Source organism: Panthera uncia, assembly GCF_023721935.1.
Source record: "Panthera uncia isolate 11264 chromosome A1 unlocalized genomic scaffold, Puncia_PCG_1.0 HiC_scaffold_16, whole genome shotgun sequence".
Classification (NCBI taxonomy): Eukaryota; Metazoa; Chordata; class Mammalia; order Carnivora; family Felidae; genus Panthera; species Panthera uncia.
The window spans coordinates 79,301,194-79,406,675 of NW_026057576.1; the positions used below are offsets into that span (position 1 = coordinate 79,301,194).

At 48.7% G+C, this 105,482-nt stretch overlaps 2 protein-coding genes across 6 annotated transcripts; one reads left to right on the forward strand and one right to left on the reverse strand.

Moving 5' to 3' along the window:
- Positions 1–948: 948 nt before the first annotated feature.
- On the reverse strand, positions 949–32,378 carry DCUN1D2 (defective in cullin neddylation 1 domain containing 2). 3 transcript variants are annotated; one of them, XM_049647269.1, is made up of 7 exons: positions 32,173–32,378; positions 25,759–26,175; positions 22,131–22,299; positions 14,564–14,694; positions 5,807–5,889; positions 4,162–4,258; positions 949–3,049 (listed from the first exon to the last, which is right to left on the reverse strand). In XM_049647269.1, exons 2-7 carry the CDS (start codon positions 25,811–25,813, stop codon positions 2,970–2,972), a joined length of 615 nt encoding a protein of 204 aa, XP_049503226.1. In that variant the 5' UTR covers positions 25,814–26,175; positions 32,173–32,378; the 3' UTR covers positions 949–2,969. The 3 variants fall into 3 exon arrangements, with proteins under 3 accessions (XP_049503226.1, XP_049503227.1, XP_049503229.1); XM_049647270.1 differs by lacking the exon at positions 32,173–32,378 and adding an exon at positions 27,208–27,306; XM_049647272.1 differs by lacking the exon at positions 4,162–4,258 and having other exon boundaries at positions 32,173–32,377.
- A 281-nt stretch (positions 32,379–32,659) lies between these two features.
- On the forward strand, positions 32,660–82,522 carry TMCO3 (transmembrane and coiled-coil domains 3). 3 transcript variants are annotated; one of them, XM_049647273.1, is made up of 14 exons: positions 32,661–32,918; positions 36,549–36,655; positions 41,496–42,023; positions 43,560–43,739; positions 45,231–45,422; positions 46,300–46,428; positions 49,224–49,316; positions 53,830–54,016; positions 60,538–60,658; positions 70,908–71,103; positions 74,716–74,866; positions 78,772–78,851; positions 79,757–79,906; positions 81,849–82,522. In XM_049647273.1, the coding sequence occupies exons 3-14, from the start codon at positions 41,580–41,582 to the stop codon at positions 81,960–81,962; spliced, it is 2,037 nt and encodes a 678-aa protein (XP_049503230.1). In that variant the 5' UTR covers positions 32,661–32,918; positions 36,549–36,655; positions 41,496–41,579; the 3' UTR covers positions 81,963–82,522. The 3 variants fall into 3 exon arrangements, with proteins under 3 accessions (XP_049503232.1, XP_049503230.1, XP_049503231.1); XM_049647274.1 differs by having other exon boundaries at positions 60,541–60,658; XM_049647275.1 differs by lacking the exon at positions 79,757–79,906 and having other exon boundaries at positions 32,660–32,918.
- The last annotated feature ends 22,960 nt before the right edge of the window (positions 82,523–105,482 follow it).

Below are 105,482 nucleotides of genomic sequence, written 5' to 3' on the forward strand. Positions count from 1 at the left end.
GGCGTTTTATAAACGATCGCCCCCCCCCCCCCCCCTTGCCGCCCCCCCCACGCGGCTCGCGCGGGCGCGCTCGCCCCCCCCCCCCCCCCCCCCCCCCCGCCTCGTTTCCGCATTTGGATCCGGATCTCTGGAGACGACGCTGAGGGGTAGGAAGAGGCTGGGGTGCGTGTGAATGTGCAAACTGGGCTCTGGGTTTGGAATCGGGAGTTAGGAAACTGTCCCCTTCGTGGGCCTCACTCCCCCCTTGGCCCCTGGGACCTGGTCACTCACCAGACCAGAGTGGGCCCCATCACACCTGGACTTAAAAAGCACATGTGATAAAAATAACGTTTCTTTCAGTAATAACAAGATACTGAGCTGCACTTGAGCACACAGAGCGTTAACTCAGCACTTGTTACAAAGGAAGCCCTGGAACATAATTCCAGCACAGAGGCCTGGTGGGGGAGGCACACCAGCTCCTTGTCCACACTGCAGCCCTCTATCCAGACAACTGCCCTTCGTGGGTGGAAGTGTCCTTTGGCAGAAACAGCTACTGTTGAGGGCAGAGGAGTTTCCCGGCTCATTTCTCTTGCTGACCCTGAGGCCATGGAAACCTTTCCTGAGGTGGCCAGCAGCTCCCCCACACCGTCCCTGCCTTGTCCAGCAGCACTTACTGAGCCTGGGCCGAGCGCCTCCAACCACGGTGTGCCTCCCCCCATGTGGCCTGGAGTGTTGTACTTGGACGACGTGCACGAAGTTCAAGTGAAGCAGTGACGTGAATATATCCCCAAGATGGAGATGGGGTCATGTCTACTCCGGGAGACACAGGTAACACGTCTTTATTCAGCCTGTTCTATTTGGGGGTCTCGTGTATTCTCTGTATATTCCTGGTTTGCATGTCCATGTGTCCTCCCACAGGATTCCCAGCAGCTCAGGGAGATTCTGCCGGTTACAAGAGAGCTACAACTCTTCACACACAAACAACCATATTTATTTAATGCATTATGCGGTCACGAAAAGGAAACTAAATGGCCAAGCTTTGTGTATTGGGGTGCGGCCATCTACGTGAGCAGGCAGGCTGAACATGGGTGGGATGTCCCCAGAGGGGCCGTTTTCCCGCTGGTCCCGTGGCATCCAGCAGCATCTGAGCAATCGAGAATAGAGTTACAAGTGCACCACCACTGCCACACCAGAGAACATATTTTATTTCAACATTTCCAAAGCTCTTAGCACTTTTCATGGCACGCTTGCTTTAAATAAATAGAATAGAAGAAACCGCAATCTTGAAGAGCCTTTGTCCGGCCACTAATGTTCCGTTATTTACTGATGACCAAGTGCACAGAAGCCCCCCCACTCCCACAACTTCGAATCTTAAGAACAAGGTGTTGCAGACCTACAGCCTCCTCCGTGAACACTTACACGGCAAGAATCTGCGAAGCCTCGAAGGATGCTTTAAAGCTGTTGAGGTTTTTATTACATAAAGTGTATGCTCTCTTAGAACCACAGGCTGGCAGGCAGAGACGGGCCTGTTGACCCTGTGGCAGACGGGGAAGTACAGGCCCAGGAGACACCGCGGGACTCAGTCGTGCATCTGTGTAGGGCCCAACCCAGCCCAGACTCTGGCCTGCAGGCCTCAAGCCCCCTTTCCCACCCGGACAGCCTGCGGCCTCTCTGAATGACTCCTCTTTGGAAGTATAAACAGTTCACACATGGCAAGCACACGAACACCTCCCATGGGCACAGAAGCTTCCTGAAATGCTGAATCCCAATTTTGAAAGTCACATCAAACTACACATTTTAGGCACACTGCCCATTCACGCAAAGTCCACTGTGAACTTCCTCTCCTGTGAAGTGACCCCAGTTTATCTGTCTCATAAATGGGATTGCAGACAGGGTAGTAGGCACACTTGGGACGTGAAGATCTTTTCAAATATAACGCAGGGTCTGCACAGTGATTTTTAGAACACACAGGAGCTTTCCCAACAGGAGGAACAGGTAACGTCACAGGCTCCACCATCAGACAACACGGCAGAGTCCATGCCTCGCCGGACGGCCTCCTCTCACAGATGGTAATGCGACGGTCACACACTGCAGACGTAAATGAGACGGGGCCTTCCCGTCTGGGCGTCTCGGGTAACGGTGTGTACTGTAGCTTCCGAATGTGCGCAACCACGCAGAGGGCCAGAGGGAACAAACTCACTCCATTTCTGAATCTATAATCCATTGCTCATAAAAGAAACACTTTTCAGGGAAAAATGTCTTTTAAACGTAATAAAATACTTTTTTTTTTTTTCTAAAGCATACTGTACAAAACTTTTTCGGAAGCTCATTCAAATGACACTGGACAGGACAGACCAGCTGACTTGTAAACAGTACATGATAAAATGTCCCTGGAATCCCATGGTGACGGGTGCTGTCACCATGCAGACTGCAGCATGTCAGGAACCGTGAAAGCACGTTCACATGAACATCTACGGGAAATTAAAATAAAAACAGACCCAATAAATCCAGATGCTTGATAATTCAGAAAACAGAAGTCTTGATTTCCCGGCAGTAAGTTTAAAAAGTGTTAGGATCTGTGTCCAGATCCTTTTTAGGACACATTCCTACTAGCTTTGGCCTGCAGAGAAATACAGCGTCCCACCAAGGGCACAGACACTGTTTCACAGGTAGGATTACAACATGGCTCAGCGGGATCTGTGCGAGCCGTGTGTTCATGCGCCTTCACGGGAGCCGCCGATTCAACCGCACACTCTGCAGATCTGCAAACAGGCTCTGGGTGACTTTTTCACAAATATGATAAAAATCATGCAGAAATTTCCTAAAGCAGCAGCCACAGGACCATCCCCAGACATCCTGAAGCAGCGTCTTCTGAGGAGCTCCTTACGTGTCCACTCAGCCCTTTCTGTGTGCAGGGGGAGGTCAGGCGGGCGCCAGGGCTCCTGGGAGGAGGCACTTGCTCTTGGTGTCCGTGCAGCTTCACTCTCTGCCTAGAAAGGGCGGCGCTTACCACCCGTCACGACTGGCCGTGCATATTCTACAAAATCATCTATCAGAACAGGCCACGCTCCTACAGGAAAGTAAACACAGATCTTTAAAAACCAGTCTAGAGCAGTATTTTTATATCCAGAGCATTCTTTCTGCAGTCAATATTTGTGTTTCAGGAGCTGAAGTGAGTCGTCTCACAGCCCATCTCTCTGGAGGGATTGCCGGTGAGATCCATTCCTCTTGCTGTAGCCAGACCCCAGGCCAGCACTGGTGCTCCTGTGCGGACGTGGCCTCTAGCGACCAGGCACTCGGGGCTGGCCAGCTGCAAGGCCTGGGCCCCTGTTCCAGGCAGTCGGGACCAGGCACAGGGCCTTCCACCTGCCCTGCAAAACACTGCACCCTTTTCTCCCTGGGCCGGTTCCCTCTCCAGGCCCAGCCTCCCCACCACCCCCAGGTAGCCCGGACCACCCCAACCCCGCTGGCCAGGAACACACTCACTGTAAGCTGCCGGCCCCTCCTCTGCAGACCAGCCACGTCTCGCCACCGCAGCCACACTCCCTGGGCTTCTGTCTATGGTCAACTATTCACGTTTATTAAATGCCCTCTCTGTGCTGAGTGCTGGGGACGCACACAGACATGCAACGCCACAGGTGCCCCAGAGCGGTCGCCTCCAAGCTGGGCGCTGAGGGAGCATGCAGTGGGCAGGCTGAGACTGTGTCCTTCCCTAAAGCGGCACAGTGCCCATAGTGGCGGGCACACAAATGCTCCCTGACTGGCTGTCCTCAAACATCTCAGGGTGGGGACCATGAATATGTGATCATGTTATACCAGCTGGAATCTTCACATGGTAGAATGCCTAGCCTGAGGCGCCACCCAGGATTACGTACCTGGAAGAGCGGCTTCCAAGCCTGTTTGTTCCCACGGCTCTGCCGCAGGGCTCTCTGCACATCCACTTTTGAAATGCTTTAGTTTGTTTAGGGGGTTGTCCTCCTAAATTAAACTAAATACGAAGCCCTATTTTTCTCGTGTGGTTGACAAGACATGAAAAGAGGGTAATACTGTCATCACCACCACCCCCACTGCACTGAGGGGCGGGGCCCAGAGGCAGCTGGAGAAGGTCACCACCGTCCTGCCCCCAGCAGTCTGCACATCAGCATTTCTGGACATCATCTGAAGCACTACAACTTCCCGTACCTTCTTCGTCATAGTTAGACATATCATCTGCAATCATATTTCCAAAATCTAGCAGAAGGTTCCAAGTGTCCCTTGGGATTGATCTTTTGTGATGTTCCTAATACATGAGAGAAAAAAACCCACCAGACTTAAGAAACAGACGTGACCCTTGGGCATCCCAGCGGCCTCGTTACTTCAGCACACACCGCGATGGGGAACCGGCACCATCACACGTGGTCAGAAGTAATGACAGTGTTCTGGGTATGGTAGGAGCTACGTGATGCCAATGTGCAAATACACAAAAGCAGACTTGTTTAAAAACAGAATAAACATTTAAAATAGAGATTATAATCAATCTGTTTCACTCCAATACAAGGGCAATGCTTTAAAGCTCCACCTAACGCCCAGCCGATTGGCATATGGTGCGGGACACCCGGCCTGTGGCACACAGATACATGTACTTCTCTGCACGCCAGGTGGGTCCTGCAGTGGGATGGGCCATTTTTCAGATTTCAGGTACGCCACACGCGTGGACAACACGCATCTGTGCTGTGACTCTCAGCGGGCGGAGGGGCGCTGGCTCCGCCCCCTCCCCCCGCCCCCCCCCCTTCGGGCATAGAGCTCCACACCCACACCCGCCTCTGCACTCGTGTGGCAGAGGCGAGTATATTCACAGATGACCCAGAAGCCACCCAACCACATGTGGACTTCTGCGGCCTTCCTTGCATACCCCGCCCGTCGTCCCGGCCTCAATTAACCTGTTTCCACTGTGCTGTGGGAGCCTTCGTCCACACTGAGAGTCTGGGCTTTTGTCCGCTCTCAGGCCTAGGGCTCTGTGCTTGTCCCCAACGTGCTGCTGTCCCCACGGTGCCGTCTCTGGGCACATGAGCAGGGTCCCTGGGGAACGCCTGCACTCGAGGGCACTGGCCACAAAACTAGTGAGTGGCGGAGCGGACTAAACGTGACGCAGGCTGTGAACCTGCACATCGGCTTCCCCATGCTGCTTCGAGGAGGACCCCACACACGGCCCCCAGCGGGAAGACGGTCCTCAGCCAGGCCTCACACATTCGCAGAGGAGTCCACGTGGGAGATGTGGGCACGTTGCCATCACGTGACTGTCTGCTCTAGAGGGGACCCTGGTGCTCCACACGCTTCAAACAGCGACGCCTCTCTCCCTTCCCCCAGGCTGGGGGCTCCCCCACCGAGGAGGCCCCTGCAGGTCAGAGACTCTCCTGAGGGAAGCCCAGCGAAACCCTCCTTTTTCCTGCTCAGTTAGCATCATAAACCACATCTTAAAGCGTAGCAGACTGTGGACAAGCTGGACAACAGGATACAACCCGCAGTCTGGAGCCCGTATGAGCTCACAGGACGTGTGTCGCTGCAGCTTCGGGAAGCCTAGAACCAGGTAGTTGGAGTTCTGCAGACAAGGGGAGGCCTGTGAGTCATCTGAAACCCCAGCCTGAGAGTCCCGCGGGGCTGCCGGGAGCCCTTCTGAATCCAGCCTTGGGTAGCCCTGCCCGTTCCTCGCGGTGGTGAAGCCCGCGGCCGCTCACCAACTGCCCGGCAGCCATGGTACAGAACCCCCCGGTCAGATAACACGGGCGGCCACACAATGTGCTGACCCCTCACACTGGGCACACACAGCAAGAAGCAGAAGGACACTTACCAATAAAAAGCTGTTCCAAAGATCTAAAAATTTAAACCTTCCAGATAACACTAAATTCCAGTATGCAACAGCCATTTCTAAATCTGGCAAAAAGAAAGAAAGAGCAGTTAATAAATCCCAATTTCTTTTTCCACTGCACAAAATGTGACCACTTCTTAGCGCACTGGTAATCACTTAGTAAAACTCAGCACTCTTACTGAAGAGTAAGACGAGGCCCACCCCTTACAGAACGTTCCTGATGTTGTGAATGATCTAATCTTCTAACTTGGGGGAAATCTCTTTAAGTGGTCTGTGCCTTGTTATTCAGACAACGTACACAACTGTCCCTTAATTAACATCATTAATTAAGACTCCCATTTCTGTATACACCAGGCTTTCTTCAAACCTCACTGATGCAACCTGGATACTGTTCTCGCACATCAGGTAGTGTCAGAACATGCTGAACTGCAAGTTAAACAACCAGTCTTGATGGAAGGGAGGCAGTGTTTTCCCAGTGGGCGGGAAGAGTCCAGCTCGGAGGGAAGCCACACGAGATGGCCGGGACCCCTCCAAATTTCTCAGGGTGCAGTCAGGACACAGCAGCCCAGGGAGGGAGCTTCCATTGACTCGCAGACATTCCCCGCCTAGGCCGGCTGCTGATCACAGCCCGTGTCCTCCATTTTCCGGGCCCAGAAGGCAGCGGTTGTGTAGTCGTGTCCTGAAGCTTCTACACAGACCTACGCACCACGGAGCTGTAGGACTGCATGAGAATACCATCCTAAGCCAGAATTTCTGAAATGAGGATTCATTCTTTGCTTGCTCTAAGTTTACTATCTATTTCTCCTTGCATGCTGGATCCAGCAAGTAAACTAAGAGGCTGAACTGAGTTTCCTTGTTAAAATTGACAGCTTTTAATGGTGTGCTTTAATCCCAAGTGCTCACCACTCAGAAAATAAAAGAACAGTTAGAATAGAACGATTTCCTAATTACACGTTTATATATGTATGTCAGGATAAACTCATGTGAAAAGCAGGCAAATAAATATTTAAGGTAACAGATTCTTTTAAATGTAAAATGCCCAAACAACCACTTTTCAGAAAATTTTCATCTAAATCTTAGTTGGTCCTATTTGGACAAAAGTGATTAAGGTAGAGCTGTAGGGGGTCCTGGCTGGCTCAGTCAGCAGAGCCTGCGACTTCTGATCTCAAGGTCGTGAGATCTTAAATTACTTCAATGATTACGTAAATAAACAAAACTTTTTAAAAAGTAGTGCTGTGACTTGAGATTTCTAGGAAAGAGCATTACTAAAACTGGATAAGCAAAGCAAGGTACAAGTAGCACCAAATTTAAATAAAACACCTACATTCCCTGTGTTAACAGGCCGTTACAGACTTTCTGTCCTAAATACCCTGGAGTCTTACTCAGAAAGAGCCGGGCAGGAAGCTTCGAGGACTGCCCACGTGGACGGCTCGCTAACCCTCGCAGCGCCTGCACTCTAACGCTGACACGAGCGGCCTGTCTCACTAAGTCTACATCCTTGTGACTTAGGAAGAGCGTTAACTGAGATCTGCCCTCAACTCAGCTCAATGGTGAGACAAGTCCCACATTGAGAAATGGGGGTGAACCTGGGGAGGAAAGAGAAGTAACGTCGTATGGCAGACATTTAACCTGGGTCCTATCTTAGTCTGGTCCTGGAAACCTTTCTTAAAAGTTCCTGATTCACACATTCGTGACCAAAAGTGAAGGAACACATATTCATATGCAGTGTTATGTATGTAAAAATGTTTACTATCACCCTAATCGGATCCACTTGCAAAATAACAACACTAGAAAACCTCAAAATGACAGAATGTAGAGCTGGAAGCAAGGACAAGAGTGACCCCAGCAGCCGTGAGAAGATTATGACAGCTACTGCTTCCCACTAACCTCTGAGAAGTCTTCTTTCCTGAGCAAGAAAATGTTTAGAGGAAATGGTTACTCTTTAAAATTTGTTTCTGATTTAGATTTACATAATGAAAATGTCCCTTCTGTCAAAGAAGGCTTTGGGTGCAGATATAAAAATTAGCTAATTATTGTGAAACTTTACTTCCTCAAAAATCAAGATTTCTCAAAGCCAACTGATTCCAGACTCTATCCTAAGCTTCTTACATGAAAACAAAAAGTCAAATAACTTTAATTACCTTCTTTATTAGAGTGACCATCAGGTAAGGACAGGCTAACAGAACATAAAACAACCCACACAATTCTAACACATACACATAAATAGACACAAACTTGAAGAAAACAAAGAATAAATCTCTCTTTTCTTGATCAACCTTTTTGACTGGTATCCACACTTTTTCTCGGAACTATAGAGCACCTCTATCAACCTCTTTAATTTATATTTAATCCTTCTGAAGACACAACACGTAAGACACTCTGGAAACTGGAACATCAATTGTTCCGCTTTGAGTACAAAGGCATAAAATTTTTCATCTGGCTTTATTATTTTTTAAGCCCTCAAAACCCTGGTAAAACGAGAGGACTGCACTGAATGGCCTGCACAGGCTCATGTCCTCATGAGGCTGTCACTGGGCCCTGCAGCAAACCTCCAGGAAGGATGGACACACGGACACACACACACACACACACACACACACACACGGGCTTCCTACTGCAAACAGCCTCCAAAACACGAGTCTCTGGAATATTCATGGAGAAAGAAAGACCTTTTTAAATTTTAATTGGGGACTTAGACTCTAACTGACAACATCCTGGAAACCACTTGGAATTACAAGTGCACTTGGGTGTGGACTTCCGGCGGAAGGAAGTAGGCTGGAGGAGAGCAGTGCCCCACCCCTGCCCCACCCCCATAGCGCCCCTGCCCCACACTATGGCCAGGTACCCCCAAACCCAACGCAGGCAGCACCCCACCACCTCTGTGCCCCCACCCGGCTCCACTCCTGCGAAGGCAGGAAACAGGTCAAGCTGGAACAAAAGAGGGGCTGGCTGAGCCCTGCCTAAATCCCAGACACCAAGGATCGTGAAGAATATACAATGACTGTTGCCTGAAGCCACTGAGTTTTAAGGTACTTTGCTATAAAGTGGGTCTGGGGAACAATCTGAGAATCCGCAGTCCTGACAAGCTCCCAAGTGACACCAAGTTGCTGGTCTGCAGACCGTGCATTGCAAGGACTTGAGGTCAAACCTAACTCAGTGCTAGAGGTGGACAGGGAAGGCGGCTCTTAGATCAAGAGAAGAATCACCTGGGACCTAAGTCCCCTTGGGCGGAGGAAGGGGGATCACAGGACGGGGCAGAGGCCATAGACGCTGATGAGCTCTTTCCCCCAAGACAGACTTGATTTGGGGGAGAGCATGCCTGGAGCACTGGTCCCAGAGGCCAGCGCCCAGGCATCACCAGTAACAATCACTGGGCTGTAGAGAAAGGAAAGGAATCTGGAGGGTGTCCGAGGCAGGACGATCCTCAGACACTGATTCAACAATTTGAGGCCAGAAGAAAGCGGGAGGGCACAGTTAAGACCTTCTGCCCAGAAGACCTGCTCACTCCAGCACACAGGGTGGGACCTCCCTGTGGACCCACAGGGAGGGAGGCCACCCTGCTTCCCGTCCAGCGGCACCCAGTAGAGTGTTGGGCACACACGCAGGCTGCTGTTCCCACACAGCACAGAACCTTCCCAGAAATTCCCAGGACTCTTACTGCTGCCACAAGAGAGGAAACACCATTGTCTTACAGAACACTGAAGATCTGTAGTCTGGAATTTGAGAACCACTAGCATGAAGCTGTGTTTCTGAACAATCTAGAAACAGTGGCTGAATCGGTATGAATGAGCACTGCTACTGACTGGATCATGGACCTGAAACGGCTTTCTCCAGGACCAGAAACCAGGGCTCCCTGGACGAGTGTTGGGTCCCAGGTGGTAACATGCGGCTTCCAGCAGCCTGTCCTGCCAGACAGGCAGGCAACAGCCAAACACTCCTGGGTCACATCAAAGGGATGTGGGTGCCGACCAGAAGAGGATTCCCTGGCCACAGGCAGGGCGATTATCCCTGAGCTTCAAAAAGGGTCAGAACTGCAGTCCACTGGACCCTTCACATGTGATTCAACCCATGAGTTCACAATGATATGAAAGAAATAAACGCTAATGGGCCCTTTTCAAAGGATGGTAGGGGGACGGTGCGCTGTCCTGACATCTGATAAAGGCACAGAAACAAGCGTTCAACCCACTGGAGCTGGACCACACCGCTGGGTGCTGAGGCACCACCTCCTAGGATTATTCCACATAACACGTGGAACGAAATGATGGAGTTGGAGCGACACCCCACATCGCCGTCAGGTTGATGGAGGTGGGCAGTGAGCTGCAGGGACCGCAGCTGGCGTCCCAAACAGGGGACAGCCAGAGGCGCCGTCTGATCCAAGACAGCCCTCAACAGTGACGGTCTCCCTGAAGGCCGGGACCTTCACGTCACCATGTGTGGTCCAGCGGCTCTGTGTGCCATGACGCACCTGACCTGTCACCTTACGGGGTGTCACGGAGCTAATGATGTTTTACACATTTTTCTTAGTTGTCTTAACAGAATTAAAGTAATAACACCACTTATACCGTGAAGTAAACGAGAGGCTGGCACCCTTGCCCTCCCACAGGCTTGTCCCCGAGGGTCACTGCACGCCTCAGAAGCCGCCCTTCTGCGCCACGCTGCCTCCCCTGGCAGCCACTAACCCCGCCGCAGGGGAAACGGCAGTTAGGGTGGCATTCCTCCAGGTATTTGTCACTCCTGAAACAAAAACGTCTGTGCGCTGCAATAGATCAGACAAAAATAGAGCCGAGGTTGAAAGTGTGGTCAGGTGCTAGGCCCACAGAGGGTGCGAGGCAGGGGGTGAGGAGGTGAACTCATCTACTGTGTCACAGAGAGAGCAAAATCCAAGGGCTGATGTCATCAAGACGGCACCACACACAAGGCAAGACGATGCTCTGACCCACCACCCGTTACAGTGACCTTTACCAAAGTCAGACCATGTCCCACCTAAGGTGACACTCAAGCCTTAGAGTCTGGTGGGCCTGACCACCAGGTCCCACATCTCCAGGGCATGCCATGGCAGCCTCCTGAGAGCAAGAGAGCTTTTCCTGTCCACACACAGGAGCCACTGATGGGGCACGTCACTTGACATATGGCACCAACCAGAGGAAGCAATCCTACGTGAGGAATCACCATGATTTTGGTCAACATTTGGTACTTTTAAAAAAATGAGGTGAAAGGGGGCACCTGGGTGGCTCAGTCAGTTAAGCGTCTGACTCTTGACTTCAGCTCAGGTTATATATGATCTCATGGTTCGTGAGATTGAGCCCTATGTTGGGTGCTGAGCTGACAGTGTGGACCCTGCTTGGGATTCTGTCTCTCTCTGCCCCTCCCCTGCTCATGCTCGCTCTATCAAAATAAATAAACATAAAAATAAATAAATAAAACTGACACTGTAGTTCACAAATCTGAAAATAAATAAAAAATAAAAAATGAGGGGCGCCTGGGTGGCTCAGTCGGTTCAGCATCCAACTTCGGCTCAGGTCATGATCTCACAGTTAGTGAGTTTGAGCCCTGCATTGGGCTCTGTGCTGACAGCTCAGAGCCTGTAGCCTGCTTCCGATTCTGTGTCTCCCTCTCTCTCTGCCCCAACCCCACTTGCGCGCTCTCTCTCTCTCTCTCAAAAACGAATAAACATTAAAAAAAATTTTTTTAATTAAAAAAAACGAGGTGAAAGCATTTGTGCAAAAACAGAACTGAATATTTTAGGAGTTTGCAAATTGTGATAGATTTTGCTCACACAGCAAAATCTTGTTCATACAGTATGAAACAAGAATATTGAGACTGAACGACACAAACTTCAAGATGTGGGTCCACTGGGGAGCTCCTGGGCCCAGGGCCCATGTGAAGGTGGGTCCCAAGTGTCCTGAGAGCATGCAGGTCACAGAACAGGGCAGGGCAGAGGCAAGCACAGCAACCAGGAGGGGACAGTGGAGCCAAGACGGACTTGATCCTTCGAGGCTTGTCCGACCTTCACCACTCGGGTCCCTGGGAGTGATCTCCACCCATGTCAGGCAGTCCGCCAGGATGTGTGAACACAGGGCACAGGAGAGGAGGGGCCCTAAACCTGCCATCGTGGCCTGTCCGCACACCACTGACATGCACTCCATCCCTCAGCCTGTTTCCCTGTTTACAAAACGTGGGCAAGACTACGTGTGGGCAGATGAAAGCACCTGTCTGCCACACAACAGGTGCTTAATAAACGCTAGTTTCCACCTTTCTTTCTGGTCATGAGATAAAACATAAGAGCAGCCGCCTACGGCAGAAGCCACACTGGGTGAGGAGGCCGGGCTTGCACCTAGATGTCTGGATAGGGGGCAATGGGGGGCAGGGGGAGGCACTGGCGTGTCCATGACCAGCTGTCCCAGCACCGCACTCTACCCCTCACCAGTCAGCAATGCTGTAAGCACTCTGATTTTCCCGGGAACAAAACACCACGAGCGCAGCTCTCCACTCTGCACCAACATGACCAGAATCACCCTAAATTCTAATGCAGCTGGGGTCCCACTGCCAGTATCTCAATCTCACCTCCTGGCACCCCTGTGGGGACACCCGGGAAGCTTGTCTCCAGGAGAGGCAGCACCTGGCCGGCAATCACAGCCTGATGTGCTCAAAATGCTCCCAACGCCCAGGGAGGTTCAGGCGGTAGTGGAGGCCACCCGGCTCCTCCTTCCCTCAGTCGGTTGACCAAGCACGGGCTGGTCCCTTCAAGGGGGTGAGGACAGACACAACCCAGCAGGCCTGGCGTCCACTCACTCTTCCACTGCCCATGCTCCACTGTCCCTAACCAGCTCCTGCTTAGGCGGCAGGATCCCTCACCAATGGCAGGCCATCTTTCTTCCCATGGCCCCGGCTCTCCGACGCACGACAAGGTGGGGACGGCGCAAAGCCTCTACTGCCAGAGGTGGCTCGCTGCTGCCCCTTTACCCAATGGCAGGCCTGTCTGCTCACCCATTTCCTGGAACAGGAGAAAATACATCCTTAATTTTCCTGGCGGCTCTCCCACTGCCACCTTCCCAAAGTTTTGGCAGAACTGTTCAAGTGAGCTCCTGAACGGGGCTCACACGGAGGCCCTTTCTCAGCTCCCAGGGTGGCAGGAGCATGATCCTCGAGGTGGCACACAGGGTGAGAAAGCCATTCACAAGGCCAACTAGCCTGGAGACAGAGGGAATCTGATGAGAGACTCATCACAGTGCAAGGTACCAAGAGTTAAAGTGAACAACCACAGCACTGGAGAAAAACAAGTAAAAAGAAGAAAACCATCTCTGCCATGGGAACAAGGATAGTGCTTATGAAAGATGGCCCCCACCCCCTGCTCTGAGATAGGAGGGCCCAGTCCCTGACACACTCCCATGGGAGAACCCAGCCCCTGTACCCCCCTCCCATGGGAGGGGCCCAGCCCCCACCCCCCCCCCCCCTTGGGACAGGAGGGCCCCCCCCCCCCCCCCCCCCCGGTAGGGCCCCGCCCCCCCCCCCCCCCCCCCATGGGAAGGCCCATCCCCTGACACCCACTATGGGAGAGCCCGGTCCCTGCACCTCCCCCCACCATGGGAGAGCCCAGCCCCTGCACCCTCCCCTCCTCTGGGACAGGAGGGCCCAGGCCCTGACACCCCCTATGGGAGAGCCCAGTCCCTGCACCTCTCCCCACCATGGGAGAGACCAGCCCCCACACACCCCTCTTCTGGGTCAGGAGGGCCCAGCCTCCACCCGCCCCCACCCCCACCCCCTGCCATGGGAGAGCCCAGCCCCTGAACCATCCCACCCACCATGGGAGAGTCCAGCGCCTCAATCTGCGCCTGCATTTGACCTGCCAAGAGGAGTAAGAGACAGAGGGGAGAAGAATGTTCACTGCTCACACACCTACAGACATGCACAGGTGAAATCAGCCCCCGAAATCAATTGTTTGCAGTGGATTTTTCTATCTGTGAATTTTCAAGCCCATTTTGGTTTCCTTCCTAAAATTGGTTATTTTATAATATTGCTTTTTAAGTGTAAGAACTCTTCTTTGAAACATATTCTTGTTTAATCCCTAAAGACCATGTCAGTCCCCCTCTAAACTTGTAAAACATTTTACTGAACTAAACATGTCTGTTACATTAAACAAATAAATTATATAGCATTTAGGGGGAAAAAGAAATGAAAATAAGCAGAATAAAACCCTCAGAGAAACCAAACTCACACTAAAAAGTTAAGAATTTTCCAAACAAATTTATATTATAGCAAAACTATATAACTCTGAAATAAACACTAAGATGTAACCCAAGGCACGTCAGAATTGTTTTCAAGTAAGGTAACTTTAAATCTCCAGACCAGGACAGGATTAATGTCCCCTGGCCGGTCCCCACAATACCATCTGCTGGACCACACACCTGGCTGATACAAACATTCTGATTGTCGGTATCAATTGCTGACTTCTCTAACCCATTAGTCAACTGTTATTAGTATGACAGAATGCGGAGCGTTTGCAAGTTACTTTACGTTTTGGAGTTTAAATATTTAAGGCCGGAAGTGGCGGCTGACTAGGGGCTGAGCGCAAGTGCAGGTGGTACCAGGTGGCCCGCATGGCCGTGGCACGCCCAGTGGTCAGAAGGCACCAAGGCAGGAACAGGGACCCTGTCGCATCAGGACTGTCACCTGGCAGGTCCTGCCCACTTTTAGTCTCATGAAGATGTGGCTTCTTACGAATCTGGATTTTATACTCACCTAAACCCTTCTGCCCGGGGTTCTTAGCAAAGGTGAAGGTAAACTGATAAAAATCCTTAAACTTCGCCGTGTCCTTCAGTTCCTGCTCCAGCCTCGGCAGAAGGGCCCTCAGCTTCTCCGTGCTGTCACACCTGCCGAGAGACAGTGCTGTTGTGGCGGGACAAGTGCCTGCCCAGCCTGGCCGCTCCCTGTGGCCTGCAGGCCCCCTTCTCTAGCTAAAAGGATTCCGGTGCTCCAGAACGGATGGTGGTGGTGGCGGCACGGCGCCGTGAAGACGCCAAAACCAGACTTGTGGACTTTGAGTGGGCGAATTCTGGCCCTGGGGTTGCCTCCTTATGGCCAGGCTCGTCCACATAGGACAAAACACAACTCCACTGCTCGAGAGTCAGGCTTTCCGGGCGCGGGGTGGGGGTGGGGAGGAAGGGGCAAGTGGGTGAAGGGATGGCACACACTACTGTGATGAGCACGGAGGAACGCACAGAACTGCTAAGTCTGTGCACTTAGCATAGCGCTACGACTGTGCACCTGACACTAGCATAGCGCTACATTAATTACGCTGGAATTTAAAACATACATTTGCTGAAAATGAATTAAAACATTGATCTTCCTCCAAAAAGTCAACCTCCTTTAAGAATATTAAAAAGCCTTAAAAGCAGAAATCTTTGTCTTTTTTATTTTTAAATGTCTTTTTTATTTTGACAACCCAGCAAGAAGATCGTAACAGCCCTTGCTTCACCAATGCCGCAGCAGAGCCCTAGGGCTTGGGAGCGAGCAGGGGAAGCCCTGCCTCAGTGGCCACCTGCGCGGTGACACAGAGGAGAGGCATACAGCTCCAGGGACCCACACCAGGGCTGGCGTGCTCCCCACCTCAGGCCTCTTCTCTATGGGGCCACTCCGTGCCCTCCTGTGTGCCTGCATCACTCCAAGCAAGCACTCCCTGATGGTCAGTTGCCCCATTTTTGAACTTTGTAAATGGGAGCGCATGTCTGGCTTTTGTGTCTGGCTTTCTGTGTTGACGCTGTGTCTGCAGGTTCACTTGTGCTGGCGTGTAGCTCACATTGAGTCATTTTCGTTACCATGTAGCATTCCACTGTATTCATACTTTATGATTTATATGTTCTGCCAATGAGAAATCCTCTGGCTATCTCTAGTTTTCTGGTAACAAAGGTTGTTAAGAACATTTCTATACATGCATCCAGGCACACAAGTAAATGTGTTAGGTTAGGCACAAGACCAAGTGGGCCAGCTGGGTCACTGAATCTCCAGTGTTGTGATATCAAACTGTTTCCTAAAGAGACTGCCCCATGTCAACCCCCTGCCAGCAGTATACGAGAGTTCCTGTTCCTCCTGTTTTCAGTGATACACACAACTGTGTCTTATTTTAGCCATTCCACAGATTAAGTTCATCATAATTTAACCTGTACTTCCTCAGTGAACAACATTGCACACCTTGTATTTTGACTGGCTATTTGGAGATGCTCTTTTGTGAAGTGCCAGTTCAAGTCTCCTGCCCGTTTTCAATTAGGTATCTTTTTCTTATTGTTTTGCAGGCTTTCTTTACGTATGAACGACATAAGCTTTGGTCAGCTAAGCAGTCTACCCCAATGTGGACTGCATTTTCCCTTCTTGATGATCGGAATTCTTATTTTTAGTATAATACACTGCCAGTCTTCTTCACGGTGTTTTTTATAAAATTTTTTAAATGTTTATTTTTGAGAGAGAGAGAGAGAGACAGAGCGAGCATGTGAGTGGGGGAGGAGAGAGAGAGAGAGAGAGAGAGTGCACACAAGCAGGGGAGGGGCAAAGAGAGACAGGGAGACACAGAAGCTGAAGCAGGCTCCAGGCTCCAAGCTGTCAGCACAGAGCCCAATGCAGGGCTCGAACTCAGGAACCATGAGATCATGACCTAAGCCAAAGTCAGAGGCCTGACTGAGTCACCCAGGTGCCACAGGTTTGTGGTTTTTTTTTTTTTTTTTTTTAATGTGTTCAAACTTCCCCCACTGCATGGTCATAAAGATATTCTCCTACATGATTTTTCTAGAGGCGTCTGGCTTTTGCCTTTAGCCTTTCACACTGACATCTACGATCCACTTGGAACTGATTTTTTATGTACGTTGTGAGGTAAGGGTTAAGGTAAGTTCTTCTCCATGTGCCAATTCTCCCAGAACCATTTACTGAAAAGATGTCCTTTCTTCACGTCTCTGAAGGCTGCCTTTGCCATAAATCAAATGTACCTTAACACATGGGTTTGTTTCTTGGCTCCCATTCTGTTCCACTGGTCTACTGATCTCAGTAGTAGTGCCAAGTAGTCTTAATTACTGTAGCTTGAAAAATCCTAATATATGAGAGAACAGATCTTCCCCTTTTGTTTTTTAAGAACTTTTGGCTGTTCTTGACTGTGCATTTTCATATAAATTTTAAGTCCATTTGTCAAACTACACATATATAAAAACTACTACTTACTGTGGTTTTGATTGAGATCACATTAAATACGTAAATTTAGGGACAAAATACTGACTGTTCCAACCTATAATGAGGTTTATGTCTCTACTCAGGCTTCTTGTCTCTTCTTAAGTTATTTTCTCTGTGGAGGTAGCACACATCTTTAATTAGATTTATCCTAGGTGTTTTTTATTACTAATACTATTGAAAATGACATATATTTTAAAAATTCACTTTGTTTTGTTGAATTGTTGCATTCAGTATTCTAAAATAACATTGATTTTTGTTTGTTGATCTTGGGTCCTACAGTCTGGCTAAACTCACTTATTGACTCTAATATTTCACCTGTGGATCAGACTAGCTACCACCTGTTCAATGCTTAATAAAAGTAGGCATTCATGTTCCAGTTAAGTATAAGATTTCCTCTAGGATTTGGCAGAACGGGGGGGGGGGGGGGGGGGTCAGATTAAGTACTGTCCCTTCTATTCTTGGTTTGCTGTAAGTTCTTTTTCAAAACATTATGAACAGAATTGATTTTTTTTTAACGTTTACTTTTGAGAGACAGAGACACAGACAGACAGAATCTGAAGCAGGTTCCAGGCTCTGAGCTGTCAGCACAGAGCCCTATGTGGGGCTTGAACTCATGAATTGTGAGATCATGACCTGAGCTGAAGTTGGATGCTTAACTAACTGAGCCTCCCAAGCCACCCAGAATTGATTTTTTTTTTAAATGCTTATTTACTTTGAGAGAGAGTGTGAGCCAGAGAGAGAGCGCAAACAAGGCAGAGTGAGAGGGAGACAGAGAATCCCAGGCACGCTCCACACTATCAGCACAGAGCCTGACACAGGGGTCAAACTCACAAACTGTGAGATTGGGACCTGAGCCTAAATCAAGAGTCGGACACTTAACCAACTGAGCCACCCAGGTGCCCCTGAATGAAATTGAATTTTATCAAACCCATTCTTTAAAATTATTTTTTAAAATGCTTATTCATTTATTTTGAAAGAAAGTGTATGCACAAGCTGGAAAGGGGCAGAGAGGGAGAGGGAATCCCAAGCAGGTTCCATGCTCAGTGTGGAGCCTGACGTGGGGCTCAATCTCCCAACTGTGAGATCATTACCTGGGCTGAAATCAAGACTTGGACATTTAACGGACTGAGCCACATAGGTGCCCCTTATCAAAGTTATTTTATGCACTGAGATAATCCCCCCTTTTCTGTTGTTGTGATAAATTACATTGGCTTTGTAATGTTAAACAAATCTCACAATCCCAGACTATAACAAACTTTGTCATGATAAATAATCCTGGTTTTTTGGTTGATTTGTTTTGGGGGCTGGATTTAGTTTATTAATAATTTGTCTAAGATTTTTGCGTGTTATGCATCTTTTGATTCCTATGACTGAGAGTGGACAATAATCTTTCATTCTCAAAATACCCTTTTGTGCTTGCTTCGGCAGCACTAAAATATCCTTTGCTATCCAGGTTGTGCTGGCTTCAAAACAAATTGGAAAGAGTTTCTTCCTGTACAATTCTCTAAAGAGGCTGTGTAGAGTTGGCACTGTTCTCTTTATTAAATATTTTGTAAGATGTGCACCAATCGAGGCCAAGAGTTTTTTCTCTTTGAGAAGATTTAAAATTATGAGTTCACATTCTTTAAAAGAATTATGGAACTATTTATATGTCCATTTCAGTAAGTCACATTTTTAAGATAATTTTTCTTTGGCATCCAGGTTTTCACGTTTACTAGCATAGTGTTGTTCATAATACACTCTTCACCTTTAACATCTGTAGGGTCTATAGTGATGTCTCTCTTTTCATGCCATATTGTTTATTTGTTCCTCACTACTTTTATAAGTCTTTTCAAACAGCAAGCTTCTGGCTTGATTCTTTCTATTGACAACTTCTTTTCTATTTCCTGAAATCACTGCCTGTTTAAAAAAGTAATTCCTTCTCTCTACATTCTTTGAGTTTAGTTTCCTTCTTTTCCTGCTTTTTAAGATAGATACTTTGCTTACTGATTTTTAACTCTTCTTTCCAAAATATGCATTTAAGAAGCTGAATCCTGCAAGTTTTCATATGTAGTGTTTTCATCATTCAAAATACTTTCTAATTTCCATTGTAACTTCTTTCTAATCCAAAAGCTATATCCACATGTATTTCAACTGACTGAGTTATCCTTTTGTTATATTTCTACCTTAATTGTGTTATGGCCTAAAAATACACTCTATCACTTCAATCCTTTGAAATCTGTTGCAACTTCTTTTATGCCTCAGTTTGTGGTCAACACTTACAAATGGTCTACTTGTCTTCTAAAAAGAGTACATATTCTTCAACATCAAAGGGTATATTCTAAATATGTCCATCAGGTCACTTGTTGTGTTGCCCAAATGTCCTATTTCCTTACTGATTTTTCATCTGCTCTTTTCATCTGGTAAGATGTGTGTGAGAATTCCCCATTGTGATTGCAGATTGATAGATTTCTCTTTTTAGTGCTTATTTTTGCTTTAAATAATCTATTGCCTTCCATGTGAAATAAACCCTTCCTCATTATGAAATGTCCTTCATTATCTCTAGAATTATTCTTTGCCTTAAAGCTTATTTTAACATTAACATATCCACACCAACTTGTTTTGGTTAATGTTTGCAAATTACATCAACCTCCACCCCTCAAATTGTTCTGTGCCCTTATGTTTTAATCATACCTATTGTAAACAGTGTACACAGTGGTTGAATTGATGTTCTACAACCCACCCAATACTTAGTTCACTTACACTAAATTAATTATGGAAATGCCGACACATTTTGCTTTCAATCCTCCATTTTATCACGCGCTCGCTATTTGTCCTACATTAAGTAATTTTCCTTGTGTTCTTTTTTCCCCACATTCTTTTGGATTGAATTTATTACTTTCTTCTTGCTCCATTATTTAGGAATCACACATAAGTCACGTCCTCTACCATTTTTATCACGACTGTAACATACACAAAGAAAGCAAGTATTTCTCCCACCGTTTTGTCTTTTTAACACTATCTTTCATTAAGCACAGCTCTTACCTGTGACGAAGTCCAACTTATCAGTTTTTTTGCTTTGATGGCTAGTGCTTTTCACATCTTCTCTAAGACAATGTCCCTTAATCTGGGTCTTAACAAAGAGCTTCTCCCGTGATTTGTCTAGAATTCACAATTCTAAGTTTCCTGCATGGGCATGTAAACCCCCGCCCACCTCAAGACACGGCCTGAGGCCTGATGCGGGCCCCAAGGAGACGTGGTCTCAGGCTGACCTGGCTATTTCAGCATCAGTCATGGAACACTCTTCTTTCCCTGTTGATGTAATAAAAATTGACCAACAATCTTGAGGCAGATGAAAAATAAGAAGACTTTACTAGTTCCTTTCAAGACTTACCTAATGCCACAATAATGAACACTATGTGCTTCAAGGTTAAGGATAAACAGACCCACAAAATATGACAGCGAGTCCAGAAATAGATCCACAGTATGGCCAATTTCTTGTTTTGACAAAGATGTCAAGGGATTTCATGACGTTCACAAAGCTCATTTACCAAGCCTCCAGCCCCCGATGAAAGGCTGTAGGGTTAACAGCTAGAGGCCAAGTGTTCCAGCCACCGGGAGAGTTAATAGCCAGGAAAAAGTGTGAAAAACAGTAATAGAGCGGATCAAAAACCCAAACCCAAAGTGCTTTTTAAAGCTTAGTGCTGCTCAGACTACAACAGCCTTTTACATCCCTAAAAGCACTGAGGTTATCTCTGCAGTACAGGTGGCTGTCACATCACTAATACTTCCATCTTGTAGACAGCACTTGAATGCTTACTGAGTACTTTCCCTTGTAACCACTCTGTGAGATGTGACGAGTGGCACCATTGGCCAGCACTGACTTATAACCTCAAGTCACCTGTATCCACCGCATAAGGAGGCATGAACTCATCTAACACTTTGGGAAGATTCACACTCAAAATCTTTAAAATAGGTTCTTTAAGATATAGCACGTATTAGGATAACAAACAGGAATTTTAAAAGTTCATCTAACACATATCTAGATAATGCCTAAGAAATGCTAGCAAGTGTTTCTGTAAGAAGCACTTATTTCCAAAGTATCCTATTTGGGGGAGGTTCTAGCAGATGGATGAGTGTAGTACAGCGGCAAGAGAATGCTTCTTTAGTGTGGCTTTTCCATTTTCTTGAGTGCACAGAACATGGAGTGATATGCTATCACAACCACTGTCCCAGTGATGTCTTCTGCTGGCTTTTACACAACCGCCAGCAATAGGGTAAGTCCTGTAGAGTTTATCATCGAAACAGACCAGGCTGATAAATGTAACAGATTCATCAGCTTAGTGGAAAACACAAATGTTCCATTTTCCCTGGGGCCCCGGGGATAGCTGTAAGTATGCACCTTATGAACAAATGCTCTATTTTTCCCCAGGGATGCGGGAAGTATGCGCCTTCTGAACATATTCACCTTGGGCTGTCAAGCTCCTTCAGCAACTAAAAATAAGCCAGCTTAAGTTGTCAACACTACAATGTCACAGTATCAGCAAGTCAAGCGTGTTAGCCTTCATACCAACCCATGAAATAGCTCAATAAGCCTAATGATTAAAAGATATTTATGTTATGTGCTTTCATTTAATTGTCTGACTTATCTGATAAGTGAGAACCATCTTGTTATTAATGAAGCCTTTATCCTAACCCTGGAGGTAGAACAGAGAAGTGTTATAAGCAAAAAACAAAATAATAATTTATTGATATTTACTATAGAAACACAATAAATTATACAATTAGTATACAATATTACGAAATAAATTCAATGGCTGAAAACAAACAAAAAAAACACCCTGATAGTTACTGTCAATTCAAAACTGGTAGGATAAAAATTAAAAAGAAAAAAGTAAGTTACAAAAGGGATTAATCTGAACAAAAATATTAAATGAAACTTTATTTGAATTTAAAGGAAACTAAAGGCTTAATAGAGTAGAGGTACAAGAAATGTGTAAGATACACACAGAACGTAAATGAATTTGAAACTAATGTTTACAAGCTGTTGAAAAATAACTAATGTTGAAGGCAGCTTCCTTTTTGCAAAAATTTAAACTGAGACCAACTTACTTACCCGAGCTCTGTCATGCCATCTACAAATTCCTTTTTGGTAAATTCACATTGCGTCGCTGCCCTGAATTTCCACGCAATGACCAAAACGCTGACGCTGGCAGGATCCAGGCTTAAGTCATCACAAAACTGTTGAATCCCGTCAATTCCAATTTTATTTTCATCTTGTGGGTCTACAGTTAAAATCAAGAGAGAGAGAGAGAAGTTCTGCTATTTTGAAAAATAACAAAAATAGGTGGTAAGCATTATAGCTCTATGAGATGGTTCTACCAAGCATGTTTCAAATACATCAATCAATAGACCACAATTTTCTACTGTATACGAAATAGCAACAAATGGTAATTTATCCAGAAAAAAAAAATCCCTATTTAAAAAATCTAGGTACTGGAGTTTAGGAGAAGAAAAAAAAGACCATTGCAACCTCTTTGAGAAGATGTCATCGTTAAGAAAAAATTTAATTTCCATAAAGAAAATAAAAACTCAAAGTTTACACAATTCTAGTTTGCCCAAAGACAAACTGCTACACAGAAATACTGCATTGTGGGTCGCCTGGCTGGCTGGCTCAGTAGGGGGAAGCATGTGACTCTCTGATCTCAGGGTCGTGAGTTTCACTCCCATGTTGGGTATGGAGATTACTTAAAAAAAAAAAAAAAAATCTTGGGGCTCCTGGATGGCTCAGTTGGTTGAGAGTCTGACTTCGGCTCGGGTCATGATCTCATGGTTTGTGAGTTCAGACCCCGCACCCATCGGGCTCGCTGCTGTCAGCACAGAGCCTGCTTCAGATCCTCTCTCCCACTCTCCCTCTGTGACCCTTCCCCGCTCTCTCTCCCAAAAATAAATAAACATTAAAAATAGATAAATATTCTTTAATTAAAAAAAATACTGCATTGGCAAAGCGTTTACAATATTATGAGTTTTGGGGGAGCCTGGGTGGCTCAGTCAGTTGAGTATCCGACTCTTGATTTCAGTTCAGGTCATGATCCTGTGGTAAGGTCCCCTCCCTAAGAAATGTGGTGAGAAAAAAACCCTCAAGATAAGGGAAGGCAACCTGGCCATGTGCATACGTGACATCCCTAACGACCCTGTAACATGAGAGCACCCAATCAGACTGTATGTCTATACGTTACCCGTATTTGGGAGACAAGGAAGTAGAAAATGCATAAAAGGCTACATGGGTATAAGCCCAACTGAGCGGTCCCGGCAGGAATAAAGTTGCTTCCTGGAAAGAAAAGCCTTGGTGTCATGACTCTGCGAGACCCCTGCTACAATCCCAGGGTCATGGGATTGAGCCTCACATCTGGCTCTGCACTGAGCACGGGGCCTGCTTAAGATTCTCTCTCTCTTTCTCTCTTTCTCTCTTTCTCTCTTCCCCTGTCCCTCTCCCCTGTTCGTGCTCTCTCTCTAAAAAATTTTTTTTTAATTTTATTTATTTTTTTATTTTTTCAACGTTTTTTATTTATTTTTGGGACAGAGAGAGACAGAGCATGAACGGGGGAGGGGCAGAGACAGAGGGAGACACAGAATGGGAAACAGGCTCCAGGCTCCGAGCCATCAGCCCAGAGCCTGACGCGGGGCTCGAACTCACAGACCGCGAGATCGTGACCTGGCTGAAGTCGGACGCTTAACCGACTGCGCCTCCCAGGCGCCCCAAAAAATTTTTTTTTAAATATTACATATTTTTATCTCAATCCTGCCAAAGCAATAGAGAAACTCATGTTTTTTTTTAAGGTGATTTTGTTTGCTATAATTTTAATGCTACTATACAGTATTTAGTTTTCAAAATCATTTAGTTTATGCATTCACATTTAACAGCTTAGAAATTCAGGCTTCCCTCTGTCCCTATTTCTGGTTTAGAAATTAAATTAAGGAACTCAGCATTTCTTCATCAGGAAATCTAATAAAATCTACTAGAAAAATCTCAGTAAGACCTCACCAAACCAGGTCTAGTAATTTCCAACAAAGTGCGTGTATAGTAAGATGCCATCACAACGTGTGTGTTAATTCTGTTGGTTTAGAAGGCACAACTAGAAAATTTGTAGCCTCTTTGCTCCAATGAAGATTAAGCGTGATAAAATTCTTCCATGACACAAAATCCAACTTTGGTCACTTCAGTACTATATACTATATTTTCATAGACATCTTGTTATTGAAACGAAATGAAAATTTAAAAAAAGAAAAGAAAACAAGTACATAAAATAAAACGAATGCCGTAATCAAACAAGCAGAGGCCCAGGCTTCCTCCCGGGCCTGCTCTCCCATATTAATGAGGGAGCAGCTGTCCCGAGGGCTCCTGGTTCTCACCCCCCTCTTGTCAATGCTCCCAGTGCTATACAGATCCCCAGGGTGAGAGCACAGTGGGCCTGCACTGCCCTCACCTACAAGAACACTGACTATTTTAAAGTCACTCTGCAAGGACTCACTCATATGTATACATTAGTCCTAACAAGGTTGTGTCTGTCAGGGCCTTGGAACAGCACGTCTCTGCAGAGCCCACAGGGATCCCACAACATATCTACTTGAAAGGCCCAGAACTGCACGAGTAAAGGATGTGAGGGTTAGGTCTCCACTACAGAACGACCCTCACAGGGAGGAACTCTCTCACAGGTGGCTGGACATGTCTGAACACCTCCAGCCACCTGCACGGTGTGTGACCTCCGAGACAGGCCCCATGACAACCTCAGCCAGAGTAACTTGGAGCGCATTACAGCTTATTCAAAATGATGACTTTTCACTTTCAAAACCACTGTTTGTTTTCCAAATACAAACCTGGTTTTTCTACTACAGAGTATGTTTCTGTGCCATGATTAAAAAAAAATGCAGTTTTAAATCTGTTTTCAGATCTAAATAGATTAAAATACACATACGGTATTTTCAAAAGTGAAACATGAAAATAATATGTCAACAAGAATTTAAAGCCAAGCGAGTTATTCTGTTTAGGTTAATACTTGGTTAAATGAGTGTTTTGTGTATTATTATTATTATTTTTTTTTTAGGTTTTGGAAATACAAGATTAGCCTTAGAAACTGCTAGAAAGGAAAAGTAAGTCAACTCTTGACTAGTGGCTGCCTCTGTGATGACAGCACAGACCTGACACCCGATATGAAATCTGAAAGGCTGCTGAAATCTGAGCCGTCTGGATGTGTACAGACCTGTCACCAGACTTGGGCAGCGTGACCGAATCCGCACAGGGAGAGTGCCGCTCTAAGCGCTGGTGTTCCTAACAAACCACCATCCCCAACCTGTAACACAAAAGTCTCTTCGCCAGGAGTGGCCCCTGAAGCCGCCCCAACGGCCAGGTGGCTCCGGGGCCACCGCACAGCCACGCTGTGCGAGCACAAGAGGACGTGTACCCACAGATCCGACTTTCTTCTAGGAGCTGGTCCTGTTCTTCAACAGCCCTCTTGCCACCAGGGTGCCAGCTTACCCAGCAGCGCTGGGGGAAAACCGGGGTCACAGTCTGGCCGGCCACCCCCCACCCCGGCCCGGGTCGGCTACCGGGTGAGGTTCCCCGGAAGCGCAGGGGCCTCTGCGGCTCAGCATCAGCAGCTCAGGAGGCAGAAGGGTCCCGGGCGCCCCAGAGACAGAGGCGGGCTGCCCGCGGCCGCTCTTACCTCTATGCTTGTCGCTCTTACCTCTGTACCTGTCGTACAGCTGCTCCAGCTTCCTCCTGTCCACTGCGCTTCTCATGGGGCCCGCGGCAGGAGCGACGGCGCGCGGGGAGTCGGCGTGGTCACCTCTGGTGTCTACCTGGCCTGTGCTCCGCAGCACATGGCACCACTCTGGCCAGCCTGACAAAATGCCACAGGCTCAGGACCTTGTCCCTCAGAGACGGCTTACGTGTACGCTCTGGGACGTGAGAGCACGAGGAAGGCCAGGCGGCTGGGACGCGGCTCCGCTTCAGTTTCCCACCGCCACTGCCGGTATTTGCACCGGACCTCGTGTTTCCTCGCTGGCTCCCCTTCTCCGCGGGGCCCCGGGCCACAGCATCACATGGCTCCGTAGTCAGGAAGACCGCCCCGTCCTCTGAAAACCGGGATGACGGCATCTATCTGGTGATAAACATGCCAACGACTGTGAGAATCAAGCTTTTACACAAAATACACTGTAATCTCTAACCACTTCAACTTGCATAAAACCCTTTATTCCCCTCCCCGTTCCCCCCCCCCCCCCCCCCGGCCTAGTCTCAGGAAAATCCCTCTTTTACACACTGTAGCTCTCTGATGCAGTGAGGCTGGGTGTCTGACCCCAGGCATGACCACATCACCATGGCCTGTGGCAGGGGGTGTCCTCTTTAGCCCCAGTTAAGTTCAGGATCTAATGAGGGCTGTACAGTTTGGAAACATCATTTAGATTTTTCCCAGTTTAAAATCAGCAGAGTCACACTGATGAAAACATATACAGGTAACTAAGAATAGTGTTAAGCATAACTTACTAAAGTTCCAAAAGCAGCCACAAAAAGCCCATTATGACTAAATGAATCAAAACAGATCTGTGTACCTGAGCCAGAAATTAAAATGGGAACACAGGGCAGAGGCTGGGGCAGGCAGAAAATAGCAAACCGGTCAGTAACCATGCTATATATAGTATGTAAGGAAACAAAATAGCATTCTAGCGCTTCCAGGCAGGGGACGGCTAAATTTCTACTTATCTAAGGTAACCTGATGAAGACGGCACCAGAAATGAAAGTGAATCACCACCTTCAGTGAATCACCACTTTCTGTAAATCAACACAGACTCTACAATCTACTGGATGCTAATGCTTTACACAAATGCTTTACAAAATAACAGAAGGGGAAGTTTCACGTAAAAGGAGGGATTCTTGATCTTGTGCTAAAAAGGATGAGATGGTTTATAAAAACACACAGAATAAGTTCTACCTTCCAGAAACCTGTAGTGGAATACAACATGGAGCCAGGGAAACTGAGGAGGAAAAAAGGAGAGTCAGGGACGAGATTCAGACATGCGCACCAGACACAAGAGCTGGAAGCGGGCTGAAATTCGGCTCAGCCTCCCGGCCGCCAAACCACAAAAGAAAACAGGATTAGTTAGGAAATCTGTTTTCGTAAGATTTAAAAACCTACCAGTGGCCCAGCAGTGGCCTGGCTCCTCCTGGCACGGAACCGCGAAAGAGCAGCCTCTGTACGGCTCACAAAAGGGTAACTGCAGCGTGTGTCCTCTGTCCCAGACCGACTCCTCCCCCCAACGCCAAGGGTAAACAGCACGGTGGCCAGAGCTGCTTAGCTTCCTCCGGCCTCCCTCACAGCGTGCTGAAGCCAAAACAGCAGAGTGCAGTTCAGCAGAATGACGGATCAAACACACGGCTCTCCAGGTACAGTCTGGGCACCCCAGGCTCCCGAGACTACACAAGGGTTCCACCAAGAACAAAACTATCTTCGCAACAACCCCAAGTCATTATCTGCTTCTCTCACTCTCACTGGGGTGAAGCAGAGGCCACATGACTTGCTGATGTGGGGTTCAAACTCATGAACCATCATGACCTGAGCCAAAGTCGGACACTCAACAGACTGAACCACCCAGGCGCCCCAATTTTTTAAAGCGCATAGGGGACTAGAACTAATTAAGTCTGAGAACTGCTGATCTAGTGTAACATGGGGCACTGGCCTTTTGGCTACTTAGAACAATGACTGTTGATGATTTGGGGTCTCGGGTCCCTTCTGGAATCTGGTGAAAATCACAGATTGTCTCTCCAGTAAAGCATGTGGTTTTGCATAAAATTTTGGGGTTTTCACACATCATTGGAGCCCATTAGTTCCTCAGAGGGTAAGGGAAGGTGAAACTCAGGTTACAAGGCCCAGGGAGCGACATCAGGGGCCACTGGTGTCTGTGGCAGCTACTCAGCTCTACAGTGTGGATGATGGACATGCTCTGCACCAATAAAACTTTACTGACACACAGGCAATGTGCCTGTGGGCTGTGGCTTCCAGTCCCAATCTAGACTCTAGGGGAATATACAGAATGTATACCCTGTATACTATTTCCTGAAATTGAGCCACTTAAAAAACTAGACAAAGAGCCTGGGGTTATATCTTCTGGTTAAGATAAAATTTAGCTAAATTAGGGCAGCCCCCATATGCTTTGACAGTGAGCTGACAAAAGGTAAAGCATCTTTTTTGAAGGTGATGAGCTCCCCAGGGGAGGGTGGACAAAGCCAAGGGCTCCCTCAGAAACTAAACTGGAGACAGATGTCTGTCCCTCACCTGGCGCATCACTAGCAATGCTCGTGACATCTGTATCATGTAAATCGCCACCAGTGCAACATTTTAAAATTCTGTCATGGTTATAAAATAAAATAAAATAACATACAACGAACTCTGACCATGCTACGACAGGGATGAACCTCGGAAACATCACACCAAGTAAAATAAGTCAGACACGAAAGGCCACATGTTGTATGTTGTGTGATTTCACTTATATGAAATATCCAGATGGGCAAATCCATAGAAAGCAGACAGGTGGTTCCCAGGGACTGGGGTGAGTGGAGACTGACTATTCAATGGCACAGGGTTTTCTTTGAGGGTGATGATGTGTTTTGGAACTAGATGCACGTAGAGACAGCACAACACTGATTCTACTCAATGCCACTGAATTGTACATTTGAAAATAGCTAATCTTAGGTGGATTTTACTTCAAAACAAAATTTTAACATAGTACTCTTAGAACCTCCAAGATTATTCAACACAGTAATGTACTGTAGGGTAATTGAATTAGTTAACTAGCATTATATGTTGACAGATCCGTGCCAAGTAAATGTTGTCAGACGTCTGGAAGATGTGATGTCTGATCTTGAGGTATTTTCTTGATAATCACGTCTTAAAGCTTCTCCTAACATATGACAAAAGAGTTATATCAACAGCGTAAAGGAAAATACTCTCTGAAAACTCTAGAAAAAGAGGTACAGGAGTATATGGACCCAAGCCAGGCAAAGTGACTTGAATTGTTCCTATGTCAGTTACCAAGCAGGGAGACCAGCAGATAGAGAAACAAACAGATCCCTCCTCAATCTACTCCAGGTGCCTTAAAGGTCAGATCCCACAACGCTGAGTCTCAGAGTGGTACTAAGGTGTTGGTTTTTTTTTTTTTAATATTTATTTATTATTGAGAAACAGAGAGCATGAGCATGGGAAGGAGAGACAGAGAGAGAGGGAGACACAGAATCTGAAGCAGGCTCCAGGTTCCGAGATGTCAGCACAGAGCCCGACATGGGGCTCGAACTCACGAACCGCAAGATCATGACCTGAGCCGAAGTCAGATGCTCAACCAACTGAGCCACCCAGGCGCCCCATAGCATGTTGGTTTTGAATGAGCAACAGCAGCCTCAGGTCTAAGCTTAACCCCTAAGTCTGTGGCCGGAAAGAAACGGAAGAGGACTGTCAGCAAATATGCAACAAGTTGATGTGACCCCTTACACGTTTCTCCATAAAAGAATGGTGATTAAAACAATAATCAGTAAGTATAAAAACTATGCATGCTTCATGTCCAAAAAGAACGAAGAGACTTAAGTTGGAATCTGTAGAAAAAGGAATAAAGCTTTCTAGAAAAAAAAAGCCTCATAAACTGAAAAATTACAGGGGAAAGAAGCAAACTCTGGATCCATTAAAACAGACTAAATCCATGTAAAATTAATAAAGGCCTATAAATTGGCAGGGCCTGTCCTTCATGCTCTGGTGGCCCTCATTGAGGCTTTACTACAGCAAAGAAATTAAATTAAGTGTGTGTGGCAGGGGGGAGGTGTAAGTTCAATTGTCATACTTTGTTAAAATACACAAACTTCTTTTTTTAAGTTTATTTATTTTGAGAGAGTGCACACACGTGTGCAAGTGTGGGAGGGGCAAAGAGAGGGCGAGACAGAATCCCAAGTAGGCTCTGCGCTGTCTGTACAGAGCCCAACATGGGGCTCGAACTCATGAACCATGAGATCATGACCTGAGCTGAGATCAAGAGTCAGATGCTTAACCGATTGAGCCCCCAGGTGCCCCAAAACACACAAAATTCTTGAAATGAAAGTATGGACAATCCAGTAGAAAATCAAATAAAGTCTCTAAACTACAGATAAAGTCTAAAACATTTTAACTGTGACCTTGAAAAAAATCACTTACATAATTTGGGCACCAAGACTGCCCATATATAAAATGAAAAAAAGTTCTTGCAATGCCTTCGGTAGAGACTTAACACGACACAATCCTCAGGGCCAAATTCCAAGGGGTGGTCAGCACAACCACATGGGTCAAATACATAAACTTGCTCCAGTTTTCCGCTTTGGTATCCAGCAGGCCAGGGGTGAGGTTAAAATCCACTCTCGGACCTCCCCCCTGTGCACTAACCACGAGGTCCTCTTCCGCTGGTTAAGCACCGAGCCCTTCCCCTTCCCTCCCCTCCTGTGGTGGGTGCATCCTGCCTGGGCAGCACGCTGAGCCACCAGGGTCATCCAGAAACTTTTGGCCGCACTGCCCACCGAGCTCCCTCTTGGTTTCCAAGCCAACTCTCTCAGTCTTCTTGTCTCTCTGGGCAGCCCTTCTCGGTCTCCGTCTTTGCTCCTTTCAACCCCCGAGTTCTGCCCTCAAGCCTCTGCTCTTTGCCCTACACACTCCTCCCAAACCATCTCTCTCCTGTTGGAAACGTGCTCACCAGCCTCCCACTACCATGAGGACAAAAGCGAGCATGTTCTTCCTGAGCCCCAGAAGACCCTGCACAACCTGACTCCAGTTCCCTCAGCAGCCTCCCACAGGCCACGTTCCCCCGACTCTGCACTTTCCGTAGGCAGCCGCATCTGCAGATTCTGGGGACTTATCACCGAGCTTGTTCCTGCTGCCCAGGGGACCGCAGCTGTCTGGCTGCCCTCCCCACCTCACTCGGTCTGGAGAATTCAGCCCACACAGCATCAGTTCCCGTTACTGTGGCTTTGCCATCACTGCCCCAGCATCCAGCGCCACTTACCCAACCCATACGTTCCCAGAACCTGTGACTCTCCCCAGTCCTTATCCCTACTGTAATAAAACGGTCGTGCCTGTCTCACTGCTAGGACATCGGCTCCGTGAACACCAAACCCACACGTTTCTGCTCACCATCAACCCCCAGCACCGTGTACACTACCTTCCTTGCACAGAGAAACCTCTGAATTTATTGAATAAACGATGAAACCCACCGGCTACCATGGTTTCCACTACATTTCAAAACAGGCGTGTGCTTCCCGAAGCCCCTCTTCTGAGCTGCGCATCCGTATGTCCGACCAGTCAGGAGATTCCTCTCTCCTCTCATCCCTACTGCGTTGTTTTCCCACGCGAACCTGCTCTTCCTTCTACAGTTCCTAGTTTTGGTCAATGATATCACCACCTGCTCAGGTACCCGAGCCGCGTCTGAATAGTTCAGTGAAGGTCCTCCCTCTGCCTCCTCTCATCCTTCTCATTCCGACAGAAAATCTTTAATGCAAGTCCTCACCTCTTCCCACCTAGATTATTACAACAGCTTCCTAATTGGTCTCCCCTGCAGCCCTGACCGCTCTAATCCAAATCCTCCTCTCCTCTTGACAAAACACAAACGTGGTCACATCACACACACCTCGCCTTCTCAAAAACTTTTTATGGCTCCCATCCGCTCCTGGATAAACCCTACAGTCCTCAGCACGGAATACAAGGCTGCTTGTGCAGTGTTCCCCTCCTTGACTCTCAATTCCACCTGCTAGCCACAACGGATTCGTGCTCATGCTCAAAAGCGCTACCTTCCCCGCTTCATCGACAAGTTGCTAGTTTGCCCAAAACGTCCTTCGCTCCTCGTTCACCGGCTGCTCGTGTTTCCGCGGAGGCACGGTTCACTCCGCTGTTCGCTCGGTGCCTCCATTTCGTCAGACACCCGTCAGGTTCCCACCTGCGTGCCTCCCTGCAGGGCCCCCAGGGCCGGAGGCCCGGCGGAGACCCCGCCGCCCCCGTGACCTTTGCGCCCAACGCCCCCCTACCCCCGCCTCCCAGCGCTCCCCGGCCCCCAGGTACGCAGAATGGACTCGGCGGCAGGCGACACCGCAGGCCACCTACCATTCTCCCCGGCGCTCCCCAGCTTCTCGCCGGCTCCGGTCGTCTGCGCAGGGGCCCCCGGCTCGGCCGCGCTTTTCTCGTCCTCGGCGTTCGCTCCCGGGACACCTGCCGGGGAAGGGGCGCAGGGGCACAGAGGCAGGTCTCGCCAGGGGAACTCCATCACCCGGCGTGCACAGGGCCACCCAGAGGCCCACGACACCCCTCAGGCCCCGCCCCTCCCCAGCGTGCACCGCGTCGCCCGGGGGCCCATGGGACCCCACCTCCCTCGCTCCCTCCTCACTGCTGCGTGCACAGCGCCGCCCGGCGACAATGTGACTCGCGGGCATCGCTCCCGCCTCCGGCCCGGCACTGCGCCGCCCGGGGTCCGACGGCGCCCAGGCCGGCCCCGTCCTACAAATCCCGACGCGCACTGCGCCGCCAGGGGGCCGACGGGACCGGGGTCTGCCCCGTCCTACAAATCCCGATGCGCACTGCGCCACCGGGGGCCGACGGGACCTAGGCTCCGCCCCTTTCAGGGGGACGCGTTTCGGTGTGGGCAGCGTCCGCCGCGGCGGCCCTCCTGAGAGGGCGACGGACAGCCAAGACCCTCCCCGCGCCCGACCGCGTCTTCGTCCCCGTCCCCTCCCGGTTCCCGCCCTGGGGGCGGGCCTGCCGCCTGGAGAGGGATGCGGGTAAGGTGCGTCCCTGTCCGCTCCTTGGCTCGCAGCGCCGGAGAACCAGACGCACCGCTGTCGGGCCTCGTCCAGGTGAGCGCTGCTCGAGGTTCGGGCGAAAGGCGCCGGGCCTCAAGGCTCCTTCCGGGGGGTCTCCCCTTCCGGGGGTCCCCTTTCCTGGTCTCCTCCTCCTCCTCGGTCTCTGTCCCCGGGGTCTTCCTCCCCGGATCTCGCACCCGGGGTACCCACCCGCCCCCGGCCTCCCCTTCCCGGGTCTCCCTCCTCGGTCTCCGGCGCCGGGGTCTCCCACCGGGGTTCTCCCTCCCCGGTCCCTTTCTCCTCCCTTCCCGAGGGTATCCCCTCTCCCGGACTTCCTCACCCGTTTCTCCTCTCTCGTGGCGGGGGCTGCCTTCGGGGTCTCCCTTCCTTCCTTTCCGAGGCTTCACGCAGACCGAGCCTCTCGGTTCGAGTCCCGCTCTCCATTTCTACTCCTGCGTGGAGCGTGGAGGAAGACTGCTTCTAAAGACAGGGGTCCTGGCAGTGGTTCTGGAGGGCTGTGAGCGGGACAGTGGTGGGGTGTCCGGCCTCTTGCACCGCCACGACTTAAAGTTTATGGGTAAAACTGGGGAAGCTGCCAAAGTAAACGGTTGGCATGTCGGTTCATAGGTTCCCCAAGCAGAGGCTCTACAGTTCTCACCGGTGTGGTGGCTACTCTAGTTAACGGGAGGCACACGGAAGATCCAACGCGGCCTGCCACCGCTGTGCCTCCCCGCCAGGCCTCCACCTCCTGGCAGAGGGAGGGGAGACCCGCTGAGGGCTGGATTTCAGAGGCCAGCTCACCTTCCCAGCAACATAAGCTGGGAGGTGCCATCCCCAGTGGTGTGAGGGTGCCAGCCAGTGGTCTCTTTCACTGGTCCCCTTTTAGCCTGGGCCTGCCTTCCTGGTTCCAGAGAAAGAGCGAGCGCAGGTAGCTGATCTCTGACCTTTTCAGGCTCTGCCTCTGGGTCCTTTTTGGATCTTGCTTGGTAGCACCTGAGTAAACATAAGTAATGGTTGAACACTTTTTGGGAACACGGTTAGGCTTTGATCACATTTGTTAGTTTACATAATTACCTAGCTATAAGGTAGTTCTGCTTTTTCCTGTTTAAACGTTTTTCTGGTCATTCTTTGGATCAGAGTGTCTTACTGGTTCCAGTTTTTTTCTTTTAATACCAACTTTTTAAAATGTAGTACATCAGTGGTTGGATTACTTAATGGAATAATGGTTTTGTAGTTCAGTTAACATCAAGTACTTTAAAGCTTCTTAATATCTGTAAAAATTTTTCTTTTTCCTTCCTCTCTCCCTTTTGTAACTTATTCTCTAATTCTTTTCCTAATTAGATATGAATCTGGAAGTTGTATTTATAAGATTGTAAGTATTTTATCTTTTAAGAATTATGCTTTTATCATTCAATTTGTTCACGTTTAAAATACGGTTTTTGTGGTCCCTGTCAAAATAACTCCAGCATTCTTCACAGAGCTAAAACAAACCATCCTAAAATTTGTATGGAACCAGAAAAGACCCCGAAGGGCCAAAGCAATCTTGAAAAAGAAAACCAAAGCAGGAGGCATCACAATCCCAGACTTCAAGCTATACTACAAAGCTCTAATCATCAAGACAGTATGGTACTGGCACAAGAACAGACACTCAGATCAATGGAACAGAATAGAGAACCCAGAAATGGACCCACAAACAATGGCCAACTAATCTTTGACAAAGCAGGAAAGAATATCCAATAGATTAAAGACAGTCTCTTCACCAAGTGGTGCTGGGAAAAGTGGACAGCGACATGCAGAAGAATGAACCTGGACCACTTTCTTACACCAGACACAAAAATAAACTCAAAATGGATGAAAGACCTCAGTGTAAGACAGGAAACCATCAAAATCCTCCAGGAGAAAGCAGGCAAAAACCTCTTTAATCTTGGCTGCAGCAACTTCTTATTCAATACATCTCTCTACAAGCAAGAGAAAGAAAAGCAAAAACGAACTATTGAGACCTCATCAAAATAAAAAGCTTCTGCACAGCGAAGGAAACAATCAGCAAAACTAAAAGGCAACCGACAGAATGGGAGAAGATATTTGCAAATGAAAAAGCAGATAAAGGGTTAGTTCCAAAATTTATAAAGAACTTACCAAACTCAACACCCCCCCGAAAAATATAAATAATCCAGTGAAGAAATGGGCAAAAGACATGAATAAACACTTTTCCAAAGAAGACATCCTGATGGCCAACTGACACGTGAAAAGATGCTCAACATCACTCATCATCGGGGAAATACAAATCAAAACCACCATGAGATACCACCTCACACCTGTCAGAATGGCTAACAGTAACAACTCAGGCAACAACAGATGTTGGCAAGAATGCGGAGAAAGAGGATCTCTTTTGCATTGTTGGTGGCAATGCAAGCTGGTGCAGGCACTCTGGAAAACAGGATGGAGGTTCCTCAAAAAAATAAAAATAGAACTATCCTATGACCCAGCAATTGCACTACTAGGAATTTACCCAGGGGATACAGGAGTGCTGTTTTGAAGGGGCATATGCACTCCAATGTCTATAGCAGCGCTATTAACAATAGAGTATGGAAAGAGCCCAAATGTCCATCGATGGATGAATGGATATAGAAGATGTGGTATCCATATATAATGGAGTATTACTCGGCAATCAAAAAGAATGAAATCTTGCCATCTGCAAGGATGTGGATAGAACTAGAGAGTATTATGTTAAGCGAAATGAGTCAGAGAAAGACAAATATTATATGACTTCACTCATACGAGGGCCTTAAGATACAAAAAAGATGAAGGGGCGCCTGGGTGGCTCAGTTGGTCGGGCGTTCGACTTCGGCTCAGGTCACGATCTCACTGTTCGTGGGTTCGAGCCCCGCATCGTGCTCTGTGCTGACAATGTGGAGCCTGCTTGGGATTCTCTGTCCCTCCATATCTCTGCCCTTCCCTCTCTCTCTGTCTCTCTCTTTATCAACAATAAACATTAAAAATATTTTTAAATAAAAAAGTAAATGGGGCGCCTGGGTGGCTCACTAGGTTAAGCATCCAACTTCAGCTCAGGTCATGATCTCACGGTTCATGAGTTCGAGCCCCACGTCGGGCTCTGTGCTGTCAGTTCAGAGCCTGGAGCCTGCTTCAGATTCTGTCTCTCTCTGTCTCTGCCCCTCCCCCACTCACGCTCTGTCTCTCTCAAAAAATGAATAAACATTAAAAAAAACTTTTTTAAAAGATACAAAAAAGATGAACATAAGGGAAGGGAAGGAAAAAAATATGAAAACGGGGACAAAACATAAGAGACTCTTAAATATAGAGAACAAACAGAGGGTTGCTGGAGGGATTGTGGGAGGGGGTATGAGCTAAATGGGTAAGGGGCATTAAGGAATCTACTCCTGAAATCATTATTGCACTGTATGCTAACAACTTGGATGTAAATTAAAAAATTAAGACGTTATTAAAAAAATAAAATACGAGTTTTAAGTTAAATTTTTCACAAATTAGATTGAAGTAGGTTATTTCCATTGGGGAGTTTGCTTCCTAAGACCTTTCCACGAGCACCTCTTTTGTTTCCTGTTCATTTCCTGTGTTGTACTGAATCTGGAAGTGTTGCTGGTATCACAAAGAAATTCTAACTTGATGCCATTTCCTACAACTCACCCTTATATTTTTCTTTTTCAGAACAAGGTAAATAACCAGTTTGGGCTGGTTAACGTTGCTCCTGCCACACCCCTGCTGCTTGCTCGGAATCTTCCGCACACAGCGCCAGGCACTGCATTGGGTACCAGGTCAGTACCGCATACGGAGGGCCCCGGTTCACTGAGTGCATGGGGGTGGGGGTTCTTCCAAAGAGTTGGGTTGGAGCCTGGCTGGGCTGGCCTCTGCCCCACAGACAGTGGCTGCTGTCCTGGTGGGTTGAATAAACTTGATTCTTCCTCAGCAGTTTGATTGAGAAAATTGGAGACACTGGGTCTGGAAGTTCCAGAGGAAGAGAGGGCATGGGGGACCCCATGGCTGCATGTGAGGAGAAGGCTGGGAGGCAGAGCCAGGAGATTTTCAAGTTGTGGCCATTGTAGAAAATTGGACAAAGTAGAGGAGTCGCCCCTCCCTCTGCTTTTCCTCCCCTCTGCTGAGCTGCCTGCAGGGACTTCAGCGACCCCAGTGCTCTAGGGTTCTGTGGGTCCTAATAGCAGATGTCTAAGGAGACAGTCCCTTTGCATACCCTGCGGTGCTCATAGCACTCAGAGATAGAGGCCTGTGGGAGAGAGCTTTACTTGGGTGCCTTAGCTCTGAGAAAGGCCAGTCTTAGACTGTGTTATTGTGCTTTGCTCGTGAGTTTTTATCCACTAAATGACATGTGACACTTATGAATTACTAAGCACTTTTAATAGAGTAAGAGTATGTGATTTCTATATAATATGACGAGCTAAAAGCATTGGAAATTTTTTGGAGCGCCTGGGTGGCTCAGTTGATTAAGCTTCCGACTCTTGATTTTGGCTCAGTTCGTGAATTGAGCCCTTGTGTTGGGCACTGGGCATGAAACCTGCTTAAGATTCTCTCTCCCTCTGCTGTCCCTGTTCACGTTCTCTCTAAAAAAAAAAGAGAGAAAAAAAAATTGGGCAAAGCTGTGGAGATATATTTTATTTTTTTGTGTAAGTGTTCATTGTTGCAGGGGCAGAGGGGCAGAGAGAGAAGGAGACAGAGGACCTGAAGCGGGCTCTGGGCTGTCAGCACAGAGCCTGATATGGGGCTCACACTCACGAACCCGGAGATCATGGCCTGAGCCAAAGTCGGACATTCAACTGACTGAGCCACCCAGGTGCCCCATGACATATTTTAAGTAATGTTGAAATATGTGTAAGTAGAAACTTTGAGGACTAGTTGTATTCCAAGTACTGATTTTGTCGTTGCTCTAAATGAAAAGTGACATTGGGTTTTCATGTAGCAGAGACATCTTGAAGACCTTCGGCTCTGGTTGAGGGCATTTCCTAGTTTAAATAGAAGAAGTGTCAGGTTAGTGGAAAACAGTAAGCATTTGTGTTGAATTTTTAAAACTGTATTTTGAGATGCTTATAGATTCATATGCCGTTAAAAGAAATAATACAGAGAAATCCTATAGATCCTTCACCCAGATTTCCCCAGTGGTAGCTCCTGATTAAAAATAGAGTCTAAGCAGAAGATTGCATCTATTTGACCCACTCACCTTACTCACATGGCATGTTTTACGATCTGCCATTTCTGTCACGTGTTGATTCCTGTGGCCGCCAGCGCCATCAAGACACAGACCATTTCTATCCCACAGGGTCCCTCCTCCCTCTTCCCTGACAGCCACTCCATCTCTACAGTTAGTCCCTGAACAGTGCTGTACGTGGAATTGTAGGGTATGTGGGATCAGCCCTCCTTGCAGCCTTGAGGTCCACCCAGGTTGTATCAGTGACTCAAGGTATAGAAATTCTAGGAATTTGTTGTAAAAATATAATAAATCAAAGGTGTCATTTTTATAATTAAAAACAATAATAACAAAATAGCACTAGAGCTAAAAAAGTTTATTATTTACTCAAGAAAAAACATGCTATAATTTAGTAGTTCACAGAATTTGGTAGCCAAGTTTAAAGGTAAGATGAAATGAATTTATGAAAAAGTGATTGATGTTTTCAGAGTCTGTAAATAATTTCAGTGTCATGTCCACATGTCCATGACTTGAGCTTATTTGAGTGGAAATATTAGTATGACCACAATTAAAGTTCTCAATAATTTCTCGTAAAAATTAATGGTCCTTTATGTGTCATAGGGTAGAGTTATAACTATTTAATTTCAAGAATTTGTTTGAGGAAGGAACCAGAAATGAATGAAGGAGTGTTTGTTGTTCACACACAGACTGTGTGGCAGGTTATTTGTCTGAAGTTTGAAATCCATAAAAGAATCATTTTTTGAGATCTTTTAGGGAAAATGGGAAACATTAGCAAAGCATCAGAAATGTCTGTCTGGGTTCTGAAAATACTAAAAAAGCATGTATTTATTAACATTGAATTCTTTCTCTCCCCTGGAACAATAGAAGTTCAGCAGTGAAATGAGTTATTAAAATAACAGATTAACTATCTTGCTAGGCACTACTGAGATTAGGTAATCATTTATTTATTTTTAAGGTGGTAACGCTTACTTAAGTTGTATTAAAGCTGTAACAAAGGGGCACTTGGGCGGAGCATCCATCAGACTCTTGATTTCGGCTCAGGTCATGACCTTGAGATTTGTGGTATCAAGTCCCCGCCTTTGCACTGACCGGGAGGACCCTGCTTGGGATTGTCTCCCTCCCTCTCTCTCTGCCCCTCCCCCCCCACCTCATGCGCATGCGTGCGTGCACTCTCAACGCTCTAAATAAACATTAAAAAAAATTGTAATATAAAGTTGGGTAATTTAGACAGCACATTGTCACTTATCCTAACAAGTTAGGGGAAAAAGTGAAACATTGTAGGTAAATAAATTCTCTGTGACGTTACAAACTGATGTATCGAAAAATGTATTGAAGTTGAACAGTTTCCTGACTTTATAACCAGAATATTGAGGTAGAATGTAGTTTTTTCTTGGTGACTTTTGATGGGCAGATTTCCCTGCTGTCCTCCAATAGTGGTATTTTTGGTGTCTACGGAAAGGTGTGGTTCAGTCCTCACCAGACTCCCTGGGCTGCTAGTCTTTGTCAGGTTCTTGTGCTGGTTTTTCAGAAGCTCTGTTTTATCTCCACTTTCTATTGGCTGTCGTTTTTGGTTTGGAATTTTCTGCCTAGGTAAGCCACACTCTCATTTTTTCTGCATCTGATCTGCTTTGCCTAGGAAACCAGAATAAACTTGTTAGAATTGAGATTACTAGTAAAACTGAGGTATAGATACTTGTTTTAGTAAACACTTTAATGATTAGTTTATATTAATATTTTGTTTTCTTTAATTTTTTTAATGTTTATGTCTGAGAGAAAGAGAGAGAGCACAAGCAGGGAAGGGGCAGAAGGAGAGGGAGACACAGAATCCGAAGCAGACCCCAGGCTCTGAGCTGTCAGCAAAGAGCCCGACACGGGACTTGAACCCACAAACTGAGATCGTGACCTGAGCCCAAGTTGGACGCTCAACTGACTGAGCCATCCAGGCACCCCTGATATTTTGTTTTCTTTAAACTGTAAGTCTTGTGTAAATGGTAGGTTTGGTTTTTGTTTTGTTTTTTTTTTTTCTCTTAAATGTTTATTTTGGAGAAAGAGAGCACACAGGAGAGCATGTGGGGGAGGGGTGGAGAGAATCCCAAGCAGGCTCAGCACTGTCAGCGCAGAGCCCAGCTCAGGGGCTCAAACCCATGGACCGTGAGACAATGACCTGAGCTGAAATCAAGTGTCAGATGCTTAACTGACTGAGCCACCCCGTGTTTTTTCTTTTTTGACGTAACTACTGGTGCCCAGAGATCTAGTTGCCAGGTTCAGTGGTGTTTTTAGGGTGTGTCTCTTTTGCCTGTCTTGTGTTTTATTACCTCTTCCTTCTTTGCTCTGTATTTCCTACCTTTGGAGTCATTGCTTCGTTGTGACCTTGCTAACACCTGTAGCAGCTTGTACCTGCTCCTTGATGACTCTGTCCACTGGAAGATGCAGTCCTGTCCTTCGAGTGTGATCTGGGCACCGCAGCCGCAGCACCCCCTGCTGCCTGCACCAAAGCCTTCACCTCATCACGGCCAGGGTCCTGTGTGTGGTTCACTTGCTGGGGTAGTCATACAGATGCTTGGGCTCTTCCTGAAGAGAGGAAGAGAAGGAGGCTGAATTTGGGAGATAGAAAGTGTTTGAACATTTAGTAAAACCCTAGTGATCCAGACATGGTTGTGTTTTGTGATTTTCTTTTTCTGTGTTTGACATCTTGTTAGCATTAAACTGTGACTTTGGAAATTTGGCAGAATTCCAAACGATTTGGGAAAGAAAATAGTACAGTAAGCTAGTAGCAGCTCAGACAGTTTTATTTCAGAAATGACGTGGAGCGTGTTTCCTCCAGGCGGTTCACTGATCTGTGATAGGGGAGTTGATGGTGTTTTCTGGCCTTAAATACTTGGATCCTCTTTTTTTTTTTTTTTTGTTGTTGTTGTTGTTGTTGTTGTTGTTGTTGTTAAGAGAGAGAGCATGAGCAGGGGAGAGGAGCAGAGAGAGAGAGAGTCTTAAGCAGGCTCCACACTCAGCATGGAGCCCATTGCAGGGCTCGATCTCTTGACTCTGGGATCATGACCTGAGCTGAATGCAAGAGTTGGTTGCTTAACCGACTAGCCACCCAGGTGCCCCAATACATGGATCTCCTTAAGTAGAATTGGCTTTTGTCTTTGGCACATGATAGATTTAATAGATACATGAAGCTGAGTTTTCTTTAAAAAAATTGCCTTTAATTTCAATGTAACCTTTAGTCTCAAGTCTTTACCAGGCTTTATACTTTAACATTTAGTATCCGGTTTTAATCCAGGTGTAATGAATAGTTCAAGTATTAATGTTTATCTAGGAAAAATAACATCTTCAAAAAAGTGATAGTTTTTTGGATGTAATTATTTAATACTTTAACTCTGATCTCAATAGTAACGAATCATTGTTCAACTATATGTAGCAATAAATCTCTTTTTCAGCTGAAGATGTGTGTCTAAAATGCAAGCTCAGCTGAGCAGGAACCTTAGGACGGCTTTGCCCTGCCTGCCCTCTAAAACTGGATCATGAAGGTGCTGGGAAGAAATTACTTCTGGGTGTTGCTTCCACTGCTTCGCTTGATGGCAGATGCTGCGGAACATGAAGAGGTGGCAAAACATGCCATCAAATTGCACCGAGGGAAGGGGGCGGCCATCACTCAGAGGAAGCAGTGGGTCCTCGATGGTTGCAGGAAGCTCTCCGGGCTTCTTCGCCAAAAGACTGTGGTTCTTAACAAACTGAAAAGTGCAATCAGAGCAGTAGAAAAAGACGTTAGCCTGTCAGATGAAGAGAAGCTGTTTCAGGTGCATACGTTTGAAATTTTCCAAAAAGAGCTGAATGAAAGTGAAAATTCAGTGTTCCAGGCCATCTATGGACTGCAGAGAGCCCTGCAAGGAGATTACAGAGATGTTGTGAACATGAAGGAGAGCAGCAGGCAGCGCCTGGAGGCCCTGAGAGAGGCTGCGATTAAGGTCAGTCCCCTCCCACCCTGAGCCAAGGAGCAGGTCAAGTAGAGGTCAAGGGAGAAGGCAGCTGGTGCTGATGCTTCAGCAGGTGTAGTCTGGCAGGGGCATCCATTCTCAGTAGTGCACACGTGGATTTCCCCTCCTTGTGCACCGTATCTTAGCACAGTTGCATTTCACCACTTCTGGGAGTGCCAGTGCTTTTCTGTGTTGAGATCACAAGGTAATTATACTAGTTACTCAAGTTATCCCAGTAAGCTGATGTGTATGAAGTATGTGGTAAATATACTTGTAACTGCAGTCAACATTTTGAATTTCTGACAAGAATGCCTTTTGGTGTGAAGGTTGGCTGTCTTTAATGCCCATCTACTGAAAACAAAAATACTAAAATTAGTTTTAATATATACTTTTGAAATAAGGATCGTGATGAAATACACTTTTAAAATGAGATAAAACTATTACTATACCAGATGTGATATTATTTATATATATATTTTTTAATGTTTATTTTTAGAGACAGAGACAGAACACAAGCAGGGGAGGGCAGAGAGAGAGGGAGACAGAATCTGAAGCAGGCTCCAGGCTCCGAGCTGTCAGCCCAGAGCCCGACACGGGGCTCTAACTCACGAACCACGAGATCATGACCTGAGCCAAAGTCAGATGCTTAACTGACTGAGCCCCCTAGGCGTCCCTAAACTCCTTCGTTTTAAAGAATAGTGGTATTGATTTGAGGTAGTTTTATGATAAAATAGAGAACTAACATGCATTGAGTGATGTTGATCCAAATATGTATGCTTTCTACGTGCAGTTTTTGCCTCACATCTCAGGCCAGGTTCTGGGAGGTTCTTCAGCTATGAGAGAGGGGTTGGTTGGGTGGTGTTGCCTAGAGAGAGGTCTGTCAAACAGCTACACTTCTCCTTGGGACTGCCTTGCTGCTTCTCTGTTCTAGCTATGCCCCACCCCTTTAAAGTATGAACATATACTTTAATAATAAGGATGTTGATTTGATTGATAGCTTGAGTTTAAATATGATGGTATAAAACGCAGTGGTATTATTGACACCATCCATCAGTTTTCCAAGTAATGCTGTCAGATTCTTCTGGAATAGTTTTTCCTCTGTAACTTGGAATTTGTGTGTATCCTACTTAGAAATTTTTAGCTCAAGAATCAAGTATCACAGGTGTTTTTAGAGTACAGCTGGACCTCCATACACAGTAGGCATGATGTCTGGAATAAAATCTGTTCAGTGAGGATTGTGTATGAATAGTTGACCTTCAGAATTTATCAACAGTAGTAAATTATGTTTGATGATGCGTGCGTACAAATAGGTTTCCCTAAACATTTTGCTAAGCTCCATCATGTTTGGGTGATACAGGACACCTGACCTTCTCTCCTTGACTGGAGCTAGCATTACACGTTTATAAATGTATTTGACAGCGAGAGCATGTTGGCTCGCATGGTCTGGCCAGGCCAGGCACCTAAATGAAGTCCTGGTGTGGCCTATTTCTTAATAAACCCCACACTTCATTTCTCACCAATAAACAGGAAGAGACAGAATATGTGGAACTTCTGGCAGCAGAAAAACACCAAGTTGAAGCCCTCAAAAATATGCAACATCAAAACAAAAGTTTATCCATGCTTGATGAAATTCTTGAAGATGTGAGAAAGGCAGCCGATCGCCTAGAGGAAGAGATGGAAGAACATGCTTTTGATGACAATAAATCAGTAAGTAGCATTCCAGAACAATCTCCTCTTTGCTCGGGCTGCTTGCCAAGAGAAAGTATGGTGGAATTTATCGGCTATTTTCCGTGTGGACTGACGATGGAGATAAAACCAAACGCTTTCGTATCCCAGAGAACGATTTGGTTCGGTTACACAGAAGTACACTATACACCTGTCGTTTTGCCTTATGTTTTTGTCAGTGCCCCCCAGGGGCTCATATCTATGCCCCGCTTCCGTGTTCAGGTGGATTGAGTCTCTGGGCTCCAGAAAGCGTGCCCTGGGACAGTCAGGTGTCGGTGCTGTTCTGCCCGGGGGAGCCATATGCTCCTGAGAGGAATCGTGTCTGAGGCAGGCATTCGGACTCCCCACTTGCTGTGACGTGTTTAGATTCTCTGGGAAGGACGAGATGAGTGCCGAAAACGGACTGTGAGTCCTGAGGACTCAGAAAAGGATGCGGCAATTAGAGCAAAGGCGAGTGCAGTTCGGGGCGGATGAGCACTGAGCGGGGCTGTCCTGAGCGTGTCCGTGGTTCCAGGGGAGGACGCGGGGCTGTCTTTTGAAGGTGGTGCTCTTTCTTCACTGCTCACCGAGTGCTCGTGCGTCAGGGCGTCAGGCTGTCGCTGCCGCAGCTTTTCCAGGGCAGCTCCACCACTGTTGGCTCAGGGTCCCCGCGGGTCCCACGGGCGAGGGCTTGGCCCAGCACTGCACCGTCCGCTCCAGGCACTGATAATGGGCTCCGGGTTTTCACCTCGCAGGGTCCCACGACCCCTCCTCAGGCTCTCAGAACCCAGGAAGACCATCTGTTTGCCAGGTTACCAGGTCGCTGCAAAGGGTGCAGTCAGAAACAGCCGGGTAGAAGAGGTGAAAGCATGTGCGCAGGGCACTGCATCCTGTCCGGGCCCGCTGCCCTCCCGGCGGGGCGCGTCTGTGTGTCGGGCACCCGGAAGCTCCCCGAACCCCATGCTCCAAGCATGTCCCGGAGCTGCCTTGTGCGGGCTCGCGATTCGCTTCACCTCCGGCCCCTCCCCGCCCCGAGGTCACGTGGCTGCTGTCCCTGGTGGCCAGCCTCATCCTGCGGTCATCGAGTGGCTTTCTGAACGTCACCTTGCTGGCACAAACTCAGGGGAGGCCGCGAAGGGCTTGTCGGGTGTACCCGTTGCTCCTTATGCTTGGGGAGGCCACGCTGGTTGTGGGGCTGCGGGCCAGGAAGTGGGGTGAAGACCAAACGTATGTTTCTTGTTACAGATTGTACCCTAAATCGTTAAAGTGGGTGTCTGGACGTAATAGAAATCCTAAACGCCTTCATTCTCAGATGGCCCTTGTAACTGAAGCAGCTTTCCTGATTTGTGCTAATGAACATCTGTGGACCTTTCGTCATACCTGACAGAGTGCTAGAAATACTTCTATCGCTCTTCTGTACAGAATTTACGCTCTAAAAATTGAACTTGAAAACATTTCATGGGTTTAATTACACGATGTTGGTTATTTTCACAGGTGAAAGGGGTCAATTTTGAGGCAGTTCTCAGAGTGGAGGAAGAAGACGCCAATTCCAAACAAAATCTCACAAAGCGGGAAGCGGAGGATGATTTGGGTCTTAGCATGCTGATCGACTCCCAGAACAACCGCTATATCTTGACCAAGCCCAGAGACGCGACAATTCCACGTGCAGATCGCCACTTCCTAAAGGTAGTCTGTCTGCTTGCTCCCTCTTGAAGTCCCCTCTCCCACCTTCCCACTTCCAGGTACTAATGTAAAGTAAGCTTTATTTTCTGAGCCTCGTATTAGGTTGCATGACCTTCCTCCTAACAGAGAGATTCTACTACAATTTCCTATATTTTCCATGACTTGAAACACTTTCTCTTAATTTTTAATTTTTTCCGAAAAGAATGAGGCATTTTAATACTCAGAATGAAAATTAACGTTGCTTTTGAGAATTTGGAAGCCGTTTTGAAGTCAGGAGTCCCTACAGTGGGCTCAAGCTTTGTCACTAACATGGAACATCTGATGAGGCGGAGAAGCTTTGGCTAAGGTATCATCTGTGTAGACACGGGTACAGGATGAGATCCGGCTCCTCCAGAGGTGACTGACATTCCAGACCGAGTTAGCCACCCATCTGCTCCCTCTGAGGCAGCAAGTCTAATAAGAGGATGTGGAGTTATGTAAAGATTTGCAATCGACTGTGTTCTGGTTGGAGATCACTGTTTGGGTTTGGACCAGAGTGGGTAACAGCTGTAGGAGTGGCCAGTGTGGTCTGCTCGGAAGGCTAGTGGGGTCTGGACACACCGTCGGGGCTCCAGCAGCATTCCCGAAACCACAGCTTGTGCTGGTCTTAAAGAGGGAGGCAGCGCAGGCTGAGAGGAAGGACGCTCCCAGTGGCTGATTACTGTACCAGTAAACTCAAAGCAGGAAGATCAGCCCAGGGATAGCCTTCCTTTTTTACCACCAAAGTGGAAACTGGGAGGGGCCTAGTCTGCAGAACGTCTGCTTTCTCCAGTAATCAACCCTTTTCTTGCCAACTGTTACCTTAAATTTTTGTGTTTATTTCTGGTTTATTCTCCATTAGGACATTGTTACCATAGGAATGCTGTCTTTACCTTGTGGCTGGCTGTGCACGACGATAGGGTTGCCCACAATGTTTGGTTATATTGTTTGTGGCGTACTTCTGGGGCCTTCAGGACTGAACAGTATTAAGGTAAGAGCAACTGTTTTAGTATCTGTTTAACAAAATACTAAAGAAATGCTCATGAAGACCTAAAAGTTTTGAACTTGAATTAATAAAGATAGCATTTCCTTATAAACCATATTAAAGAAGATGCTCTTCAGAGTTTCATAAGAAGTTCCTAAATCATAAGGAAGTAATTTTGTTAGTGAATGGATGATTTAACTAGAGAAGAAATCCTGTTTATGTCTTTATTTTTTTAATTAAAAAAAAGTTTTTTAAACGTTTATTTTTTTGAGAGAGACAGAGAGCATGAGCAGGGGAGGGGCAGAGAGAGAGGGAGACACAGAATCTGAAGCAGACTCCAGGCTCCGAGCTGTCAGCACAGATCCTGACATGGGGATTAAACTTGTGAACTGCGAGATCATGACCTGAGGGGAAGTTGGCCGCTTAACCGACTGAGCCACCCAGGGTGCGACAACCCCCCACTCTGTTCATGTCTTTAAACTGTTAGTTTTAAAAATTCTGTTTCCAGTAATAATGATGGATTATGTTATTCAGACACTGAAAGCAACAAAAAATGCTGGGTTAAATGTATAATTTAAAAATTTTTTTTTTTTTAATTTTTTTTTTTTTTTCAAAGTTTATTTATTTTTGGGACAGAGAGAGACAGAGCATGAACGGGGGAGGGGCAGAGAGAGAGGGAGACACAGAATCGGAAACAGGCTCCAGGCTCCGAGCCATCAGCCCAGAGCCCGACGCGGGGCTCGAACTCACGGACCGTGAGATCGTGACCTGGATGAAGTCGGACGCCTACCCGACTGCGCCACCCAGGCGCCCCTAATTTAAAAATTTTTAAAACATTGCAAAGCTGGTAAAGTAGTGGGGATTTTCAAGCCTAAATATAGGATAATGTGAAAACCCCAGGACGTAGTGAGTGCTGGCTGTTGGCTGAACAGAGTGAAGTGACTTTCATCCTATATCGATGGCACTTGTTGGCAGTGAGGAACAGTTCCAAAGCTTTTGTGGGCTCCAAGATGTGTCCTGTAAATGCACACAATTCAGACGAAATGAAGAGATTGGCAAGAATAGGTGATGTGTCATATATCCAACACAGAAGCAGTGGCGCAGGTACTGGGAAACACACACGGGAGTCCTGGCACTTCCTAGTTGGGTACGACAGGAGCAGACGGATGGGGGGGAGGTGTGGGCATCTGCTCGCAGCCTCACCCTCCTGCTGATGGGCACACCTTGTACCGGGCAGGAAACATCATCATCTCTAACTGAACTCAACAGCACGTTCAACTGGCGGGGGCTACCGGCAAAAGCCGGGGCCCTTGGGGGGGGGGGCCCCCTGGCTGAAGGGGGGGGGGGGGGTGCTCTCGTGGGCTGGGCTCAACCTGGTGGGGTGGTCTCTGGGAAACACTGTTTTAATTCAAATTTCTGAATTCATAATCTCCATACAGTTGAGAACAAAATGGTGTAAGTACAAAAAATTTTAAGTTGTAGGTGGAGAATCTCTGTCTTGTCCTGTCCCATCCCTCCCTTTCCAGAGTATTTATGAACAATAGCAAATACAAACGTATTTTCCTTTTTTCTTCAGAGCAAAGGTTGCTTGTAAGCCAAGAATTCAGGCTGAATAATAATAGAGGCTGAGTAAGGTAATAAATACAACTGGAGGCTACCAATATTATAGTTCCTAACAAATTTGCTGTATCTTGGTAAATAACATAATTACAGTAAACCCGGATGAAGACCCAAGAGCATATTAGCCAAAACGGGAGGTGGTTAATGGAGGAAGTGTGACTGTACCAAAATATTTACCTTTTCCTAATAAGAAGTTAATAGGCTTCTGTGTTACGTTGAGAAGTGCAGATTTAGGTATGTGACTTTCAAGTCATGAGTTTCAGCCTCATTTTAAAAAGGGAAGAAAAATAAAAGCAGTGAGGAAGTATAAAAACCAGGAGACGAAGGAATAAGAGAAATCTTCTGTTATCACAATGAATATAAGTGGAATAAACTTGCCTGTGGAAAGATACAGGTTTGCAGATGATGTTAGGTTCAAAGAGAACAAAATGAGTAAGTGAGGAGGCAGATGCCAGCAAATGGAGGGCAGGGCCTGTCCTGTCGGTGGCTGACAGGGTGCGTGTGCGTCCCTGCACAGCAGCTTGGTGCCTGGACATGTGGAGATCTGCTTGCTCTCTTCTTTCAGACGCTGAGTTCATGGCTCAGTGGAAACCATGAATGTAGATGATCTAGGGATTACCAAGTATAACTGTGTAAACAGCATTCTCTGCCATAACATAAAAGCATAAAAAACAAACAGCAAATAAAGGACCAGAACCAACACAGTGCACAAGAACGCTGTATACCAGAACCTGTGGGATGTGGCCAATTCGGTTCTCAGGAAAGAAGTTTGTACACATAGTCATGCACAGGCCCGTGCTGGCAGGCCAAAGGAAAGTGGGGCATCTTGATTAAAATGTCCAGCTCAGGTTCAGTGCCTCCCCATCCTCCAGAGAAAGTGAAGGAAGGAGGTAATGAAGAGCGCAGCCTGGACACAGGTGAATTCGTGAGCTAGTTCTCAGAAAAAGAGATAAAAACAGTCCTTCAGCTAATCAAGAAAAAGGAAAAAAAAAACATAATCAGGAAGTTCAAGCTATGTCAGGGATAGAGGACATTCAGAGAACTAGTTTTAAAAAAAATACTGTGTTTTTTTTTTTTTTTTAGGATAGTTCCACTGAATATGTTAGTACAAGATTGTTCCTTGAAGTATGCTTCATTTGTTAGATACATTAAATTGTGTGGTTTTAAAATTTTGTTCCCAGTCTGTTGTGCAGGTGGAGACCTTAGGAGAGGTTGGCGTGTTCTTTACTCTGTTTCTTGTTGGCCTAGAGTTCTCTCCAGAAAGGCTGAGAAAGGTAAGGGCCTCACCAAGCTGTGTTATCGCCCCCAATTTAAACATCATATGGTTTTGATTTATTTACTTTGTGTTTGTTCATGATTGGACTATCAAGTTAAGTATTTTAGAACAGAATATTCTTTTTATTTTTGGAATATAAATTCTAAAAGATAAAAAATACTAGAAAATGCAAATTCAATGAATGAGTAAAATTAGCTTTCATGTAGCTAATTCCAGAAAAGTTCTGAGAAATGATATGTTTGAAATTTAACATGTGGGGGTCCCTCCAAAAAGTCCAAAACCGTTAGAGGCTGAACTATCTCAGGGATTGAATGTTTGTGTAAAATGAAAATATGTAAAAGACTTGTAGCAGTTAGGACCACGTGTATGAAGAAGTGTGAAACTAAGGGAAGCAACAGTTGCCTTCTAAATTTGTTTGCTTCTAGAACTATTACTTGGAATACTGGAGTATTGCAGAAATGAAAATAGCTGGAGTAAGTTGGAAGTGAGTTAATTAAAAGCTGTGTTTTTGGACGGACACCTCACAAAAGGGGATAGTTGGTCACAAAGCCAGCGGGAGGGCGGGGACAGCAGTGCTGGTGGACCCCAGGCCACGCCGGCAGGTGGCTCTGGAGTCAGTGTGAGGGCTGGTCGGACAGCAGAGCGGCCTCGCACAACAACTGACGACCCTTCTCTTGGTGGAGCTGCCCTGGGTCTCCGTCCCTAGGAAAGAATGAAGTACAAGGTTTTTCATTAACCCTCGAATAGTCTTCAGCTTCTTGTAGCATTTTTATGAAAGCGGAGGGGCAGCCTGGGTGTCTGACGGTTACACTGTCACAGCTCTTGAAAGGTATCATGCAGCCATAAAAGACGTGACAAGATCCGAGATAGCAAAGAGAAGTACATTGAGGCGCTGGCCTTAGTTCACCTTGTTACTCTTTGACCTCTCTTTTCTTCTCTTTTTTTCTGTTGGAAGCTCTGTTTGTCCACCTCCCAGTTACCATCACTTCCTTTAAACACTTCTCCAGATGCGCCTCCTCACCAAGCGTTCTGAGTCCCTTTAGTGTTTTCTCAGGCACTTTTGTGTCTTTTTATGTGCTTCTGGCCTGACCTCCATGTGTTAAGTTCCAGACCCAGAGTTTAAAGGACCCTGCTCTCCTCCGCGAGCTGCGCTCGGGGCTGTGCCATGCCGGCAGCATGGCCAGGACCTGCAGCCGTGTGAGGAGCCGGGGACCTGTGGACGGGAAGGTCATCGTCCGCAGCTGTCCCCGCTCCTTGCTCCTCGCAGGCTCCTCTGGGCTTCCACGTGTGTTTAGTTGAGCGAGGCTGGCAGCCGACAGTGGTGGTTGCCTGTGGCTTGGGACAGAGAGGGGCAGAGTTCGGGTTCTGCATTGACTGGCCTTGCGGTCTCAGCAGAGTATCTCACGCCTTGGACGTTGGGGTCCTCGTCTACATGGCCGGGTTTGTTCTGGCCTAAACTGCTGTAATTTATATTTTTCACCACTCTAGCATTCACCGTTCAATGAGAACTTCATCCAGAGTCATGTGAACAGAGTTTTAACCTGTATGAAACTGCACGCCGTTGCTGGTGTGGTGCTGACTTGTAGGGCTTTGGGGTTTTATGCTGACGGGGGCTTACATTTGTGCCTGGCAATGCAGCCTTAGGAGGGCTTGGCAAGGAGGCGGTGTGTGCGTGTCAGGGAGAAAGTGTGCTGTGGTCTGAGAAGTGGAAGGAACCTTCCTGGGGACCCAGCACCTGTTTAGTGACTTTGGGGTGAGCTGGGGCCCCTCTGACATGAATCCCTCACTCGTCAGCTCCCTGTGACAGGCTTGCAGTAGGACAGCAGCCTCGCCCTTTTTAGGCCCCTGGGCTCAGACTGCAGATTTAACCATGCCTAATAAACTACGCTAGCAAGTGACAAATTTGTGTTTCTCCAGCATAAATAGCGAGCAGGGCGTCAGAGCAGCCTGAAGTGACCGGTGCCATCGTGGACTTCCGTGTGCCCCTCGTGACGGAAAGTCATTCAGTGGGTTTTGAAATAATAATTGCTGGAAGGCCCTCTTGGATCCTCTGGGAAATCCCCAAAAGTCTGAGTGGAAACGGTTCAGAACACCAAGGTCTAGGAACTACTTAATTGTTGGCGCTGAGAATAGCCACAGTCATTTCTTCTGATGGCGCGTCCTGTTGGGTGTGTGCACCCCTGCCTCGCTGTGCTCTAGCTCCCCCTATGCTGCCAGCTCAGCTTTCATGTGCTAGCTCCCTGTTTCTGTCTCTCTGCCTGGGAGTTGTGTTTTCTCCTCTTTTTCTCCTTTTTTCTTTTTAACATTTGCTTTTTTGAGAGAGAACTCGAGTGAGAAGGGGAGGGAAGGGAGAAAGAGAATCCCAAGCAGGCTCCACACTGTCAGCAGGGAGCCTAACTCGGGGCTCAATCCCGTGAACCATGAGCTGAGATCAAGAGTCAGAGAAACTCAACTGACTGAGCCGCCCAGGCACCCCCTCTTCCCCTTTTCTCCTTATTTGTTCCCTCAGTAAACCCTTGCTCCAGACGCTGGTGGCTACTGACTATGAGGTGGTATACACAGCCCTGTGGCCCTCCCTTGTGGGACTACGGGTCTGGGATTTCAGAGGGATGTGTAGGGCTGTGGACAGAAGTCCTGGGACAAGAGCTGAGGAAAATGGAGTTTGGGAGGGGATGTGGCTGTGGTGCAGATGCATGGGGACCAGGCCGCTGTGAATTCCAACACGGGGAGTTGCCTGGGACCCTGCTGAGCAGCAGGATCTGATATGTGTGGCCGGAGAGCCCGTGTTTCTGGGAGCCCCGGGTGGTCCAGATGCCCCATGTGGAGCAAAGATCTGTGGGCACTGCCCGCATTTCCCACCCTCGTTTGCTGCACACTGTGCTTCTTGGGCTAATAGATCCCAGCCCTCCTGACCAAGGTTTGGTAGCGACCTCAGAAATCTTTAGTCTGGCCTTTGAAAGTCTACAGATGTAGAAGGCAGAGTAGAGAGACGGTTACTTCCCCAAGGTGCTCAACCAATAATGGGGTCAGTCCTGAGCTCCGGGGTCCCTTGTGGGCAGAAAAACCCCTAATGCTGCTTATAGGAGTGGCTACCCTAAAACCTGGGAACCTTAAAATTCAGCATGCTGGCCTCACCAGGAGCTGTGCCTAGGTCTGCAGGTGCACCCTGGCCCTCCCACTGCTCCTGGCTATGACACAGGAAGAGGGGGAGCCATTGGAAGGCCATTAAACCATAACAGCCATCGCCACTCCCAGGTGCCAGAAGCAGGGATCAGGGAATCTGAACCTTGGAGAAGCAGCCTTGGGGGCTAATCTCTCTCTGGAAGGCGAGCACAGAGCCTGGGTTGGCCAGAGACACATGGCAGAGGACAGAGTGGCTCTGTGTGGAAGGCTGAGTCTTCAGTTCGTTTGCCTCTGTCAGCGTCCCACCATTTGACTCGGAACTTGGTGGTGTCGGGAGGATCTTGTAACTCGTTCCTGAAGTTGGAAGCTTCTGTTATGGACAAGCAGGCTGGCAGCTGGTTATGGCTGTGGGCGGCCGGGGTGTGTGTGTGCCCATTTGGCCACAGTAGGAAGTCAGTGCCCAGCCTTAGGAAGAGCCTCCCGGCTGCCCTGATTCCTGAAGACAGTGTTGTGATTTTGAAAGAGGTGTTCCTTTTTATCAGGAAGCAGAGCAGGGGAGGAAAAAGATCACATCCTTCAGAGCACCCGAAGACACAGATGAGGCTTGCCAGCCAGTGGGGCCCACAGTGTTTGCCTCTGAGCTTCTGTGCCAAGCCCTGCACCCCTTGCCCCCCTCTGGGCCCCCCTGCGCTCTTGCCAGAGGGCCTGGCTGCGCAAGTTGGTTTTGTCCAAGAGGGTGTAGGGTGAGAAGAAAATGAATAAGTGCTTTCCAGTAGGATAGGATGAGTTTCGGTTAATTTCTTTTGTCACTATGTACCATTCATGTTTGTATAAACGTCAGGTAGTTTTTAGTATCCCATCTGTTCAACTCAGTTAAAAACCTTGGAGCGTTAAAATCAACCCTGATTTCTTCCACATTTTCCATTATGTCTAACCCAGCACTGAGAGCTCACTGAGGTGCCTCATCAGTATTTGATTATTGAGCCATGCTGCCTGGGTCTGTGTCCTGACACTGACTTCCATGTGACCGTGGACAAGTTAGTGGGCTTTGTGTTTTCATCTAGAAAAGGTAGAGGTCGTGCTGTCTACCTTTGAGATGTGTTCTGAGAATTAGATTATATGTGCACAGACATGTATTACATGGAGAGGCATGCGTGTTTAGTCCCAGTAACAATACTTATCACTCAGTAAGCTGACGGAAGTGTTACTGTTTTTACTGTGTTCACATTACGACTTTGGGTGTTGTGCTGACGTGTTTACCGCAGAGCTACTTCCTGAACAATTTAGGCCCGTGACCAGGCAGTATATGTGTATGCGCTCTGCATGGAGCCGGTCAAGAGATGACCGTCGTCACTAAAACCTGTGTAAACAAATGTGTTCTCTTCAAGGTCTGGAAGATAGCCTTACAAGGACCGTGTTACATGACACTATTAATGATCGCATTTGGCCTGTTATGGGGACACCTTTTACAGATCAGACCCACTCAGAGCGTCTTTATTTCTACGTGCCTGTCCTTATCAAGCACACCCTTAGTGTCCAGATTCCTCGTGGGCAGTGCCCGGGGTGAAAAAGAAGGTAGGTGGTAACATGTTCTAAGTATTTGTTGAAGTATTAGGTATTCAACTGGCTTGAATTCACTCCGAAGGCCTCTTAGAAAAAATTGCAACTCTCTCTCCCTCCCTGGGCTTTCCTAACAGTCACGGGCCCTCGTGCTGTGTTCACTCAGAAACTGACACCCTCATCAGTTCAATTGTTCCACATTTCCACTTGATTAAGAAAACAGCTTTTACATGCTCATTAATTTAGGATAGTTGGAGGACCACATTTAAATAAAGAAGAAAATCCACGTTGGAAAGTGCACTGTGGAATTGGTGGTTTAAGGGACGAACACCGCACCAACCTGAAATCACCAGTTGTCCTCACGGGAGATGACATGGCGTGTGTTGCCTGTGGTGCCGCGAACGGGTGTGTGTTATGTGCAGCCTGAAGTAGAGTGACAGGTGCACTCTGTTCACTGCTTTAACTCTGACTGTGGTTGGAAACTTACAGACTTTTGGTACCTTTTTTCTATAAACTACGTGATGGGTACTTTGGTGGTTGGGAGTATTTTCACCTCTTTGGGCCTAGTTTCATGTCTGTACTGGCAACACCAGCCTCTGATCGTTACTGGACCTAGCGAAGCCAGCCTGGGTCAGCGGCTTAGGGACGAACGTCCTGGGCTGACTCACACTGGCAGCTTCCAGCTTCGACAGTACTGCTGGTTTATATCCTGTGAACTTGTTGTAGTGATTTTCACTGTCTTGCTCTTGTTTTGTGAAAGTCAGTAAAAAACGGTGAAAACGTCGTAGCAACTTTGCACTGGTATTTGTCCTGCACCAAACACACCACAATGAGAGAAAAATAGGAAAAAGGAAAGCAGAGTGGTGTGGCTGGCTTCTCTGATAAAGCTGACCTTCCTGTACTTGGGGCTGGTCCTGGGGCTGCAGGCTCCCGGCATTGGTGGTGGCCACATGCAGCCCACCCACTGACTGACTGTGGGCCAACGCGCCACGGAAGCAGCCTCCTCGCTTGGAACTGTACTAACTAGTGGTCTCGTCTGTGGGGTCCCAGTGTCCCTGTGGCCTGGTGCTTAGGACCACCCTTCACAAAGCCCTAGTGACAGAAGGAAGTGAGGGGGCACCGGCAGTGGTGTAGGATGATGAAAACAACTGCTTCTGTAAGGACCTGCACACTGGAGTCCAGCGTGTGTGAGGAGTGAGGATGTCAGTGGCTGGGAGAGTTCTGTAACAACCCCAACTGTCAGGATGTGAATTCTCCTTGCTTATGGAAAAGTCTAATAACCACAGTGAAATAAGCATGCTTGAAGCACTCAACATAAGTGAAGAATTCATGCCTATTGGATTAGGCACAAGGATAGGACACAGTACACACAGAAAACATGGGAAAGAATGCCAAGAAACAAAGGGAATAGTTAAGAGGCTCAGCATATATACAGCAGAAGTCCTGGAAGAATAGAGTGCAGAACATAGCTGCTGACTTTCAGACTTGGAGGAAAATGTGAGCCCTTAGCCTGAACGTTCCACCCCAAAACCGAGCAGGAAAAAGGACAAGAATAAATGTACCCTCGGCACATCCCGGTACAACAGCAGAGCTTCAGGGACGAAGGGGAAGGCTTGACAGCTGTCAGAGAACACAGGTGATCCGTACGCCTCCACCACACTGGGGGCAGGCGGGGCCTGTGGAGCCGCGTCTCTGGCGTGCACACCCAGCAGAGCTGCCAAGAGCAGGCACAGGTGAAGGCGTCGTCAGACACACGTAGGCTTGGCAGCGTGGCTGCCCATCTGGAACACGGGAGGACCAAGCACCACAGGTTTAATTAACCTTGTACACAAAGTGCCTCATGTATCTTGTGCATGGACTGCTGGAAAAGGAGGGCTTTTTCCACTTTGTAGAGGCCAGGAGGTGCCAAGATGGTGGAGCAGCATGGAAGCTTTGTGCGTTTCTCATCCCTGAAGTGCAGCCAGAGCAACACCAGACCATCTTGCACGCCTAGAAAATCGATCTCAGGATTATCTCAACAATTGGCACAGCTTGAACCACAGAACTTGGCAGGTATGCAGTGCAGAGAGGTGAACTAGGGGGAGGGGGGAAACCGTTGGGGGGTAGGAAGCTGTTTTTGCTTGTGGAGAGAGAACAGAGACAGCGGGCGTAGGTGGGAGAGAGTACAGGAAAAGCACTTTGTAGAAGGCCAGCTGAGAACTTGGGCCTAAGAAGGTAGGAGTGTCTACAGGGTTGCCAGTGGGGAGGCAATGCTCATGTTGAGAGACTTGGGCTTTGTAGAAACTGATAATCACAGATGTGCTAAAGTGTGGCACCTGAAGGACCGTTAGAAAATGTACTTTGGGAGAAAAAGGCTTTGACTTATAACGGCCATGACAAATAACGTGGGAATAAATCTTTGAAGAGATATGTGTGACCTTGGAGGACAAAAGTACAAATGTTATCGAAGAGAGAGCCTGTGTTCGTGATGAAGAGACTCAATACATAAAGATGCGGTTTCTCCTGAGTCTATAAACTCCCAACTATCCCAGTAAAAAATCTGGCAGGGTTTTTCATGAAATTTGGCAAACTGCTCCTGAAGTTTATTTTAAGAACAAAGGCCAAGAATAGCCAGTGTCAGTTTGAAGTGAGGTGCTTCCACATCAGACGGCAGGCCCTGTGGTCCTGTCCCTGTGCTTGGGTGGTGCGGTGTGTCTGGGCCAGATGGGGCAGGAGACGATGGACAGGCGGACACGAGCAGGGCGCGTGTGGCTGGGGGTGGGTGGGAGTTAGTCCTTGAGTCCTCCCTTGAGCCGCACACAGAAACCAGCCCCACGCAGATTGAACAGCTCAGTGTGTTGGGCAGAACTTCAGAGACTGCTAGAGAGAAATATGGGTGACCTCAGGGCAGAGAGGATTTCTGGAAGTGAGATGCAGAATCCAAAGGAAAAAGTGTTGATAAACCCGAACACGTGGAACTTTAACTTTTACTTAAAAGGTATCTTTAGAAGTTGCAAACTAGAAGACATGTGCTATGTATATAAAATGTGCAAGAAGTAGTACTTAGAATGCATCAAGAGTTTTAAGAAGAATCAAAACAGAAGGAAACCCCGCTGGAAAATAGAGCTTCTTCCCAATGGAGAACTTATGGAAGAGGAGGCGTGCACGCTACGTGAACATGGAGAAATGCCGGCCTCACTAGCGAATCGGGACATGCAGGTGCAGACCTGTCCTCCCATGAGCCAGCCAGGTGTCTCGCCGGACCTGCCCCATGTCGGCATGAGAGCAAGCGCTCACGGGTGCTCAGTGGGAGCGTGAGCTGGTTTGGTCACTTTGGGGAACGGTTCCACAAACAGAAATGTCCGTTTCTAGAGACATGTCCTAGAAAACTTCAAATGTGAAAGAATACTCAAAATACTTATTTTTGATAGCAAAAAATTTTAAGTAATCTGGGCATTTAGTAATCCAACGGATAATTAAATTATGATGTGTCCATATACTGCAATACTGCAGAGGTAAAAATGAATTAATCTTACACTATGGAGGGAGAAATAGAAGATACAGAGGACATCTGGTCCGATATAATTTACATAAACTTTGAAACTGTGCAAAGCTGTGTCCTCACAAACTTGCACACTGAGAGCATTTGGAAGTGCCTGAGGATGACACCCCTGCCCCTCTTCATATGTGGGTTTATTGTTGCCCCAATTCTCCTTTTCTGTTCCTCAGGGTTCCGGCCAGTACATTGGATAGTGGGGCCCAGACCCTCAAAGGGGTCAGTAAATAGCTCCAGCCTTCCATGGCCATGCTCAGAACCCATAGAGCCATGAAGGGTACAGGCGGCTGGAGGTCACCGTAGCAACTTGATTATGATGAAAGATGACAGTGGAAGATGTGGCAGTGGTGGCCTTCAGTACCTATCCCCCATGCAGCATGGACCCACAGAAGCCTCCTCTAGAAAACACAGGCCTGCAAGAGACTGCCATGCTGTGATCTCCCATCCCCTTGCCCAGGTGGAGACTCTCATCTGTAGAGTAGGGTGGGCAGGGTGGGGCACGGGGCCAGGGCGGAGGTCATGAGTGGTGAGGGGGAGTCTCTCCTGGTGAGAACACAAGCAAGGGAAGGGGGTGTGTCCAGCAAATGTGCTAGAATGTTCAGTATAGCATGCTTGTAGTAATGGAAAGATTGAAAACCTAAGTGCCCATCATCAGGGAACGGGTAAATTGCTGTATTCTACAGCAGTTTTAAAAAGAGATCTTTGTGCATCAACACAGATAATTTTCAGACATAATGGTAAGCAAAAACGAAAGCAAGTTGCAGAAATATGGATTAAGTTATAAAAAGTTTATAATTACAAAATAACAAACTCAGTGTTGTTCCCGGATACATAGCTGTTATTTTGTTAAAAGCAGAAAACCACTCAAGAGAATAAAAAACATGGAACCTAAGGCAGTGATTGGGGGTGTGGCGGGGGGTCCAGCCACAGGTGGCAGGCTCATGGTACCTGCATTGTCCAGTATCTTCCTTCCCAAAAATCTGAAGTCAGGGTCTCAAAGGTTTAAGATTTAGCAAAACACAATAGTGGGTATGTGGGTATTTGTTATATTTTTTATTTTCCATACGTTTAAGGTATTTAATAAAACAGATGAAAAACAAAAAATTTTAAATGCTTATAGTAGTGGTAAGCACAAAGATTAAACTTAGTGTAAAATGCAGATGAAAAATATTAAAAGTTCTATCTTTAATTTTTAACAGTTCAGTCTAATTCTTAAATTTTTTTAATGTTCATTTATTTTTGAGAGAGAGAGAGAACGAGTGGGGGAGGGGCAGAGAGAGAGGGAGAGAATCCCAAGCAGGCTCCCGGCTGTCAGCATAAAGCCTGACGTGGGGCTGGAACCCACGAGCCGTGAAGTCACGACCTGAGCCACAGTCGGCTGCTTAACTGACTGAGCCACCCAGGCTCCCCAGGCAAAGTAATTCTTTCGCCTCTGTGTTCACTGTACTGTTTCCTTTTACATCAGTTGCTGTGGTTAGTCTTTCCCCTCCAGCCTCAGTGAGCTGCTGCTCTGCACTTGCTCCCTGAGTGCTCCCTGTAGACTGGGCCATGCTGGGGGCGCCCCCCTCTGTTCATGCTGCCCGCCATCTGCTGGTAGATAGTTGATGCCCGCCCAGTTAAGACCGCTGTAATCTGGTAAAAGGCAAAGAGCAGGATTTTAAAAACATTTACAAAATGCTGGCAGTGTATCAGTAAATGCTTTTTTGAAAAAGTAAGGTGTGACTGGAATTATGCGTCTCCTCTAAGTCCCGAAGAGGCACCATCACGGGCTCAGGGCTCAAGTGTGTTCACCTCGAGTGAGGACTTGGGGAGGAAGACCACGGTGTGACTGCAAACACAGGACCTGGCACGCTTCCTGGGATCAGGACAGGAGAGTCACAGTCAGGAACCCATGGAGGGGTTTGTTGAAAATGATGGGTTTTTGAAGTGTCCCACTCACCCATTATTAGTGTGGGGAATTCTTCTTCACTTTTAAGTTGTAAAGCTTTAGCCGCAGCAACCTCATGGCGCTATCCACTTAGAATGTTTTGAAATTCTAAGCCAAAAACAAATAAATAAATCAAATTCTAAAGCTTGGATACTTTATTCACCAAAAATTTAACTTTGAATGGTAAGTAAAACAAGCTTCCTAGAAGGAGTACCTAAACTTCTAACAATTGTGATTTTTGCTGGTGATGAAAGATTTTAATTTTATTTGATTAGCTTATTCTTTTTCTTTTCTGTAAGGTTACTCTTATCAGATTAGCCTTTAAATATCTGTTACTGTCAGTTGCTTTTTTTTTTTTTTTTTTTTTTTAAGAAAACAAAAATAGCTTATTTTATGGGGGAACATGACAGTTAAAAGTTTGGTCCAAAGCCAGAACTGTTGGTTGGAAATGGAGACACCGAACACCTGTGTGACGCGTGGAGTTTGGGAAAATGGTACCCGTTTCCGGTCGCCTTTGTGGATGAGCCACATGGTCCCTTCGGGCAGCCCTGGCTGCTGCCTTCTGTCCTGTCCACCTGATGAGCCTCTCTGCATTTGTGTCGGTGACAGACGCTCACTGTGGCCATGATGGCAGGCTGGAGGGAAGGCGACCTGTCAGCCGGGTCAGCCAGCAGGTGCGACCAGAAGGGGGGTAGGGTTAGGTCTCCTGAAGCGCTTAGGGAAGAGAGAAAGACTGGCGTGAAGGCTGTTTCCTGTATTCTGGGGACACACAGTGACATTGACCTGCTTATCCAGGCTCACCATACTCTTGTGCCCCGTGCCATCTTTCCAGGATGGCTTTTTTTCTTTAAGTGTGTTAGTAACAAGTGCTGGAAATATCCTGGAAGTTTTCTTTACAAAAAGTTTTTCATGTTGAAGATGTTTCAGTGTTTGCCCTCAAAGAGATTCTAAAGTCTGTATTCTCTTTAAGTGGCAGAATTTGAATTATTTCGGAAATGTGCCTGATGACCGTATTTTGACGTGGGACACTTTAAATTACTGTAAACGTGTGCCATTGACACATTCTTCCTCAAGCAGGTGACGTTGACTACAGCGCGGTGCTGCTTGGGATGCTCGTAGTGCAGGACGTGCAGCTGGGCCTGTTCATAGCCGGCCTGCCCACCCTCATCCAGGCCGGGACCGGCGCCTACTCGAGGTAACCATGCTTCCAGCTTCCCGCCGTCCGCTGATGAAAATGCAGTGTAATACTGTCTCCCAAAGAGATGCTTAGAGCTTGTCCGGTATAGGCAGAGAGCATGGTCTCTGGGGTCACGCCGCCTGGGTTCAGGCTCCAGCTCTGTCAACCTCGGGCAAGTTCCTTAACCTCACTCTGCCTCGGTGTTGTCATCTAGAAAGTGGGGATGGTGTTACTCCCTAACAGGTTAGTTAGGATTAAATGGGCTAAAATCTAAAAGTGCTCAGAATGGTGCCTGGAACATACTGTGTGTGAGTGTGTGTGAGGTCGTGCGAGATTGAGTGTCTGACCATGTGCGTGATTGTGCGCGTGCATGCCATCATCATGGGGACCATTGTTGTGAGTGTCTCCGTTACCATTTCCTCTTTTCCTTATCTCAATGAAACAATCCCCCAAACCCAAACTGCACTTGCTACGTTCGTGTGGAGGGAAGTCAAACTGAAAAGTGGAAAAATAAGTTCGCCCAGAAAGTCCTAGGTTATGCTGTACACACTGTTACCAGAACGCCAGCCCGAAAATAAATCACTTGGAAAATGTAAGGAGCCCCACAAAATTTAAAGGTAAATTGCATGCGAGTTAGGACTGTAAGCTTGAGTTTATTTTAATAAGCAAATAGGCAATATGTTGTGCTTTAAGTATTTCCAGACGCTGCATTTGCTTCACGTCTCACAGTGATGATGCTGTAGCTTACAAATTAGTAGACTTTTTTGAAATTTCTTTGGGAACCACTTTGAAATTCTGAGATCTGTCGCTTATTTCTTCTTTCTCTATATGCCTTTTATCTGTTGTTCTTGCCTTGTTGCACTGGCTAGAATTTCCAGTACTTTGATGAGTGAGATTATATGTGTAGATGTTCCTGCCTTCTTCCTCATCTGAAACAGAAAGCATCCATTCTTTCACCGTCAAATGCAGTGTTAACTGTTGGGTTTTTATTACTTTTAGGAAGTTACCTTCTAATCTCAGTTTGCTGAGAGTTTTTATTGTGAGTACACATTGGGTTTTGTCAACTGCTTTTTCTGCATCTGTTGGTATGATTGTGTGGTTTTTCTTCTTTAGCTGTTTGACGTGGCAGATTACGTTGATTGATTTTTGGAAGTCAAGCCAGCCTTACATAGGTAGAATGAATCCTACTTGGTTGCGGTATATAATTCTTTTTATACATTGTTGCCTCCAATTAGCTAATGTTTTGTTGAGGAGTTTTGGGTCTGAGTTCATGAGACAGAATGGTCTCATGTAGCTTTCTTTTATGGTATTCTCGATTTCTGGTTTTGGTGTTAGGGTAATACTAGGTTCATAACACGATTTGGGAAGTGTTTCTCCTTTTTCTTTTTCTGGAAAACATTGCATCAAACTGCCATTAATTCTTCCTAAAATATTTGGTAGAATTCTCCAGTGAAACTATCTGGGCCTTGAGATTTCTTTGGGGGGATTTTTGCTAAGTTACAAATTCAGTTTGCTTAATGGTTATGAGGCTATTCAAATTATCTACAAATTATCTGCATATTGTTGAGTTGTGGTAGCTTGGTTTTTCAAAGAATGGGTCCATCCCATTTCACATGTGGAGGTTACATGTGCAGACTTGCTTATAGTATATCCCATCATCTTTTGATGTCTGTAGGGTCTGCAGTAATGTTTCCTGTGTTGCTCCTGATGTTGGTAACTTGTGCTTTCTCTCTCTCTGTCAATCTTTCTAGGGGGTTGGCAGTTATTTTAATTTCTTCAAAGACCAGCTTTTGTTTCATTGGCTTTTTTCTTTTTTTTATAATGTATAACAAATTTAATGTTTGTTTATATTTGAGAGAGAGAGAGAACAAGCAGGGCAGGGGCAGGGAGAGAGACACACAGAATCTGAAACAGGCTCCAGGCTCTGAGCTGTCAGCACAGAGCCCGATGCGGGGCTCCAACTCGCAGACTGCGAGATCATGACCCAAGTCGAAGTCAGATGCTCAACCGATTGAGCCGCCCGGACGCCCCGTCTTTGTTTTTCTGTTTTTAATTTCTTTGGTTTCTATCCTTCTGGCTTTTTCTCCTGTTTGTTTTGGCTGTTATTTTTCTAGGTTCTTGTGCTGTGAATATAGCTTATTGAGTTGAAACCTTTCTTCTTTTCTAGTGTGTTTAGTGCCACACGTTTCCCTTGCAGCACTGTCTTAGCTGCATCTTGTTTCTTTTGGTATGTTGTATTTTTATCTTCATTTAGTTCAGTTAATTTAAAACATTTCCTTTGAAGCTTCCTCTTTGATCTATGGATCGTTTAGAAGTCTGTTGCTCAGTTTCCAAGTGTTTGTAGAGATTTACCTGTTGTCTTTCTGTCATTGATTTCTGGTTTGATTCCACTCTGGTCACAGAACAAGCACACTTTGTTTTTGTCTTTTGTTTTTAATTTTAATTTTTATTTATTTTTGGGAGAGAGAGAGATCGGGAGGGGCAGAGAGAGAGAATCTCAAGCAGGCTCCACACTGTCAGCGCAGAGCCTGATGTGGGGCTCAAACTCACAAACCGTGAGATCATGACCTGAGCTGAAGATGCTTAACTGACTGAGCCACCCAGAACAAACACATTTTGTATGATTTTAGTTCTATTAAGTTTGTTGAGGTTTGTCTTGTGGCCTCAGGTACGGTCTGTGGTAAGTGCTCCAAAGGCCCTTATTCTGATGTCGAGTGGAGTATTTTATGTCAGACCCTGTTTGTTCATGGCATTGTTCAGTTTTCCTGTGTTCATGCTGGAGAAGGTGGTTATTGACGTCCCTAATTATAATTGCTAATTTGCCTATTTCTCCTTCTAGCTCTGTCAGCTCTTGATTTATATATTTTGGTGCTCTCTTATGTGGTGCATACACATTTAGGAAAATTTTGTTTTCCTGGTGGATTGACCTGGTTATCATTACGTAATAGCTCTTTTGTTTCTAGTAATTTTCCTTATTCTGGAATTTACTTTATCTGCTGTTAATATAGTCTTTCATACTTGTTTTTTATTAATGTCTAAAATGGTCTGTCTTTTCCATATTTTAATACTTTCAGTCTGCTTATTCCATTGTATTTGAAATGAGTTTCTCAATAAATAAGGTATTGTTGGATTGTTGGATGATTTTTTTAATGTTTATTTTGAGAGTGAGTGCACATGAGTGTGGGATGGGGGGGTGGCAGAGAGTGAGAGACAGAGAATCCCAAACAGGCTCCATGGGGTCAACATAGAGCCCGATGTGGGGCTCAATCCCACAAACTAGGAGATCATGACTTGAGCCGAAATCAAGAGTCAGATACTCAACTGACTGAGCCACCCAGGCACCCTGGATGCTGTTTTTTTAATCCATTCAGCTGATATATGTTAATTAGCGTTGAGACCATTTACATTTAAGGTAAATGTTGATATGTCAGGACCTAAGTCTCTCATTTTGTTATTTTCTCTGTTTCTTGTTTCTCTATTACATTTTTCTTACCCCCTGATGGGTCACTTGCATAATTTTGAGGACCCGGTGTAGTTATCTCAGCAGCTACTCCAGGCTCTGCAGTGCATGTGGTGCTGAGGTTAGCTCCCGGCTGTCAGTGCTTGACTGCTTGTGACACGTAGGAGCCTTACTTCCCTTTAGTTCCCTTGCCTCTCCCTTCTTTTTAAGTATAATTGTTGTATGTTCTCTATTTATCTGAGCACCAGATCAGTGTGTTTATTAACTTTGCTTCTGATCACATAGGATTTTTTTAACTCATCAGGGTTACCTATTTTATTTTTATCCATTCCGTTGTTCTTACTTGCTTTCTCAAGTTCAAGATTTCTTCTCTTATAATTTCCTTTCTGCGGGGGACTTTCTTTGCTCATTCTTTTTTAATTTTTTTTTAATGTTTATTTATTTTTGAGAGAGACAGAGACAGAGTGTGAGCAGGGCAGGGGCAGAGAGAAAGGAAGGCAGAATCCGGAGCAGGCTCCAGGCTCTGAGCTGTCAGCACAGAGCCCGACGCGGGGCTTGAACCCACAAACCACGAGATCACGCCCTGAGCCAAAGTTGGACGCTTAATCAGCTGAGCCACCCAGGTGCCCCTACTCATTCTTGCATAGTTAGTCTGCTGCCGGTGACAAATTCTCATCATTTTTCTTCCTCCAAGAAAACGTTATCTTTCCTCCTTCCTGGAGGATATTCTCTAGGATATGGATTGTACGGGTGACAGTCCTTCTCTTCCAGCACTTGAAGGATGCACTGCTTCTCTCTGGCCTCTCACGGCTTCAATGAGAAATTGGCTGCCATTTCTCTAAACACAAGTTACGGAAAATTACTTATATGAGTGGTTTCTCTTTGTCTGCTCTTAAGATTTGTTCTTTGTTTCTAGTTTTCAGAAACTGAGCTCCGGTGTGTCTTGGTGTCTTCATCGGTTCAGGCTGCTGTAACAACATCACAGACCAGGGCTTAAGCAACAGACTTTTATCTTTCGGTCTGAGATCAGGTGGTGGCAGGTTCGGTTCTTGACGAAAACTCACTTTCAGACAGCCGTCTTCTTGCCATGTCCTCACGTGGCAGGGGGAGCACAGCACAGAGGGTCTCTGGTCTCTTCTGACGATGAGGGCACTGACCCCACCACAGGGCCCCACCTTGGTGACCTCCCGGAGGCCCCTCCTCCTAACACCATCATGTTGGGGCTTCATATAGGGATTTGGGGGACACAAACGTTCAGTCCATGACAGTCTTTGGGCATATCCTGTTGGGAGTTGGCTCGACTTCTTGGGTCTGTAGGTTTATGTCTTCTGCCTACTTTAGGATTTTCAGCCATTGTTTCCTCAAATAGTGTTTCAGTCCCACGTGCTCCCTCCTGCTTGGACTCAAGGGATACAAACATTTGTTCTTTTGTTATTATCCCACGGGCCTCTGAGACTCCTTCTTCCTCTTCTTCTTCCTCTCCTTTTTTTTTTTTCTATTTTCTGTTTGTCAGACCAGGTAAATTGTGTTCATCCGTCCTCAAGTTCATGGATTCTCTCCTCTGTCTTCACTTTATTTAGCCCATCCAGCAAGATTTTTATTTTTGTTATTACAGTTGACCGTTGAACAATGCTGCTCTGAACTACGTGGGTCCACGGATATGTGGAGTTTTTTCAGGACAGTGCTATAAATGTGTAAGAATACAGTATATAATTTATGTAACCTACACAGCATGTGCTAATCGACTGTTTATGTCATCAGTCAGTCTTCTTGGGAAATCGAAAGTCATATGCAGATCTTTACTGTGCAGGCAGCTGGTGCCCCAGACCCCGTGTTGTTCAAAGGTCAACTGTACATCGTTGTAGAATTTCCATTTGGTATGCCTTTTTATGACTTCTATTTCTTTGCTGAAATTTTCTGGTTTTTCATTTCTTTAAAAAGAGTTTTTAATTGCTGTTGAATCACGTTTTTGATAGCGGCTTAAAATCTTTGTCAGATAATTCTAATAATGATTCACCTTGACGTTGGAGTCTGTTGGTTTTGTATTTTTTAATATTTACCTTTTGCCAGAAGTTATATTAAGTTTCAGTAATCCAAAAATGATTAAGATATCTTCTCTTCTATCCGATAGCTCAGCCTGTTGGAAAATAGAGACAGCTTTTTAACTGGGATGCCCAGAGGGTTAGGCCCCGGAGCTCCCTCCAGTTCTGCCGCTTCCTGGTCTCACGGTCTCTGGGCTTCAGTTTTCTCCCTGATGGTGGGGGCGGCGCAGGGGTGCCTGGCTGGCTCAGTTGGCAGAGCGTGCGGCTCTTCATCTGAGGTTGTGGGTTAGAACCCCACATTAGCTGTAGGGATTACTTAAAAATGAAATCTTTAAAAAAAAAAAACGGGGATGGTATGGAAATAGTACCTGCTCGTGGACTGTTTGAGGGTTGCAGGAGAGAACCGTATGGAGTGCCTGCTTAGGCTGCTACCTGGCGGGTGTGACTGTTAAGGTCAGTTTGTTGACTGGGTCCTCTTGTCCTTTTCCTCTGATTCAGGGTTTTTTAACTATCAGAAAAGTAACACGTCTAGTCACAGCCTATAAATAAGAGCCAGTTCCTAGTCCTTCTGGCTACAGATTTACAAGATAAGTAACTGAACAAAATTTGTATAGCTGAAAGGAAGATTTACAACTTTAGCTGAAAATCTTTTTTTTTTTTTAATGTTTATTTATTTTTGACATCAAGAGCACCAGTGGGGGAGGGGCAGAGAGGGAGACCAAGGATCCACATCACAGGCTCCGTGCCGACAGCAGGGAGCCTGACGCAGGGTTCCAACTCACAAACCATGAGGTCATGATGTGAGCCAAATTCAGACACTAACCAACTGAGCCACCCAGGCGCCCCAGCTGAAAATAATGTGCTTTCTATTTAAGAAGCATCCAATAAATTAGGACCTGTAGAGGTCACAATCTCCTTACCACAAACAGGAAGCAGAACCGCCACAAAGAGTGCAGGTGCTCAGAAAGGACAAATGGGACCCCTCATCGCATGAAACTTCCCTGCTGCTTACAAGTAAAATGGTCACCATAGGGCGTTGTCTCCTCAGAAAGCTTTAAGAACTTTTCTTCAGTGTTTTTCCCAATGAAAGTCCAGTACACATATGGGTCCCATTGACATTGTTCAAACTTAGTTGTGAAACATCATGTTCACCAAGAGTTTGACGGTGTGGAAAAGATGTTCTACGTTGTGTTAAGCTGTAAAACAGAGAGTCAGTTCATAGGACAGTGTTTCCTCAAAAGGGTTAAACAGAGTTGCTGTAAGACTCAGCTGTTCCGCTCCAGGGCATTGACCCAAGAGACATGAAGATGTCTGTCCACACAAAACCTGTGTCGAAGGTGATGAGAGCACACAGTGTTCATGTCCTTAATGCCACAGATTATACACTTGAAAGTGGTTAAAGTGGTAATTTTATGAATAATTTACCACAGTGAAAAAAAAACTTGCACATGAATGTTCATAGCGGCATTATTCATAATCGCTAAAAAGTGGAAACAACTCAAATGTCCATTAGCTAATGAATGGATATAGTGTACTGTGACCACACAGCGGAATGTTGTATGGAGCTCTGACACAGGCCATGACAGGGTCAACCTTGAGGACATCACACTCGTGGAGGAAGCCGGACACACAGGCTCATGTTACGTGATTCCGTTTATGTGAAATGTCCAGAATAGACAAATCCATAGACAGGAAGTCAGTCAGGGGCTGGTGGGGGAGCGGAAATAAGCACTGATGGGTGTACATCTGCTCTAAAATGGGTGGCGGTGGGTGCACCTCTGCAAGTGTACTCAGAACCACTGAGCTGTGTGCTTTAGAGGGGTGGATTGTACAGATCAGAATCCTGTTTCAGTAAAGCTGTTAGAAGCCATATACAGTATCACTTCAACTAAAGAAGAAAACGACTAGAAATATGTCTATTCATGTATATAATATACATATGTGTGTGTACACACACACACACACACACACACGTATGAATAAGGGGTTAATAATGATTTTCTCCTAGTAGAGTGATAGATTAGGATAATTTTATTGTTTACTATTGTATACTTTTCTCTATAATTTGGGAAAACCCCTTCTAATTTTGATTACCGGGAAAAATTTACAGTAAACAAACTAAAGAAATAAAATCCGGGATGATGTTAATACCAACGTTGGCTTTTTGTTAAACTCTGGTCAGAATCGATCTTTTCTAAAAGAAAGAATTAACTTATTCCTCTTACCCCGACAAGTATTTCACAGTTAAGTAACAGAACACAGAGGCTATGATAATACTTTTTAAAAATAGTGATTTGAATTATTAACATCTTGCCAAGATCATGAAAATTCTAGAAGGTAGTATGGATGGATTTGTTTATAATATTGAAGACAGGGGCCCTCAGCTCTAAGCAGAGCAGAAATTCCAGAAGCCATAAAAGATAGGAGAAGTGATCAGTGTTACTGCATGGAAGTTTTGTACCATGAGTGTGTAAATATGCCTGCGCACATGCACACGTCCCTGTGCTTGTAAACACACATACGTGCACACCTATGCGTGCATGTGCTCTGGAACTTGTACCTGTGCACATGGTAAGCAGGCCAAAGACAAATGGGAAAAATATTTGTAAACATGTTAAAGCCAGTCAAGTTACTTATTTCCTAAAGATCTACAAGTGAAAGTTGGAGGAACCCAGCTGTGTGGGCAGCTGGTGCAGAGATGAGGAAGTGCTCGCCCCGGCCTGGAGGAAAGGCAGAAGGCACCTGTACCTGTCACACCGCAGACCTGTAGGAGCAGGGTCCCCTCTGGGGTGCGATCGGGAGCAGCGTCTGCCTCAGCTGGGCTGCCACACACACGTGTTCTTGGAGCGGCCCGTCCAGCACGTCGAGAGCCTGCGGCAGCAGAGTGTCTGCCTGAGGAAGGGGTGGCGATGCCTGCTTCACAGGGTGAGGCTGGCACTTGTGTAAGAACTTTGCCCAAACCTGGTGGATGGAGAGATTGAGATGCAGAGCGGTGTCGTCTTCACCATGGGCGTGAATAGGAAGTGTGTGCGGGCGCACAGATGTCCCTGGGGCCAGGTTGTCTTCACAGAGATCTGGGCTGTCCATGGCTTCCACTTTTCACGTTGACCTTTGTCAGCTGTCTGCACCTTCCCTTCCTTATGGCGTATTTGGTTTGCAGTGGGGGGGGAGGGGGGGGCGTGACGCCCTGGGCAGGGGGTGGCAGGGGGTGTGTGTGGTGGCTGGGGCGCGGGCCCCAGAGCCAGGTGCCAGCACGTGGCCTGGAGCCACAGCTTCGCCTCTGCTCCACGTTCTCATCTGCGGATGGGATGCTTCCCGCACTTGTCAGGAGAAACGCACCGAGACTGGAAGTCGTGTGTGCAGCCGAGTGCGGCCCAGTGCTCTGGGCATGGAGGAGAGCAGGGTGTTTGGGGAGGACAGTGCTGAATACGTGAGTGGTCACCCGGAAGGTGTCTGGTCAGATAAATGCACGCACAGGGTGGGAGTGGGGTGAGGAGCAGCGAGCAGCAGGTGGCCACGCCAGGCTGGCAGCGCCTCTGGGTCGCAGACCTTGAGGACCAAACGTGAAGGACACCATGAGGGACGTGGAAACGTGCCTTCAGGGAGCGGAGGCTGGTAGAGGCGGCTCTGTGGGTGAGGGATGGGGGAGGCTGCGGCTGGGCGGGGGAACCTGGACTCATCTGATGCTGCCAGTGTCGTTCTGGCTTCTGTGGTGCATCAGAGACCAGTTAGGAGGCCGGTGGAGCCATGCGGGGAGGCGGTGGCACCCAGGAAAGGGGTGACAGGCACAGGCCAGTCTCCAGATGACTGTGCTAGTGTGTGAGCGAGCCGTTAGTTCCCCGGGGTGGGAAGACCGGCCGGAAACTGAGGCACACCCAGCCTGCTTTGTTCAGCGCCCCGGGCATGTGCCTGTCCCTGCCTGGTGACCCCACGTGGAGCCCTCTACCACAACTGCCCTTTGAGCCCAGCTTGTTCTGAAGCCCCCATGGAACCACTCGTGTGACTTGACATCCATGTCCACTGTTGCCTGACTGCAGTGATGAGTTCTCTGCCAGTAATCAGATCTGTATTCTCCCATCGAGAACTTTTAAGCCAGAATTTTGGACTAAATTGTTTCCTTAATGTGATGGAGAACTAAGTTTCTAAAGACTAAACTGAAATAAGTAAAAAGTACATACAAACAGTGCCTTTCTTCTGAAAGTCTTCTGGCTGGGATCTTAAGAATACGTTCTGAGATGTAAACAGTGTATTCTAAAAAGAGTTTAGCACAGAATCCTGTTCTCCGTTAGACATGAAATGCGGTCATGTCCGATAGACATGAAATGTGGAGTTCTGGCTTGGGTGACAGACTGTTTTGCCACAGGTCACTGGAGTTCTGTGGCCATTGCTGAGCTGCGGGGTGATGATTGCCTTATGAATTTCAAGGGGGTCAGCTTAGATCCTGGCGAGGAATGTTATTATCAGCCGCTGAGTGAGATGTATAAGCTACAGTCGTTATAACCTATGTGTAAGGTGTATTGCTTTAAAGTATCCATTGCAGAACAACCCAGTTTCCATATTTGATTCAAATAACTTAATTTGAACCAAGTTATTTAGAACTAATGTGATTTTTAGGTTTTATTTTAGTATCTGTAAAAATGTATGTGATTTGGGAAACTTACTTTGTAACATGTCAAAGATCAAGTTGGAAGCCCATTCATTTTGTTGGGTTTCAGGGAAATGTGGAGGTGAAATAATGTCCCTTTTTTCTCTCCTTCTCTCCTAGCATTGTCATGGAGACTCTGCGGATACTGGCTTTGGTGGGTCAGATTCTTTTCTCGCTGGCCGCGGCTTTTCTCCTGTGTCTCGTTATAAAGACTTACCTCATTGGACCGTATTATCGAAAACTGCATATGGAGAGCAAAGGGAACAAAGAAATCCTTATCGTAGGAATCTCTGCTTTCATCTTTTTAATGTTAACGGTAATCCTCAAAATGCCTGTTATTTACATACTCTGACCTGTAATCTGTTCACTGAGAGCTTATGATCCGTCAGTTCTTTATCTTGTCACTTCATTGGTAGTTAAAATAATTCGAAACGCATGGCATTTTTATTTTATGCACAGTTACTACACTGCCCATGAATACATACCCAGTAGACTAAACCCGTTCACTCTCAGCCTCTTGAGCCCTTTGCTGAAACGGTACCTCAAGCATCGCACACAGGCAAGTCTAGGTGGCCTTGAAAACCACAGTCTCCAGCGTCACCAATGTTATGCGGTCTTAAACTTAAAAACAGCTCTGTACCTGAAACCAGAATAACAGTTTAAGACAATTTTTACTTCTATTTGGTGACAACAAAGCCGGTCAGCAGTATAACTTCTTTCGCCACAATGTGAGAAGTTGAAGATGAAAATAAAAGGTTCGTTTTGGAAGCAGCCTTCTCCTTTAAAGGATGTGCTTCTGAGGGATGGGGGGGGTATGCTGTTAGACCCCCACAGACAGCTGCGCTGCTCACCACGTGCCCCTGAGGAGGGAAGGCGGGTTCACACAGAAGCTCCCACGTGAGTGTTCCTAGCAGCCAAACGCCACCCAGATGTACTTCAGCAGGTGCCTCCTTCTGCCGACCTCGGTCCGTCCACACCAGGGAAGGCCGCCCAGGTTGGAAACAATTGTACGTGAGTCTCCAGAGAGTTCTGCTCTGCTGAGCAAGAAAAGCCAGTTCCAGAGGTTGCATACTGTGTATTTCCATTTGTGTGACATTTACGATGAAAAATTTCAGAAATGGAGGGAAGGTTGCCAGATGCCAGGTGTTAAGGGGTGGGGGTAGGGGGAGGGTCCTTGTGACAGAAGGTTGTATGTGTCTTCACTGTGTTGCGTCTGTATCCTGGCCGTGATCTCGTGCTCTGATGTAGCAAGATGCTGCCACTGGGGGAGCTGAGCAGGGGTACGTGAGGTCTCTGTGGTTCTTAGAACTGTAAGGGGTCAGCTCTTACCTCAAAACCGGAAAGGCACAGAAGCTACTTCTTGTGTAGGATTTAACTGCCGACTAGTGTTTTGTAATCTTGGGAGACTAGGATTTGCTTCTGCTCAACGCTGCCGTGTGTGTGACTTATTTAATTTTTTTACATCGCTTTCTCCATTCTGGACTATTTTTCTCTTTAAAAATGACATCCAGCAAAATTCTTCTCTGGATGACTTCCATGTTGTCTTCCCAGTGGCTATACAAGTTAAAATAGTTCTCTGTTTGTTCTGTTTTCTTTCTTCGACACTGTTTCCTGAGCAGCAGCTGGGACCACCTGGCATGCTAGGTGCTGGCATCCTGCACGACAGAGAGTCTAACAGCTCAGGCTCCGCTGTTGCAGTGCGTTACCCCCCCCCCCCCCCGCCCCCGAGCTCTGTTGTAGGCGTGCGCTAGCCTCCGGGTGAGCTCTGTTTTTAACATAGGTTTGTTTGTTTGTTTATTTAAAATATTTTTATTTATTTTTGAGAGAGAGAGAGGGAGACACAGAATCCAAAGCAGGCTCTGGTCTCTGAGCTGTCAGCACAGAGCCCAATGTGGGGCTCGGACCGACAAATGGTGAGATCACGACCTGAGCCAATGTCAGATGCTTAACGGACTGAGCTGCCCAGGCGCCCCAGCCATTTTAACCCTTTTGAAGTGTACAATTCCATGGTTTTCAGCATATTCACAGCACTGTGCAATCATCACCACTGTCTAATTCCAGAACATTTCTGCCCCCCCCCCCCAATCCACATCTCCGAATCTTGCCTGCCCTCCCCCATTCCATAGTAACCACTAACCTGCTTCCTGTTCCCATGGATCTGCCAGGGTGCCGGCCCCTCTGATGTGGTACGACCTAAAGGGTTTGTCTGTGCTGGGGTGCGTTTCAGGATTTTGCTCCTCTCCTGGCTGAAATCCCATGTCACAGAGATCTCAGTAATATCTGCCAGCCTGTAACTTGCCCTTTGATTATCTCAGTGGCATTTTTTGATGAATGGAAGTTCTTCCTTTTAATGTATTCGCTAGTTTCAAATTTTGTGCAGATAGCACTTTTTATATCCTGTGTAGATCTTTGCCTCCCCCGGTCCAGAGGCACCCGTGTTGCTCTCCAGCACTTCCTACTCTGCTCTTCTCACCAGATCTGCGTCCATCTGGAGGCATGTGGACAAGGGTCCGTGTTGCCATTACGTGTTTCCACATCACATGGCGGTACAGGGTCACCTCGTCAGAAGCCACAAGCGTGAGCATGTGTGTATGTGTGTTTGTGTGAGTGTGCATGCATGGGTGTATGAGCACAAGTGACTGCATGAATGTGAGCATGTGTACCCGAGTGTGTGCGTGGGCGTGTGCACTAGTTTGCATATGAGTGCACGAATGTGAGCTTGTGCACGTGAGTGGGCAAGTGTCAGTACAGGTGTGCATGTGAGTGCATGGGCACGAGTGTGAGTGCATGTCTGCATGCGTGAGTGTGGTGCGAGTGTACATGTGGGTGCATGAGCATGAGTGTGCATGAGTGTGTGAATGTTAGCATGCACGTGTGCATGTGCAAAAGTGTGTGGATGTTAGCACAAATGTGAATGTAAGCAAAAGCACATGAGTGCGTGTGTGAGTGCATGAGTGTGCCTGTGAGTGTCTGAGTCCCCACTCTCACCTTTGTGGCCCGCCTGCTCTTACCGGTAGTGTTGTGCCCGGCAGCCTTCTCCGGATTGTCGGGCTGCGTTCGTGTGTCCAGCACCCATGCGAGTTTTGGGATCGGGCTTGTCAGTTTGCACCCGCAGCTGCAGGGACTCTGGGCCCTTCGAGGGAGAGCTCGCGCGTTGGCAGCTGCGAGCCGCTGGCCTGTGGGCATGTGCTCTGCACGTCTCAGCCCTCGTGCGTGCTTCACAGCAGAGCTTTGTGGTGTGACAGACGTGTGTTCTCCTGGGGGACTTGTCCCCATTGCTGGGTGTGGTTGGTGCTATTGTGAACCATGTTTCTTTGACGGTTCTTTCTGTTGGCTGCTCTCTTCTGTGTGTGGTTTTACTTTCTCAGAGTGAAAAACGTCTACTTCTTTCCGGTTGTTTTGTGTCACTAACACCTGAAGCTTTGCGTTTAACAGAACTGTCATCAGAAGCCCGAGTGCTAGCTCGGACCACGTCTGGCTGGCACGGATGCGCTGGCACTTCCCTCTGGGGCCCTGTGTTCTCGGGGCCTCCCTCCCTCACTGGAGTGTCCTTCTCTAAGTGCTTTCAGTTGGAGACGGGAAGAGTTTTTACATTAACACATGACTTAATGCCATAGTTGGGCTGTTCACTGAGTCCAGGTAAAGAAAATCTATCACAAATATTTAAAATAAATTTTAAAAACTATTGTTGTTCAAAAATTTGAATGATTGTTTCAAATATTTAAATTTTTTTCTCCCTGAATGGCGGGTTCAACTAATGTTAGCTTCCTTGTGTGCATCTCGGCTCATCCTCACAGAGGCCCTCCTGGAGACGTGGAGATGGGCCTTCGCTGTGATAGTACAGCTGCCTTTGGGCATGAACCCGCCCCTGAGCGGAGCTGTCGCTGGTGCGCTGGAGAGTGATGTGCGGCCCTTCCCTCCCGCCTAGGTCACAGAGCTGTTGGATGTGTCCATGGAGCTGGGCTGCTTCCTGGCCGGAGCGCTTATCTCTTCCCAGGGCCACATGGTCACCGAGGAGATCGTGTCTTACATCGAGCCCATCCGTGACTTCCTGGTTATCATTTTCTTCGCCTCCATAGGTAACCTTCCTTGTTTACGTCAGGATGTTTGCAGGGTGTTAGACACCCGCATGGGACTTCTGCAACCTGTTTCTGTACATATTTCTATTTATGCAGCAAGAAGTTGCCATAAAAATTGGGGTCTGCGGAGAAATCTTATTAAAAAGAGGGAAAGTTTGCACTTGGCGACATTGATTTGCTGACTGGCTGCCATGGTCTGGGGGTGCTCAAATGCCCTCGGGGGAGGGTGGACCCCACTTTGACTCCACGGGAAAGGCACAGGTGCCCAGCAGGTTAGCGAACTTAAAGGCAACACCCAAATGAGACATTTGGGAGGAAAGGTTACTGTTGATACCAAAACCTCGAACTGCCGTGTCGCGGTGCGCTGCTCTAGAAATGCCCCTTGGTCGAGGAGTGTCTCCATCGGGCATGTCCAGCACAGCACTGCCTTCTGCCCAGAAAGCTCTAGCACTGCATCTATACCCGCCACCGGCTCCGTGCGACCCTAGCAAGGCTGAGCGCGTCAAGAAGCACATCACAAAGTCTGCAGGGAAACTGAGAGTGGAGCACAGAGAGCGGGGGCCGCGCGTCACTGCATAGCTGCTTTAGTGACAGTGCCCTCGCTGTTCCGAGAGAGGGCCCACTCGGCCTCCTTTCCCGTCCACCCCCCCTCCCCTCCCTGGCCATCTGTCCTGTGTCTGGTCTGTCTGTCCCTGTCCCTGTTTGTCTGTGTTTCTGTCCCTCTTGCCCACCCCCTTCACTGCAGCTCCTTCTAGTGCCAGGCGGGCTCCGCTGTGCTGAGTGCTGGGTGATTACCTCCACCCATCGTTCCCCCAGAGGAGTGCTCGTGAGGTCGACAGGCACGAGCTCCCCTGATCGAGTTCCAGGCCACATTGTCCCGGGAGGACCCATCTTGCTGACACGCGTGTCACTTGTGTCCTGCCTGCAGGGCTCCGTGCAGTGTGTCCTGGCTAGAAATGAAAATCCCGCAGGCGTGTTATCTAATAGACAAGCTTGCTCTACCCTTCCTCAGGTTAGGGCTCTTGACCTGCTGAGGACTGAGCTATCAAACCAGGCGACAGCCGCACGTGTTTTGCTTTGGTTCTTCACACCCAGTGTTGTCAAGGGGGTTCAGGCGACTGTCCTGCCCCCGAGAGGCCTGTGCACACGCAGGACCTTGCTTTTCCACTGCTCAGGACTGTCTATCTCAGGCTCTAAGCAACACTTAAGTGGACCGTTTGAGACTATGTCTTTCCTTTTCTGCATTTTTGTACCTCAGTGATGTTCACGTGGACTGGGTCCCTGACCCCCTGCCCTATGGCAGGCCCTGCGGAGTCATGAGACCCTGTGGAGGGCCTGCTGACCGCAGTCAGTCCCGGGCAGGGGGAGCGACCCTGGGATTCCAGCAGCACCAGCAGGAGCGCTGAGGGCCCCGGCCCAGCTCTGAGAAGAGGCCGTGTGTAAGCAGCGTGAGCAGAGAGGGGCAGCTTGGGTCCCAGAGTGAAGGAGGGCCCCCCGGCCTGGGTGCAGAGGTGGCATCCAGCACGGGCGCCCTGGAGGGGCAAGGCCTCTGGCCGGAGACCCCAGGGGCGGAGACCGGCCTCTTCTCAGCAGTGTGGGTGCCCACCCTCACAGGACAGAAAGGCCCTAAGCCCACGCATGGCCGGCAGGCGGGCAGGCTGTTAGCCTCTGTGTCCTCCTATGGAGCCTGCTCCTCACCCCCATCCGTCAGGCACCCAAATCACACGTCCCTGAAACACTGCTGCACCCATTCCTTTGTATTAACAAGGCATTGGAGCCACGACTCAGGCTGCCAAAATGGATGCCAGTGTCTGTGCGGCCCAAGGGAGCCTCTTTATGGCCTTCAGACAGCTGCCTGCTTGCTGGGTCCCCATGTGGCCTTCCCTGGTGTGCAGTGTGCCCGGGGACAGAGACGGAAGCGGAGACCAAGACGGAAAGACAGAGGAATGGAGGCTGGCGGGGACTCCCATGTCTCCTCCTCTTTTTCCCGGCACAGTCCTGCTGGGTCAGGCGTCCACCCTGTGACCTCACGTCATCCCCTGCACCCCCTGGATGCCATCTCTGGGTGCGCTCACATGAGGTTATAGCCTCAGCATGTGAATTGGGGGTGGCTCGGCCATGGAAGCTCCAGAGGCAGAGTCAAGTAGGGCCGGTGAGCCTGCGTGGCCCCCATGCCGTCCTGCACGACCACCTCAACGGCTAATTCCTGGGCCCTTCTCGCTTTACAAATGAAGCCAGTGACCTTAGTTTTCTTGTTACACACTTTTCAGCAAGGATTTCATTCTCTCCTTGGGTCCCCCTCCTTGGGACGCAGAGAGGAATTCATAAGTGGGTACTGCCCGTTCCTCATTCTTGGAGGTGCCCTGGAGGCCATGGGCACATGTGGGGTGTGATGGCTCACGTGCGAGATGACCACGTGCCACGTTCTCATTCATCCCCCAAATGCACATCTGCAGATAGAGGCCGGGAGGCGTGTGATGGGTGTGCAGAGCCTGTCCCGCTGTGCCATCCCAGGGACACCCTCGGCACTTGGTGGAAACGCAAATGATGAGTGGCCATAAGCAGAAAAGCTACAGGGCGACTGGTGTGCCCTCTTGTCACCAGTGCACATGGCAGTTGTGCCAGCATGGATTGGGTCTCTGTCCCTGAGCATCGTGTGGTCCTGTGATGATCCGTGTCTCCACCCTCAGAGTAGAACACCTCTGCTGTCTGGTTTGTGGGCCTGGGCTGGGTGCTCCCAGTGCAGCTGGGGCCCGCAGGGTCCGCAGCGCTGCACCATGTGCCTGGCATGGGACCCCACTTATCCTCGGGAGAGGGGAGGCCCCTGAGCTTTGAGGCAGGGCAGTGACACAACCACGTCCTGGGGGCGGGGGATGCAGGTGAGCAGGGACCACCGATCCCTGATCACATCCATGTGATGGGCTTGGTCAGGTGTGTCCCTCCGCGTTGTGGGCTTGTTTCCATCGGGGGTGTGTGGGTGGCAGCTTGGCGAGTATGAGGAACACAGGTACAGCCAGAGGTGGTCTTGGACTCACGGCGTAGGAGGGCTGGGGGTCGAGGACTCGGGAGACAGCTCGGTAGGAGAGAGGCCAGGTGTGCCCTAGGCAGTCGTCGGGGCTCGGGGAGCACTGCGGGTCTGGGAGGTGGGGGCTGGGCAGAGCCAGGAAGTGGAGGAGGAGGCTGGGGCTCCGGGCAGGTGCTCGACAGCAGTCCCCAGCACTGTGCTAGGGGCGGCCTGGGCGGGTGCTGCTGAATTTGGAGAAAGAGGAAACCATTCTTGGAGCAAATGGGTCCTTACTTCTATCTGTATCTCTGAGTAAAACAAGTAGACGCATGAAAGGGCCACATGTGTCATGACATGGGGTCCGTGCGCTCGTGAGGAGAAGGCCCAGTTAGCCCTGAGCTCCTCAGGGATGGGGGGCTGGGTACACACCGGTCCTGCCTGGCCGCTGAGTAAAGAAGGGCCCACCAGCACCCGTCCCTCGTCTCGGTACTGCAGGCACTGACGGCAGCAGGAGGAACATGTACGGCAGGGCAGCCGGCGGCCATGTGGCCAGGATTCCTCTTCTGTGGCTTCCCCCCCACCACCCCTGGTTTCTAGGCCCCGGGGGTGTCTGCATCTTGGACAGAACGTTTTCACAGAGGAAAGCAGACTTCGTGGCTGCTTGTTGTCACTTTTTGCCGAGTCCTGGGAGAGAAGTCTGGTAGAGGGAGGCACTGGCGCCCGGGCCTCTTTCCCCACGGTGAACGCTGGCATAAGCCATAAGCACAGGGCGCCGCACGGTCGCGCTCACAGGTGCCCTTGTCCATGCAGAGGACATGAGGAAGCCTGAGGGTCGTGGGCTCTGCTGAGGACGGGCCGTGTAGTCCTCCAAGAATGACCATGTCCCTCCTTCCCTGCACAGGCCTCCACGTGTTCCCCACTTTCGTGGCGTACGAACTCACTGTTCTGATGGTCCTCACGCTGTCGGTGGTGATCATGAAGGTACTGATTCTTCTTTGCGGTAAAATTTCTGTCATGTTGGTTGTATGTGACCCTGAGTCTGCAAAGCGCATCACGGCCACTTACCCGGAGCCCCTCCCCTCGCCCAGCAGTCTGTGAGCTGGGTGAGTTAGGACCAGGCCGTCGGGTTTGTTTTCCTATGCCTGTCTCAGAACTGGGCATATTGGGAATTGGGAGTCACAAAAGCTGGACCAGGAGAAGGCACTCTGGGCGGCCCATCTCCACAGGACCCTTGCTCCTGGCCTTTTCTCCCACATGAGTCCAAAGACCCACAGGCCAGTGAGTAGCACGTACACATGTACATCTTGTCGTTCGTGTGTTTTGAAAGTATCGTTGTGTTTGTACTCACTAAGTGAGTGGGCTATCAGGAGAAGACAGGACTCGGGAACACCAGGTGGGAGAGACACACAGGGCAGGGAGTGCGGGACTGGGCGCAGAGCCCCCCGCCTGTGCCAGCCCCTTGCAGACCACAGTTCCCTCACAACCACAGATGATTGAGTTGTTAGCATTTATTTTAGGGTCCGATTACCTGTTCAGTAGCTGCCTGGCTCTGCGGATGATAAAAGTTTATTTCAAATATTTCTACTGGAAGGAGTCAGAATCCCTGTTGGGCCTCCAGCCCCGGCTGCTCCCCTCTAGCTTTGCTTACAAGAGAGAGACCATGCTCTCATTGGAAAGTAAAATTCTTTCTTGAATGCTGCTGACTGGTTTGGGGGGAAAGCCTAGTTAGCTGCCCGTGAACCCGGACCCTTGATTGCGCATTTTTCAGCCTGGTCTCATTTCAGACACTTTGTGTTCATTGGGTGCCTCTGCACATGTCCCCTCGGTGTCAGGAGGGCCCCCCTCTGTTTTCTGCGTGGCAGTCAGTAATGCGGATGCTCTTGCAGTTTGCCCTGGCCGCCCTGGTCTTGTCTGTCCTCCTGCCGAAGAGCAGCCAGTACATCAAGTGGATTGTGGCTGCGGGGCTGGCACAGGTCAGCGAGTTCTCTTTTGTCCTGGGGAGCAGAGCACGCAGAGCTGGGATCATTTCTCGGGAGGTGAGTCCGCACACACCCTCTGTGCGTGTTCAGGGTGCCCTGTCCTTCACACCCCCCATGCTGGCATTTGAGCACCTTCCCTGCAGCTGGCGTGGGTCTGGGGGGTCTGCCTCTGGGCGGCTGCGGAGGTGGGGTCCTGCTGCCTCTCACACAGGTGTGCAGGTTTGGGGTCAAAGTCGCCAGAACTGTCAGCATGCCCTCTGCAGCAGAGACTGTGAAGTCTCTGTCATATCTCTGGCAAAAAGAAGAAAACTAAATCTTAAAGCGCCATCGCCAGTTTGCGTATTAGTAATGGCCTTGGGGCACGGCTATCAGCCAGGCCGACGGCTGCATCCTTCCTGATGCACGCGTGAGGGGTGTCACCGCATCTTGGGTTTCACGCAGAAACCATGTAAAAGGCACAACTGGAACGTTGTTTTGTGAAGGTACCCGGTTGGTTTAGGGGTTTTTCTTGCAAAGTACATGGCAACATTTGCCCACTTGTAAAAGGGAGTGAGAGTCGCTGTCAGAAGTGCTTCTGATGAGGTCCCTCCTCCCCCTACCACAGTTTTAAGCGCATGCAGCCCCGGGCCTTCTGCGCAGCTCCTGAAGGTGAGCCCCCCACTTCCCATTGGCCTTCTTCGCATCTGTCTCTGGTCCGTTCATCCTGGGCCTGGCTCTCTCGTGTGCCCTGTGCTGGCTGTGCACACGCCTGTGTGCGTGAGTTCCTGTGCACGCCCACCTGATCCTGTGCGCTTTCCTTACTTTCTGTCCAGTTTTGTCATGTGCTCTTTTCAAACTGGCCGTGAATTAGAACTTGAGGAGTATCATCTGATGACCCGTGCTTGTCACTTTAAATTTGGCAAGCAGGACGTTTGTGTTTGGCTGTGGTCTGTGGGTGGTGGCCCCCCACCCCAGGGGTAAATAGGCCACGGTCTGTTGTCTGCCACGACAGGAGTTAGTGTCCTTCAGGACAGGGCCAGGTGACCAATTCAGTGTTAGCCCCAAGTGGTCTGAGGACAGGTGACGTGCTAACTAGGAACGTTTCACAACTAAAGTAGAGAGTCGCTGTTTGAGTAAAAGCCGGGTGGATGTTACAGGAACTTTGTTGTTGATGCAGGGATAAATGTCGGGTGACAGCGTAGAGGGAGCCTGGACCCCCTGCTCTGAACGGGTGGCTCTCTGAGAGATAGCCTGTGTGCTGTGGCCGGAAGACCACACACCTTTCACACACTCGCAGCCGTGGGGACCAGCTCACATCTGTAGTTCTCAGCTTAGAAACACTGTGGTTTGTACACATACAAGTTCATGAATGGTAGTTCCTACTTAAACTTGATTTGACCCTTTACCCTTCTGCACCTGTTTTCATTTTGCCCTTTCTGATGCCTGTGCGAGCATGTGTGAACGTGTGGGGCTGTCCTTGAAGCCAGGACAGGAGTCTGCCTCCTGCCCTCAGTCTGCTGCCCCCCTTAACAGCGAGCACCCCTCCCTGGGGAATCCTGTCGCCAGTAAGGCTCGCCTCACCACGTGACGCCCCCAGTATTCGCTTCTGCACACCTGCTCCCTAAATTGGGCCGAATGAATGTGGAAGTTCCTTCTTAGTACCTGTGACCTGCTAGTAAACTCTCAGGATTAAAGTTGTCTCCTTGTGTCTGTGAGTGTGAGGAAGACAGGATGAGTCTAGATACTGACACCGCTGTGGAAGAACGAACTCTGCACAGGCTCTGTCTGAGACCTGTCCTGAGGCTGCGTGCTCCCCGTGAGAGCCCCCAGGGGGTCAGCCCGAGGGTGACCCAGTGTGCACCATGATGCATCATCTCAGGGCACCTCACATCCAAATCTACCGGTGCCTGTGGCCATACAGGGTGTGCAGGTGCACCTTGGTCCTGAGTGTGACCACCCCAGCCTTACCTGTTGCAAATGTACTTCCTAGTCCTGAGTGTGACAGTCTTACTTGTTGCAGGTGTACCTCCTAATCCTGAGTGTGACCACCCTCAGTCTTTTACTGGCCCCAGTTCTGTGGAAAGCCGCAATCACAAGGTGTGTGCCTCGGCCAGAGAGACGGTCAAGTCTTTGAGGCACCAAGAGAGTACACAGCTTCGGGAGCTGACCCCCGTGTGGAACCGGACACTTGGGACATGTCCAGGACCGCACGTCCCTGTGAGCCCCTTGCCTCGGGGACAGAGCGCTCCATTGGAGGGGGCTTCCTGTCTGCCCAGTGTGACAACTATTACTGCTATGGTTTCGAGACTTCCAGACTAATTTGTTACATTCAGTTGATCATGCACAGTATATAATACACGCTGCACCTTATGGATCACCTTGACTGTTCTGCCTGGATGTGCCTTTTTTCCTGAAGTTAATGTTAACTTTCTATTGTCAATTCATCAGTTCATGATTTTTTGGTAAAAAAAAAAAAAAAAAAAAAAAAATCAGAAGGGTTTTTATTTATTTAGCTTTTGTGTCATAATCTCTTGGTCATTATTCATGATTAAACATTTCTGTGATGTGCAATTTTAATTCTAGCAGTGAGTTTGGAAAGTAAATTTAATCCTTACTGCCTGTGTTTTCTAAAATGACAAATACCTTCTAAGTGTCTATTTGTTTTTATTACAATAATTTTAAATAAAACACTCATGTCATTTTTTAAATTAGGTATATCATTCTTTTAAAATATTTGTTTTGAAAAAAATATTTGTTTTGAATCACAAGAATATGCATGCTTTAATAAAGATTATTTATGATCAGAGTAATTAATTGAAATTTATTGGAATTTTTTTAGATTTCTGTGTTAGATTAATCTTTGCCAATTCTTAAGAATTTGGATGATTTGTATTTTGCCACATTATTCTCTAAGAGACCAAATTAATACAGTGCTATTTGCAAAACCTAAGTTGTACCTTTGAATTTTAAAGTGTATTTGGTGATTGTATGCCCCGTTTCAGCAAACCCATGGCTGAAGACCTGATTCTTACAGATCTCCCTGAGGGGAGCTCAGAGTGGAGTGTTCCTAGAACTATTGGCTTTAAGAGCCTCACAATTTGACCAAAACCCTTGGAGTACAGGGACAGACCCCTTAGGTACAATTCTGTGTCGCAGGTACAATTATGGAGTGTGGTGACATAAATTCAAACACTTGAAGGTTAAGTGAAGTGTATCTAGTCGGAAATGAGTCAGTGGAGAAATGATGTAAACATCTGCCTTGAAAACAGCATTGGTTTTATTTATTTCTGTGTTGTAGTAGGTGATCGCCACTCCCTCCGGACCACTGGTGTGGACACAGCACAGCAGGCTCATCTGATGGTCTGTGAGGCTTTATCTTACCTGTCCGCGTGCCTCTGGCCCAGCAATCTGGAATCCACCGAGGGCCGGTCTCTGGGGTGTGTTTTATTCCATTTGATATCTCCAGCACCCAAGAGCAGAGCCAGGAGCTCACCACATCTTGTTGACAGTTTGGCCCCAGAACGTGGCGTGTGGCGCTAATGTCACAGCATGAGAATGGCTCATAAAGATGCCAAGAGGACATGCCTCCTGAAGACCTCTGCCTGCAGGACACTCTCCTTGGAGGGTCCCAGAGCCCCTCCCTCCCCCCACCGGATTGGGTCCCATGCTCACTCTCCCTTCCTCACCCGGACTTGCAGGGCGCAGAGCTCTTGGTCTCCGTGCCTTCACACGCACCCCTGCAGACCGCCTGTGTGCACGGGCATGGCTAGAAAGTGTGGGGCAAGTCCTGCCATAGAGCTCTGTAGAGCCACAAAGACCAAAAGCCACCAGCTGAAAGCAAGTGCCTCATTGGGTCCCCCGCATGCTCACCTGGGTGGTCAGCGGGCACACCCTGAACTGTAGCCCGGCACTGCTGACCCCCTGTGTTCCAACCTGCTGGCACCTAGAGGCCTTCCTCCCCGTGGGCCTGAGCGCCGCCCCCTAAACCTCTGACAGGGCGAGGTAGACCCCTCCCTCAGTCCGCAGGGCCCGAAGCCCCACACAAAGAATTCCTCTCAGCCTGAAGGAACCCACGGGATGGCGTGCAGCACCGGCACCGTGTCCCCTCGCGGAGGAAGGTGAAGACAGCGCGCCTCTTGTGGGAGGTCAGTGGGGAGAGGAGCTTGTGTTGATTTGTTCACACAACAGACACAGGCGAGCCTTCGTGCAGCACGGCCCATGCACACGGCAGGCAGGGAGGTCGCAAGTGGAGGCGGAGCCTGGCCCGTGCAGGAGACACGCCAAGGAATGGCCAACGACACCCAGGAAGCGGGTGGGTCGGAGCGCCTGGGGGAGGCGCGGGGGTGCGGGGCTAGCAGGTGCTCAGTGGACAGAGGTCAGCGTGCGGGGCGCCTCCCCCACAGCCCCTGGCCACAGGCCCCGGACGTGGTGCAGCAGAGTGCCCCTGGCATCGCCCTCGGAGCATGAATCCATGGTTGGAGGGGCCGAGCGCCAGACCCCAGGCAGCGAGGCAACGAGGCAGCGAGGCTTCGCGGCTTCACGTTCTGTAGGAGAGCACAGAGGTGACCGGCATCTGCTAAGGACACAATGTCTCCTGGGCCCCAAATGGTCCTGATGCGCCGGAGCCAAGGATGGGGAAGGTGAGGCAGGCTCAGGAGCAGCTGCAGGGCATGTATGGCAGCCCTGGTGCCGGGAACCCGCGGGGCACAGGCACGGTAGAGCTGTGGCCTGGGGTGAGGCCAGGGCCCCCCATCGGGCATGTGCAGGTGGTGGTTCCTCCGGGAGGCTGGCAGGGACAGGCATTCGAGGACACGCATGTGACGGTGAAGAAGGAGAGGCCAGGGCAAGTGGGCTCTGTGGGGTGAGCGACTGCTCTGGTGTCCGACTCTGGAGCTCTTGCTGGCTCCCCGGCACCCCTGGGGCATTGCTGCTGCCCGGCCTTGGCCTGAGGCCTGAATGTCGGGAGGCTCTTCCACTCCGCCCAGTCCAGATCCCGTACATCTGTCAGCCGAGACCCCAGAGCCCCGTGCTCCTCCTCTGTGATCGCAGCCCCGGCCCCGCCATACGTCCTCAGCCATCTCGGAAATTGCCAGCACCCCGCCCGCCCGGGGCCGCGGCTTCAGGATGCCTTGTGCAGCTGCACCTGCGCCAACACTTGGCTCCAAGACTGGCCGTGGAAGTCCGTGCCCCTGTGCTTGCAAGATGGATGGAGAAATCAGCTGGGCCCGTTTCCATCATCTCATCCAGGAAGAGCGAGGCCTGCCTTTCCCTGAGAGCAAGCAGGGCCTGGTGTCCTCACTGCTGTCCCACTGGTGTCCTCGCTGATGTCCCTCGCCTGGTGAGAGGAGCCCTTTGCTTTGCTGGGTTTAGGGATGGACGGTGCACATGAGGGATGTGCTGAAGGGTCGAGCGGCTGTCGGCCGATGGCAGGGCCCCTGCCCCGCCGCCCCAGGGGCTCGTGAGGGCTCCGACTGAACCCTGACCCTGACCCTGACCCTGCTGCCTGCAGAGCCTGCCCACACCTGCCTTTGCAGCATGAAGAATCAAGAAACACTGCATGTTGTTTAGGAATTTGGGGGAAACATGCCTGGGGAAGGCTGGTGGCAGGCCCTTCTAGAGGAGCCAGCTTCACCCACATCCTCTGTGCTTGCAGTGAGGACACTTGCTGCCTTTACAACCTCCCGTTAGGGCCACTGGGCGGCTCAGGTCACAATCTCAAGGTTCATGGGCTCAAGTCCTGCCTTGGGCTCTGTGCTGACAGCGCAGAGTTGGGATTCTCTCTCTTTCCCTCTCTCTCAGCCCCTCCCCTGCTGGCTTGCTCTCGAAATACGAAAATAAACATTAAAAATAATAAAAAATATATAAACCTCCTGTCAGAAGCTGTTCCTCACATGCAGGCCATGTCCGTGTCATGTCTGCGTAGGCGTGGTCGCCACAGGAAACCAAGCGGCTGCCGAGGCGCCCCTGCCTCCCGGGCCCTGCAGAGTTCACCACGTGCTCGCTTCCTTCCCTGAGGCGCGAATGCTCTCGCAGAATCGCTACTTGGTGTGGTCTTTTTCTTGACCACATTTCTGACTCATCCTGATGCGGAGTTTGATGCAGACATTCTCACTGCCCTGACTGTCCCTGCCGAGAAGACACTGCCAGTGTCACCTCCAGTTTCCCAACATTGTCCCATGGAATAGTTTGGGAAACGCTTAGCCAGGGAGGAGGCAGGGGTTCCTCATGCAAGGTGTCGGGGATCCTTGACTTTGGCAAGCAGACGCGGAATTGCAGCTGTGCGTCCAGGTGCGTGCCCAGGTGTGTACACAGGTGTACATGCAGGTGTGCGCCCAGGTGTGGGCATGCAGGTGTGTGCCCAGGTGTGGGCTCAGGTGTGCATGCAGATGCTTCTCAAGCAGCCATGTCAGTGTTTACCTGGAGGTGGTCAGTCTTCATGAGTCACCTCCTCCACAGGAAGCCCCCAAACCATAGAAGATTCTCTGACAGCTTATCTGAGGTACTAGTTCCGAGGCAGGGGTAAAGTGGCCTAAGGAGTGACCTGAAAGCACGTGACCTCGGAAGGGGGTCCTTGAGCCAAATCTGCGGTGTGTGTGGCTGCAGTGCAAACCCGTCAAGATGTTACGCAGGGGCCTGTGTTGCCCAGTGGCTTCTGCAAGTTTAGGAGAACTGAGGACCGTGCAGCGTGGCCCTGTCCAGACCGAGTCCAGACCCAGTCCAGATCGGTTGGGGATGGGGCCTAACGGCTAGTGTCTCTAACAAGCTGTCAGGTCATGTACCAGCTGCCGCTGGTCCGGGAGCATGCGTGAGAGACAGCAGTCCAGCCCACGGTGCCCTCGCTGGGCCTTCGCTCACTGCACGTGTAACCCCAGATGGCGAAGATAGAAGTCTCTGAGCCAGGAACAGAGTTGGGAACAGCTATTGCTGCCACACTGGGCTCCAAGGACCACTGAACAGCGTCTCCAAAAGAGACCTCTGGTGGAGAAGGCAGCCCCCGGAGCAGATTGCAGCCACGGGGGTGTGCACACCCAGCCAAGAAGGTGCTGTCGTGGGACCTTTGGTTCCATTTTATACATGCGTGTCATGTGTGTTTTGGCCAGTCAGAGAGTTTGAAGCTACTGGTGTAAGGAAGAGGGTTCAGGAGGGCAGAAAGTGGGTGCTTCCTGGGGCAGGGGGTGGCCATGGGGCCCCGGGAGCAGCTGGGGGAGTTCAGGAGACCCTGGCTTCCAGCACCTTCTGCTCCGACTGGACACCAGGTGGTCACCATGGTGACTGTCCAGAGCAGAGAGGGAGGCTGGGTGCTTTTCAGGGAGTGCCCGCATGTCCCGTCTGGACTAGGGTGCCAGGGCACAATCTGCACACTGGGGGAAACACCAGGTGTCAATGCGAAGCCATGGAACTGGAGTCTGTTTTGAGTACCCAGGTTACTTCATGATTTATGAATAAAATAAAGTGAGATCTGGAGAAGTAACCCAAGAACTCAGCGTCCTACACTGGGGAGGTGCAGTGGGCATGGGGAGAGAAGAGAGCGTTTACGAACAAAGGGCTGCCTTACTTGAAAATGAGAAGTGTTTGAAAGGGGGACGGTCACTTCAAGCGATGCGCAGAGACCTGGCGTGCCCGTGGAGAGTGTCCCGTGGGAGGTGCTTCTACGGCCGTGCCCTGCTAGCCCAAACCCGCTTTCAGGGTGCCAGAGTTGCCTCAGCACGTCTCCCTCACGTGGGGAGCTGGACATTGTTTTGAGATGTGTTTCCTCACCTAGATTCCTTTCCTTCCCTCGAAATGGACTCCAGCATCTCAGGATGGATCACAGTAGCCCGGAGGACAGAATCGGCCTGTGCGTCTTTCTGACGTTGTACAAAAGCCAGGGCCCTTATGAGAATTCTTTTTGCCAAGAAGGGAAAAGGAAGGCAAATTTGCAAAATGAGGCAGAAGTGAGAGAGCAGGCAAGAAGGAGGCAGCTGGTGGGCCGGGGGACAGTGTGCGGCACCCTCACAAAGGACCCCACGTCCCCGTGGAGTAATGACTCGGGACACTGGCCGTGACCTGCACACCGGGCGGAGAGGAGAAAACCCCAGGAACAAGAACACTCCCAGGAGTCTGGTGGATGGAAACGGCCTGAAGATAGGCCTGCTGCAGGCAATGGACGCCCGGTCTCAGCCCCCGGCCCATGGGCCAGTGTTCCTGCCATTCTCAGGGACCGCGTGGTGCTGCCTAGAGAGCAGGGCGGTGCGGGCACTCCCTTCCCGGGGCCAGGCTCGCCTCCGAGTTCTTTTGGTAATTGCCGTTTTCCCGCCAAACCTTTACCTGAAATGTGAAAACTAGACATGCGTCGTAGAGAAAGGCATACACGATGTCAACGGACAAAGATGGACACAACCTGGTAGGATCAGAGTGGGGCGCAATCAGAAATGACAGTTGGGTGACAGTTGGCAAGATGTCGGGCCTCACTCATGGTTTGAGGTGGTGAAGCCTGAGCCGGCCAGCTCTTACGTTGCTCTAACGGAGCTGTGCCTTCAGCGAGGCCACGCGCCCTCCATCAGCGAAGCTGGGACCCTGTCAGCCTTGGCACCAGCACTGGGAGCCAGAGCGAGGCCACGGGGGGAGCGGGCCGGGCACGCTCCGCTGGGGTCGTCACCTCCATCTGTGCCGTGGACTTAGTCCTGACCGAGCTCTGCATTGCCACCCGACCCCACAGACCTCCAGAAGTTTCCTGCAGCAGCACCACAAGAGCGAAATTTCATGGCTGCATGAAGGAGAGTGGACGACACCCTTTTTCAGATTTCCAAGTCCACGCCTCTTCCACAGTCTTTTCCAGAATCTGAAGAAATGAGAGGGCCATCCGTGCGAGCTGACATTCTCCCTCCTCTCACAAAAGGAGAGCAGCAGGTGTGTGGAACATGAGTGTCTCTTTGGGTTTTGATCTCACATGCTCCCATGACGTTTTGTGGGACCACAAACAACTCTGTGGCATTGCCATGCGTCTTGAGTGGCAGGCACTGAAAACCCACAGCTCCACTTCTTCTCCCGGGTATCTTTGACCCACTCAGCAGTTCCAAACTACCTGCATTTGCCATTTATGGCAGAGTCTAATTTCACATTGCTTAATGCTGGTGGTTTTTGATTGTCTTCTGTACATATTCTGGTCCGACCCCCACAGCTGGACCTAATCCCCAAGAATTGAAACCCCCAGAGTGGGAGACAAGGCTGAGGGTGCTGCTCTTTGCCAAGCCACTGAGGTGACCGAGTATGCCTGTCCCTGTCCTAGGTTGAGGAATAGCATGGCAACTTCATTAGGCCCGGACCTTCGCTTCTCCCATCTGGTCGGCTCCAGCCTTGGCACACTGCCCGGTGAACCTGCTGGGCTCGGCCCACGTCAGCTCGGCTCACACCCAGAGGCTACGTGCTGTGTCCGTTCCTGCCCCTGTCCTGCCACACCCTCCCATTGCAACAGGGGTTTTAAAAAATATAAGCCATTTAACCTAAAGGCACTGCCAGTGGCCACAGGAGGGACCCTGGCAGCAGCCACACGCGTGGTGACACAGGAGAGAACACTTGTGCCCACACTCGTGCCAAGGAATAAATACGTGAGCACCTCCTCTTCCAGGAGGACCTCCACCAGCAGGTAGTGGGGGCGGGAAAGAGAAAGCCGCCACTGTTGGACACTAAACCAGAGGGGATAGTGTGAGCACATGGCAGCATAGCCAACCCTGAGTCGTCTGGCCAGACAGACTCCCGTGTGTGGGAGAAATGTTTTCACCTTGCTGAGGGAGCCCACGCAGCAAGTGTCCTGCGCGGTCCGGCACCAACCATACTCGGGAGGCTGGTGGGCATTCCAGCTTCTGGGTACCGGCTGGCTTGCAGCCCTAATGTCGCCTCCTCTGTGCTGCTCATCCACATCTTCCGAATTACTTAAAGTCAGCAAACTCTTTCTCTTGCATGGGACAGTCTGTGTGGACATGCAGACCAACCGCTAGGGCACAGCCTGAGAACGGCCCTCTGTAGAGAAGTGTGCACGCCAGAGAGCATTGGGCTGTTCCCAGAGACATGCAACAGAATCCGTGGAGGGAACAGAGGAGCAGAAGTAGCTGGCTGGAGACCCAGATAGTGCCTGTGACGGGGAACCCAGAGGGGTCTGCGCTGGAACATCAGAGCGGAGGCTGCCTGCTGGAGGGCAGGATGATGCCCCAAAGGTTTTGTGGGAAGGACTGTGTCCCCAGCTGGTCTAACCCAGTGACTGGTGTCCTATAAGAAGAGGGACATTTGAACAGAGACAGCGGGACCTACAAAGGGAAGAAGGCAAGCAGCAGAGAGGGGATGATGGGACACCACGGCCCACCGTCAGCCCCGGGGAGGCTGAAAGAGGCAGGAAGAACTCTCCCCTAGAGCTTGCAGAGGGATAGCTGGCCAGGGACGCCTCCATCTGGCACCCTGGCTGGCCTCTAGCCCTGGGAGGAACTAGATTTCTGTTGTTCTACGCCGCCTGGTTTGTGGTGCCTTGCTTCCGTGGTCCGGGGACACTGACACAAGCTTCTTGTGCCCGCTCAGGAATGAGGACTGGCTCTGGTGTGGCTGCAGGGCTTCGTGAGACACTGTGTAGCACGACCAGGGACAGCCCTTGGGCCAGTCACCTGCAGGCCCAGCTGGAGAAGCCCCGCCCACCCCATGTGGGTCTGAGGCTGTGGGACCTGGCACCTGTGCTGCCCTGGGTGGGGCGGGGCTTCGGGCGGGGCGGGCCTTCCTGGTGAGGAGAGGGCCTCGGCCGGGACGGGGCTTGGGAAGGGGGTGGGGCTTGGCCTGGCGTGGGCGGGGCTTCGCGGGGCGGAGCGAGGCCCAGTAGGGGCCGGGCTTAGGGCTGAGCGGGACCTGGGATGGGGGAGGGACAGTGGCGGGGCCTTTAGAGGCGCGTGGCTTGGGACGGGGCTTCGGGTGAACGTGGCAGGGCTCGGATGGGGTCTGGGCCTCGAGTAGAGGCGGGGCCAGGGTGGGGTGGGGCGGGGCCGGATCCCGGCTGGGGGCGGGGCCGGGGTCAGGAGACTGGGGGACCCCAGGTCCCGGGGCCGGTGGGCCGGGCCTCCTTGGGGCCGCTCCGCGCGCCAGCCCCCGAAGACCAGAGCCCGCGGCAGCCGACCCGCAGGTGAGCGCAGGCGGGCGGACGGTGAGCGCGGTCGGCGCGCTGGTTCACCGGGTCCCCCCAGCTTGGCCAGGACGCCCCTATGCTTCTGCCGCCTTCCCCCCCTACCACCCCAGGCAGGCGGTTTAGGAAAAGTTAGACCCAGTGACAGAGCCCAAAGTTGTGCGTTTCTGCGGGTCGAAGTGTGTGCGCGGGGAGGTAGGTACATGGGCGGTGGCGGACAAATGAGCAGGGAGACGAACGTGAGTAGAAGGTCAGAGGTGGACAGAGGACGGTGCGCGCCCGCGGATGGACAGGGATGGGTGACAGGTGGACGGCAGACGGCGGCCTGCGAGCACGCGGCCTGCGTACGTACGCCCAGCCGCTGACCTCTGGGCCCCTGCGCACCATTCACCGCGCGCACAGCACGCTCGCGGCTGACCTGGGGCTGGCTTGGGCTCGGACAGCCAGCAACTGCGCCCAGGAACTCGCATTAGAGATTCTCACGTTCCTCGTTTTAGAGTGGGCCGTGTTGCGGCTGGTGGTCAGCGGCAGAGCCGGGGGCGGGAGGGGCGAGGCGTCTGGGAGGCCGGGTCCTGGACTGTAGTGGGGTGTAGCTGGGTCTCCGTCCATCAGCTCGGAGGCCTGAGGCCGCAGGGGTGGGGCGGGCAGGTGGGCGGGGCCGCAGGAGCAGGAGGCCGGCTTGCGCCTTCGGTGCAAAGTTGTGATTCCTGCTGTATATAGACTGTCCCTTGCGGCGTGAATTAAAAACCTCTTGGAATTAAAAATGAAAATTATTAAACACTGGTTAGAAGCGAACGCAGCATGTGGCTTCACCAGAGTGGGTGTGGGAGGCAGGAAACAAGCCCAGTGCTCGCTCAGCGCAGGCGGAGACTCCCACGGTTCTCTTCTAGTGAGAACACATGACTAATGGCATCTTACTTTATTATTGTATTTGTGGATTTAAAAAGGCACCTCTATTTCCCTCAATGGCTTAATGCTGAGAGCACTTTTGGAAATCCCTGGGAGTTCTCTAAATGAACTTCAGTGATCTCTGCTCTAGGCCCATGCCAGGCAAGGGATTTTCATTTTGTTCCACAAGGTTTGTGATAAAATGCGAGAGTTAAAAAGAAGAGGGAGGAGGAGGAAGGGGAGAGAGAAAAGCTATTACAAAATAGCAACACTCTGGACCATCACGTTTCCACCTCAGCTTCAGTGATGTTGGACATTTGCTCCTCTGGCCAATGTGCTAGTGTAGGCTGCTGTGCAGGGATCAGATACCTGCTGCTCAAATTCTGGTCCCTGGTCAGGGTTCAGGTTGGTCTAGAATTGAAGTCAGGGCTCTTGGCCCTCTCCAACACACGTCACGATCTCTTACCTGCCACAGAAACAGCCACCATCAGTCACGTGTGGGAGGGTTCAAACACCAGTTGGGTATGGGTCTGTAGCCAGGTCTGAAGGGACAGTTGCTGATAAGGGAGAGGGGCCTCCTGCTCACAGCCTGGGGCTCCAAGACCATTGTCAGCAGGCCTGGTTGGGGGGGGGGGGCCACCCCCACTCACCAGCCCTGCTGGGTCCAGGGACTCTAGTGGCATAATCTACCAGATGTGATGTGGACAGAGTGACACAGGGCAGATGAGTTAGAGGTTCCCTGAGAAACTGTTTTGCATCCTTACTGTCCTGCTGGGGATTAGGTGGGTTAGCATTCACGTTGTTGTTGCCGCCTGGACCATTGCAAATCGGAGAAAGGGAGAGAACACTGGGCTCTGCTTGGTTATGGGAGGTACCACCCCTCCCCCCAGCCCCACCTGACCTTGACCTGGTGCCCCAGCTCCACTGCCCAGCACAGCATCTCTCAGCACCAGCTGGAGTGGCCCCCGAAATGGGTCTGCTCTCCACTGGTTTCCAGTTTGGCTCCGTTGTGGCCTTCTTTTCCTGTGTCCCCAGCAGGACAGGTCTCAGCTCTTTGAGCCAACAGCCCCCGTGACACCCACACAGGCCCCCAGGTTCTGGGCTGCTCCACGGTGCAGGCTGGGACTGGCCTGCAGAGGGCATTTCCTTTCTCCACTGCAGATTCCTCATCAGCCAAAGGAGCTCGTTAGAGGGGACAGTTCGCTGCCGCTGTGGGGAGTCTTCTCTCCTGTAAGGACACCAAAGAGGAACGGAGCACACGCTGGAGGCAGGCAGTGTCGGCAGAGAGGAGTCTCACACCCACGCGGGGCAGCAGCGGCCAGGCAGCAGGTGGGCCTGGGGGCTGCTACCCCTCTGAGGCCAGAGCCTCGGATTCCTGCAAGCAAGCTCTGGATGCAGGCCTGTGGGTTTTGAACGTTGGCAACATTCTTTGCTTTTTGTTTTGTTTTTCCTTCTTAATCTTGGATAGGGCCAACCGTCAGTTTCCAGCCTTCATACTAAGAGACGTTTTCTGGATTTTTAAAACTAAGATTTTGTTTTATATGTTTATATGGAAATACAGAAAATACCAAAAAAGGGAGACAGTTATTAAGGGAGTCACTGCTTAATAAAACCGTATAAAGTAAGAAGGAAAACAGTCCCAAGGTCTCCTTCGAGTCTCTGGTCTGACAGAAGGATGGGGACCAAGGGAGAGAGCAGGGCCAACTTAGGCTGAAATGGTCCCAGAGGCCAGAGTGTGCAGGGCCGAGCGGGCGGAGGTCGGGTTAAAGTAGCAGAGATCTCTTGGGCGTTGGCCCTCAGGTGAGAGCCCAGGTTAGTCACGACCTTTGTCTCTGCAGCAGCCGCACTGAGCTCTGCTTGACTCGTTCCATTTGTCCACGGAACATAATTACTAGTGTGACCTCACCCCGTCGAGGACAGACATCTCCCCAAGTAGCTGCTCCCCCATGGTTGGTGCTTACCACCCTCTTTACCCTTTCCCTTTTGTTTCCTCCCATACATCCTATGTACATGTGTGCTTTTAGTCTTTTCTGGTTCTAAACTGCGTGAGCAGCATACGGTGTCATGTGTGTGCGTGAGGGACGCTCGACTTCACTCATTTTCACAGGTGTTTCTTACTCTGTTGTGGGGTACGCCTCACTGTTTATTGGGACTCCTGACGCTGGACATTTGAACCGTGTTTGGTTGTCAGTGTAAACACTGGTGCTGAGCATGCTCCCCGGGACACACTGAGAAGTGGCATGGCTGGGCAGTAGCGTGTGGAGTCGCTTCACCTAAGAAAATAACGCCAAATTATCCTCAAAAGTGATGGCATCAATTTACACCCTACTTGCTGGTCCACAGACTTTCCAATACTTGCTCTCGTCAGACTTCGTAAGATTTGCACATCAAATGGGAATACACTGATTTCTGTCTGTGGCTGGCCTTCATTGGCGTTTCCCTGACAGTTAACGAGACTGAGAATCAAATCCCATGTGCATGTACTGGCAAACTTATGATACTGTCTCTGCCAAACCATGAGCAGAGCAGATCCTTCCCTTTACTTAATTCTTCTTTACTTTTTGTAGACTCGTGTGAAGAAGTCTTATGTATTTTTTTCATTAGATTTATTCCTAGGTAGTTCACATTTTTTGATCTCTTGCTAAATGGCATTTTGAAAACCTTTTTATTGTAGTATCACATACGTACATAAAGGTTGAAAATACCAGGAGTTCACAGCTTAATGAATTTTCACTGAACCTACACCCAGATCAGGAAGCACAACATTATCAACACCCAGAGCCCCCCTCCTGTCCCCCACCCCCCGTGTCCTCTTGCCCACAAGTAACCACAGGCGACCTGGGTTCTTTTGCTCTCTTGGTACTTTATAATAATGGACTCATACAAGATGCAGTCATTTGTGTCAGCTGACTTTTGATCAAAGCAGCGTGAAGGATTGGACCCAACTCTCGCCTGTGGCCACAGACCTTCCTGCCAAGTGTGACTCCATCACAGCTTTCCTTTCCTTTCTACCGCAGGGGCACCCAGCAGGTGCCACCGGGGCCATCACCCACACTGCTCCTGTGAGCGTCGCATAAGATGCCTCCTGATGGACATGCACCCTCACCTTTCTCGGGTACATTCTGGGACTGCAGTTGCTGGATCACAGCACTTGTACGCTTGACTTCATTAGAAAATGCCGATCAGTTTTCCAAAGAGAGTTTAACATTTCCTGCAGCAGGTATGACAGTTCCAGCTGGACCACATTTTGGCCAACAGTTCTTATTATCAATCCCTTGGTTTTGGGTGTGAAATGGTACCCTACTGTGGTTTAATTTGCATTTTCCTCATTGCTAAAGAAGTTGTGAACATTTCACATGCTTCTTAGCTGTACAGTTAAACATAGTTCAAGTCTTTTGACAATTTTAACAGAGTTCTTTTTGTTTTACCTATTGCTTTGGCATTGTTCTTTGCATATTCTGGATATGAGTTTTTTATTAGATCTACTGTTGGGGCGCCTGGGTGGCCTCGGTCGTTTAAGTGGCCAACTCTTAATTTCAGCTCAGGTCATGATCCCACGGTTCATGGTGTTGAGCCCTGTGTCAGGCTCTGCACTGGCAGCTGGCAGCGCAGAACCTGCTTAGGATTCTCTCTATCTCTCTTTCTCTCTCTGCCCCTACCCCCGTCAGAATAAATAAATAAACTTAAAAAGAAAGATATATCTACTGTGAATATTTTCCCCAGTCTATAGATGTCTTTTAAACTTGCTTTTGCTGAGTGAGAGTTTTAAATTTTGATAAAGAAAGAGAGAAAGAAAACAAGAAAGAAAGAAAGAAAGAAAGAAAGAGAAAGAAAGAAAGAAAACGAAGGAAGGAAGGAAGGTATAAAGATTGGTAAGAAAGAAATGAAGCTTTCTTTGTTTGCAGATTACATGATTGCCTATGTAGCAAATCTGAAATAGTTGCCAAAAAATTCTGGATTTAATAAGCAATTATAACAAGATTACAGGATACAAGGTCAGTATACAAAAGTCAATCACTTACCTCTATACCAGCCATGAACAAGTGGAGTTTGAAATAAAAAAACATAATATCAGTTACATTAGAACCCCAAAATGAAATACTTAGGTATACACTTAACAAAGTTCATGTGTAAGATCTGCATGAGAAAAACTATAAAACTCTGATGAAAGGTATCAAAGAACTAAATAAATGGGGAGATAGTCCATGTTGATGAAACGGAATTCACAACGTCAGCATGTCAGTTTTCCCCAGCTGTCTCTATAGATTGAATGCAATCCCGATCAAAGTTCCAGCAAATTTCTGTGTAGATATTGGCAAGCTGATTCTAACATTTATATGTACAGGCAAAAGACCCCATAGCCAATACACTATTAAGGGAGAAGAACAAAGTTTGAGGACTGGCAGTGTCCAACGTCAAGACCTATTGTAAAGCTACAGTAATCAAGACTGTGTGGTATTAGCAGAAGAATGGACAAATAGATCAATGGGACAGAATATAGAGCCCAGAAATAGACCCCATAAATATGTGCAGCAGATTAGCATAATGAAAAGATGCTCCACATCACATGTCATTAGGGAATTATAAATTAAAACAAAGAAAAACAACAGTGAGATTCCAGGGCACACCTGTTGGAACAGCCAGAGTCTGACGCTGACAACGGCCGTGCTGATGAGGACACAGGACTGTCATTCACTGCTGGCGGGAAAGGTGCAGCCGCTTTGGAGGATGGTTTGGCAGTCACAACACTAAACATACTCTCACCATACGCCCCAGCAACCATGCTCCTTGATATTGACCCAAATGGGCTGAAAACATGTCCACACAATAATCTGCATGCGCATGTTTATAGCAGCTTTATTCATAATTGCAAAACCCTGGAAACAACTAAGACATCCTTCAGTAGATGAATGGATAAACATTGTGGTACACTGGAGGAAACTTACATATTGCTAAGTGAAAGAAACCAGTCTGAAAGGCTATGTAGTATATAATTTCAAGTATGTGACATTCTAGAAAAGGCAAAACTGTAGATAATAAAAAGGCCGATGGTTGCTGAGAGTTAGTGGGCAGGAAAGACAGAAGCTGTTTAGGGCAGTATCAGTATGATTCTATAATGGTGGACACATGCCATACATTTGCCAAAACCATAGAATGTCCAACACCAAGAGTGAACCCCAACATAAACCATGGACGTTGGGTGATCATGCTGTCAATGTAGGTTCACTCACTGATTATAGCAAAGGTACCACTCTGGTGCAGAATTTGGATAGTGGGAGGCTGCGTGCAGGTGCAGGGCAGAGGGTATCTGAGAACTTTCTGTACTTTGTGCTCAGTTTTGCTATGAACCTAAAACTGCTCTGGAAGTGAAATCTCCCCCCATCAAGTTTTTAATTTCTTCCAAAATAATGCTGAAATTTTGACTGAGATGACATTGAATCCATAGGTTAGTTTGGAGAACACGGACAGCTTAACAATATTGAGTCGCCCAATCCCAGAATATAATGTATACCCAAAGTGTTGGGTCTACTTTATTTATTTTGTAATTTTTTTAATGTTTACTTATTTTTGACAGAGCATGCCTGTGGGGGGAGGGGCAGAGAGAGAGGGAGACACAGGATCAGAAGCAGGCTCCAGGCTCTGAGTGGTCAGCACAGAGCCCAATGCGGGGCTCAAACTCACGGGCTGTGAGATCATGACCTGAGCAGAAGTCGGTCACTCAACCGACTGAGCCACCCAGGCGCCCCCTGTTGGGTCTACTTTAGATTTTTTAAAGCAGTGTTTTATATATTTTTTTCCTATAGGACTTTGCACATCTAAATTAACTCCCAATAAATTGATATTTTTCATGCTATTTTAAACAATATTAAAAATTTTTTTCCAATAGTTTGTTATATAGAAACATTGATTTTATTGCATACATAGAGAGAATTGATTTTATTGCATATAGAGAGAATCTGCCACACTTACTAGTTAGTTCTAGTAGGTTCCTGTGATGTTCCACATATGCAATCACCTCTAAGAATAAAGACAGCTTAAGTTCTTCCTATTCAATATTTATGCCTTGTAATTTCTTTTTCTTACCTTATTGCATTGGTTAGAACCTTCTGATTAATGTTGTATAGAATGGGATTTTCTCCCAACTATTTTGAAAGTTTCAAAATACAGTGAGGCTGTAAAATATACACCCATATCTAAACAGTGTTTACCATTTTGCCATATTTATCCCCCCTCCTTTATCTCTCTCCTGCTCCTGCCCCTCCTCTGCCATCTGAAAGACACACACACATTTTTTTCCTGAACCATTCAAAAGGAAAGTACTGGCATGATCATGCTTAGTAACTCAGTTTACCACCATGCCTCTCCTAAGAAAAAAGATAATCCCCTCCACTATCACAATACCATTGTCACACCTAGCAAAATAACAATGTCTTCTCTAATCTAATATTTGGAACATATATAATCTTCCCCAATTGTGCCCCAAATTGTCTTCATAGCTTTTTCAAAGAAAATAGTTTTATTGAGATTATAATTCATGTGCCATCAATTCATCCATTGAAAATGTACAAGTCAATGGCTTTTGGTATATTATTAATTTCTAAAGTTGTGGTAAAATATACATCATAAAATTTGCCATTTTACCTTTTTTAAGTGTACAATTCAATGGTGTTAATTAAACTCACATGTGCAACAATCACCACTACCTATTTCTAAACTTTTGCATCACCCAAAACAGAAACTCTGTAACTATTAAACAGTAACTCCCCATTCTCTCCTACCTTCAGACACTGGTAATCACTAATCTACCTTATGTCTTTATTAGTTTGCCCATTCTACACGTTTCATGTAAGGAGAATCATACACTATTTGTCCTGTTGTGTCTTATTTCATTTACCATAATATTTTCAAGGTTCATCGGTGTAGTAGCATGTGTCAGAATTTCATTCCTTTATATGGCTGAATAATATTCCATTTTGTATATATATATACACCACATTTTATTTATGCATTCAGATGGACACCTAGGTTGTTTCCAACCTAGGTGAATAATACTGCAATGAACACTGACATCTAACAGATATCCGTGTGTGTGTGTGTGTGTGTGTGTGTGTTGTTCTATTAATGTGATGTGTTACATTGATTCTCTTATGTTGAAAATTTTTTTGCATCCCTGGAATAAATCCCACTTGGTCATGGTGTATAATTTGATGAAAGATATGAGTATAAATCCAAGAAGCTTAATTAACTCAAAGCAGGATAAGCTCAAAGAGACCCACACTCAAACACATTACAATTAAACTCAAAGACAAAGACAGAGAATCTCAAAGCTATGAGATGTGACTCATCACTTACAAGGGATTCTTAGTGAAACTAAGAGCCAATTTGCCATCAGAAGTCATGGAGGCCAGAAGGCAGTCGGGGACATACTTGAAGTGCTGAGAGAAACAACAACAACAAACAACCTGCCAATCAAGAATTCTGTATCCAGGGGCGCCTGGGTGGCTCAGTCGGTTGAGCGTCCGACTTCAGCTCAGGTCATGGTCTCGCAGTTCATGAGTTCAAGCCCCGCGTCAGGCTCTGTGCTAACAAACAGCTCAGAGCTTGGAGCTTGCTTCAGATCTGTATCTCTCTCTCTCTCTCCCCCCCTCCCCTGCTCATGCTCTGCCTCTGTCTCCCAAAAATAAATAAAATGTTAAAAACAATAAAAAAAAAAAAAGAATTCTGTATCCAGAAAAACTGTGCTTAAAATATAAGGGAGAAAGTGACATATTTCCAGAGAGACAAAGCAGAAAGTTTATTTGCACTAGGGCTGTCCTCCAAGAGATGCTATAGAGAGCCCCTGAGGTGGGATAGAAAGAGCCTAGACACAGCCAGAGGCCCCAAAGACCTGGGGTGAGGGGGAACACATGGGCGAATTATTGTGTTCTTGGTTTGTAACTTCACCTATTATTTCCTACCTGATTTAAAAGACAAATGCACAAAAATAATTATAAACCTACCTATTGAGCAAATCATGTATTCTTATATAATGGATTAAACTCACCCATCAAAAGACACAGATTGGCAAAGTGGACCACAAGTAGGGTCCACCTACATACTGTCTCAATCTCAGGACACACACATGTTGGAAATGAAAGAATACAAAAGGGTCTTACTTGTAATTAGTAACCAAAAGAGAATGGGATCACTACACTAATTTCAGACAAGACAGATTTTAAGTAAAAGTTGTTACAAGAGACAAAGCACATTATATAATGATGATAATAATAATATGCCGCCCTTGTCTCCTGTAACAGTGATAAAAGGGTGAGTTCACAAGAGGACATAACAATTATAAGCACATAGATATACACACTAGGGGCACCTGGCTCAGTCAGAAGAGCATTCAACTCTGGATCTTGGGGTCTGTAGTTGGAGCCCCACGTGGGTATAGAGATTCCTTAAATAAATAAAACTTTAAAAATACATATACTGTATACGCACACTAAACATTTGTGCTTCTAAATAAACAAAGCAAGCATTGACAGACTTGAAGGGAGAGATAGGCAGTTCTACAATAACATAGGGGCATCCATACCCTGCCTCCAAAAATGGGCAGAACCAACAAGAACACAGAGGTCCTACACCAACCTATAGACCATCTGGACCTAGCTGACATGCAGAAAACTCAACCCCAAAACAGCAGAGCACACATTGATCTCAGGTGCATCTGGATCCCTCTCTGGGGTGAGTTCCCTGTAGACTGTCTACACCACGGGGGACAGCAGTGCCTGGAGAGTGTCAGGTGAGCCTGGGTCCCTCTCCAGGGTGAGGTCCCCGCAGACTGTCTACACCGCAGGGGACAGCAGTGCACGGAGACTGTCAGGTGCACCTGGGTCCCTCTCCAGGGTGAGGTCCCCGCAGACTGTCTACACCAGGGGTGGGGGTGGGGACAGCAGGGCCCAGGCTCACGTAAGACTCTTCGCTCCACTGCTGTCCCACACTCTGGATCTTGGACAGATGGGAGATTTGAGTGGGACGAGACTGGAGGAAGGAAAAAGAGGTGAGTTACTTTCCAGCCGTCAGGGAAGAGGATGGTAGGGTGGCAGCGGGGTGGCAGAGGAGACGGAAAAAAGTGGAAGAAGTCAAGATATTTTGAATTGGTGACCTGTTTTAGTTACTGAGGGCAAGTGAGGCATTTGACTTCTACCTAGGTTTCGAGTGCGTACGAGCGGGTGGACATCGTCCATTTCCTGCACTGGCAGATGCTCAGCGGAGGAACGGTTTGCTGAAGTCAGGAGTTGGTGATCGTTTGTCTCAAATGACATTGGCCTCACCGCGAAGCTGTGTGCCTCCGGCCTCCCTTTGGTGGCCCACCAGGGTGTCCACGAAGCCAAGGCTTTAAACGGCTTTCCCCAAGGGAAGCTGTGTTGTAGAGGGCAGCCATCCTAGACGGAGGAAGTTCAGGTGTGAGCTGTGCCAGACCCTTGCGGGAGTGTAGGGAGGAGAGAAAGCACTCTCAAGGGCCTAGTGACATGCCGCTTTCTCCTGCCCGACCTGGAGGGCTCTTGGGGGACCAAAACTGCCCTGTGTGGCCCTCCTGCCCCAGCTGCCCACACCCCCTCGTCCCGGCCCAGCGCTCTGCATTTGGGCTCTTGGGTCAGACTTTGCTCCTCCGTATCCCTAAGGACCCTCAGCATCCCCTGGAAAGCTCTGTGCAGCACACACTTGCACTCTGGAAACTGGTATCTGAATGCCTTACATCTAGGAAATATGGCCTCATTAATATCGGCAGGAGACAGGTGCTACCCTCCTCCACCCCCAGGGAAGCCCGAGAGTCACCGCCGCTGGGAAGAAGCTGAGAATTGGAGGAAGCCCTCCCGTTCTGAGGCCCCTACACATGACTTTGACTCCAGAACAGCAATTCCACACGGGCCTGGTTTCGAGTGCTCCGGTCTCCGAAGCACAGTCTGCACGTCGGTGCTGTGGTCCCAGCAATTCCACGTGGGCCTGGTTTCAAGCGCTCTGGTCTCTGAGGCATGGTCTGCACATTGGTGCTGTGGCCCCAGCCAGGCCGAGGGGGGCAGCCCTGCTTCCTTGGCCCCTGCGTGGTGCTTCTGAGCCCAGACTGTGTGAATCTGCCTCTCATTTAGCAATCCTCTATCTTGTTCGTCTGTACAATATCGGCACTCAGAGTGTGGGGAGTGAGCGATGCAGGAAAGAAAACTTTTGAAACTGTGGTCTGTCTTCTTACCGAAGACCTATATTTCTATCTACTTATTTCTCAGCTAGAGGCATCTGAGCATCAGAGGGGCTGAAGATTATCCGAGGCTGTCTGACTCTTCCTGTCAGCTTCGTTGTGGCAGGTGGGCTGGGGGCCCCTCTCTGACCTGGGAGGTAAGCGGATAGGTAGCAGGGAAGTGCCTGGAGGCACTCAGTGGTACATAAGGTCAAGTTTCCCCAAACCGCCATATTCTCTGGTGCTTTCATGCCCCGTGACAGTATCTGGATTCTATGGAGGAAGGAAATGACATAGGGGGACATGGGTATTTCCACCTCACATTGTAGGAGTCCATAGAAAAGAATCTTGTTGACATCTTTTTTTTTTTTAAGTTTTTAAAATTTATTTTGAGAGAGAGAGAGAGAGAGAGAGAGAGAGAGACAGAGAGCAAGTGGGGGAGGGGCAGAGAGAGAGGGAGAGAGGGAATCCCAAGCAGCCTCTATGCTATCAGTGCAGAGATCTGCACAAACCGTGAGATCCTGACCTGAGCCAAAATCAAGAGTCGGACACTTAACCGACTGGGCCCCCCAGGCACCCCGAATCTTGTCGACTTCGGAGCCAGGGTAGTGTGAAGTCTCACAGAACGAACTCTCTAGAAGGACTGTGTAGTTAAAAGGCGAAGACGGATGGGGATTTCTCTCACCGCAGAAGCCAGAGAACATTGCAGGGGAGGAGTAAAGGACATGTGTCCAAGCAGTAAACAGGCTGGGGAGATAATCGGAGTGAGTTAGATGCCTTGGTCTAGAATCTGTCAGATCTGAGGACTTCTTGCCAAAGGGCTGGGGCTTCAGCCTGCAAACAAGTGCAAGTCTTTTAAGATGTGAGTAAGTGCTGGGAGTATCGTACCCAAGAGGGTCCAGGACTTGCCCTCCTCCCAAGAGGGGGACTTTGAATTTGACCAGACATTTTCAAAATGAATCATGACATAGGACGAGTTGGGTGCCTCCATGTGTGGGGGTGGAGGGGTGGCGGCTACAGAATCTGTCACTGGGGCTTGGAAGCAGTGACCTCTCTGGAGAGGGCCAGGGATGTCCCTCCAGGTGAAGTAAGCACACTGATTTACTTCTGTTTTACGAAACACACAATGAGCAGACAAAGTTTTCTAAAGATGTCCGTATGTTTTACCAAAGAATGAGAAAATGTCACTTGTCCATATTGGGAACATTCTCCTACATACCTCCCATGAGCCTCTGTCTTCCCACCTCTTGATGTCACCATGGCCACAGTGACCCAAGAAGGTGGAAAACAGGAAACTGCTGAAGACAGGACCAGTGTCATCAAGGAGGGAACCAAAGGCAAATCAGGTATTTAACAAACACAGCATTACAATTTTCCAGGGATTAGAAACTGTTCTGTCCGTAAAGGACAGTTTAATGGGGGTAAGGGTGCAGGGGTAAGGGTTTGTACCATGCCCTGAGACTCAACAGGGCAGGTACACAGAGAAAAAGGGAGCTTTCTGGGAGAGGAGGACTTCTGGGAAGGATCTAATCATTTTGTTCTCATGAACCCAGAACAGAACCACTTTCACGCGGTAGCCTGCATGACAATCACGGCTGAATGCCAGCTACTTGAGGTGGGGGTAAGTCAACGCCTGAATGAAAGCATCGCTAAAAGTCATGCTTCCCGAACAACCCCTGCCCCAGATAGAGAGTGGACACTGGGGGGTCAGGTGGACGCAGGCAGTCACAGGCTCACTGCTCATCAGGAAGGAGGCATTTCTGCAATCTAGTCTAGAGACTTCAAGGCAGGGCAGTGGCCACAAACATTTGGATCTTCAACCAAAAATTTTAGGAATTATGCTACCTTGGAACACAGAAATAGGTGTTCAGCGAGAGGCAAAAAACAACTCCAATTTTTTGCTCTTTCCCCGAGGAAACCAGGGCCTCTCGAGCTGTCTCACTGCCATGGTAGCTCTTGCGAGTTCGGCATTGTCTCACTCACTACTGTGATTTCTCTACAGACATCACTTAGAGTACTGGGGGTGGCTGTCTTGTGTGAATATTGTGGAATGACCAGAATCTTGAATTCGTGGGGGGATTAAGATTCTGATCCTGTCTCTTTCTGAGCCCCCAGCTCTCACCGAGAGGCTTGATGCCCCATGTACAGGGTCTAAGGGCTGAAGTGGGGCCTCTAGCCTGTGGGCAAATACTCAAATACAGCAAAAAATAAAGACATACTGTGCAAGGAGAATGGAGGTAGGACATGTGACCACTGGAGGGACAACACGGAGGTTGCGGGTTCGGATACCCCAGGGACCTGCTAAGGGGCCAAGAACTGTATAAGCTGCACCAGCAGAGAAGTACGACGTCCTCCAGGCAGGAACTTACAGGACTGCCTCTCCCCATCACCTCCACCATCCACGTTTCTTTGGTGCCCATTGTGTGCTAATCAGAACAAAGAAGGTGCAGCATTCTGCTGTCTTCCAGAAGAAACCAATGCTGAGTGTGGTGTTAACAGGTGAGGTGGCTGGTCAGGCAGCAGGCAGGGAAGCAGGACTAGACGTGAAACGGAACCACGGCTGCCCCCACAGGGCAGAGAGGCCTTTGCGCTGTGCTCCTCACCGCACACTATGCTGCAGCCCTGAACTTTGGACTCCAGCCGGCCCTCTGCTGGGTCTCTAGACCCTGGGGGCCCTGGCCCTGCCGGTGGTGGGCTCCAGGGAGAAGTCTCCAGAGCCTGGGGTGCACCAGGCCCACCCAGCGATGAGAAAACTGGCTGCCTGATTTTCCTCCTGAGCACCCCACCAGGATGTGGGGACTCGGGCTCAGGCTGGGTGTGGGCATGATCGCTGGCCCGGCAGGGACAGGTGGACACCAGGTGGTCAGGGCCCTCTGGACTGTGGGCACGCACCCCCAATCTTCTCTGTGCACCTACACACGCACATGCGCAAATACAGTCACGGCACAAACCCAGCTGGCCTTTCTCTTCCACAAGCACGCGTACACACGTGTACACATACACTGCCCACCTCTTCTCCACGTGAGCACACACCCGGCCTTTCTTCCTCTGTGTGCAATCACAAATGCACACAGCTGGCCTCTATCAAAACGTCCACACACCTCCGCCTCTCTCCTCCAAGGGCATGCACGCCTGCACGTGCACACTCCAACCCCCCTCTCCACGTAAACGCCTGTGCGCACAAAATCTACCCTCCTTCCGCCTGCATGAACACACACCCACAAATACACTCATGTGCACGTGCACACACCTGGCCTCCTCTCTCCCTGGCGTATACCCGTGGACCCTCTCTCTCCTCCACCCCTGCACACACCTGGCCCCTCTCCAAGTCTGTGCGCACACTGGCATGTGCACACTCCCGGCCCTTCCCTAGGTGTGCGCCCACCTCCGACCCCTCTCTGAGCGTGCAC

Excerpts from the sequence above, each read along its gene's own strand:
- TMCO3 (XM_049647273.1), top strand. The coding sequence starts at position 41,580 with ATGAAGGTGCTGGGAAGAAATTACTTCTGGGTGTTGCTTCCACTGCTT. Across the intron at positions 43,740-45,230 it reads CTTTTGATGACAATAAATCA|GTGAAAGGGGTCAATTTTGA; the intron begins GTAAGTAGCATT and ends TTATTTTCACAG. Across the intron at positions 54,017-60,537 it reads TGCCCGGGGTGAAAAAGAAG|CAGGTGACGTTGACTACAGC; the intron begins GTAGGTGGTAAC and ends TTCTTCCTCAAG.
- DCUN1D2 (XM_049647269.1), bottom strand. The coding sequence starts at position 25,813 with ATGAGAAGCGCAGTGGACAGGAGGAAGCTGGAGCAGCTGTACGACAGG. Across the intron at positions 5,890-14,563 it reads CCCCGGGCAGAAGGGTTTAG|ATTTAGAAATGGCTGTTGCA; the intron begins GTGAGTATAAAA and ends TCTTTTTGCCAG. Across the intron at positions 4,259-5,806 it reads TTTGGAACAGCTTTTTATTG|GAACATCACAAAAGATCAAT; the intron begins GTAAGTGTCCTT and ends CTCATGTATTAG.